Genomic DNA, 138,637 nt, shown 5'->3' with positions numbered 1-138,637 from the left:
AGCCAGACAAGACTGAATGACGCTCACTGATCACTGATGGAGGATAAAGGAGTATAGGGGATGCGTCTTGGTCTGACAGAACACCACTAAGCTCCTGAAACAATACCAACAACTGCCTACTCAGTGGTAGAAACTACTACCAGAAAACTGATTGTTTTAAAAAGCCTTTGTTAATTGAGTTTTCCGTTCTGTGCACATAACATAGACTCCAATGCTTTTCTTATTTTTAAGTCAAAATAAAATAAATCCCATAAAGATATCTTGTAATTTGATAAAAATTCACAAAGTGTACTTATACCCAGAAACTCATTCTAGGTCCTCACAGTAAACCTCAGAAGTAGGTTATTCTGTCAGTTTTTACAATAGGAAATGTAAAATTAGTAATATTTAGGACACTTCTCAAAATTCTAAAGCTAATGATTGCAGAGGTGGATTGAAACTGTTGGAGGGGGTCACAGGGAGGATGTGACTGCCCACTAAGAAGTAGATCCAGGCACTCAGAGGCTTCGCACCCTTCCTTGTCTTGGAATGTGCACTCTGCCCACTGCTCTCACAGTAGGAGATGCTTCCAAGGTTGCATCCTTGAGAGAGCACTGTATTGCTGAGACTATCTGGACCGGATAGGTGACTAAACTCTGTTAAGTCCTCTCTATGAGGCCTTAAGAGTCTGGCATATGTATATGAATATCTAGTCCTCTTGGGACTACCTCAACAAGCCTCATGTAGATTCCTTTGTTCATTAAACCTGCCACCTACCAATGTGGCATAGTTTTCCTCTTCCTTCAATCTTCTCTTGTCCTCTGTGTATGGGGGGCCAGTTTTGAATTTCACCTGGGGAATTCTTCAGCTTGCAAACTAACAGAAATCTGGATTTTCTTATGCCGAGACTAGTGCTCTTTCTCTAATGCTTTATTGAGTGCTCTTACCATTACTAGGATGTCATGGTGACGTAGAGAAAACAATCTTACATCTAACTCTCTCCTGCTTGTTATCCATACATTTATATTTTTCTTTAAATATATGGGGAATGAAAGGCTCTATCCAGCTTTATGAATGCCTTTCTATGTAATATATTAAAGAAAATAGTATTCCATTTTGTTAGCTTGTAAGTAATGTTCTTAGAAATATTTCTGTCTTGCACATTATAGGTTCAAGGAATATAAGGAAAAAAAAATAAAATGCAGCTGAGCAATCTCCCCAAAATTGGGAACCTTGGGGCTTTTTTTCTTCAAAAGGTGTGCACCAAAGTAAGCAGTACAGGGCCTGTGACCAAAATAACATATTTATAAGCACTTGATGCTTTCAAACTGTGGTGCTGGAGAAGACTCTTGCAAGTCCCTTGGGTAGCAAGGAGATCAACTAGTCAATCCTAAAGGAAATCAACCCTAAATATTCATTGGAAGAACTGGTGCTGAAGCTCCAATACTTTGGTCCCTGATGGGAAGATCCGACTCATTGGAAAAGACCCTGATGCTGGGAAAGATTGAGGGCAAGAAGAGAAGATGATGACAGAGGATGAGATGGTTTGATGGTATCAGTGACTCAGTGGACATGAGTTTGAGCAAGCTGTGGGAGATGGTGAAGGACAGGGATGCCTGGTATGCTGCAGTTCATGGGGTTGCAGAGTTGGACATGACTGGGCCACTGAACAACACATAAGATAGAGAAAAAGGCCTATTTATCAAGAACAAAACTTTGAGGAATTACACCCCAGAAGCTCTGTACTCATTAAGAGCAAACCCATTTAAAATTGGAAACAACTTAAATCCAAAGGAAATTTTAAATCAATTATAATGCATTAAAGTTTAATGACACATTGATGGCCATTTACTATGTACAAGGCAGAATGAGAGGATACAGTACTAATTAAGGTAGAAATGGTCATTATGAAATTTACAGTTGATGAATTTTGTATTATTAGGTCTATGATATCTGTCATCATAGAGTTTTATCTTATTCAGTGCATACATTATTTGGGTTATTATCATCTATTATCCCTTTTATCATTTTAAATATTCTTCTTCATCCATTTTTCTCTACATTGAAGTCTGCTTTGTTTAGTGTTAATATAGCCACTCCAGCTTTCTTATGCTTGCTGCTCTCATGAGGTATCTCTTTTATTTTCAAATTGTTTATTTTTTTTATACTTAAAGTAGATTTCATATAGAGATTTCATACAGCTGGTCTTGATTTTTACCAATATAATTATAAAATTATTATAATATAATGTAAATGAGTTCTGACTTTTAATTGGCATGTTATTATACTTTAAATTAATGTAATTACTGATGTTTTAAATATAGTAGCTTTCTCACTTACTTGCTTAGTTGCTACAGTCATGTCCGATTCTTTGCTACTCAATGGACTGTAGCCCGAGGGCTTCTCTGTCCATAGGGATTCTCCAAGGCAAGAATATTGGAGTGGGTTGCCATGCCCTCTTCCAGGGGATCTTCCCCACCCAGGGACTGAACCCGTGTTTCCTGCATTGCAGGCGAACTCTTTACTGCTGAGCCACCAGGGAAGTCCATAATATCTTTCTATTTGTTCTCAAATATTTTTTTAATATATTTTGACCACCTGTTGCTTCTTTCCAGACTTTGCTGGAGTTGTTAGGTATTTTTTAATTGCCTTATTATTTGTCTGTATGGTTCTACATGGCATGACCTATTACTTTATTAATGATAGCTCTAGGGCAGAGCTTCTCAGTCATTAATGATTCTGCCCCCAAATGGGATATTTGTCAATGTTTGATGACATTTCTGGTTGTTATAAACTAGTGTGTATGGGGAGGGGTTGCTTTTAGCATCTGGTTGGTAGAAGCCAGGGATGGTGCTAAGAAACCAACAATGCATTGGAGAGATCTCTGAAACAAACAAGTTATTGTTGTTCAGTCTACAAGTCAAGTCCGACTATTTGTGATTTCATGGAATGCAGTAAGGCAGGCTCGCCTGTGGTCCGCTATCTCCCAGAGTTTGCTCAAATTCATGTCCATTGAGCCAGTGATGCTATCTAACCATCTCATCCTCTGCCACCTCTTCTTTTGCCTTCAATTTTTCCCAGCATCAGGGTCTCTTCCAGTGAGTTGGCTCTTTGTATCAGGTGGTCAAATATTGAGTCCTTCCAGTGAAAATTCAGAGTTGATTTTCTTCAGGATTGACTGGTTGGCTCTCCTTGCTGTCCAAGGGACTCTCAAGAGTCTTTTCCTGCACTATAATTTTTTTTAAAATATAAATTTATTTACTTTAACTGGAGGCTAATTACTTTACCATATTGTATTTGTTTTGGCATACATCCACATGAATCCACCACGGGAGCACATGTGTTCCCCATCCTGAGCCCCTCCCACCTCCCACCTCCCTCTCCATACCATCCCTCTGGGTTATCCCAGTGCACTGGCCCTGAGCATCCTGTATCATGCATTGAACCTGGACTGGCAATTCATTTCACATAAGATATTATACATGTTTCAATGCCATTCTCCCAAATCATCCCACCCTTGCCCTCTCCCACAGAGTCCAAAAGACTGTTCTATACATCTGTGTCTCTTTTGCTGTCTCGCATACAGGGTTATCATTACCATCTTTCTAAATTCCACATATATGCGTTAGTATACTGTATTGGTGTTTTTCTTTCTGGCTTACTTCACTCTGTATAATAGGCTCTAGTTTCATCCACCTCATTAGAACTGATTCAAATGCATTCTTTTTAATGGCTGAGTAATACTCCATTGTGTATATGTACCACAGCTTTCTTATCCATTCATCTGCTGATGGACATCTAAGTTGCTTCCATGTCCTGGCTATTATAAACAGTGCTGCAATGAACATTGAGGTACACGTGTCTCTTTCAATTCTGGTTTCCTCAGTGTGTATGCCCAGCAGTGGGATTGCTGGATCATAAGGCAGTTCTATTTCCAGTTTTTTAAGGAATCTTCGCATTGTTCTCCATAGTGGTTGTACAAGTTTGCATTCCCACCAACAGTGTAAGAGGGTTCCCTTTTCTCCACACCCTCTCCAGCATTTATTGCTTGTAGACTTTTGGATCGCAGCCATTCTGACTGGCGTGAAATGGTACCTCATTATGGTTTTGATTTGCATTTCTCTGATAATGAGTGATGTTGAACATCTCTTCATGTGTTTGTTAGCCATCTGTATGTCTTCTTTGGAGAAATGTCTATTTAGTTCTTTGGCCCATTTTTTGATGGGGTCATTTATTTTTCTGGAATTGAGCTGCAGGAGTTGCTTGTATATTTTTGAGATTAATTCTTTGTCAGTTGCTTCATTTGTTATTATAAACGTAAGACCAGAAACTATAAAACTCCTAGAGGAGAACATAGGCAAAACACTCTCCAACATAAATCACAGCAGGATCCTCTATGACCCACTTCCTAGAATATTGGAAATAAAAGCAAAAATAAACAAATGGGACATAATTAAAATTAAAAGCTTCTGCACAACAAAGGAAACTATAAGCAAGGTGAAAAGGAAGCCTTCAGAATGCACTACAATTTGAAAGCATCAGTTATTCGGTGCTCAGCCTTCTTTATGGTCCAACTCTAACATCCATACATGACTACTGGAAAAACTATAGATTTGACTAGACAGACCTTTGTCAGCAAAGTGATGTCCCTGTTTTTCAATATGCTGTCTAGGTTTGTTGTAGTTTTACTTCCAAGGAGCAAGTTTTTTTTTGTTTGTTTGTTTTATTTCATGGCTTCAATCTCTGTCCTCAGTGATTCTGGAGCCTAAGAAAATAAAATCTCTCACTGCTTGCCTGATGACATTTCTAGTTGTTATAAATTAGTGTGGGAGGATTGCTATTGGTGTCTCATTGTTAGAAGCCAGGGATGATGCTAAGAAGTCAACAATACATTGGAGAAACCTCTCAAACAAAGAGGTATCCTGCCCAAAATGCCGATTGGATCAAACCTGAGAAACTCTGCTAACAATACACATTCTAAAATTTTTAATGTCAATTTAGGGTCAATATTGTACTACTTTACACTTCAAACTTCATAACTAGCCCTTTACATTTCCTATATAATGTGTCTTTTTGTCTGACTGCTTTTAAATTTGCTCTTTATCTTTAGTTTTTAGCAGTTTGATAGAGTTTGTTTGAAGTATTCATATATCTATGTACTTGTTTTCTAAAAGTTAGTGTATGAAGATTTATTAGGCAAGGTCCTCTCTCTGTTACAGTCTTGTCAAATTCCCTTTGTATTTTAAACAGTTTAGTTGCTTTTCTTTCTGTTTTTTTTTATGCTATGCATAAAGGTTACACAGATATTTTTTTCTGCACCAAGCTTTTTACAATGAAATATTTCTTCTTTGTCTTCTTTAAATGCTTTTATTTTCACTCTACTTTGATATTAATATAATTTTAAAATTAAAATTGTTTTTGTTTGCATTTAAATTTCACACATTTGTGTGTGTGTGTTCTCAGTCATATTCCTCACTTTGCAACCCCATGGACTGTCACACGCCAGATTCCTCTGTCCATGGAATTTTGCAGGCAAGTATATGGGAGTGGGTTGCCACTTCCTACTCCAGGGATCATCTCAACCCAGGGATTGAACCTATGTCTCCTGTATCTCCTGCATTGCCAGCTGATTATTTACCAAGGTACCATCAGGGTTCCCTCATCGATTTACACATGGCTTTATTTTTAAGAATCTTTCTGATAACCCCCATTTCTGATCTTAATGATTTTTTAAAGTTTTTTCACTAAATACAGTCTGCACCATATTTGATTAAAAGTTTTACTATATGATTAACACTATTTCATTCTTTAATATTGATTAAGAATATATGTTGTATATATATATGCTGCTCCTGCTGCTAAATCACTTCAGTCGTGTCTGACTCTGTGCGACCCCATAGACGGCAGCCTACCAGGCTCCCCCATCCCTGGGATTCTCCAGGCAAGAACACTGGAGTGGGTTGCCATTTCCTTCTCCAATGCATGAAAGTGAAAAGTGAAAGTGAAGTCGCTCATATATATGATCATTTGTTTTAGGTTTGGTGTTATTAATAAAAGCTTATTTTTATTTCTCTACTTCCTGACATGTGTATTGTTAGAATTAAAAAATTTCAAAGGATCCTAAAAAGATCATCTCAGGTAGTATCTATATTCAGTTCAGTTGAGTAGCTCAGTCGTGTCTGACTCTTTGCGACTTCCCTGTCTATCACCAACTCCCAGAGTTCACTCAAACTCATGTCCATCGAGTCAGTGATGCCATCCAGCCATCTCATCCTCTGTCGTCCCCTTCTCCTCCTGCCCCCAATCCCTCGCAGCATCAGGGTCTTTTCCAATGATCTATATTATGAAGTTATTTTTTAATTAAAGAAATAAGCCCTGAATATTCACTGGAAGGACTGATACTGAACTTGAAGCTCCAATACTTTGGTTACCTGATGTGAGGCTCCTACTCTTTGAAAAACAGCCTGATGCTGGAAAAGACTGAGGGCAGAAGAAGGAGGCAACAGAAGATAAGATGGTTGGGTAGCATGATCAACACAATGGGACATGAGTTTGAACAAACTCCAGGAGATAGTGAAAGACAGGGAAGCCTGGCATGCTGTAGTCCTTGGGGTCACAAAGAGTTGGACATGGCTTAGTGACTGAACAAGAACAAGAAGTTAATACTATGAGCCAAAGTTAATGGTAATTACTTCTTACTAATAACAGTTTATTCTTCCTTTCACCTCTTCTTCCTCTATTTCTTCATTGTTATCATTAATAAATTATGGTTTTCAAAAACTTTTCTGTGTAAAAACACATCTCCAAAGTGACCTCTAATGGTCCTAATGTTCCCCCACGGTAGTAACTCTAACAGGGAAGTGTTGCCACGTCTTAGAAGTGTACCGTTTCCTCTGGTTTATGATCCGTCTTTCCTAATGAGACCGTTAAGCATTTGGTAAATGAAATAGCTTCTCTAGGTCATAGAAGTGGTTAAATTTTGGCATAAAGCATCCAGCTCTCTAGTGTTACTTCTCTCACAAAGTGGAACCAATACTGTACAGCGTTAATGACTTTGGAGCCAGGAGGAAAAGGACAATGCTGTAGTCCGAATTTCTCATCTTACAGTGACTAAACTAAGATCCACATTGGCTGTTTGACTTGTTTTATCTGACATACTCACTCATGATGAAGTTTAGATAAATATTAGTCCTTTTTCTCCGGAAGTTTATCAAAGAGAATATATTTAACAGGTAACGAGTTGCTTATAGAAATGCACAGGACAATTTTCTAGAAAAAATATAAATTACAAAAAAATTGAATCAGTAAGAACTTTAAAGCCCAAGAAGACCAATTTTTGCACTCCCTCAAAAAATTTAAATTGTAGATAAGCTATTTCTATTTTATGTAAACTGTTCTGGAGCAAATAAAAAATGCAAAACTACTCACGTACTTTCATATTGGTAGTATAATTCTGTGTCTCAGTTTGAATTCTCTAAAAGTAAGAGCCTAAGCCAAAACGTATGTGATGGTACTTTTTTGAGGCTATAATACCAGGGAAACAAAGAATAAAGGAAGAAGTGGGAGAGAGAGAAAGTAAATCCAAGGTGGCATGCTACTAAGCTTGCCACACGTTAGTAAAATCCAAAAACAATACTACTGTGTGCCTGATTACACTGAATGTTCCTAGACTGGTTGAGTGAAGCTACTGTGTCTGGGAGTAGGCCTTCAGGGGGAGGAAGGGCAGCTCATGTATCTTCCCAGTCTTCCCCATGTCCTGTCTCTCATTAAAGTCCTTTCTGTTGTAGCTGTAGGTCATCCATACATGTGCAATTTGGTGGGGGTGGGGGGGGGGGAGTTATTGGGCTTCTCAGAGCTTCTGAGATTGTGACCAGGTCAGATTTGAGTGCTAGAGCTGCTTCAGCTTCTACCAAGGTAGGGAAGATGAAGGCATATCCAAACACAATATTTGCTTTTAGAAGAAAGGAGGCAGCTGATGTGCTAGGGGGTGAGAAAACTGCCATGGAAGACCAGGTTTTATAATGTTGGATGATTTTGGCATTTATGGTCATAAAACCATGGGACAAGCAGTTGAAATGCTGTTTTTACAAAGAAACCTTGATGTAAAAATGTTTTATGAAGTATAAGCAAAATGACTCCAGTAGCAGAGTAAATTATATCATGATTAGGTCATATGAAGGTTTAAATGTCTGCATATTCTTTGATACTTCTTTCACTGAAGAATTGGGCTTTATGTCTCCTTCCTGAAATTAAGGCATAGAGAGGTGGGAGGAGTTTGTGATTATTTTGATAAATACAGATTGGCAAAAGTAAAGTTGTATTACTTTCAGGGCTAAGTAATAAAAGGCACACAGCCCCTACTTCTCTTGGGATATTTTGTCTGTGGAAAGCCAGTTGCTATGGAAGAAATCCCAACAACTCTGAGACTGTTGTGGTGGAAAGACCACATGTAGAGAATATCCCAGCTAAGTGCAGCCTTTCTGTCATCCTACTAGACATGGAGTGACACCATTTTGGAGCCTCCTGACTGGCGCATCTGCCAGCTGAGTACCACTCAGCTGATGCCACAAGGAGCACAGGGATTGCCAGGCCACTTTCTGCCCAGATTTTCAGCCACTGAATTTGTGACCATAATAAAATGCTTGTTTGTTTTTTTTTCCACTATGCTTGTTGGTTTTTTCCCACTATTGTTTCTTGTTCAGCAGTCATAACGAGAATAGATGGGTTTATCTCAGGAAAGAAAGATTAATGGTAATGGTAACAGATTAAATGTAATGGTAACAGATTAAATGAGAAAATCTATATCATTCATTGGTGGATGCTGAGAAAGTATTTGATGAAATACAATAAGTAGTACCAATTAAAAAAATGCAAGTAAGCTAATAACAGAAAGGATCTTTAAAATGTGGCAGAATGAACAATATAATTATAACAAATGTCAGTATTTCATATTTATGATGTAACTAGGATTCTTCCTTACCGTGAATATTTGAGGTCCAAGGAGATGATATTAGAATGTGGAGCCTTCAAAGGTGATTCAGTCATGACAATGGAGTCCTCATGAATGCAGTTAGTGCCCTTTTAAAGGAAGCTCCAGAGCACTAGTTCATCCCTTCCACTGTGGAAAGATACAGTGAGACGTCTGAGACCTGAACGGGGTCCTCATCGGACTACACTGGCACGGTGACCTGGACTTCGGCCTCTAGAACTGTGATAAATGAATATCTGATGTTTATAAGCCACCAAGTCTATGGTACTTTGCTATGGCAGCATGAGAAGAAAGAAGCTCTCAATTAATAATAATTTTAAAAATATAAATAAATAGTTGAAAAGAATCAGTAAAAAATAAAGCAAGTCATTTTCAGAAAACCAAATGCAAATTATCAATGAACATTTGAAAATTTACTAAACCTCATTACTGATTATGGAAATACAACTCCAATGATATACCAGTGTTTTACCCATCAAACTTGAACATTTTAAATTATTGATGATAATCAGTGCTCAAAAGAACTTGGGTGGACAGATACTCTTATTCTCATCTGGCATAAATGTAAACAGCTACTGTTATATCAGAAAGTGATTTGAGAAACATTTTTTAAGAAGAAAATGCAAATAGCCTTTGACATAACTTCTAACAATTTGCCCTGAAAAGAAAAAAAAAGTGTGTATGTTTGTGTGTGTATACATATAAAATGACATTAATAGCAAGCACATTTTGTATAATGGCAAAATACTACAAAAATCTTAATAATTGTGTTTGTCAAGAGAGAAATAGCTAAATGATTAAGTTACTGCAGAATTCTATACAAAGTTTTAAGACAGAGAGAGATATGCAAGGGTATTTAATACATAGTGTCAAATAAAATGAAAGTAGAACTATGCGTAAGTTCATTAAAAAGCATCCCAAATATGGACACACCTTGGAGACATTGCAAGTTTGTTCCAGACCACTGGCATAAAGTTAATGGCACAGTAAAGTGAGTCACATGAATTTTCTGTTTTCCCAGGGTATATAAAATTATGTTTGTACTATATTACAGCCTAGTGAGTGTACAATAGTATTATGTCCAAAAAAAAGTCATGTACATATCTTAATTAAAAAATACTTTATTGCTAAAAAATGCCAATTTTCATCTCAGTCTTTAGTGAACCATAGTAGTAACATCAAAGATCACCGATCACAGATCACCATAACAAATATAATAATAATGAAATACCAAAATGTGACACAGAGACATGAAGCAACCAAATGCTATTGGAAAAATTGTGCCAAAAGACTTAACTCAATGCAGGGCTGCCACACACTTTCAATTTGTACAAAACACAGTATCAGCACAGTGAATAAAGCAAAGTTCAATAAAGCCAGGTATGCCTGCATTTGCATATATTCCATAGTCATAGTTATGCAGGCAATTTCTGAAAAGAAACGCCCAAATTCTTCTTTTTCTTTTCATTTTTATTGGAGTATAGCTGATTTACAATGCTGTGTTAGTTACTGGAGTATAGCCGATTTACAATGCTGTGTTAGTTACTGGAGTATAGCTGATTTACAATGCTGTGTTAGTTACTACTGTACAGCAAAGTGAATCAGCTATACATATATCCATCCCCTCTTTTAGTTTTTTAATTTTTTCCCCATACAGGCCATTATGGAGTGCTGAGTAGAGTTCCCTGTGCTCTACAGTAGGGCCTTTTTAATTATCTATTTTATAGTAGTGTGTATACGTCAAAATAATCTCGAGTCTTATCCATGTTTCCTTTTGGGGAGGATGGTAGGTTGGAAGTTTTGGAACTATGTGGAAAGAAATGTTTTAAAGACTTTTAGTTGAATTTTTGTTTAATGTACATACATAGAAATACTTATTTCATAGTTAAAAATTTAGCAAGCCAACAAACCAAACACACAAACACACAAAACAAAACCCCGTAACTTTGCGATGCAAACACCTAGATTGTTAGCTACAGTGACAGTCCAGAATGCAGGCCTCTGGCTTTTCCCCTTCCAGCTGCTTACTGCTCCCAGATTCTAATCGGTATAAGTGTTTTCTCCTCATCTGGCTTTTGTGGAAGGAAGACTGAGCACACTGATATTATGATACCAACATAGCTTCTCAGACAAAAACATGGTCCAGTCCTTTCAGGTTTATAGAGGACAAGAACATTTTTTTTTCCCCTGTTATCCCACTTTCCCTTGCTGCTCATGGGCCTTTTAAATAAAACTAAACATTCTTTGTTTGTTCTGGTTTTATGTCGGATAGTGTTCTTTCGTGTCTCATTTTTTTATACTGCTTTTGGTCTACTTTCTCAGCCCGCTCTGGCCCTGTCAAACAACCTACAATGAGTGTTTTAACTAAGACCACTTCAAAAACAGCCCTCTGAGCCATCACTCTCAGGTTGCCTTTCGAACCTTTAATTTGCCTGCTTTAATTTATTTTTATGATACTATTAAAAATCTGATTTTCACGTTGAAACTGTGTTTCTGTTTTGCTGATTCTGTTCTCTTAGGGCCCCGATTAACAAAATGGATATTGTCCTCCCTTTGGTGTGTTTTTCCTCCTTCACACCCCCATCTTCTCTCATCATGTGAGTTCCTTTTATTAATACATCCAGTTTCTCACCTGAGAGCTCAGATATACTCTGCAAGTCAAGAGTCTGGATATTTCACTCATCAGAAGACATTCATCATTGGTTATCTCATCTATCAATTCAACACCTGCTAAGGCCTGGAACCATACTTGGTATTCTATTTTAAGTGATCCATTCACAAATTCCCCTCCATTATTTCAACACCACCTACTTACTTCCTCCCTCCCAACTAAGCATCCATCTGTAGTCTTATTATCCTGTTTCCTATTGGACACATGCTGCTATAGACTATGCACCCTGCCAAGTTTAATTATTGTGCTCAAAGCTTCTCTTCTTGTTAATGATGCTTCAGTGATTTTATCAGTATTCTGTCTCCTTTCAACAATATGAGTGGCCTCCTCTTTCTTCCTGCAGTTCTGCTTCTCTGAGATCCTCCTCACACTTTTTTTCATGATGAGTGATGATAGTAGAAAATGAGATCAGGTAAAATGTTACCCTTTCCACTATACATCTCTTCTTGTGCATCTTTGTATTTATAGATATAATAAGGTCTTAGTCTTGATGACTTTTCAGTAGCCTTGGAATCCATAAAAGAATTAAAATGGTTTCTCTCTTACCCTTTGAATAAGTAAAATTAACACTGCATAAATACTAATGGTCATCTTTCTTACTGCTGATGAGACATAAAGCAGAAAGAACACAGAAACACTTTAAAATGATTTTTCATGCTGGAAAGTTCCACAATGCTCAACTCCTTATGAATCTGTTTACTATGGAACATACACATTCAAATAAAATTTTTAAAAGAGTCACCTCCCTGTGATAGGCATAATAACGCCACTCCCCTAAATGAAAGTGAAAGTGGCTCAGTCGTGTCCGACTCTTTGTGACTCCATGGACTGAATTCTCTAGGCCAGAATACTGGAGTGGGTAGCCTTTCCCTTCTCCAGGGGATCTTCCCAACCCAGGGATTGAACCCAGGTCTCCCACATTGCAGGTGGATTCTTTACCAGCTGAGCCACCAGGGAAGCCCAAGAATACTGGAGTGGTAGCTTATCCCTTCTCCAGGGGATCTTCCTGACCCAGAGATTGAACCAGGGTCTCCTGCATTGCAGGCGGATTCTTTACTAACTGAGCTATGAGAGAAGCCCCTATGTCCTCACTCTAAATAAGGGACCTGTGAATACTGTACCTTACATACAAAAGGGACCTTGCAGGTGTGATTAAAGTTCAGGATCTTAAGGTGGGGAGACTAATATTATTTAGTTTAGACCAGTGTAATCACAAGAATCTAAATGTGGAAGGAGGCAGGGGAATCAGTTTCTTAGCCCTTTGATATGGGGAAGAGAACACTGCCATTGCTGTGTTTTGAAGATGGAGGAAGGAGCATGAGCCAAGGAATGCAGACCTCTAGAAACTAGGAAAGGCAAAGGGATGAATTCTCCCCCAGAGCCTCGGAAGGACCACACCCTGGCCAACACTGATTAAAGCCCAGATTGGACTTCTGATGTCCAGGACTAGAAGATAATAAATCTGTGTTGTTCTAAGCTACTAATACAGGGTAATTTGTTTCAGCAGTAACAGGAAACATACTGCCCAAAGAGGCAGTTTCAAGAAGTGATTTAATGGAGTAGTAGAAACATCCAGCTAAGATCCTATAGAGTAAAATAGACTCAAATTACTTCTCGCTTGCCCCTTCCCAAATGTGGTTCATTTTTATTTCAACAACCTAAATGTCCAGCAACCATTTTTACCCTTAGGCTGAACTTCCTTTAATATCTTCAGCAATTCACCACCTCTGTCCACAGTTGCAACAATGACCTCAGTCCTATGATATAGAAAAATCCCTAACCTTTACTTTCTCCTTCTTCAGTCAAGTGGAGTCTGAACCTTGGGGGCCTTTCCCTTTATTGGAGCAATAAATTCTTGCATTGAGATGAAAACTTGTTTTTACAACCAGTTCCTTTTTTAATGATAGCAAAACCTACCACAAGGCCAGTTGAGGCCTGAGTTGCCAGAAGTACAACGTCTGCAATTTCAAGTAAAACCCATTCCACCAAATACATTGATTTCTGTGGAAATAAATATTTCCATTAAAACACAAGGATACTCAGGAAATAAAGCATTAAGCACTCCTTATGCAATTTTGTTTTTCTAGCTTAGCAGTTTTATAGTGTTCTCAAGTCCTTTTGGACTGAGCCTCCATTCCAATATCCTGTATCATTGTTTGTTAGGCTATTTTAGTTGCTTCATGGCATACTAAGTAAAAATTATGCTGTTAACCTTCCTTCTCCCTATTACTATTTTTTTAAACAATGAAACAAAACTGCTTGCTGCTGTAATTTTCCATATTTTAGCCTGTATTGTTTATTGCATGCTACTGGCATAGGTCGGAGAAGGCAATGGCACCCCACTCCAGTACTCTTGCCTGGAAAATCCCATGGACGGAGGAGCCTGGTGGGCTGTAGTCCATGGGGTCGCTAAGAGTTGAACACGACTGAGCGACTTCCCTTTCACTTTTCACTTTCATACACTGGAGAAGGAAATGGCAACCCACTCCAGTGTTCTTGCCTGGAGAATCCCAGGGACGGGGGAGCCTGGTGGGCTTCTGTCTATGGGGCCACACAGAGTCGGAAACGACTGAAGCGACTTAGCAGCAGCTGCAGCAGCACTGGCATAGGTGTATTTCATTCCAAACTAGATCTGAATGAAAGAAATAGCTCTTTTCCTCATTTCATTCAAAACTATTAATTCAGCCATTCACTTGAAAAAGGTTAATTGGAAATTAATTGGCTAAACCTTGGGTGTATATTGACATGCTAGGATTTACAGTGATTACAATTTCAAAGAAAGTGTAATGTCTACGGGTCCTGCCTTCAAAGTGCTTACTTGCACCTTTTACATGTATTAAATAGTTAACTAATATTCTACAGTATAATGATCACACACACAAAATTCATGGTGGGAATTCCCGGCTGGTTCAGTGGTGAGGACTCTGCTCTAACTGTCGAGGGCCTGGGTTCAATCCCTGGTCAGGTAACTAAGATCCCACAAGCCACGCAGCCAAAAATAAACAAAGCAAAAACAAGAAACTTAAAATTATGGTAAATACATTAACAATGACATGTTTTCCTCATCTCACTGGCCTGCTGATCTTTCTTCTCATTAAAGCAGATGATATGCTCCCCAAAGTTCAGGTTTTGATGTCTTTTCCTTCCCATGTAGCCAAGGTTAGCGTGATGTTGTATATACTTTAGAGCTGAGTCTTACTTCAAGTTGCAGATAACTGAAACCCTTATGACTTCTTGCCCCAGATAATTTCCCAGGTCAGTCTGATTTTCATGGCTTCGCTCTTCCTCTCACACAGCTGTATGTCATTGCTTCCGAAGTGTGACTCTGTGGTTGTCTTTTTAAGAGACTCAGCATCAACCTTTGACAATCAAATAAATATGTATTTCTTATCTTAGCATTTAAGATGCTGCACAGTCTATTTTTAGCCAACTCTGAAAGGATTTTGAGGTTTTGTTCTTTATGAAAACTTGACACCCCAGGGCCACGAAACCACACACATTCCATTTGTTTGCTTGTCTTCCAAGTACCGTGTGTCTCTTGCTGCCTTTACTCGATGGTCATCTTTTTTCATCTCTCCCTTACCAGTAAATCACAATATCTGCTGGTTTTCCTTTCCCTTTGCTCTTTCATGAAATATTTGGAAGTCTCTCTTTCCTCAGAGCCCTTCTCTTTTAACAATCTTAACACACTTACATCAATTTGGATTTTATTCATTTATTCACTGAATATGTTCACATGTAATCAATATTTATAAAAGGACTCTTTATGTGTATGGGGCTACTTCAGCAAACAAGGAATTCCTGCTCTCCTGTAGCTTATATTCTTGTGGAAGAGACAGATAATCAGCAACAAAATATATATTAGGTGGTGATAGGTAATAATAAGAAAAACAAAGAAAAAGAAGGAGGCTGAAGGGTGGAGGCAGTGCTGAGCTGTTTTGAATAAAGTAATTTGGTCTGGAGATGCTTCTCTCATAATTGACATTTCATGTGAGGCCCCAGTGAAGCAATGAGCCACACAGCTAACTGGGGGAGGCTGCAGGTACCACAAAGCTTGAAGTGTGAACACTGGAACAGCAACATGGTCACTGCAAAAACATGGAGTTTATTCTAACTGAACGGTGATGGCATTGGAGAGCTGAGCCAACAGAAGTGATGCCAGATGATCTAACGTCTGAAAGAGCATCTGGGCTGCTTTGTCCAGATTATAAGTTGGGAGCAGGAATGGAAGCGGGGAGATCCACTGGGAAGATAGACAATAATTCAGATGCTCTGAAGGAAGCAGCGTCAGTAAAGAGGGATTCAAGGATTCAGGCTTCAGTAAAGAGAGCTGGCTATGTTGGAGAGAGAATGAATAGGGGGTAAAACTGTGGAGGTTAAGACGCCGTTCTGCAATGAGGAAGATGTGTGATTTGGCTGTTTGAATATTTTTAGTATTTGTTTACCTATTTCTTCAGCCATTATCCAGTGAAAAAATACTCATTTATTTTAAAGAAAGATAATGTTATAGCTTCAGTAGATATCCACACTTTTGTACTTGCACATCACATATAAGTGCTGAGACGGATTTTTCTTGAAGGCAATGAAATGAAGTACCAGAGTCGTCTTCTCCTCAAACTTGGCTCTGTAAATGCTTTGGAGGAGAAGGGAAAGACAAGCAGTAATTTGAAAGTATTTCTGATCTATTGCCTACATGGACCTCAGAAAGAAAGTGGCTTTAGTAATGAATTTTTTTTTCTATCTAAATAAATATGTGTGTCTCTAAGTTATCAATTTTCACTTGTAATTTTGTATTCTTTCCCTTAAAAGGCTCCATGTATTATATAGTAAATTATACAGATAAATGTGTGGAGTATTTAAGCAGTTACATAAATCATGTAATTTTATGTATGTGTACTATGTTTATACTGTGGTATAAATGTGACGTGCCCATATTGACATTTCAATCATAAACACCACAGTTTATCCATTCTTTTCTTTTTGGAAAATTAGCTTGTTTTAAAACTTTTTGCTGTTCAAAAAAATGGATATGATGATAGATAGACACCTTGTACCCTTTGCTTGAGTTTATCTAGCAATATCATTGAATTTTCAAATACTCAATGTGCCTGAACTGATTTACACTCTGTTTGGCAGGTTGAGAACATTTCTTGTTTTAACATAATTCCTTTGATTGCTAATTGTGGCGCGCAGAAAATGGACCCCCTCCCCAGATGTCCATGCCCTAATCACCACAACCTGTGAATATGTTGTGTAGCGAAGGGGAATCAGGATGGCAGATGAAATTACTGTAGTTACCAGCTGACACTGAGAACAGGAGATTGGCTGGGATTACCCAGGGGGATGCAATTTAATCACAAGCTTTCTTAAAAGTAGGAGGAGGCAGAAGAGATGCAGAGACATTGTTGTGTCAAGAAGTCCAGTTCCTGCACTCCTGGCTTTGAAGATGAGGGGAGCCCAGCCAAGGGAGCAAATGACCTGTAAAAGTTGGAAAAGGTAAGGAGAGTTTCTGAGAGGGGAGGGACCCTGCAGCCACCTTGACCCAGTGAGGTCTTTGTTGGACTTTCTTCTATTAGACTTTAAAGTAAGAAATTGTGTTATTTTAAGCCACTACATTCATAGTAACTTTTTTTAAAGTCGTAGAGAACTAGAGTGCTAATAAATGACAACCTCTTTTCACGTATTTGTTACTCGTTCAGGTTTCTCATTGTGTGAGTGTACTGTCCTTCTCCACTCTTCATTTCTCTGTCAATATGTCTGTCTCTTTAAAATTAATATGCAGCAGATTTAGAAACATTTAAGATAAACTGTTTTTCAGTTAGTTCAGTTCAGTTCAGTTGCTCAGTCATGTCTGACTCTTTGCGACCCCATGAACCACAGCATGCCAGGCCTCCCTGTCCATCACCAACTCCCGGAGTCCACCGAAGCCCACGTCCATCGAGTCTCTGATGCCATCCAACCATCTCATCCTCTGTCATCCCCTTCTCTTCCTGCCCTCAATCTTTCCCAGCATCAGGGTCTTTTCAAATGAGTCAGCTCTCTGCATCAGGTGGCCAAAGTACTGCAGTTTCAGCTTCAACATCAGTCCTTTCAATGAACACCCAGGACTGATCTCCTTTAGGATGGACTGGTTGGATCTTACAGTTCAAGGGACTCTCAAGAGTCTTCTCCAACACCACAGTTCAAAAACATCAATTCTTCGGCACTCAGCTTTCTTTATAGTCCAACTGTCACATCCATACATGACCACTGGAAAAACCATAGCCTTGACTAGATGGACATTTCTTGGCAAAGTAATATCTCTGCTTTTCAATATGCTATCTAGGTTGGTCATAACTTTCCTTCCAAGGAGTAAGCGTCTTTTAATTTCATGGCTGCAATCACCATCTGCAGTGATTTTGGAGCTCAGAAAAATAAAGTCAGCCAGTGTTTCCACTGTTTCCCCATGTATTTGCCATGAAATGATGGGACTGGATGCCATGATCTTAGTTTTCTGAATGTTTCTGTTATGTAAACTGTATTTTAAAGTGCTTTTCAATTTGCTTTTTTTCCTGCACAAAAAGGCTGTTTTGAAGTATTTTGGGGTTGTAAACTGATAATTTTATAAAATTAAAAGTTAAAGAGCTGTGTTCCTTTTTGGGCTTTAATGTTAGTGTAAAAATTTCATCAATACATTTAAGTCTAGTCACTCTTAACAATCACTTATAGAGGTCTGAATAATTCTCAGTCCTATTTACAACTTAGTTAAGCTCCTTCAGATATTTGGAAGTGCATTTGTAAAATAAACATATTTAATATAATTTTAAGTACTTTATTAAGGAGCTGTTCAAATTAAGAAACAAAACATTTCTAAGTGCTAAAATAACTCTTATGCCCCAATGGAAATAAACATGGTCAATGCCTTCATCTTCATTTCTAATACCAATATCTGATAAAAGAAACCATGGGTTCTTAAAGTAATGGCTGATTCTAGGTCCAGACATGACATATACAAAATGAACCTGGAAACTGTTAGTGCCACAAATTAAGGCCATGATTATTAAAACATGCATATGTGTGCACAAGCCAATGGCCAGATCACAGGATCTGATTGAACGAGCTTTTAATGCTTAAAGCTGGAACAATTTGTGCAACAAAATAAAGAAGCATGGGATTATAACCCAAGATATAAAATAAATATCCATGATTCCATACTGAACTAAATGATCAAATACAAATGGGAGTTGGGAGAACAGACCCTACCATGCAGAAAAATTCCCATGATTTATATAGCATTTTCCCCATCACAGAGGTGGAGCATAATTCCTGATTTTTTTCAATGTGGGCTTCACATAGTAACCTCCTTTCAAAGAGTGCCATTTGGAAAAGGGGTCTGGGTGGGCAGAGTGGTGGAGAGAAAGTGCCTGTGAAGAGATTGGCTTTGAATTGCAGAAACTTAACAACACTCTCAGCCAAGAGACCAAGGTTAACATCAGCAGTGACAAATTATTTTGATAGTGTGATGTGATGAGAATGACAGTAGACTTTGTGGTCTTATTCCCCAAACCCACACTCTTGGTCTAATTATGAGAAAAAACATCAGATAAATCCCAATTGAAAGACACTTTACCAAATACCTGATCAGGGCTACTCAAAACTGTCATCAAAAATAAGAAAAACCTGAGAAATGCCCACAGTCTAGAGTTGCTTAATGAGACATGACTACATGTAATCCATGGAACATAAAAAGATGTTGGGTTCAAACTAGTGAAATATGAATAAATTATGAGCTTTATTAATAATGTATTAGTATTGGGTCATTGGTTACGACAAATGTACAAAGTTAATGTAAGAGGTTAATAACAGGGGAAATGATGTGGGCCACATTGGAATTCTCTGTAGTACGTAACTTTTCGTAGATCTAAAACTTCTTTAAAAATCCTCCAATGTATACAGCAGATAATATGTATATAGCAGGTAATATGGTGGACCTAAAATTCTCCTAAAAGTGTACTTGGATTATCAATTTAATATTCTAAATTTAAGTCAACTATGCATTAAGTAGCATTAAGTTCCAGGTACTGGAGACACAGCAAATGTATCAATTGTTCACTCAGCTGTGTCCAACTCTGCAACTCCATAGACTGTAGCTGTCTAGGGTCCACTCTCCATGGGATTTTCCCAGCAAGAATACTGAAGTAGATGAATCAGTTCAGTTCAGTCACTCAGTCATGTCCAACTCTTTGGTAAACCATGGACTGCAGCATGCCAGGCCTCCCTGTCCATCACCAACTCCAAGAGTTTACTTAAACTTGTGTCCGTTGAGTTGGTGATCCAATCATCTCATCCTCTATTGTCCCCTTCTGCTTCCACCTTCAATATTTCTCAGCATAAAGGTCTTTCCCAGTGAGTCAGTTCTTTGCATCAGGTGGCCAAAGCATTGGAGTTTCAGCTTCAACATCAATCTATCTAATGAATATTCAGGGCTGATTTCCTTTAGGATGGACTGGTTGGATCTCCTTGCAGTCCAAGGGACTCTCAAGAGTCTTCTCTAACACCACAGTTCAAAAGCATCAATTCTTCTGTGCTCAGCTTTCTTCACAGTCCAACTCTCACATCTATACATGACCACTGGAAAAACCATAGCTTTGACTAAATGAGCCTTTGTTGGCAAAGTAATTTCTCTGCTTTTTAATATGCTGTCTTAGTCAGTCATAACTTTTCTTCCAAGGAGCAAGTGTCTTCATTTCATGGCTGAAGTCACCATCTGAAGTGATTTTGGAGCCCCCAAAAATGAAGTTTCACTATTTCCATTGTTTCCCCAACTATTTGCCATGAAGTGATGGGACTAGATGCTATTATCTTAATTTTCTGAATGTTGAGTTTTAAGCCAACTTTTTCACTCTCCTCTTTCACTTTCATCAAGAGGCTCTTTAGTTCCTCTTTTACTTTCTGCCATAAGGATGGTGTTATTTGCATATCTGAGGTTATTGATATTTCTCCCAGCAATCTTGATTCCAGCTTGTGCTTCATTCAGCCCAGTGTTTCTCATGATGTACTCCGGATATAAGTTAAATAAGCAGGGTGACAATATACAACCTTGACATACTCTTTCCTGATTTGGAACCAGTCTGTTGTTCCATGTCCAGTTCTAACTGTTGCTTCCTGACCTGCATACATATTGCTCAAGTGGCAGGTCTGGTGGTCTGGTATTCCCATCTCTTTCAGAATTTTCCATAGTTCGTTGTGATCCACACAGTCAAAGGCTTTGGCATAGTCAATAAAGCAGAAGTAGATGTTTTTCTGGAACTCTCTTGCTTTTTTTTTTTTTTTCTCTCTTTTTTTTTTCTCTCTTGCTTTTTTAATGATCCAGCAGATTTTGGCAGTTTGATCTCAGATTCCTCTGCCTTTTTTTTTTTTTTTCCTCTAAATCCAGTTTGAACATCTGGAGGTTCACGTATTGTTGAAGCCTGGCTTGGAGAATTTTGAACATTACTTTAGCAGCGTGTGAGATGAGTGCAATTATGTGGTAGTTTGAGCATTCTTTGGCATTGTGTTTTTTGGGGATTGAAATGAAAACTGACCTTTTCCAGCCATGTGGCCACTGCTGAGTTTTCCATATTTGCTGGCATATTGAGTGCATCACTTTCACAGCATTATCTTTTAGGATTTGAAATAGCTCTACTGAATTTCCATCATCTCAACTGGCTTTGTTCTTAGTGATGCTTCCTAAAGCCCACTTGACTTTACATTCCAGGATGTCTAGCTTTAGATGAGTGATCACACCATCATGATTATCTGGGTAATGAAGATCTTTTTTGTATAGTTTTTCTGTGTATTCTTGTGACCTCTTCTTAATGTCTTCTGCTTCTGCTTCAAACAGCTCAATTACCTAAAAAATTTTGTTTATATGTAGGATATGCACTAAGAGATATTTGCTTAGTGATTGTTTAAGAAATAAAGCATGCCTAAAGGAAGATGGCAGAGAAGGCAATGGCACCCACTCCAGTACTCTTTGCCTAGAAAATCCATGGACAGAGGAGCCTGGTAGGCTGGTGTCTATGGGGTAGCTAAGAGTCGGACACGACTGAGCGACTTCACTTTCACTTTTCACTTTCATGCACTGGAGAAGGAAATGGCAACCCAATCCAGTGTTCTTGCCTGGAGAATCCCAGGGGCGGGGGAGCCTGGTGGGCTGCCGTCTCTGGGGTCACACAGAGTCGGACACGACTGAAGCGACTTAGCAGCAGTAGCAGCAGCAGCAAAGGAAGATGGAAAGGAAGATGATAATGATTGTTTTGAGTTTGTGTTCTTAACACTGCTATTTTATTTGTGTGAAATTTATTTTAAGACTTTTAGTATTAACAGTGTGACACATGTTTGTGTATGCAAGTTAATTCTAATTTACACCCTTGGGGACTTGATGTTCACAGTATCTTATTCAGGAATCCACACTTCAGAGGTGGTTAAACAGTGTATTATATGAAGCACCTCAAGCAGAAATCAATGCCTTAGAAGGTGGCAACTTAGCCCTGGTATGAGAATGTACATGAGAGAGGTTGTTTATTATTAGTATCAGGAGTGTTAGAAATAACTTTTATCAGTGAAATAAAGGTGTTAAACATGGAGAGTTGCTTAGGAAGAGTGTATATTACCCATGGTAATTGCATGAATGAGGTGTAAGAATTTAGCGAACTTGACAGTGGAGTATCAGTGTGAATTTTGGGTCCTATGACCATTTATTTCATGGAGAACTTTGTCACTTTGGCTTACTAAAGACCAAATCTTCCACCAGAGTCTTACTGAGTCTGCTTTCTGAGAGTCTTTTGTGAGGCTAATAGGAGAGTTCAGTTACTGAAAATATGGTCTAACTCCCATTTATTTTTACTTGCTAATATGTGCTTATGTGGGACACAGAGGAATTTAGTCTTAGACATGCTTTGATTTAACATACTAGTTGCTTAAGTTGTGAGAGGGTGGGCTCTTTTTGTACATTAGCAGGCTCTTCTAGAGTAGATGTTTAAAGACATTTTACTGTACTTAATCTTTTAAAAAGGTAAAATCATGATTTTTTTTAAATTTTATTTTATTTTTAAACTTTACAATATTGTATTAGTTTTGCCAAATATCAAAATGAATCCGCCACAGGTATACATGTGTTCCCCATCCTGAACCCTCCTCCCTCCTCCCTCCCCATACCCTCCCTCTGGGTCGTCCCAGTGCACCAGCCCCAAGCATCCAGTATCGTGCATCGAACCTGGACTGGCGACTTGTTTCATACATGATATTATACATGTTTCAATGTCATTCTCAAGGTAAAATGAACACATGTTAAAGATTTGATTTAATGAGGGGATCAAGATGATGTTAAAACTAGTTCAAAGGAAAATTCTAAGAACAGATACATAAATATGAAATATTGAAAAGAATATGCAAATAGAGGTAGGCTGGGAGCTCCCAAAATTTCCCTCAGACTCAGTGACTTGGTAGAAGACACACAGGACCCTACTCCATACTTTTGTATTATTACAATGAAGGGACATGTTTTACAATTGGCCAAGATAAAAGGAAAAAGTCCAGGAGAAACCAGGTGTCAACTTCCAGGTGACTCTTCCCAGTGAAGTCCCACAGGGGTGTGTTTAATTCTTCCGGTAACAGGGGTGAGGTGGAGCATACCTGACTGTTGGTATCCATGGATTTTTTTATGGGAGGTCAGTCATGTAAACGTGTACTGTCCATGTAACTGATCTCCGTGACTCAGACTCTAGCCCACCACCCAGAACAACATAAAAAGGCTTTCACCATAAATAACGTCATTAGGATAAAGTTACCTAGTACAGAGTGGCCCAAAGCATTTTAAAAAAGTACACAAAACATTTTTATCAGGAAGAATATTCTATGAGCCCAAAGGTTATCTCCCTGGAACTGACCAAGAGCCAGTCTTTGTTTGGAACATGAAGGATTTGGGCACCTCAGGCCTGCTGAGTTAACTGGTTTCAACTTAAAATGTCAAAACCATCTTTTCAATGGGAGCAGGGAAAAGTTGTTCTTCTACCACACTGGATTCATACTCAATAACTTTCCAGCGATACCAGTTATCTACAACTGGGAGATGTAAAATAGGTCCCACAGAATCAGATGACATTGAAAAAATATGTTAGAGACAAAGTATGTTAGAGGTGATGCACAGCTTTCTCAGGAAGCACAACTTTCCCCCAGTATCCAAATGCAAATTGGTTTTGTTCAATGAACCACTCTTAGTATGCCTCATGCTGTTACTTTTATGTATTAACTCATACCTTTGCATTCAGGGTTATTGGACTAGAGCACTATTCTGATGATGAAGAGACCGTATTTCAGAGAAGTCTGTGTTCTTGTTTACATAAGAAAGTGAAACCATATTTCAAAAGTCAGTGCTTGTTCCATATGAATAAACTCTGGACCAGTCACAGACATTTAGGGATATAGATGCTAATATTTTTCAAAATAGGAAAAAAAAAAAAAAAGATTCAATATTGACTCTTAAGTCTTTGCTAGTAGGCTAGACTACAGCTTGAGTAAGCTCAATTCTTTCTTCACTGAACGCATTCAGATAACCTCAGGGATCCTACCCAAATCCTCTCTGCTTAGTGTCTGAACACATAGGTGTAGCTTGTTACTGCAGTCCAGTGAAGGCAAACCTGAGCTACTCACTGGGCATTGTTCATACTAGCTGAGTGTTCCTTACTGTAATGATCATCCCTCGGTGAGTTCATGCAAAATATTTTGGAACTTAATGTTCACAAAATTACTGATTTCCAACCATATGATTTTCTCTTCTTTGAGAAGCATTTCAGAGTGTTGAGTGCCAATTATATCTCTAGCTTCCTGTTTCTCCAGGCTTGGCAGCTCTTCTCTTAAACTATCTCTGATAACAGCTTTCAATGCACTCTTTAAATTAGTAGTAAATTAGGAGGTTATTTTGCTAGCTGGTGCTTTGCTTGTATATTTTAAGTTATGTCTTCTCATAGGCTTCATTGAGAAAGGTATTGGAAAAAAAATTATGTCTTATATTTATCTAAAAAGATAGTTTGCTCATGGTGCTTATGAGTGTGTGTTTGAAGAAGATAAATGGATAGATTGTGTAATTTCCAACGTCATAAGAGATGCTATGAACATTATAGGAACAATGGCCTCACTTGCTAATGTGCAAGGAAAACTCCTCATAGTTTTAGGGAGACATCCTTGAAACACAGTGAATCTGTGTGTAACTTTCATGTTTAGAAATGTGACAAGTCATTTTGTCCTTTGAAAAGATGGAGGGTGGGCTCTGGGCTTTTGAGAGATAGATGGATAATTATAGATATAAAAGCATGATACATTTGAGTAGGGGGCAAGGGGTTAATTATAAAGAATAGTTTGATATGGTCTCATTAATGTACTAATATATGTGCATAGAAAAGATCCAGAAGCCTATACATTGCAGAGTTAATAGTTTTTCTGTGTCTGTTGGGATAATGAATGGCTGTAATTTTCTTCCTTTTGCTCAATAATAAAGATTTCTAAGTGTTCTATGATGAACATATCTTATTTCTTTTTAATAAGAAAGTGAACAGAAAATATCTGAGTCTAAATGAGGTGCAGGGAGAATAATTGAATATGTGTTATATCACCTCCCACGGTGGCAAATGTCTTCAGCTATAGAAAGAAAACAATGAGGTGGGTGGAATTGGGTTATATGTGGTATTTCATCCAGTTGCCCTAAAATCAAATTCTCACTTTGCTCTGTCACTGAGATCTTTCTATAGTTAAAAAGACAGGAAATACAGTATTGGAAGCCTTAAACCCTGCTACATGGTATTACTTTTTTAACTCCAAATCAGGCTCAAAAGAGGAACAAAAGGGATTTAATCCAGGACTACTGGAGCAACTTCTTCTATGGACTAGTCAATCTGTATTGAGAGGGGGAGGTCAATTAATTCATACAGAATTTCTCAACTTTGGCACTGATGACATTTTAGGCCAGATAATTGTGTTTTGAGGAGGGTTATGTGCATTAATCAAGGCTATGGTTTTTCCTGTGGTCATGTATGGATGTGAGAGTTGGACTGTGAAGAAGGCTGAGCGCCGAAGAATGGATGCTTTTGAACTGTGGTGTTGGAGAAGACTCTTGAGAGTCCCTTGGACTGCAAGGAGATCCAACCAGTCCATTCTGAAGGAGATCAGCCCTGGAATTTCTTTGGAAGGAATGATGCTAAAGCTGAAACTCCAGTACTTTGGCCACCTTATGCGAAGAGTTGACTTATTGGAAAAGACTCTGATGCTGGGAGGGATTGGGGGCAGGAGGAGAAGGGGACGACAGAGGATGAGATGGCTGGATGGCATCACTGACTCAATGGACATGAGTCTGAGTGAACTCCGGGAGTTGGTGATGGACAGGGAGGCCTGGCGTGCTGCAATTCATGGGGTCACAAAGAGTCGGACACGAATGAGCAACTGATCTGATCTGATCTGATGTGCATTACAGAACACATCAGCAGCCTCCGCCTGCTAGTGCCAGCAGCAATACTCAAGTTGTACCAACAAAGTGTCCAGAGACTTCCAAGTATTCCTTAGGACAGTATTACCCTTAGTGAGAACCAAAACCTTAATGAACACTTGCCTGTAATTTCTATACATGCAGGATTATTTTTGGCTGCATATGAAAGATTAAGCCCCAGATATTGATTACTTAAGAAGATAGACCATTTCTTCTTCCTTATATAAGTAGGAATCTGAAGGTGGACAGTTCAGAGTTAGCATGGCCATTCCACAGTTATCAGGAACCCAGAGTTCTTCAAACTTACCTCCCGCATTTCTTACCTTGCCTTCCTTTCTGAAAGTTACCTCATAATTTGAATTTCTTGTGTTGACCAGATGTCCAGAGTAATTTTCCAGGCAAATATCAAGAGGAAAGGCAAAGAAGTCTGAGAACCCTGTCTTCCTTTCTCTTTCAAGAAACCTCATGGAAGTCCTACACTCTTTCACTTTCATCTCATTGACCAGAAAACTTGCCACACAGCTCCACTTAGATGCATAGAAGACATAAATGTAGTCTGCGGGCTAAGCACATCTCCAGATTTCTGGATGGGGTTCAGTTAGAAAAAGGGCAAAAGGATGTCGGGGTTACATTCTCTTAGCATTCTGCATAATATACAAGTCTACCCTCTGAGAGAAAGCTTTGATTCCAAATAAAATATTACCAAATTGATTCAGAATATCTATTACAAAATTGTCTTAAATAATGAAAATCTAATTGAACTAAGAGACTCCAGAAATGCTACTTTTGTTTTATTTCAATATTTGAAAAACCACCCTAAATGATGGTTGCACTGCCTGGACAAGTGCACTGTGGATATCATTATATCTGTCTTCAACATTTGGCTTCCTTGCAAAAGGCTTACCTCTACCTCTGATATTTTTCTGAGAGCAGAGCCCAAAACACAGGATTCTGTGCTGGGAGTTCATTTAAAGTCATCTTGGGGGAAATAGCCGTGAGAAAGTGAAACAGGGAAGAAAGGGAAGACAATGCAAAGATGATTTTGATTGAATTGATTGTTGCCATGGATGATAGGAGATCCTGCGGAATCTGACACTAGCAGAGTCTAAGGAAAGGCACGTCAAAACTGCCCACCTGGAAAACAAACATTTATCTTATGTTTCCATTGTCACTGGGTCAACAGTGGCTCCAAAGGAATTGACTCATTACACTCACGTATGTGGAGCAGGTACTTGGCAAAGTTTCCCAACTCTTGAAGTCAGAGCAGGAATTATATCTTGTGTGTGTAGAATCTAGACATCTAGAAAGCCTGTATGAAGCTGATTGAAAGCTTTATAAAACTGGTCTGTGGGCGGTGGCTGGACACAAGGGAGTAGGAGGCATTTTACCTTTCTACCTTCGCAGTTCAGGAGAACAGAAGGAGTTCATGAAAGCACATTTTGTTGATTACCACTGCCCTGGAGATAAGTTAGGAAGTTCTGTTCTGGTCAGTTGCTCAGTCATATCCGACTCTTAGTGATCCCATGGACTGCGGCACACCAGGCTTCTTTGTCCATCACCAACTCCCAGAGTTTGCTCAAACTCGTGTCCATTGAGTCAGTGATGCCATCCAACCATCTCATCCTCTGTCGTCCCCTTCTCCTCCCGCCTTCAATGTTTCCCAGCATCAGGGTCTTTTCAAGTGAGTCAGCTCTTCGCATCAGGTGGCCAAAGTGTTGGAGTTTCAGCTTCAGCATCAGTCCTTCCAATGACTAGTCAGGGTTGATTTCCTTTAGGATTGATTGGATTGATCTTGCTGTCCTAGAGACTCTCAAGTATCTTCTCCAACACCACAGTTCAAAAGCATCAATTCTTTGGCACTATAAATTATTAATTTGGAAATAGTAAACATGACAGATATACATGCATGCACATATACAGTGTGAAAGTCACTCAGTCATGTCAGACTCTGTGGCCCCATAGATTATAGAGTTCATGGAATTCTCTAGGCCAGAATACTGGAGTGGTTAGTCTTTCCTTTCTCCAGGGGACCTTCCCAACCCAGGGATCAAACCCAGGTAATCTGCATGTATATGCATATGTAATTTCCCATTTTAGTATTAAAGAGTCTAGCTATAATAATGTATTTTTCCAAGTCTATAAGCCAGGAGAATAGGAGCCATTGTTTTTAATGTTGTACCATGTTGTACATTTCTTCATTTGATTTCACTGCTAATGTATTACACTACTTTGCTCTACTTTAGTATTCATTTAACAGTTACTTGATTATCTCATCAATAGACCTGAGTCACAATGACTGAGGAAGGGTTGTAGACTATATTGTATTGAAGTGGCATAAAAATGTTCAAGGAAGACTGCCATATTTGATGTTGAAATTTATATGTTGGTTGGGAAGCTGACAGAACCTTGAATGAACTGATGGTAGGAATAAATGGTGAAGACCATCAATCAGTTAGGAAGTAAATATCTTTTAACATTATGAAAGGCTTACTCCTCATCAGTGAATCTTTGAAGAAAGTTACTTGTGGGATACACAGTAACTAGAAGAAATTATTACCAGAAATATATCCAACTTCAGAATATCTAAGAAAATGCCAATGCATATTATTGGAAATGCATTTATATGTAAACTGTTAATAACATTGGTATAGAGTTGAATCATTTAAGCTCTTGTTTGTAGGCAGGAAGATAAGATTTTAATCTGCCTTAACCTTATGGCAGAAAGTGAAGAAGAGCTAAAGAGCGTCTTGATGAAAGTGAAAGAGGAGAGTGAAAAAGTTGGCTTAAAGCTCAAAATTCAGAAAACTAAGATCATAACATCCAGTCCCATCACTTCATGGCAAATAGATGGGGAAACCGTGGCTGACTTTATTTTTCTGGGCTCCAAAATCACTGCAGATTTTGGACTGCACCATTGCAGTCATGAAATTAAAAGATGCTTGCTCCTTGGAAGGAAAGTTATGACCAACCTAGACAGCATATTAAAAAGCAGAGACGTTACTTTGTCAACAAAGTCCATCTAGTCAAGGTCATGGTTTTTCCAGTAGTCATGTTTGGATGTAAGAGTTGGACTATACAGAAAGCTGAGCGCTGAAGAATTGATGCTTTTGAACTGTGGTGTTGGAGAAGACTCTTGAAAGTCCCTTGGACTGCAAGGAGATCCAATCAGTCCATCCTAAAGGAGATCAGTCCTGGATGTTTATTGGAAGGACTGATGTTGAAGCTGAAACTCCAATACTTTGGCCACCTGCTGCGAAGAGCTGACTCACTGGAAAAGACCCTGATGCTGGGAAAGATTGAGGGCAGGAGGAGAAGGGGACAACAGAGGATGAGATGGTTGGATGGCATCACCGACTCAATGGACATGGGTTTGGGTGGACTCCGGGAGTTGGTGATAGACAGGGAGGCCTGGCATGCTGCAGTTCATGGGGTCACAAAGAGTTGGACATGACTGAATGACTGAACTGAACTAACCTTAAGGCTCCCACTGGATTGAAGTAAAGTACAAACTTCTGATATTGCCACTTACAGATATTGCATGATATAAATTTTGCTTAAATTCCAATTAACCAAATTTTGGGTAATTTGGGTTCTCATAACTAAAGACATCACTGCAATTAGAGTGAGTTTGGCTCAGTGTTATTGCTTCTGGTCCAAAAGTAAACATAAGTTCTAACTGAACAGGGTTTTTTTTAGTTGAAAGTTTTTCAGTTCCTATTAAGCTCCCTTCCTCAAATTTTATAGCACAAAAACACAATTCTCTAGATGCTTAGAAATGGTTGCTTAGTTCTCTGTGGAAGCTTCTGGCTTTTAAGGAATAAACAGTTTGATTTGAGCTGAAGGAGAGAGTAGGCACAGAAACACAGCTGAGACATCAATTCAAAGAGCATGAGTAAATGAACAGAAGAGAAATCACATTTGCTGGAATCCTCACAGTAAATAAATGAGTGACAGGAGAGGGTTGCTTAAAGTGGGCTGAAGAGAACCAGTAGCCGAGCACTTTGCTTTCAATTTATCAAGTATTGAATCTGTAAATCTGAATCTAGTTTCTGTTTACCAGGTCCCTAAATAAGGTTTGCCTACCCTGTGCCAACAATCACCTTCCAGCCTTCTGAAATTGCTTCGTTAGCATTTGTGAGAAAAGCCTAAGCAGTAGCAATAGAGAATGTTAATCTAGTGCAGACTACTGGCCCGTGCTCAAGACTGGTGGGTGGTTAACTCTTCCTGTGTGATCGTCAGAGTTATTTCTCCAAGTCAGCCAGCCCTCAGTCATGGAAGGCATAAACAGTGCCCCTTGGCCTGCCCTTTGGTCCCTGGAAAGAAGGAATTCATGGCTGAGTCTTTCACACTCATAATAAGAAAATCCCTAACTCTTAGGGGTCTCATTTTCCCTTCGATCAGGTGAATTCTTCATGTCAGGTAGGGCAAAGGAGGATAATGTAGGAACTCAGTATCTACAACTTGAGGGGCCACAGAAAAGCTTTAATTGGACCTCAATGTATATCTTTGAAGAAAATTCAGATACAATGGGGTCCTTGGTTAATATTGTAAATTGGATTATTGTCGAGAAATATCCATTCTTCTCTGACCTCTGTGGAAAGGGTATGTTTGCCTCCCCACTGGATGCTGGCCTTGGCTGTGTAACTTTTCTTTTGATGGGATCTTAGAAAGTAGGAGTTGAATTGAGGCTTGGAATATGGCTGTAATTTGGGGCTTGTCTCCTGTCCCTGCTTCTCTCCATGAAAAATGTCTTGGCTGGCCTTTCATCCAAGGGGCTTGCAAGAAGTTTTACGGATCTGACCTGAACTGAACCCAGGTCCTGGAATCGAGTTCAAACTAAATCAGTAAAAATCTATCCAACTCACAAGGCAAAGTCCACGAATGCTGGTATGTAAGCCGCAGCTACTCTGATATTCTTTAGCATATTTTAGCGACCAGTTTAACTGGATTGTATTTACAGCCCTGAAGCAAAGGAGAGAGTTCTCCTTTCCTCTCCAAGTATTTGTTTACAGGGCTGACACAGTGTTGAGAGATTTACATTGTTCTTGGCGATGCTAGTCGTAAAGAACCCTCCTTCTGAAGCATGAGAAGTAATAGACTCAGATTTGATCCCTGGGTCGGGAAGATCCCCTGCAGGAGGGCATGGCAACCCACTCCAGTACTCTTGCCTGGAGAATCCCATAGACAGAGGAGCCTGGTGGGCTACAGTTCTTGAGGTCACAAAGCGTCGAACACAACTGAAGCAACAGCACACATGCATGCAAGAGTTAAAAGGAGAATTGTTTATTTTGCTGAGGTGTTAAAAGAACAAGGCAGGTAAGATGTGAGGGCGTGTTTGGAAAGTACTTTATAGTGGGGTTGAAAACTAGAGTCTGCAGTGTGATTCTGAGATGTCTGGGCCCTGGCAGTGCTCATTCCTCCCGGGGATGAGAATGTTAGTATTATGGATGCTGGATTAGACTTAGCAGCCTGATGTCTCTAAATATCTATGACTATCTCTTCTGAAGCACAGAGGGCTTCCCCAGTGGCTCTGCAGTTAAGATTCTGCCTTTAATGCAGGAGATGCAGGTTTGATCCCTGGGTCAGGAAAATCCCCTGGAGGAAGGCATGGCAACCCACTCCAGCATTCTTGCCTGGAAAATCCGATGAAAAGACGAGCCTGGTGGGCTACAGTCCATCGGGTCACAAAGAGCCAGACACGACTGAAGCCACTATGCATGCACGCACACACTGAAACACAAGCTGCCTGTGTAAACTCCTCCTGAATAATAATGTAGCTGCTACTTTCCAAAAGGTCTGTATCCTTTAGCAAAGTTCCTCTTAGATTTGATAAAATCTTTTTATTTTATTTTATTTTTAAACTTTACAAATTGTGTTAGTTTTGCCAAATATCAAAATGAATCCGCCACAGGTATACATGTGTTCCCCATCCTGAACCCTCCTCCCTCCTCCCTCCCCATACCATCCCTCTGGGTCGTCCCAGTGCACTAGCCCCAAGCATCCAGTATCGTGCATCTGTTCAGGAACAGTGTCACCATTAACTGTTCCCAACCCCAAAGGGAACTGAGGCGTCAAAAGTAACTCCTAAGCAATGTGCAGCTCTTGTTCCTACTCTGTGTGACCACTTAATGTTCGCTAAACTTATGTTTAGTTCAATTCAGTTGCTCAGTTGCATCAGACTCTTTGTGACCCCATGGACTGCAGCAGGCCAGGCTTCCATGTCTATCACCAACTACCAGAGTTTACTCAAACTCATGTCCATTGAGTCAGTGATGCCGTCCAACCAGCTCATCCTCTATCGTCCCCTTCTCCTCCTGCCCTCAATCTTTCCCAGCATCAGGGTCTTTTCCAACGAGTCAGTTCTTCATATCAGGTGGCCAAAATATCGGAGTTTCAGCTTCAACATCAGTCCTTCCAATGAATATTCAGAACTGATTTCCTTTAGGATGGACTGGTTGGATCTCCTTTCAGCCCAAGGAACTCTCAAGAGTCTTCTCCAACACCACAGTTCAAAAGCATCAATTCTTCAGCGCTCAGCTTTCTTTATAGTCCAACTCTCACATCCATATATGACTACTGGAAAAACCATAGCTTTGACTGGATGGACCTTTGTTGGCAAAGTAATATCTTCACTTTTTAATATGCTGTCTAGTTAGTTATAACTTTCCTTCCAAGCAGCAAATGTCTTTTAATTTCATGACTGCAATAACCATCTGCAGTAATTTTGGATCCCAAAAAACTTATGTACCCTTGGCTAATTACATCACCAGTTTTAATGGACATAGTTATATGGACCCTTCTAACCAATCTAGTTTCTTTTGCTTTGGCTCCATCTCTTCATTATTTCTGGAGTTATTTCTTCTCTGATCTCCAGTAGCACACTAGGCACCTACCGACACAACAGACTGGTTCCAAATAGGGAAAGGAGTGCATCAAGGCTGTATATTGTCACCCTGCTTATTTAACTTATATGCAGAGTACATCATGAGAAACGCTGGGCTGGGAGAAGCACAAGCTGGAATCAAGATTGCTGGGAGAAATATCAATAACCTCAGATATGCAGATGACACCACCCTTATGGCAGAAAGTGAAGAGGAACTAAAAAGCCTCTTGATGAATGTAAAAGAGGAGAGTGAAAAAGTTGGCTTAAAGCTCAACATTCAGAAAACTAAGATGATGGCATCTGGTCCCATCACTTCATGGCAAATAGATGGGGAAACAGTGTCAGACTTTATGTTTTGGGGCTCCAAAATCACTGCAGATGGTGATTGCAGCCATGAAATTAAAAGATGCTTACTCCTTGGAAGGAAAGTTATGACCAACCTAGATAGCATATTGAAAAGCAGAGATATTACTTTGCCGACAAAGGTCCGTCTAGTCAAAGCTATGGTTTTTCCATTGGTCATGTATGGATGTGAGAGTTGGACTGTGAAAGAAAAAAAATCTCTCACCATTTCCACTGTTTTGCCATCTATTTGCAATGAAATGATGGAACCAGATGCCATGATCTTCATTTTTTTGAATGTTGAGTTTTAAGCCAGCTTTTCACTCTCCTCTTTTACCTTCATCAAGAGGCTCTTTAGTTTGCTTTCTGCCACTAGGGTGGTGTCACCTGCATATCTGTGGTTATTGATATTTCTCCTGGCAATCTTGATTCCAATGTGAGCTTCATCCAGCCTGGCATTTCACATGATATACTCTGCATAGAAGTTAAATAAAGAGGGTGACAATATACAGCCTTGATATATTCGTTTCTCAATTTTTAACCAATTCATTGTTTCATGTCCTGTTCTAACTATTGCTTCTTGACCTGCAAAGAGGCTTCTCAGGAAGCAGGTAAGATGGTCTAGTATTCCCATCTCTTTAAGAATTTTCCATAGTTTGTTGTGATCCACACAGTTAAAGCCTTTAGCATAGTCAGTGAAGCAGAATTAGATGTTTTTTCTAGAATTCCCTTGTTTTTTCCATGATGCAGCAAATGTTGACAATTTGATCTCTGGTTCTTCTGCTTTATCTAAATGCAGCTTGTACATCTAGAGGTTCTGGTTTACATACTTACAACATACTATTGAAGCCCATCTTGAAGGAATTTGAGGATTACCTTGCTAGCATGTGAAATGAGTACAATTATGTGGTAGTTTGAACATTCTATGGCATGGCCTTTCTTTGGGATCAGAATGAAAACGGACCTTTTCTAGTCCTGTGGCCATTGCTGAGTTTTCCAAATTTGCTGGCATAGTGAGTGCAGCACTTTCACAACATCATCTTTTAAGTTTTGAAATAGCTCAGCTTATCTGGAATTCCATCCCCACCACTAGCTTTGTTCATAGTGATGCTTCCTAAGGCCCACTTGACTTCACACTCCAGGATGTCTGGCTCTAGGTGAGTGATCACATCATCATGGTCACCTGGGTCATTCAGACCTTTTTTCGTATAGTTCTTCTGTGTATTAGATATATTCAGTAGGACTCAGAGAGTAGATAGTTACTAGACCTATTAATGGATGAGATTAGATGGAAAGAACAATAGTAGACTTGGTCCTGAGCTAATAGGATGTTTTCCAAACCCTAGGACTTCTTGAATCCTTGTTGGAGAGACATTGAGGCATTTGTGTGTAAGGGGGACCAGAAGAGTGTTATTCAAGCAGATGAGGATTCAGAATTTGTTAGAAATTTGAATACTCATTTTAGAGATTTTCACTTATAGAGAAGGTGAGTTTGAGACATACAAGTTACAACACATTGCTACCTTCTTTACATAATCAAGACATACATTGAAAACTTCTATAGTAGTGACTTCTATAATCATAATGGCATTAAATGGAAGGTTTAACTGACAGAAAATCCTAAAGAATATTAGCTTAAATGAGAGAAGCTGACTTTTTTGCTCATATTTACAAAACCTAGAAATAAATAGTCCATAGCTGGTATGATGACTCTGTTCCATACTGTTTAGAAACTAGTCTCTCAAAGTTATCACTGTATAATCCCTAGGATTTAGTTCATGGTTCAAGATCATGTTATCCATATTCAAGCACACTGCTAACAGAAAGGAACAAAGAAATTGGGACATCTGCTTTTTAATGAAAGTTCTCAGATCTTAATGCATGAAAATTTAACTTATATTCTGTTGTCTGGAATCTTTTCATAGCTATAAGGGAAGCTAAAGTATATTCTGTAGACTTTAAGTCTCTACTTTTTAAGTCTCCACTCTAGGTTCTCTGTTCTAAGTCTCTAAGTCTCTGTTCTATACATATACACACTCACACATATATTAATACAAATAATCTTAGCAAAAAGTTTGTAATACAACAGAAGAAAACAGATATTGTGGGACAAGTTGGAGTCTTTTACACAATCCATCCCATTGGCCCCCTAAATAGTGATACAAGGCCTTCTTACTCATGGAGCTGCTCATCACCTTCCCGAAAGAAACCTACACCTTAATCATGTGTGTGTGTGGACTCAGTTGGGTCTGAATCTTTGTGACCCCATGGGCTGTGGCCTGCCATCAAATTTTCCAGACAAGAACTCTGGAGTGGGTTGCCATTTCCTACTCTAGGGGATCTTCTCAACCCAGGGATGAAACCCAAGACTCTGGCGTCTCCTGCATTGGCCAATGGATTCTTTACCCCTGGGTCACTTGGGAAACCCCCAACTTAATCATACCACTCACATCTCTCTCAAAGTCTAGGTCTCTAGTGTACAATCCCTTTGAGATTGTTTAGATATGGCTCGTATTGCTCTGGAAACTAGCAGGTGGATTTGCATCCCACACTCACCATTCCAATGGCGGAAGTGGAATAAAATTACAAACTCACGTTCCATTTAGAAAAGAGGATAAAAGGTTATACATAGCTGTTACCAGGTCATTAGGCCACAGTAACCGTGTTCACTTTTCTGGAAATTGATTTATAGGCCTGTCTAGAAGACTCCCCTCCTACTTTCTATAGGCCCTGTTTTTGGGGAATCCTTCATCATACATCATCCTCCCTGACTCTAAGTAGGGTGGGTATTAGACATTTGGCTTATTAGATCTACACAGATTCAAATCCCAGTCCTTGCTAGTGCAGGTTCGAGGGCCCAGGGATGGTGCTGGGAATGGAACATTATAGATTTTTATAAGGCCACACTTGCAGTTTCCTGGAAAAAAAGCAATTAGTAGGCTTTCAGTTTGTTTTACGTTAACCATAACCAGAACATCCCTGTACATAGTTTTTAAACTAAATTACTCTGATCTTAGATTTATTAGTATTTGAACTTCACCCATTCCCCAGCACCTTCATGTAATGGCTCCTGCAGATAGCTGTATCAATTAGCATAAAACAATCCGAAAATCTCAGAAGCTTAGAAAAGTGAAGGTTTGGCAGGAAACTCATCTTAGTGGTCACTCAGGGACCTAGGCTGGCAGAGCTGCTTTTTGACACATGCTGCCAGGGTCATTAAAGAAGGAAGGAAATATTCTGAACTTTAATGATTCTGAACCAGCTTTAACGATCATGTCAGAAAAATGTGCATTCCACTCAACACTGCACTGGCCAAAGTAACCAGGCCACCACCCAATCTTCACAAGGAATGGAGAGGTATAAGCCTACTGTGTACACCTAAGGGGAACAGTGTTAATGACTGTTACATCTTATGCCATAATGGGTTCCATTATTGGTAAGGCAATTTCTTTAATCTGATCTTTATAATTTAGATGGCTTCTGTTGTATTCTTAATGGAAAATTCTTAAATCTTAGGGCCACGGTTTTGTCTTCTGTTCAGAGTATTTCTTTAAGGCATTCTGCTTAAACTGTCTTGGCTTCAGGTAACAAAGAAGCTGACCTTTTTTAATGCCATGCAAATCCAAATTAACAAACTCAATGAACTTAAATTTTAGGCCAAAGCAGTGGAAGGAGGGAGGAATGAGTAAGAAAATAGCAGTGTATCCTGGTGTGTTGTAAGGCAAGCTCTCACATGACATTGTGTTTATACACTAGTGGACAAAATTTTATCACAGGAAGGAAAACAAAAGTCTTTCCCCTGGCCATGTGCATACATGTGTGCTAAGTTGCTTAAGTCACGTCTGATTCTTTGCAACCCTGTGGGCTATAGCCCTCCAGGCTCCTCTGTCCATGGGATTCTCCAGGCAAAAATACTGGAGTGGGTTGCCATGCCCTCCTCCGGGGATCTTCCCAACCCAGGGATCAAACCTGTGTCTTTTATGTCTCCTGCATTGGCAGATGGATTCTTTACCATTAGCACCACCTGTATGACTAATTAAGTCTTCTACAACTAAGGAAAATTGCAGTTTGTACCACAGATGCTTTAATATTGCTCTGAGATGATATTTACCATGATTGTACACATAAGGAGACTAAAATTCAGATATATACAATTAGTTCGCTTATGGCTACATGGCTACTGGAAAATTAGGGATGTAACCCAAGTTCTCCTGAACCGCAACGCAGTCCATCCAACTACTTAACACTATTGCATTCAAGTGCAGCCCTCACTAAAAGTTGAGTATGTGAGATCCCCTTTTGCACACTGAAGTACCCCAAAGAGCGGTGGTGCAGTGGTAAAGAATTTGCCTGTTAATGCAGGAGATGCAAGAGATGTGGGTTCGATCCCTGGGTCGGGAAGATCCTGTGGAGGAGGGCATGGCAACTATCTCCAGTATTCTTGCCTGGAGAATCCCATTGACAGAGGAGCGTGGCAGGTTACAGTCTGTGGGGTTGTAGAGAGTCAGAATGAGCACACACCCCCCAAAGTGTGACAGACGTGAAACCTTTCCTACTTTCTTCCTTTCACAGCTGTTTTTTCTGCTATGGTCTGAAGGTTTACATTGCCCTCAGCTTTGTATGTTGAAAGCCTAACCTCCAAAGCTGATGATGATCTGAGTAGCTGCGACCTTTGAGAGGTACTGAAGTCTAAGGGTGGAACCCTCATAAATAAGAGATTAGAGCCTTATTAAAGAGGATGTGGAGAGGTCCCTAGCCCCTTCCTGTCATGTGAGAGCATCATGAGAATTCTGCAACATAGATAAGCAGACCAGGTTGGAACCATCTTCCTGGATTTCCCAGTCCCCAGAACCATATGAAATGCGTATTGGTAAGCTACTCTAGTATTTTGTTATAGCAACTTGAATAGACTTAAGACATTTCTGAGATGACGTTATAGATCAGTAGAGTGACTAGAAACCTAAAAGCAATTATCTTCTCTCTTTTCGGAAAACATGATTTCTTTTAGTGGTTCTTTAACTGGTATTGACTGCAGTTCCACTTACACTTCATTTCAGCACAGGGGGTCTTGTAGGTCATCATCCTCTACTTAGTTCAGCTTTCTACAGTCTTCAAGGTGAAGAGTTTTATTTTCTATCATGATCACATGCAGTCCAGGTTCCTAGGGTTGGTTTCAAGGTCATAGCTGCAATCCTTTAAAATGTCCACATGGCTGGACTCCTTGACTGCCTATAGCTTCCACAATGAATCTGATGTGGGACTTGTGTTTCCAGAACGTTTTTTGATTACTGAGTGTTTTCACTGTTGATCTGGAATAAGTATATACTTGATTAAAGAGAATGGGTCAGTCCTCGCCTAGAGTACCAATTAGCCTTTTATATTTTAAAGAAGAGGTCAAACGCCAGGACCAAGAAAGGGTGGCTGAGATGGCTGGCTTTTATTGTACCTCTTGAATGGTTTATGATGTCTATTTAAAATTTAATTTTTTTAAGTTTTATCTAAATCAAGTTTGTAAATCTAGATCATTCATCCAACTTCCCAGAATGTCCGTTTCTAGCTCACTCACTCTTCTTTGAATTTCAAGATTTTACTCAGAAATATACAATATTGCATATTTCTGCCAAATGTCAGAGTGCTCAAAAAATTTAAATATTAAAAAAAATCACATGACCCCATTATTGAGCACTAATGTTTTATTTGGGAGCCCTTCAATCTAATAGTTTGTGTTCTTGTTTTATCCCTCTCTGAGTTTCTTAAAAGTTAACTAAAGCTAGCCTGTCAGATTCAACATCCCATTTTATTTTATTTTTTAAAATCACAGCTCTGCAGCATTTTCATTGTTCTCATAAAAATCTTTGCTTGTAGAGATGGAAAAGGCTTATTTCAGTGAGCCATTGAGTCCATTTTTCTCTGCATGCTTTTTCAGGGTGGTTTCAGATTTGAAAGGATTTGAATACCTACAAAGACCTCGTGGGGGAATTATTCTAAAGCTATCTGTATCCCTTGAGTTTTTCATGAGAATGGATAAAGAATATGTTAACATGAAGAAATTCAAGAACTCCCCTCTTTCAGAAATACTAGAGAAAGCGCTGTGCTTTTCAAGGTGGCTGTTTAAATAATGGCTTTGCTGTCTGAGGGGGAAAAAGAGCTCTGAGTCAGGAGGCAAAAGCTCACTGTTATGATCAGGGACGAATTAATATAATACAGTCTTTGTAGTCATGGCTCCCCAGCAAGAGCTTCCAGCTGGATAGGGGAAGTTGGGAGACCACTGTACAGCTGGGACCACAATCAGCAGGTTAGGATTAATCATTGATCTCAAAGCTTCCTCTAGATTATCTCCAGGTAGTTTTCACCAGTGCAACGTTCTGTTGGTTTATAGAGAAGGAGCACACGCCAATATTTGCATATTATCACCCTCTCTCTGCCATTTTATGGAAGTAGGGGCCTCAGGGAAAGTGAGTCATTCATCTCTACACAAAGCCTGTGAATCCCATTCTAACTGGCTCACTCTAGAGAGCAAAGGGACCCAAGAAATCTGTGGAGGCATTCCGAAGGCAGTGAGTGTTGCAGAAGCACAGGGCCTAAGTAGTCAAGTTTCTCCAGATGGTATGGAGAGCATTTCTAGGACCCTTCTTGTACTAGCCCTTTTTGATAGTTTCTTGGAGCACCTTGATGAGATTTCACTTCCCCCTTTGGAATCCTAAACCTCCTTACCCCAGAAGGAAACACACACCCCAGAAGGAAACATACATATACACACACACAATGCAAGGGAAATGTATAATCTTTATTTCTGGGCATGACCTCCAATTCTGTTTGCATCATCTGGGTTGGACTAATCGAGAAGGAGGCCTGGAATCCAGGCTTCCACTAATTTCTTAATGTTACATGTTCCTTCAGCCTCTCACCAAAGCTCCCACTTTCACACGTGTATGAGGCAATCCTTTGAAATTGGTTGAGAAGTGATGGAACATCTTCCCAAGATGTAGTTCCTATTTTATCAGTCTTTATTTAGCTGGCTACACTTTTCTTGCTGTTCAATCCCTTTTGAGTGTTAATGTTTAGTCTAAAAACGCCCAACTATACTTTTATCCTTTGTATCTTGACTTTCTGAAGGTCATTTTTAAGAATCATGAAAAAATGAGTGAACAGAGGAACCCCCTAAGATCACGGTCCCTGAGAAAGGAAACTCTTGGAGCTGGAATTAGTTGCAATGCATTGAATCCACATTTCTGCTCCATAGTAGCTGTGTTGATAATGGGCAAGTGATGTATTCAGTTAATCTTTTCTTGTCTCTAACCTTTAAAGTGACACAACCCATGCTAAATTTTATGCTATTATTGTAAATAAAGCAATGCACTTGTAATCTATAAAATACTACACACACATCTGTGACAAGTAACATGTCAAATTGTTGTATTATCACCTTTATAGTGCTCACCACTACTTACTCATTCATTCATCCATTTTTCCCCATTCATTCATTTACTTATTTATTTATCTGTTTTGTCTCCCCTCTAGGATTGTAAATTCCATTATAATAGGGACTTTATCTCTTTTGTTCTCTACTGTATTCTCAGAACCTAGAATACTTCCTGGCACACTGGATGCTCAGAGCATCCATTGAATGTGAGAAGGAAGCAATGATACTTCTTTATGTGAACAATGTTACTATATAAGAGAAACTGCTCACTTTTAAGAATTTCCAAATTTCTTTCCAGAGGCTGCTCGCTTGTCTTTCGTTACTGTTAGATTTGAAATCTGAGCGTGAGAAGACTGTCTTATAAGAACTCATGCTACATAGAGACTCTGCATTACAGGCACCCTATCCCTCCTAGCTCCTTTCTATCACAGTTCAAAGCCAAGCTTTTTAAATGTATCACTTTATTTTGTGCATCTAGAATTATATATGGAGAAATCCATATGATACTGAAAATCTGAAAAATTCTATTGAATCAACTGGGTGGAGATATTAGAATATTGAAGTACCTGGGAAAATTAATGTCTGTCTTGGCAGCCCCCAAATCTCATCAGGTTTATGCAAGAAAAGAATGAAGGGGAAAATATATAGACAGCCTAGTGTTTAGTATCCACAAAGAAAGATGTTTGTGTCTTACTAGAAGAAATGGCAATGTTGAATATTCATGAGGGAGATCCATTTTACACCCCCTGCAGGCACAAAATATTTGTATAAATATAAAATCTGTGCATAATTATGTGAAAACAGACATTCCCCAGAGGTTAAATATGCTAACATAGTAAGGAAGGTCTTATCCTCCTGTAGATTTTACTAAACAAATTCAAGTCACTGGAAGGATGTAAACATTGTCTAGGAGCACAATACTTTAGGGTGGTCCAAAGGCGCATAACCAGAAATAGCAAGACTATACTAAGTAAGGCAGGTACTAAGGAACATTTTGGACTATGTTGTATTTCACTCCGTAGCGATGCTTGTAGAAATGCCTTTAAGCTAAAACTCACAGTCTAATGAAATCTATTAGGTTGAAATTACCTTTCCTGTGACATGATTAAAGCCTTATTCCTTGAGATGCTGAATGTGACTTGACTCACTCGCAGTCCATCTTAAAATTGGATTGAATGCAGAAAGGCAAAAATAATGTGTATCTGGCTGTCTGCCATGCCAGTGACTGGTGTGTGACCTTGCACAGTAAATTCAATAGCTTAGTAGTATTCTTATTTTTCTTAAAAAAAAAAAACACACACACTTCATATTCTCTTTTCTTAAATTGTATTTATTTTAATTGGAGGATAATTACTTTACAATATTGTGATGGCTTTTGTCATGCATTAGCATGGATCAGCCACAGGTATCCACGTGCACCCCACCCCCTCACCCCCCTCCACGACCCTCAGCGCCTCAGCCCTCCAGGCTGTCACAGAGCACTGGCTCTGGGTGCCCGGCTTCATGCATCAAACTCGCACTGGTCATCCATTCTACATGTGGTAGTGTACATGTTTCAATGCTATTCGCTCAAACCGTAAGAGTGGCTCTAAATATTAAGTTGATTGTTGCTTTTAGGTTAACTGTATTCTCTTTTCAAGAAGAAAGAAAATTGCTAAATTGTGGTTGTTATTTTTTCCCCTGACTCTATATAGTAGAATGCACAATGCCTTTCAGACTCCCCTATAAATGGTGCAATAAAAAGTTTGCTTTGGGTGATGAAATATGCAAACTTTTAAATGCAGAGGAGAACAAACTTGTTGGTGGCTTCCATGTCATTCTGTTCTCTGAACTTACAAGTATAATCAAATGTGCACCTGACTGTATGAGCAATATGTGTGCGATGTCTGTAGTAGCTGCTGAACTGGGTAGATATGTAATGAGAAAATCAAAGGGAGAAAGCTCTTCTAAAACAACAAATATATCCTCTTTGCTGATTATAGGAGTTTCCTATCTGATTTGGCCACCTACCTCTATAAAGGGTTGACACGTACTTTTGACACATAAGTTCTGATATAATCAGTAAAGTAAAATCACATTTTTAGGTTCAATCAGTTCAGTTGTTCCATTGTGTCTGAATCTTTGCGACCCCATGGACTGCAGCATGTCAAGCTTCCTTGTCCATCACCAACTACCAGAGCTTGCTCAAACTCATATCCATTGAGTCACTGATGCCATCCAACCATCTCATCCTCTGTTGTCCCCTTCTCCTCCTGCCTTCAATCTTTCCCAGCATCAGGGTCTTTTCAAGTGAGTCAGTTCTTCTAATAGTGTGGCCAAATTATCAGACCTTCAGCTTTAGCATCCGTCCTTCCCATGAATATTCAGGACTGATTTCCTTTAGGATTGACTGGTGTGATCTCCTTGCAGTCCAAGGGACTCTCAAGAGTCTTCTCCAACACCACAATTCAAAAGCATCAGTTCTTCAGTGTTAAGCTTTCTTTATAGTCCAACTTTCACATCCATACATGACTCCTGGAAAAACCATAGCTTTGACTAGATGGACCTTTGTTGGCAAGGTAATGTCTGCTTTTTAATATGGTGTCTAGGTTGCTCATACTTTTCTTCCAAGGAGTACGTGTCTTTTAATTTCATGGCTGCAGTCACCATCTGCAGTGATTTTGGAGCCCAAGAAAATAGTCTGTCACTGGTTCTAGTTTCCCCATCTATTTGCCGTGAAGTGATGGGACCAGATGCCATGATCTTAGTTTTCTGAAAATTGAGTTTTAAGCCAGCTTTTCACTCTCCACTTTCACTTTCATCAAGAGGCTCTTTAGTTCTTCTTCACTTTCTGCCATAAGGGTGGTGTCATCTGCATATCTGAGGTTATTGATGTTTCTCCTGGCAATTTGGATTCTAGCTTTTCCTTCAACCAGCCCAGCATTTTGCATAATGTTCTCTACATATAAGTTAAATAAGCAGGGTGATAATGTATAGCCTTGATGTACTCCTTTCACAATTTGGAACCAGTCCATTGTTCCATGTCTGGTTCTAATTGGTGCTTTCTGACCTGCGTACAGATTTCTCAGGAGGGAGGTAAGGTGGTATGGTATTCCCATCTCTTTAAGAATTTTCCACAATTTGTTGTGATCCACATAGGCAAAGGCTTTAGCATATTCAATGAAGCAGAAGTAGATTTTTTAGGTTGGGAATTATTAACTCATCTAGGTTATCTCAGTCATTTTTAGGAGGAAGAGGGTTAGCCATAAGCTGGTGGAGTCTTTCTACAATCTTTTCAGTTGTTGCCAAGCTTCAGTAACATGTCTTCCTTACCACCCTCTATACTTGGCCATATTGACACTTGCTGGGTAAAAAGACAGCTGGCCATTCTCACTTGGGACAAATTCTTTGTGTAGCAGGATCTTCCATATCCTTCCATGTTCCCAACTTGGTCAGGATCCAGTGTAAGCATATTTGAACTTATTTCTTCAAACTCTTTGCTACTCTTATTTTTAAAACCTGAAACTCTTGATATTCCCCCAACTTTTGCCTTTTTAAGGTTCTAAGAGTTGAATATCTTTGGTGCCAATTTGGTGTTTAGACCATGTATATTTGATATATAAAATGACATGTGTCACATTATAAAAAGGCCAGATTTTTTTTAGATCAGAAACATCATTGATATAGTGGTGCTAGGATATAGGCTTCCCTTCCAAAGATTGTTTTGAGTGTTGTTGTTCAGTAGCCTAGTCATGTCCAACTCTTTGCCACCCCATGGACTGTAGCATGCCAGGCCTCCCATTAGAGTGGTATTGCATATCTGACGTTGTTGAGGTTTCTCCCGCTTGTCTTGATTCCAGCTTATAACTTATCCAGCCTAGCATTTCTCATGATGTGCTCAGCATATAGATTAAACAAATAGGATGACAACAGACAGCCCTGTCATACTCTTTTCTCAATCCTGAACCAATCAGCTGTTCCATACAGTGTTCAAAGTGTTGCTCTTGACCCACATGTAAGTTTCTATGAAGACACGTAAGGTGGCCTGGTATTCTCATCTCTTTAAGAGCTTTCCACAGTTTGTTTCTGCACAGTCAAAGGCTTTAGCATAGTTGATGAAACAGAGGTAGATGTTTTTCCAGAATTCCCTTGCTTTCTCTATGATCCAGTGAATGCTGGACATTTTGCCACTGGTTCCTCTGCCTTTTCTAAACCCAGCCTGGATGTCTGGAAATTCTTGGTTCACGGAATGCTGAATCCTAGCATGCAAGATTTTAAGCATGGCCTTCCTAGAATGGGAGACGGGTGCAGTTGTCTGACACTTTGAACGTTCTTTAGTACTACCTTTCTTGGGAATTGGGATGAGGATTGACTTTTCCAGTCCTGTGGCCACTGCTGGGTCTTCCAGACTTGCTGTCGTATTGAGTGCAACACTTGGATAGTATCATCTTTTAGGGTTTTGAATAGCTCTACTGGAATTCCACGGCATGTACTAACTTTGTTGATGGCAGTGTTTCCTAAGGCCCACCTGACTTCACTCTCCAGAATGTCTGGCTCTTGGTGACTGACCATGTTATTGTGGTTGTCTGGTTCATTAAGATCTTTTTTGTACAGTCCTTCTGTATATTCTTTCCATCTCTTCTTGATCTCTTCTGCTCCTACTGGGTATCTACCATTTCTGTCCTTTATTATGCCCAGCTTTGGGCAAAATGTTCCTTGGTATTTCCAATTTTCCTAAAGAGGCCTCTCGTCTTTCCCCTTCTGTTGTTTTCTTCTATTTCCACTGTTCATTGAAAAAGGCCGTCTTGCCTCTCCTTGCTATGCTTTGGAACCCTGCATCTAGTTCTGTGTACCTTTCCCTTTCCCCGTTGCTTTTCACTTCTTTCTTCAGCTGTTTGTAAAGCCTCCTCAAATAACCACTTTGCCTCCTTGTTTTTCTTTTCCTTTGGGATGGTTTTGTTCGCTGCTTCCTGTTCAATATTGCCGACCTCCGTCCATAGATCTTCAGGCACACCGTTTACTAGATCTAATCCCTTGAATCTATTCATCACCTCCACTGTAGATTTATAAGGGGTTTGATTTTAAGTCGTACTTGGCTGGCCTAGCCATTTCCCCTGCTTTTTTTAGTTTAAGCCTGAATTTTGCCAAAAATATCTGATGATCTGAGCCACAGTCAGCTCCAGGTTTTGTTTTTGCTGACTATATAAAGTGTCTCCATCTTCGGCTACAAAGAATATAATCAAATTGATTTAGGTATTTACCACTTAGTGACGTCCATGTGTAAAGTCGTCTCTTGTGTTGTTGAAAAAGGGTGTTTGATATGACCAATGCCTTCTCTTGGCAGAATTCGGTTAGCCTTTGCCCTGCTTCATTCTGTACTCCAAGGCCCAACTTGCCTGTTACTCCAGGGATCTATCTCTTGACTTCCTACTTTTGCATTCCAATCCCCAGTAATGAATAGAACACCTTTTTTTTTTTTTTTTTTGGTGTTTTGAGTACACTACCCTATAAAATACTGGCCTTCTCATTATTCCAAGGCACTGTGAGTATGCAAAAAAGGTGATCATTTTACTACCTACCTTATAAATTTCTGCTGATCCCCTATTTCCCCAGGGCACAACTGAATTCCAACAAGTGGCCTTTGGAAACTTTTTTTGAATATGGATCATTGTCTAGTATCCCTTAGTTCACCCTATCCCTTCTTACATCAAGACTCAGCCATGCCCAGCCCAGTTTTCTAAACATTCTGCATCTTCTCTCTGTGACGCTGTATCTACCTTGCCTGACTGGGTCACAACTACATTTAATGCTCTTCATCTCTTTCCCTAAACATCACAGTCTGCTTGTTTTGCTCTAAGTTTTCTTGTTTTTCCCCTATCTTCTCTCGTAAAATTCCCTTCTGTTTCCCTTCGGGTTAGATGCAAATATTGATCTAAGAATAGTAACTGATTCTTCTTGCTATGATTTTACATAGCTATTCTGACCTTACCTCCTAAATAGCTCCTAAAGTGATTCTTTTCTCACGAACTGCATTACCACCTTAGGATTTTAGTCCCTTGCAATCTCTTAACTGGATATCATGCTCATTAGTGAACTTCTAGTGTCTTATTTTCTCAAATGCATTCTTCACACTACAACCTAGAATGTTTTCCCTGAAAAAGAAATTCAGTGCTGTTGATACTTGATTTAAAATTGTTTGAAAGATATTCATTTCTCTATCTAAACTGCGATACTTATGAGAGTGAAAGGGACTACTATTAATATTGAGCACTAGCTGGTGTGTGTAAATTATGATTGTGCCAAGAAAACATATGTTCATCCTACTTCTGTGGGATCTGTCAGAACAAAGAAACAAAACAACAGTTCAGGGTGCTTAATGTAACACAGGAAGCCTCCATAATCTGGCCCTTTCTAACCTCCCCGTTATAATCTGTGTATATCCCAAACCTCTTATTCTGCATCCCAATGATTCTGTGCTTTTTTTAATGCTAATTTTCCAGCTGAAATGTTCTCTCCCTTTTTCTGCTACCATCCTTTCGCTGACTTACCCAGGAAGCCTTTAGAAACCTTTGTCCTCTCCAAGATGCCTTTCCATTGTGCTCCAATAGTAAACATCACGTACATGTCTGTCGTAGCTCGTGTCACGTTTTAATTATTCCATTGGAACCAGGGCTTCCTTAAGGCAATGAAATGTCATCTTTGCATTATATTTCAGGATGCACAGGATGAATAGATGCTAAATTAACGTTTTCTTTCTTTCTTTCTTTCTTTTTTTAAATTTTATTTTATTTTTAAACTTTACAATAAAAAGGAAGCGAAGTAGCAAAATCAAAGGTCATCCTATAAGTAGATAAAAGGGTTTGGCTTTTAACTACCTAAAATTTTTTGAAAATCATATTCACCAGCCACTTTAGAACCCTCCCATTATTAACACCAGGGCTAGAGGATTATGTGCTTTAAAAATTTGTACCGTAAATCCCTCAGAGTTTTTCCTATTCTTTAGTTCATTTCTTCATCTACTTTTTCCCTTTGCTTTCACATTTTATTCTATCCATCCATAGTCATTTTCTCTGTTTCTTTGTAACTTCTCTGTGATGGCAATTCACTTCCAGCTTTCCTCTGGGATACTAGGAATGAAAAGGGTGATTAAACAACCTCAGTCCAAACTTGCTCTTACAAGCATTTAATAATTCTAACATGTTCATACTCTATAGGAATAATTTACAAATAACACTTTTAAGTGCACAATTTGTTTTGGTAAATGTGTATACCATATAATTGAAATGGCAATAAAGATGCAAATAAATGTAAACATTTACATTGTCCTGGAAAGTTTTCTTGTGTACCTTTGAAGTTACTCCATATACTTCTGTCTCAGGCAGACGGAAGATTAATTATCTGATTTTTATTTTTGTAGATTACTTCTGAAAATTCCACAATTTTATATAAAAACATACAGTCCGTGTACTTTTTGTGTTCAATTTCTTTTGCTCAAAGTAATTTTCTTAAATGTTTCATGTTATTTACATGGCTCCACTTTTATTTCAGTTGTTAGCTATATAGTACTCTAGTGTAAGGATGAACTAAATTTTGTTGTATTCCATTGTTGATGGGCAACAAGCAACAATTTTATTTGCTTTGAGTTCTTCATTATTAATGGATAAATCTGTTGTAATCATTCAGGTACAATAATTTAAGTAAATATCTCTTTCCTTTTCCTTGAATAAATACTTAGGAGTGAGATTGCTGAGTAGGATGGAAGATACATGTTTAAAATCATAGGACTATGCCAAAATGTTTTTTAAAGTTGTCATGACATTTTACATTTCCAGTATTATAGTTGTTCCACATCCTCATCTACTTTTGATATGATAGGTCTTTCAAATTTTAGCCATTTTAGTTGTTCTGATGGGTATGAGGTAGTATCTTACTATGTTGTTTTTTTCTTTTAATTCTGACAACTGTTTTTTTAATTTATTTAATTAATTTTTTTATTGAAGGGTAATTGCTTTATGGAATTTTGCTGTTTTATGTCAAACCTCAACATGAATCAGCCATAGGTATACACATATCCCCTCCCTTTTAGTATTTCCTGATGGCTAAAACAAAGATCATGGCACCTGGTCCCATCACTTCATGGGAAATAGATGGGGAAACAGTGGAAACAGTGTCAGACTTTATTTTTGGGGGCTCCAAAATCACTGCAGATGGTGCCTGCAGCCATTAAATTAAAAAACGCTTACTCCTTGGAAGGAAAGTTATGACCAACCTAGATAACACATTCAAAAGCAGAAACATTACTTTGCCAACAAAGGTCCGTCTAGTCAAGTCTATGGTTTTTCCAATGGTCATGTATGGATGTGAGAGTTGGACTGTGAAGAAAGCTGAGCGCTGAAGAATTGATGCTTTTGAACTGTGGTGTTGGAGAAGACTCTTGAGAGTCCCTTGGACTGCAAGGAGATCCAACCAGTCCATTCTGAAGGAGATCAGCCCTGGGTGTTCTTTGGAAGGAATGATGCTAAAGCTGAAACTCCAGTACTTTGACCACCTCATGCAAAGAGTTGACTCATTGCAAAAGACTCTGATGCTGGGAGGGATTGGGGGCAGGAGCAGAAGGGGATGACAGAGGATGAGATGGTGATGGACAGGGAGGCCTGGCGTGCTGCGATTCATGGGGTCGCAAAGAGTCGGACACGACTGAGTGACTGAACTGAACTGAATGCTGTTGAGCAGGTTTTCATGTGGATATAAGCCAATTATACATCTTTTTATGAAATGTTATCCAAGTCTTTGCTCTTTTGTTTTGCTTTCTAAAGGTTGAAAAAAATTGGCTATTTTTTAATCAACACATAAATGCTTTACAATGTTGTGTTAGTTTCTGCTATCTAACAATTTTGTTTTAGTTTCTACTAACAATTTTTTTCTGCTAACTATAACAATTTTTGGCTATTTTAGATCATTGCATTTCCATATAATGTTTAGAGTTACCTTGTAAATTCTTATAAAATCCTGCGGAAATTATGATTGGAATGGAATTGACTTTATAGTTCAATTTGGGGGAAATGAATATCTTAGCAGTAGTGAGTGTTTGAGTCAATAAACATGACAAAACTCTTCCTTTATTTAGGTCTTATTTCATTTTTTCTCAACTATGTTTGTATCGAGATCTTGCACACACTTTGTTATCCTTATTTTAATTTTTAAAAATACTGTTTTAAATAGTGTTTTTATTTCCTTCTCCAATTACTGATCGCTAATACATAAAGAAATACAATTCTTTTGTTTTACATTAGCCATGTGTCTTATGGCTTTGATACATAAATTCACCTGATAATCTTAGTATGCTTTTTTGGTAGACTCCTTACAACTTTATATAGACTTGTAGACACATCAGATCAGATCAGTTGCTCAGTCGTGTCTGACTCTTTGCGACCCCATGAATCGCAGCACGCCAGGCCTCCCTGTCCCTCACCAACTCCCGGAGTTCACTCAGACTCACGTCCATCGAGTCAGTGATGCCATCCAGCCATCTCATCCTCTGTCGTCCCCTTCTCCTCCTGCCCCCAATCCCTAGACACATACATATATACAAACAGATTTTTTCAATATATGTGCTTTTGCATATGCCTTTTACTTATTTTTCTTCCCTTAATGCACTTGCTAGTACCTCTAGTAACACTATGGAAAATATATGGTGGATGCATGGGTTTTTGCCTCGTTCCCAGTACAGTACTTAGTTTTTCACCACTGTCCATGAGACCAGCTCTAAATCTTCACTTCAACCTGATATCTGTATCAGGTTGAAAAATTTTATTCTATTCCTAATTTTCTGAGGTTTTGTTATGAATGGGTGTTGACTTTTAATCAATTTTCACTGTTATTCATTTATGCTGCTTTCTTTGTGTAAAGCCTATGTGATCTTAGAATAGGAAATATATACACTATTTAGTATATTTTATATATATGTATATATTATATAGTAAAAACAGATCATTTATTATAAATAGGAAAAGGGGCATTACCCAACTCAATATTCCTGTTGATTCTCAAACAATCTCAAAAAGAAATAAGAAGCAGGTTTTAGGGTTAATAAAATCTTAATCAAATGAGATTCAAATGCAGAGGTAACAGACAAAGTATTCTTTTTTGACTAAATTTAAACAGTTGGGGTTATTTTTAGAGCACTATTTCATTCATGTTTTGAAATGAATTTGCCTTTATAATAGGAAATCTGTATTTTGTCATAACAGTAGAAGAATATCTTTGACTTATTCCCAAATGTCCATTTTTATTTTGTGGATGTATTAGACAGTTCAGACACATCTCATAAATCAAAAAAATGTATATAACTTCTTATTACATACTTGTAGAATCATCCTAAATAACTTCTTAGAATTATGACTTCTGGTATTTCCTGTCTTAAAAATACAAATTACATTTGTAAACTTCAAAGTGAGACACTATTAGAGTAGTCTGTATGGCTTTACTCTGGAATAAGAAGGGTAATATTTTTCATACTTATTCAATAAAAATGCATTCATGTTCACAATGTGCTGTATGTTGGGGACACAGATCACATATAAAATCCTTGTCCTTGTGGTGGTCAGTCTAATGCTAGCAAGTGTCTGATAAGCAAGCCAATTGGCAATCATATACTATTAAGTAATAGGATATGAATGGAGGAGACAAAGTACCAATGAGGAAAATCTAGTCACAGTTTTCCTGGAGGACATGAGGCATCTGTTAACTCCTAAAGGATGAGTGTAAGCTCTTCAAGCAAATCCTGGAGGGGATGTATTACTGGAAATGAAGAACAGCATATGGGGGAAACTGTCAAGGAGTGGCGCGGACTTGGTTCATTTAGGAAACTACAGATGTGTTACTATGGTTCCACGATGGAGCATATTTTAAAGGAATGGTGAAAGCTGAGAACTAACGAGGATCGGAACCAGAGTGGCCATGATGAGAGAATTTAGACTTCATCTTAATGATGGAGAAAAATTGGACAATAGTGTGCAGGAGAGTGAGCGTATTTAATTTCTGGAAATAACACTGGTAACAGTGGTAATGGTAAGAAGGACATATTAAAATAGGGTAAAACTGGACTTGGGAGACTGAAGTTTCTGCAGTAATTGAGGTGGTAAATGATGAAGGCTTACACTGAAGCAGCTTCCAAGAGTATGGTCAAGGGAATGATGAGAGATGAAGGTAGAATCATTGTGATGAGACACTTGGCTTTTTCTGCCTATTATGGGAGAAAAATTTTGACTGGAAATTTAGCTGGATTGACCTGCCCTTTGTTTTTCTAAAGGAATTCAAGTTTTTTGCAAATCTGAAAGTGAGAATGGCAAGTTCTATACTGTGGAATAAATTTTCCCACTAGATAATTAAATTGTGTGTTACAAAACTATAATTAGAAAAATGATTTAAATTCCTTATGACAATGGTATTGGTAACAGTAACTTGCTCCAGGGACAGAAATAGAATTTTATATAAAATTTTTTTTTTCTTCTCTGACATTATTTCAAAAATTTAGTTATCTTCTCAGGGATATTATAATAATTTAAAGGTAATTCTCAAACTCTTTCTGAAACTATTCAAATCTCAGACTTGATGCTTAAATTGTATTTTAAAAATAGATTTTAACCATGATTGCAATGTGTATTTTGTACCTACGCATGGCTTCTCTCTTTTGTACATAAACTCATGCACAAAAATTTTGCACATGAGTTTGTGTGTAGGAAATTTGAGTATACTGGGGATTTTATTAGATGATTTTGAATTACGGTGAGAAGGAAAAAAAAATAAGAAAAAAAGTCCTTTAGCATAAATGTGACTTCAGAAATTCTTCCATCACTTTTTAAATTAGGCCTAGCTGTCTGCTTCTAATTGTGATCAGTTTTATGCTTATGCCTATCTAATTCATTCCAGAATTTGGAATTTGTGGAACTCAGTCTTATTTATTATTTTCTCATATTGTAACATAAATCCTGACATTTATAAATTTGGTTTTCTCATATAGATATCAGTACATCATTTGACAACAATGTCACTCTTCAGTTCAGTTGCTCAGTTGTGTCTGACTCTTTGTGACCCCATGAACTGCAGCACGCCAGGCTTCCCTGTCCATCACCAACTCCTGGAGCTTTCTCAAACTCATGTCCATCGAGTTGGTGATGCCATCCAACCATCTTATTCTCTGTCTCCCCTTCTCCTCCTGCCTTTAATCCTTCCCAGCATCGGGGTCTTTTCCAGTGAGTCAGTTCTTCACATCAGGGGGCCAAAGTAATGGAGTTTCAGCTTCAGCATCAGTCCTTCCGGTGAATATTCAGGACTGATATCCTTTAAGGATGGACTGGTTGGATCTCCTTGGATCTCCTTGCAGTCCAAGAACTCTCAAGATTCTTCTCCAACACCGCAGTTCAAAAGCATGAATTCTTTAGCACTCAGCTTTCTATATGATCCAACGCTCACATCCATACATGACTACTGGAAAAACCATAGCTTTGACTATACAGACCTTTGCTGCAAAGTAATGTCACTGTCAGTCTCATTTAAGTGAAGTTCTCTTATTAAAGTTGCATTTCTTGTCAACCATCAAGAGCGTGGTGAGTGGAATGCATAGATCTCTAGGAGTGTGTGTGAGTGTGCTTATTCGCTCAGTTATGTCCGACTGTTTGTGACCCTATGGACTGTAGCCTTCCAGGTTTCTCTGTCCACCGGGATTCTCCAGACAAGAATACTGGATTGGGTTGCAATGTCCTTCTTCAGGACTAAGAGACTTGCTCCAAATATCCTACAGTTCCTTATAATCCATGTATTGGAGAACTGTTATTTGCCCTTTCTGGGACTTCATTTCTACATCTTTTAGTGGATATAACCTTATCTGTTTTGCATGATTATTAGAAAAATGAAGTAAAATATTTTGTATGAAGTTCATATTATGCTAACAGTGTAACGTAGGTGCTTAATTATCTTTTCTTTTGTGTTCCCTATGATCAGGACTTCTGCTACTAAACTTGTCCTCTAAGAATAGGATGGTAGTTCTCAGCTGGGGAGGTACTACTTCCTAAGGCAAGTTTGGGTATCTGTGGGTGTGTTGTGGTTGGTTATAAGGTTTGGAGACCACTGTTGGCTTTAGTGGGCTTCCCAGATGGCACTGTTGGTAAAGAGTCCACAAGCCAGTGCAAGAGACATGAGAGTTGTGGGTTCAATCCCTGGACTGGAAAGATCCCAGAGGAGGGTATGGCAACCCACTCCAGTACTCCTGTCTGCAGAATCCCATGGACAGAGGAAGCTAGCAGGCTACAGTGTACAGGGTTGCAAAGTGTTGGACACGATTGAAATGACTTTGTATGCATGCATTGGCCTCAGTAGTTAGGCAACAAATATATCTGAATACCTGCAAAGGAGTATTTTGCAAGACCTACTTATAAAGACTATCACCCAATTCTAGTCTACACACAAACATGCATGCAAACAAAGCCATGGCGTGGTTTTAAACTGAATTTTTCAAGCATATCTTCGTGCATACTTAAGTACATAGTGCATAGTTTTCACTTCTTAGGATAAAACTGTCTGACGACTTCTCCACTACTTTGAAAAGTAGCATGAATGACTATTCTGCCCTGTAGGTTACATAAACACACATCTGTATTGATCTGCTTTTATAGCTTTAATATTCAGTTTGGTTTGTATATAGATCTATCTACTTCATTATTTATTCTTAGGAAGTTGTGCCAGGATCATTAGTATATTGGAAAATTACTTTTAAATCAATTCCATGACCTAAAAGTCATATAAGGAATAATTTACAATAAAAATACCTTTGTAAGTCATTATGTATGGATTGTATTTCGGGATTTTGAGTGGGTGATAATGGTAGATTATTACTAATTTGGTGTGATGCCTTGAGATCCGTTGGCCCAGACCATTTTCTTTAGTCTATCTGGTCTTTAGCGGTGAACCGGGTCCAGGGGCTTCTCGTGAATACTCATAAGCTGTGTGTCAGTGATAAGCTGGTGAATATTGCCTGCTCTTGCCAGTTGGTTTCTATTATACTCTTGAGCTCAAGAAGAGTGACCCGCCAGGCTACTCCTCTGATTGCTGCCGACCTAGTGGTACTGACCCCAACATCTGTGAATCTGAACAACCTACTGAATAAAGTCTTATAAAAGAATTACGTTTCAAGCCCTCAAGCTGTCTCATTACTCCACTCTTGCCTTTTATCTACCTGCATTTCTGTTGTGGCTTCCTCTGAAAGTAGGAATTTAATCTGTTCACTTTTACACAACTGCCCTGTAAGTTAAAATAACTTATATTAAGCCATTTCAAGTCTCCTTAATTTCCTATGAGAATAAGTATGACTTTTTCAATTTTGATGAGTAATATGAGACACAGCTTACAGCCAGTAAATTCTAGAGCAATACTCCTACCTCCTTTGATTTATATTTTAGCTTTTTAATAATACACTCTAGCAACCTGTGTGACATTTTCATAACTGTCTACATGCTTGGGGTTAAAGATGAAGCTTGAAAGCTACATAATGCCTTTGAAAAAAAGAATGTATATATTTTGATTCTTGATTTTAGGTTTGTTTTCCAAAAAATATTATTCTTTTCAGCAGGCTTTGAATGATAATTCTTTCTCCTCCAAACAATAAGAATGTTCATGTAAATAAAATTATTGTGTTTGTTACAGGATGCTTCTCAGTAACCCAGAGCATAAATGAATTATTAGGGGGATTTTGCAGCAATTTTACCAACTCAGTTTCTGAGTAGAATTATTTTCACATGACCTTTCTGTTGAGGTGAGTGTATATATATTTTAAACTTCAAAGAATGTATCTTCTGTTTGCAGATGGTGATCACCGACTATGTTCACCTACTATGCTTTGCGAAAACTGTCAGTTCTGCAGAGTATATTAAAAAAATGCTTTCCATATTCCCTAGGTTCTTTGTGAAGTGGTGTTGTTTCAATTAAGCTCCCCTGTATTCTAATTCTAATTCCTACATTGCAGGATTGTGAATTCCTAGAGGGAAAGAACCAGGTTTTATTTCTGTAACATAGTTTGGAAACATCAGAGCAAGCTTTTTTGGCCAACTCAATGCTTTGCACAATTAATTCCTAACCATAGTTCTGATTTTCCATGTCTGTCCTTCCAGAAGTAAGCCGATAGAACAGTATTAACTAATTGTCTATTGCTGTACTTGAAACAGGGCTTCCCAGGCGACTCAGTAGTAAAGAATCCACCCATCAGTGCAGGCGCCGCAGGAGACTTGAGTTCGATCCCTGGGTTGGGAAGATCCCCTGGAGGAGGAAATGGCAAGCCACTCAAGTATTCTTGCTGGGATAGTCCCATGCGTAGAGGAACCTGGAGAGCTCGACATAGCTGAGAGACTGAGGATGCACACACTTGGATCAATGGGAGATAGCAAATGAGACTCAGTCTATCATGTTCAAGAGCTTGAATCATGTATACAGAGAAATATTAAGAGTAGGATATAAATGTCTAGGATAGAGTGTATATAACGTAAGAGCTATAGAAACTTAAACACAACAAAGGAAATGTCACTACAAATCGAAAAATTCTCTGGGAAAGGTGAAGAATATTCAATTCCCTTAAATTGCTATTTGAGTCTACTTTCACTTTGCATCCATATTTTTTGTGGATATAGGGGATAATCTGCATATAGTTTTGACTTTTTCTTGTCTATTTTATAGCTCATGGATGTATTTAGCATCACAACAGCTCTCCAGGGGCATCTTTTATGTCAAGGGGAAAGTGCTATAAACGGTGTGATTGTGATCACTGATTGGCAGTAAAGAATCTGAAATTACTGTTTTATACTGCTGAGAAGTGTCACCTGTTAACTTGGGTCTGATGTTGATATTCTTGGGATGTTTCCTCGTACAAGGCAGGTTTTTCCAGCTTGTTCTATACTCTTTTGGTACTACTCACATGACAGAGTTTCCAGGAATCTGAAAAGAGGACCTGGGGCAGGGGCTTCAGGTATAAATCAGAGAGTGTGGTTCTGGATAAGAATTTTATATGCATCTAAAACTCTTTCCCCTTTCTTAAAAGCTTAGGGTGTGTGTGTGTGTGTGTGTGTGTGTGTGTGTGTGTGTGTGTGTTGTGTGATTAGTTTAAATAGAATGAATGGATAGCTTTTCTCAGTCTAGTTAGGATTTGTGGAATTTTCCCTGAACCCCTGTGAATTAGAAAATTAGTTCATATATTTGTCTTATGAATTAAGCCTCAGAAGCTCAACATCTTCTCCCTTCTAAACCCTTCAATAACAGTTGCCCTTTGCACTGTTGTTCAGTCACTAAGTTGGGGCTGAGTCTCTGTGACCCATGGACTGCAGCATATCAGGCATTCGTGTCCTTCACTATCTCCTGGAGTTTGCTCAAACTCATGTCCATTGAGTCAGTGATGTCATCCAATTGTCTCATCCTCTGTTGTCCCCTTCTCCTCCTGCCCTGTCTTTCCCAGCATCAGGGTCCTTTCCAAGATATGAAGAGTTGGATCTTCATATCAGGTGGCCAAAATATCAGAGCTTCAGCATCAGTCCTTCCAGTGAATGTTCAGGGTTGAGTTTCTTTAGGATTGGCTGGTTTGATTTCCTTGCTGTCCAAGGGGCTCTCAAAAGTCTTCTGTGTTTTTAGAATAATTGCCCCAATCAAAAAGCACTTTGGGCAGTATCTTTTTGTGTAATCATTTTATGCTGACTGAAAAGCAATTGTTTCCTCTCAAATTGAAAGATTTTATTAAAATCTCAGCTATCAAAATAATGCTCCCATATCCCCTTGAGTAATAGTTTACATGCTGTTTCTACATGTAATTCTAAACACAAGTTGGATCTTCTCATCCTGGTATGAGTTAACTTTGTTCCCTGACTGAGGATGAGAAAGAGCCAGGCAGAACAGCCCTCAAATCCTAGGGCCATCTTTTCAGTTTTTTGTCCTGGGTGAGTTGGTAAAGTGTGCTGAGCCTCAGTTTCCCCATCTGAGAAAAGCTGGCAATAATAACTCCCTTGAAGAGTTGCTCATGTTGAGAAGTGGTGAAATGTAAAGAACCTCAAGTACTTCCATTCCTGTTCAAACTCACTAAGAGTAGCTCTTAGGATCAAACCAGGAAAACATAATAAATGGTTTCATGACTCTGGGATCCCCAAAAATCAACATCATGATAATTGAGGATACAATCACCCCTCTGTATCTGGGAGGGTTCACTCCAAGGCACCCGCAGACCACAAAATCCATGAATGCTAAAATCTGTTACATAAAATGGCACAGTCGAGTGGGCCCTCCCTCTCTGCGGGTTCCACATCCACAGATATCGAGGGCAGACTGTAATTAAAAGAAGTTTACAGGGATTGGGGAAAAGGTAAGAGGTTAAACATCTGGAAGAGCAGGAATGATGTTTTCTTTAGCAACTATGAGAAATGCTCATGTATTTGATACTGAGTATGCTGGGACATGGAACAACTGACTGGTTCCAAATTGGGAAAGGAGTACGTCAAGGCTATATATTGTCATCCTTCTTATTTAACTACTGTGTAGAGTACCATCATGTGAAATGCCGGGCTGGAAGAAGCACAAGCTGGAATCAAGATTGCCAGGAGAAGTATCAATAACCTCAGATATGCAGATGACACCACGCTTATGGCAGAAAGCAAAGAAGAGCTAAAGAACCTCTTGATGAAAGTGAAAGAGAAGAGTGAAAATGTTGGCTTAAAACTCAACATTCGAAAAATGAAGATCATGGCATCTGGTCCCATGACTGTGGCAAATAGATGGGGAAACAAAGGAAACAGTGAGAGACTTTATTTGGGGGGCTTCAAAATCACTGCAGATGATGACTGCAGCCATGAAATTAAAATACAGTTGCTCCTTGGAAGAAAAGCTATGACCAAACTAGACAGCATATTAAAAAGCAGAGACATTATTTTGCCCACAAAGTTCATCTAGTCAAAGCTATGGTTTTTTCAGTAGTCATGTACAGATGTAAGAGTTGGACTATAAAGAAAGCTGAGCACCGAAGAACTGATGCTTTTGAACTGTGGTTTGGAGAAGACTCTTGAGAGTCCCTTGGACAGCAAGGAAATCCAACCAGTCCATCCTAAAGGAAATCAATACTGAATATTCATTGGAAGGACTGATGCTGAATCTGAAGCTCCAATACTTTAGCCACCTGATGCAAAGGACTGACTCATTTGAAAATACCCTAATGCTGGGAAAGACTGAGGTCAGGAGGAGAAAGGGACGACAGAAGACGAGATGGTTGGATGGCATCATCATCTCCATGGATATGAGTTTGAACAAGCTCTGGGAGTTGGTGATGGGCAGGGAATCTGGTGTGCTGCACTACATGGGGTCACAAAGAGTTGGACATGACTGAGCGACTGAACTGAGCTGATACTGGGAGCTTGGTTATTGTCTTTCTGTATTCCTTAAAGAGTAAGAAGAAGAGGCCATATGTTATGATCCCTGACATAAACTGATCATTGACAGATGCAAGAGATTAAAGAACTATATCTGGATTCTTCATTTTCCTGGGTTCCCGTGTCATGGTTTACCTTACGGAATTCTTTTCAAGAGCTGGGAACCCTATTGATGATCGTTAGAATTTTAGAGTAGGAACAGTTTTCTTGAGTTAAAGAGTAACATGAAAGATTGGATGTTCAGTTTTTCAATACGAGTTATAAATACCCATGGAATTTTGTTTTCTAATAGTGAGAGACTCAGTTCCTAGGCAGGTTGGTAGGGAGTCTAGGGGTCCCCAAGGAGAGAGGGGTCTGGAATTCTCAAGGAGGAAGAGAGGACAAACTTTTTTTATTTCTCCACATTCCTTAGGATTATATAACAATAATGTATCCTGCCTAAGGACAGTCTTTGGATTCAACCTTCTGTTACCTTAAAATGTAAATTATGGGAGTAGACCTGGTCTTTACAAGGATGTATCCTGCCTGAGGACAGTGTTATCTTAAAATGTAAATTATGGGAGTAGGTCTGATGAGGTCTTTACAACCTCCAGACATTCTTTGGATTATATAACTTCATTGTTAACACTAGCAAACGGGTACTCTTTCTGCCCCCTTCTGATGCCTATGTCAGAAGCTTTCTCTATCTCCTTTATACTTTAATAAAACTTTATTACACAAAAGCTCTGAGCGATCAAGCCTCGTCTCTGGCCCCAGATTGAATTCTTCTCCTCTGGGGGCCAAGAATCCCGGTGTCTTCGCGTGATTCAACAACAACCTTTCAATAGGGTACCATGCAGCTCTTTCCTTCCTTAATAGCTAATAAGATATCCCTGGCTGTACATCCCTTTTTCAGATTCCAGGGAAATTTCCCATTCTCTTTCCTATATTTCAAAATCCATTTCTTGCCCAAGACATCTAAAATAATCTCTTTACTGAATTTAGACTTCTATCAGAGCAGGAGATAGTAGGAGCTTATGCCCCATGCCTTTTAAAATTTGAGGCCGTTTTGAAATAGGCCTGGCTATCTGCTTAGAACATTGATGTTCTAGTGTGTAAAGATGTATAAGTGTGTGTGTGTGTGCACGTGAGTGATGGGTTTGGAGAGAACAGAAGAATTATGGATGGAATAGACTCAAATTAATACCTCAAATGGTTGTGCTATAACTGGATTGAATAGCTTTTAATTTTTTTAAATTCAGTTTTCCCAATCTTGTTGAGTTCCAAGTGAAACACTGAGGTGGATTAAAAATTGTATTAGAATGATTTCATGATTCATTTTACTGTCATTAATGCAGATACCAATGGACCCTGTGGTCCCTCTTTGTCAGAGATTAGTTTTTAGTGAAAGAGGCCTGGTACCATTTAGACTTTTATTATAAAGAGGGGAAATAAGTCTAGCCTCTAGAATCCTTAAGCAAAGGAAGGACCCACCATTAGCAAAAATCGTGTGTGATATTTTGAAGGCATTAAACAGCAGGTATAAAGAACCTTACTTACGATAACAATCATATGTTATCCAATAAAAGCACTCAGAGACAGCAGGTTATACCCATACAGGTGGTATGGGTTCTGCACTTTAGCTAAAAGTTTAGGTTTCTATGATTTCATAAGCCAAACCAAAGGGAACAGTATCAATAGGTGGGCCTCTTAGAGTTTAGACTACTCAGTGGCTACTGTATTCCTTACTTACCAGAGTCCTCTTGTATTCCCTTTTCATATTTATTTTAAAACATACTGTGATTTTTGTTCATGGGGATTCAACTACCTGATTTCCAAAGAGCAGCATATAGACTGTGAATATAAAGCATGACTGCAGAGTGGAATAAGCATGGCTTAAATCATGAAAGAAGCTGATTTGGTCCCAGTAGGATTATTCATTTGGACTGACAGTTGAGAGTGTTGTAAATAGAATGTTTCTAACTGAGGGAAAATAAGGTTGAGCTGATTGGAATAAACGTTTGGCCACCAAGGTACATGAAAATTGACAGGGTATATTCTTTGCCATATCCTTGGTTTATTTCAGAAATCACAGGCTATATGTTTCTAACCTACCACCTTAGATCAGGTAAAGTTTCTTATCCAATGTCTTGAATATTATCAATGTCTTAGAGAACAACATCATAGTTAAAAGCAAGGGTACTAGCAAAGCCACATGGATACAGCTGTGTTGTGTGATCAGTTGGCTGCAGAAAGCTGAAAAAGCTATTCAGAATGTTACCATTTCCAGACATTGTGTTCTTTGGTCATTAATTTAACTCAACTCAGCTTCCACATGGCCTACAAGCAGTACAGACCAATCATTCCAGATGCTCAGACTTGCATGCAGGCTGAAAGTACTATGACATCCAGAACTGATTTCTTAAGAATGTTTGCCTCTGTGGGGTCCTCAGTCACCAGTTCAGGAAAAGCAGGTCATTCTAAAGTCAGTCTTCTCTCTTTTCTGGTTCTGTGGAATGACCAGAAGTCAAAAGATGGGACCTTGGTAAGTAGTAAATTAAGCACCCACATTAATGTCTAACAGAGCCTAAAAACTAGACTATTACCAAGCCTGTATTTGAGCTCTCATTCTCTTGCCTCCAAATCTGTGGTTTTTTTGTTCCTGTTTGCTAACGCGCTCTTACTGTGAAATGGCACACACATCAGAAACCCAAACAAAAATGAGTAGCTCAGTAGTCCCAGAATAAAGCCAGGATATGATAGTCACCCGAGTCAAGAAAGTATGATTTAATACTCTAGAAGGCTATCTTCTCATGGTCCCCTTTGCAATTCTTCTTTGTCTTTCCCCTCCAAAAATAACCATTACATGTCATTAACTGTGACTGCTTTCTTCTTTTGCTTATTATTTAACCATCTAAAAACATATCCCTAGATACTAAAACTTGGTATTGCTTGTTTTTGAACTTGGCTGGAATGGAACCACTTTATACGTGTGGTATTGTCGTTGACTCACTTTGTTCATTTCGTTTGTGAAATTAATCCATATTTCACTAGATACATCTCATTTTTATTGATCCAGCATTCCACCATGTTTCTCTCTCACAACTAAGTATCGTTTATTAACAGACCTCTAAATAATCATCTCCAACTTGGAGCCCATATGAGAGCTCTCCATAGAAACAGAGCCAATAGAATGTGTTTATGTGTTTACAGTCATGTGTGTACACATACACATATGCACATATACATGCATGTGCACTTGTATATATGTGTGTATGTATGTGTATAAGATTTTAAGGACTTAGCCCCTGTGACTGTTTCATAAGTCCAAAGTCTTCAGGGCAGACCAGGGAGGACTTGACCTTGCAGACTTGAGTCTGAATGTAGTCTGGAGGTAGAACTGCTTCCTTTTTGAGGATGTCACTATTTTCTCTTAAGACCTCCATTGGCTAGATGAGGATTACCCATGTTATGGAGGGTAATCTGCTTTACTAGGTCTGTTGATTTAAATGTTAGTCACATCCGAAATACTGTCACAATAACGTCTAGACTGGTGTTTGACCAAGGATTATATACTAACCAAACTGACATGCAGAATTAACTATCACAGGACTATAGGGAAAATGCTGGTATGTGTATTATTGCATGTGTTTTGATGAACATAGTTTCCTGTTTTTCATGAAAAATACGTAGGAATAGAACTTTCTCAAAGTTTAATCTCAGTTTCCATTTAGCACTTCATAAGAGATCTTAGTATTCTGTATTCTCTTAACTGCCTACATTCCTTGGCTATTTTTATATTAGCTGTTGTCTCTGATTTGTTTTTAAGTGTTTTGGATACAAGTTCTATATCAGTCTTTGTGTTGCAAGTAAATTTTCTACCACACTTTTGCACTCTAAGGTTCTTAATGGTACTTTTTGATGAATAAAACTTAATTTCAACATAGTCAAAGGTATCTATCTGTTCTTCAGTGCATAATGTCTTTTTTTGTGCTGAATGAGAATTCATGATGTTGGTTATTATACAGATAACATATCATGAAGCATATTGTATATTAAATATTACATGTATACTTGACATCTTCTAGGAAATATAATTTTTTTACTTTTACATTTAAGTTTGCATCTACTTTCAAATGACCTTTCTTTTTTGTATTATGTAAAATACATCAATTTTCATCTTTTCCTATATGGATATCCATTTATTCCAGAACCACTGTTCTGGAATGTTGAAGCTAGATGTTGAAACAGAAACTCCAATACTTTGGCCACCTGATGCGAAGAGCTAACTCATTGGAAAAGACCCTGATGCTGGGAAAGATTGAGGCAGGAGGTGAAGGGGACGACAGAGGATAAGGTGGTTGGATTGCATCACTGACTCAATGGACATGAGTTCGGGTTGACTTCAGGAATTGGTGATGGACAGGGAGGACTGGCGTGCTGTGGTTCATGGGGTCGCAAAGAGTCAGACACAACTGAGTGACTGAACTGAATTGAACCAGAACCATTATTATGCCATGTTATTCTTAAAGCAAATATCCATATATGCATTATTAGTCTGCATTGAATTTTCATACCATTGGTCTATTTCTCTGGCCTTGCACCAATGTCATGCTGTTACTATGCTTTGTAATACATCCATAGTTGATTTTTGTTTAAAATGTAAGATAAGAATTTCATTTTTTCCATGTGGCTAACCATCTCTGCTGTAAGTAGTTGTTGAATGGTCTAAAACTTCTCCAGTAATCTGAAATAACAGTTTTGTAATTCAAGTGAGATATATAATATGAATCTATTTGTATATTCCATATTCTACTTCATTGGTCAGTGTTTTTATTGTCCAGAGTGTGAAAATTACTGCAGTTTAATAAGAATATAGATTTGATGTCTAATACAACAAGACTCTGTATACTAATTCAATAGTGTTTGTTCTTAGGTTTTTTATGACCGGATACATTTTCATATAAGTTTTTGTGTAGCCCCTAAAAAGAAAATCTTGTTAAAATTTTGTTTATAATAACATTGACTGTGTAGGTAACTTGGAGAGGCTTGACATCTTTCCAGTATTGTTTTATACTAATTAACATGGTATACTACGTATTTGTTTAGGTTTCTTTTACGTTCCTTCAGTGTTGGAGTATATTATTGTCTTTATCCAGTCATGTATTTTCAAAATGAATTTCTCCACCAGTACCATATATTTCTTAGATGTATTCCTAAGCATCTTGTAAAACCTTGTTTCTTTTGTTTCACCTTTGTGGCAGTGCTGATGTTATTTCTTTTTTTCTGATTTTGGGTATTAATGTGATATCATTATTTTGTTAATCTCTTTCTTAATTTGTAGTTTTTGGGGGAATCTTTACCATCTACAGTAGTGTTTTTTCCTTTCTGAAAGAAAGTGAGAGTCGCTCAGTCGTGTCCAACTCTTTGTGACCCCATGGACTATACAGTCATGGCCAGAATACTGGAGTGGGTAGCTGTCCCCTTCTCCAGGGGATCTTCCCAACCCAGGGATCAAACCCAGGTCTCCTCCATTGCAGGTGGATTCTTTACCAGCTGAGCCACAAAGGAAGCCCTATAACATTCCATTTATAGTTATTATAAAATATTGGCTATACCCATATATTGACTACATATTGTAAAGTATATTATCGTGAAAGGAAAGGAAAGTCACTCAGTCGTGTCCAACTCTTTGTGACTCCATGGACTGTAGCCTACCAAGCTCTTCCCTCCATGGGATTCTCCAGGCAAGAGTACTGGAGTGGGTTGCCATTTCCTTCTCCAGGGGATCTTCCCCACCCAGGGATTGAACCCAGGTCTCCTGCATTCCAGGCAGATGCTTTAACCTCTGAGCCACCAGGGAAGCCCAAATTGTAGCTTATTATTTTAAACATAATAGTTTATGCCTCTTAATGCCTTATCTCATCTTGCCCCTATCCACTTTCCTCTCCACAGGTAACCACTAATTTGTTCTCTATATCTGTTCGTCTGTTTCTGTTTTGTTATATTCACTAGTTTTATTTGTTTAGAGTTTTTATATTCACTAGTTTTATCCATTTAGATTCCACACATAAATGATATTTCAAATGTTGAATTTTAGATACCTTTTTGTAAATACCATAAAACTGATTTTTTCCCATCCACTCTGACATTTACTATCTTATATTGGCCAGTCTTGTAGATTTATATTTATTGATATTAGGCTTTCAAATTTAGTTGGTTTTTCTTTTATGTGCTATATTTCTACTCTTCAAAGGCCAAATAAAGAGAGAAAATAAACTTAGGTTACACATCAACACTTTCATATGTATGTATGTGGCTCAGTGGTAAAGAATCTGCCTGCCAATGCAGGAGACGCGGGTTCGATCCCTGATTCGAGAAGATCCCCTTGAGGAGAAATGACAACCCGTTCCAGTATTCTTGCCTCGGAAATCCTGTGGAAAGATTTAGCTGAGCAGGCTACAGTCCATGGGTCACAAAGAGCTGGGCGTGACTGATCTCACATGCATGTCTTGTCATCTTACCCGCTAAGTGGAAGTTGCTAAAGAATGGACAGAAGACTGTAGTCACCTTCCTAGTACTTGACCCTCTCTTCCACTGCGCCCTTTAGTGCTGGAGTTTGCATATGTTTATCATTAACACATATTCATTAACTTTAAATATACTTGAACATTTAATCTTACTTCTTGTAGCCTCCTTCCTTCCAGGACTAACTAGATTTTTGTTCTTTTTCTTGCTTCACTCATTGAAATCAGCATAGTTTTAGTTCTCTCAGTCACATTGCTGCTAACAGTCACCCGAACCATCTATCTACAGTTGTCACACTCTCTTCCTGCTGAGGTTGGGCCTTTGCTTATCTCGCAATGCTTTTGTTTATCTCCTGAGGACTTGGGTTTTGCTTTGGATCTTTTAGTTCCTTCCTTCCTCATCTATTCTTCTTCTGTTTCTTTACTTTCAAAACTATTTCTGTTTTAAAAATAAGTATATCCTTTACATAGAAATCATGAAAGATATTTTGAAAACTTGAAATAAAAGTAATCATCTCAAGATTTCAAATTATTGATTGGGCAAGGTGAATTATTGGCTAAAGGTTTTTGGATCTATCACAGATAGATAGATTGATCCATAGGCTTCCCAACTGGCTCTAGAACCTGCCTACCAATGCAGGTAGATATAAGAGATGCAAGTTTGATCCATGGTCAGGAATTTTCCCTGGGAAAGGACATGGCAACCCACTCCAGTATTCTTGCCTGGAGAATCCCAAGGACAGAGGAAACTAGTGGGCTGCAGTTAGTGGGGTGTTTGCTGCTGCTGCTAAGTCACTTCAGTCGTGTCTGACTCTGTGTGACCCCATAAACAGCAGCTCACAAGGCTCCCCCGTCCCTGGGATTCTCCAGGCAAGAACACTGGAGTGAGTTGCCATTTCCTTCTCCAACGCATGAATGTGAGAAGTGAAAGTGAAGTCACTCAGGCGTGTCCGACTCTTAGCAACCCCATGGACTGAAGCCTACCAGGCTCCTCCGTCCATGGGATTTTCCAGGCAAGAGTACTGGAGTGGGGTGCCATTGCCTTCTCCGAGTGGGGTGTATACATACATACATATGTATATATTTATATATAAAGTTTTTCATAGGCCAGGAGCCATCTAAATAAATGTAAGACCTATTCTAACAGTTATACCCTATGGAAATGTCTGCTTCCAAGTTAGCATCAGCATTTGAGGGTTGGTTAGTGAGAACTAGGGATATAGACAAGCAAATTAACAAATAATGGATGAACAAAATATTATTTATACCTTGAAATTCATTTGGGATGTTTGCACATTTATCTCTGTAAATCATGAAGCTTTGAGACCTTTGCCCTCTGTTTCAGAGTTGGGCTCCACCACCTCACATATTTTTAAGTTCAAAAGATAACTCATCTAGAATGATGCTGATTTTAGTTATAAAATAGATGAACTCAATACATTACAATTTATTGATCAGAGAATAAAATCGTACTGAATGCCTAGAGCACTTACTGTGTGCTAGGTACTGTTCTAAGTATAATGTGTATAGCAATGTATTTAAACTTCGTTACCACATCAAAAGATGTATGAGTGTGTGTGTTAGCTCCAACTCTTTGCGACCCCATGGACTGTAGCCTGCCTGGCTCCTCTGTACATGGAATTCTCCAGGCAAGGATATTGGAGTGGGTTGCCATTTCCTTCTCTAGGGGATCTTCCTGACCCATGGATCAAACCCAGATCTCCTGCATTGCATGTGGATTCTTTACTGTGAAGGAAGTTAGCTTTCTTGAGGTTACACAACTAGTTATTCTATTTGAATCTATCTAATTTGGCTCCAGAAGCTAGTATCTTAAATGTTACATACTATTCCTTCAGAGTAAGTAGTAGTGGAGGTCCCAGAGAATCAATTAAACTTTTGTTGTCCTGTCCGAAGAGCGTTTCTGATGCTCTCTAAAGAACAGACCGATTAGCAAATATTCACCATGAAGTGCCATGTACACTGCATGTACTTTAGATGACATTGTAATGCTTAGCTGTTCAATTAGTGTGTTCTTTTCCTGTATGTACCACTTGTGGTTATTTAGAGTAGGATTTGGCCTTAATTTTTTTTTTAAACAAAAGATTCTCACTAAAGTGTGTTTACTGATTGCCAACCTTTTTTTTTTTTTTTTTCTTATAGAATTAGAGGTGAATCTTGGAGGAGGCAATGGTACCCCACTCCAGTACTCCTGCCTGGAAAATCCCATGGACGGAGGAGCCTGGTAGGCTGCAGTCCATGGAGTCACTAAGAGTCGGACAGGACTGAGTGACTTGACTTTCACTTTTCACTTTCATGCATTGCAGAAGGAAATGGCAACCCACTCCAGTGTTCTTGCCTGGAGAATCCCAGGGACGGGGGAGCCTGGTGGGCTGCCGTCTATAGCGTCACACAGAGTCGGACACGACTGATTTGACTTAGCAGCAGCAGCAGAGGTGAATCTTGTCTCAGTTCCATGGAGGTAAATGCATCATGACTTTGTCTACTCCACTATGTGTAGTTCAACCATAGGCAGTTTTACAGTGTTTTTGGCTTTGATATCATCATATCCAAACACATTTTGAGATGTGCAATGTAACAGAAATGTAACACCTAATTCGTAATGAGTATACTGTATGGAATAGGATATTGATTCGGGGCAGACTACAAAGGGATAGCTACGTGAATTCAAGTTCGAGCTCTCTTTTGGGTATATGGCCTTAAACAATGTATATGCACATTTTCTGTGCCTTTGTTTTCCCATAGATAACATGTGACAGTACTAGTTTTAAATACATCTTAGTTGTTATGTGTGCTTAGTCGCTCAGTTGTGTCCGACTCTTTGTGACCCCATGGACTGTAGCCTGCCAGGCTCCTCTGTCCATGGGGATTTTTCAGGCAGGAATACTGGAGTGGATTGCCATGCCCTCCTCCAGGAGATCTTCCCAACCTAGGGATTGAACCAAGGTTTCCCACATTGCATGGAGAGTTTTTACTGTCTGAGCCACCAGAGAAGCCCAAGAATACTGGTGTGGGTAGCCTATCCCTTCTCCAGGGGATCTTCCCAACCCAGGAATTAAATAAATTAACATGTATAAAAGTAATGCTGTCTTTTATAGAATTGAAGTGACATATAAGTGATAACTTGTATTATTAATAATCCACCATTTTCTTGAGTTAGAACAACTAAGCTCTCACTGAAATTTATGTAGAGACATGTGTAAACTAATAATTACTACAAAAAAGTCACTGTGCTATAGAACATATAATACAGAAACTCGAATGAGGGCAGAGAGGCGAATGAAGTCAGGGAGGCAAATGAGAGTTCAAAGATGTGACATTCAAAATAAGAATGATGGATGGGTGGATGGCAATATATCCAAGTGGAAGGAATGGAATTAGCAAAGATCCTAGGCACAAAGAAGTGTGGCCTCTTTAGAGAATGAATAGAAGCCCAGTGTGGGTTGAAATTAAGAAAGAAGCAGAAATAGTAAAAATAGTTCCTGAGAGTTAATCTGGATTGTGCAGGGTCCTGTGGATTATGTTATAAATGTGGTCATTCTTCCCATGGCATGATATGTCCATGAAGCTGGTAGGTAACTCAATTCACCATGGATTTTCAGTCCCGCAGTTTCTTTTACTATTCCCCAGCCATGTTTGGCCAAATCCCACAAAACAAACCGCCACATTTTCCCTTCATGGGTTTAGGTTTCTTCCTTTTGCTTGTTCTTCCTATTACAGACTAAATTGTGCCACCGACCCCCCTCCCCATTTTTTTTTTTTATTGAAGCCTTCCCAGTGCCTTAGAATGTGATTGTATCTAAAGATAGGACTTGAGATAGTTGGTATCATTTTAACTTAATCATTAAAGCCCACCTTAATTATTATCTGGGGCTTCCAGGTAGCTCAAACAGTAAAGACTCTGCCTTCAATGCAGGACACCTGGGTTTGGGCCCTGGGTTGGGAAGATTCCCTGGAGAAGGAAATGGCAACTGACTCCTGTATTCTTGTCTGGAGAATTCCATGGACAGAGCAGCCTGGTGGGCTATAGTCCATGGAGTTGAAGAGTTGGTCACGATTGAGCAACTAACACTAACTAATGATGATCTGACTATTATCATAGGATATCAGGACATACAACGAAACAAGAGGGATACAAGTGCACAGAGGGGATGCACGTGAGGAGACGGTGAGAAGACAGCCACTGGAAAACCAAGGAGAGAAGCTTCAAGAGGAACCAGACCTGTCCACACTTGATCTGGGACTTCTAGCCTCCAGAAGCATGAGAAAGCAAATCTCTGTTAAATCACGCAGTCTGTTATATTTTGATATGGCAGCCCTAGCCAATCAATACTTTCCCCTCTCCTTTCTTGTTCTTTTAAAATTAAATCTACAGTCTTACCACTGGGGAATATCATGACAAAGCATTTGATATTGGGAGTTGATGAGTTGTTATTTAAAGGACCCTCTAATGTGCCATTCCCTGGAAGTTGTTGATTACAGTTAAATTCACTTAGGGGAACATTGAACGTGGGATCATGTTTGTGGCCTTCATTCTAGAAAGCTCTCCTAAGGGAGCTGTGAGACTTAAGCCCTGACTAAGGGCCTCCTTGGTGGCTCAGATGGTAAAGAATCTGCCTGCAATGCAGGAAACCCGGGTTTGATCCCTGGGTTGGGAAGATCCCCTGGAGAAGGGAATGGCTACCCACTCCAGTATTCTTGCCTGGGGAATTCCATACACAGAGGAGCCTGATGGACTATAGTGCATGGGGCTGCAAGAAGGCATACACATCTGAGAGACTAACACAGGAAGAGTTGTACCACCCAGAGCCCTGCAGTGGGGCCCTGGGATGGTCTAATAATTGCTAACATGACTCCTTCAATAATTAATGATTCAGTTGTTTTAAATGCCTTAATACATAAAAGCTCACATGTGGTGTCAGATCTCCAAATTATAACACAAAATAGATGTTTTGCAGTAACTTATATGGAATGAATTCCATCCTAGAGTTCTTGTAGAAATTAGAAGTCATTTAAAGACTGAGCTCTGATGGTTATGTGTCACTAGACTCCCTCTGTGGAACCATTTCCTTGTAAATTTTTGTAATCCATTTGTATTCTGTACACGTGTGGTCTCTTGACGGCTTTGGTGGTTCTTAATTGCACTTCTCATAGGCAATCCCAATGGTAGGTTCCTTTCAACTAAACTAGTAGGGATGTGCCATCAAGCACAAAAACAAAAACAAACAAACAGAAAAAAAAACTGGTTGATTTAATTATTAATGGTAAATGTCCTTCTAGCTTCTTCCAAGAAAGCGAAAGCACATCACTTGACTAATAAACCTTTTCAGTAATGAAATATAATTTTACTTGGTCAAGTTATTCTCCTAAAGTTTTAGTTCTTATTTATGGAGTCTTAATCTCAGGTGCCCGGGATTGGCTTTATCACCCTCTTCAGTTTCTGGAGTTCTACTATTGATCTCCCAAAGAACTTGCGTCTTTTAAGTGATTTTGTTTTAATTATTCTCCATATTTGTCACTTGTGTCCCTCTTGACTTTTTGGAAATGTTCCAAAGTAATTTTTAAAAAAAATCTATTTCCCAGATTTATTGAGATGTAATTGACATACAATTGTATAATTTTAATATATACAATGTAAAGATTTTATATATGTATATATTGCAAAATGATTACCACAATAAAGTAGTTAACACATCCATTACCTCACATAATTACAATGTCTTGTGTGTATGATCAGGGTTTAATTTATTCTCTTGGCAACTCTCAAATATGCATCACAGTATTATTAACTGTGCTTGCCATGTTGTACATTATAGCCCCAGACCGTACTCATTTAATAACTGGAAGTTTATATCCTTTAACAGCCTTCACCAATTCTCTTCCAACCTCCCATCCTTGGAAACTACCAGTTTATTCTGATTTTTTTTTTTTTTTCTTTCTCCTAACTCATGTATACTTCTTTTGCTTTTGTATAGTTGCTATGTCCTTCGGACTTCCCAGGTGGCGCTCGTGGTAAGGAACCTACCTGCCAAAGCAGGAGATGGGGGAGAGGGGGGTTCAGTCCCTGGTTGTGAAGATCCCCTGGAGGAGGGCACAGCAACCCACTCCAGTATTCTAGCCTGGAGAATCCCATGGACAGAAGAGCCTGGCGAGCTATAGTCCATAGGGTTGCAAAGAGTTGGACATGACTGAAGTGACTCAGCATGCATGCATGCACTATGTGCTGTATTTTTTTCAAAAAAGTCCTAACTTTCTTAGGACAGTTTCCTTTTTTAAAAATAGATAAAAATATTTATAAGCCCTCATTTGAAAACAAACAGAACAATCCTTAATTAGCTTACTTCCAATTAATCAAGTAATGCTACATATGTATGAATGGGTAGGTAATTTAACGTCAGTAGCTCAGAAATGCACTCTGTATGGAACACTAGGTCTGCAGAGCCCACTGCAGAATTCGTTATGAAAGGGAAACATTTCTGATTAAGAGTGAAAATATGATTGAAAAAGACAAAGGATGGCACAGGCCAATCAAAAGAACTAAAATGTCCTCCCTTTTTTAGCAGCTGAATGAATTTGGCCATGCCCATCGTTCTAGTGCACAGTATACAAGGTAAGCATTAACTAATATTCAGCCTGTGACTTCACAGAAGATACTAAATAGCAACAGGGCAGCAAAGGAACCTGAGAATAGGGATCAGTGTCTGCAGAAAAAGGGGCCTTGGGTATTAGGCTAATAGAAATTAACCTTGGCTATTTCTACTATTCAGAAGATGAAAGGAAATGGAAAGCTAATCACTGAAGTAATATACCTCAAATCTTTTCCACCTGCCTAGAAAAAGAAAGCAATGGTCAATGATACAAGTGAGGTGACTTGCTTTTGTTAATTAAAATCGTGCTGTGTATTTTCATCAACTCTGTTCACTAATGAGATGAACATTATATTATGTATTTTTTTCTGTCACTTAGAGATATTAATTTTATGGTAAGACTATTACCCTGATTTCAAATATTCCAAGAAAAGCTGGAGAGAGAGTGATGAGAAAGAGACCAATTCCAAGAAATCTTTCATTACAGAGGTTATCTGCAGAAATTAGTATCCAAATGCTTGATTTTCTCATAGACAATTTGGTGAACTTGTTGGGGTCCAGTGTGTTTCACTGGAGTAGGAGAGAGCAAACTGCAGTGCGTGGGTTAAACATGGCCTGCTGCCTATTTTCGTAAATTAAGTTTTATTGGAGTACAGCAACATTCATTTGTTTACATACGATCTACAACTGCTTTTGTGATATAATTGCAGGGGCTGAGTAGTTGTGAAAGAGACCATTTGGCTCTCAGAGCCTAAAATATTATCTGGCTGTTTACAGTTTGACAACCTTTTCACTGGATAATGGCAAACAGGTCAAGTTTCAGAGGTGAGTATAAACCGATGTGAAGATAATTGGATGGAGATGAAATTGGAAGGAGGTTACACTGAGCTTTTAGCACCATACTGGGAGGGAGTATTTAAAAACCAGAACAAATAAAAGTAGACTGACAATTATCTTGTCAGGAGGATGAAAAGAAAAATCAAACATAGGTCTTTACATTAGATGTAATCTGAAGACAATGAGCAAAGTTGAATCCTGTAGCTTTCATGCATGGCTTAGTAGCTCTTAGCTATATCTAATCTAGTCTTCATAATTCAGTTATTGAAATGACAAGACCTGAATTAGTCTGTAGGTACTTTGTTCCTGAGTACAAGTACATAATCTTAGGGGCTAGGAACAGAGGCATAAGGTTAGTGTACAGATCAGTTCATTGGCTAGAAGAAAGCTACAGATACCAGGATGAGCCCTTAACATTCATTCTGTTTGTATATGACATGCCACTCCTTGTTTGTATAAGACATGCTCTGTACGTGATTATTTACAAAGGGAAAAATGACACAGCCCCATATTCCAGTGAAAGGGGGCATGCTCAGTTTGGGGTGTCTGAGCTATAGTCTTCTAGAAAGGTACCAATATCTTTTTTTCAGAAAAGGGATTTTTTGTTTGTTTGTTTGCTTGCTTTTTAAAGCATTTGAAGATCTTTTTGAAGTCTCCCCAGTTTGTAATGTTTCTTTGATCAAAATCTCTAGGTCAGAACTGGAACTTGTTTCAAACACTGACTGCTTTTCGCTTTGAGGCCATGTTTACATGACTCCCAGGATGGGAAGTCTGAACACAAGCCCGAGGTAAGCGTGTCAGTAACATGCATTAGCTTCCCTCACGTGATTGGGACCACAAGTTTAACTAAGGACGCTGATAAGTAGTTCTACATTGATTTCAGTTTATGGTAAAACTTTTTAAAAATGCTCTTCATGAAAGTGAAATTGATAGACCTTTATTTGGACATCAGATGTAAAGTCTAAAGTTTTTCATTGATATTGTTTAATATTTTACAATGGCATTTTAAAAAGGAGAATGCAGATGGATAAAATACAATATTTTGAGAATAAAAGAATCCAAGTGAATGTTACATGATTATAAGTGTTTATTCCATGTGAACTAACCTTGGAAAATGATTCCAAGATAAAAGGCAAAAACATTTCCTGAAAATGCCTCAAATCTAATTAGAAACCTCTGATTATTATTGGCAACCTGGAAGTTAAGGAAAACCTTGCTAAACCACAGGAAACTTCTTGTTGAAAAATTCACTATTATATATTATGTGATAATCTGGAGAAATTTCTAATTTGCATTTGAGCTTAACTTTAGGGCCATGTGGAAGTTCTGTATCTGGAGTGAGTGTATAGCCTGTGAATTAGAAATGTGTATAGTGCTATTATTTGAGTGAAGGGAGCACCAATTACACATTGTTGAAAATGTTTCAAAATACTTAGATCAGATCAGTTGCTCAGTTGTGTCTGACTCTTTGCGACCCCATGAATCACAGCACGCCAGGCCTCCCTGTCCATCACCAACTCCCGGAGTTCACTCAGACACGTCCATCGAGTCAGTGATGCCATCCAGCCATCTCATCCTCTGTCGTCCCCTTCTCCTTCTGTCCCCAGTCCCTCCCAGCATCAGAATCTTTTCCAATGAGTCAACTCTTCACATGAGGTGGCCAAAGTACTGGAGTTTCAGCTTTAGCATCATTCCTTCCAAAGAAATCCCAGGGCTGATCTCTTTCAGAATGGACTGGTTGGATCTCCTTGCAGTCCAAGGGACTCTCAAGAGTCTTCTCCAACACCACAGTCCAAAAGCATCAATTTTTGGTGCTCAGCCTTCTTCACAGTCCAACTCTCACATCCATACATGACCACAGGAAAAACCATAGCCTTGACTAGACGAAACTTTGTTGGCAAAGTAATGTCTCTGCTTTTGAATATGCTATCTAGGTTGGTCATAACTTTCCTTCCAAGGAGTAAGCGTCTTTTAATTTCATGGCTGCAGTCACCATCTGTAGTGATTTTGGAGCCCAGAAAAATAAAGTCTGACACTGTTTCCACTGTTTCTCCATCTATTTCCCATGAAGTGGTGGGACCGGATGCCATGATCTTTGTTTTCTGAATGTTGAGCTTTAAGCCAACTTTTTCACTCTCCACTTTCACTTTCATCAAGAGACTTTTTAGTTCCTCTTCACTTTCTGCCATAAGGGTGGTGTCATCTGCATATCTGAGGTTATTGATATTTCTCCCGGCAATCTTGATTCCAGCTTGTGTTTCTTCCAGTCCAGCGTTTCTCGTGATGTACTCTGCATATAAGTTAAATAAACAGGGTGACAATATACAGCCTTGACGAACTCCTTTTCCTATTTGGAACCAGTCTGTTGTTCCATGTCCAGTTCTAACTGTTGCTTCCTGACCGGCATACAAATTTCTCAAGAGGCAGATCAGGTGTTCTGGTATTCCCATCTCTTTCAGAATTTTCCACAGTTTATTGTGATCCACACAGTCAAAGGCTTTGGCATAGTCAATAAAGCAGAAATCGATGTTTTTCTGGAACTCTCTTGCTTTTTCCATGATCCAGTAGATGTTGGCAATTTGATCTCTGGTTCCTCTGCTTTTTCTAAAACCAGATTGAACATCAGGAAGTTCACAGTTCACGTATTGCTGAAGCCTGGCTTGGAGAATTTTGAGCATTACTTTACTAGCGTGTGAGATGAGTGCAATTGTGCGGTAGTTTGAGCATTCTTTGGCATTGCCTTTCTTTGGGATTGGAATGAAAACTGACCTTTTCCAGTCCTGTGGCCACTGCTGAGTTTTCCAGATTTGCTGGCATATTGAGTGCAGCACTTTCACAGCATTATCTTTCAGGATTTGGAATAGCTCAACTGGAATTCCATCACCTCCACTAGCTTTGTTCATAGTGATGCTTTCTAAGGCCCACTTGACTTCACATTCCAGGATGTCTGGCTCTAGGTCAGTGACCACACCATCGTTATTATCTGGGTCATGAAGATCTTTTTTGTACAGTTCTTCTGTGTATTCTTGCCATCTCTTCTTAATATCTTCTGCTTCTGTAGGTCCATACCATTTCTGTCCTTTATCAAGCCCATCTTTGCATGAAATGGTCCTCTGGTATCTCTGATTTTCTTGAAGAGATCCCTAGTCTTTCCCATTATGTTACACAACCGTAAATGTTTTTATAAATGTGTTACTGTAATAGTTGAGGAGAGACAATTAAACAGGACTGGAGGGATGAGTGTCTCCTGTTTCTGCTTTTGAGATTGGTAATGGGTATGAAGAATGCTAGACACACATGATCTAGGTAGATATCATGGAGTAAGGAAGATATTTTTGTTCTTTCTTTCTTTCTTTTTTTTTCTGCCATGATGCTGTGGTTCAATACCAATACTCACCAAGGAAGCTGTGCTTGGCCATAAGAACTGGATTCACTCAATTTAAACTAATAAAACCTACATCTCAGTGCCTCTCTAATTAGATTGATCACATCCATGGGAACAACCAGCATTATTCATGTTTAGCATCCTAGAGCAGCATACCACTAAGGATTAAACAAACGCTGGCAACATCTGGGATATAGGAACTGGAAGCAATGATCTCATTGAATTTCAAGAGTGCTTTATTCCATTAAGCAATTCTTAATTTTCAAACAAAAGCAGTTCTTTATCCAGAAACAATACTAGTATGTGGTTGTGGCCAAGGATCTCCTTTACTGCTCATAATATCCCATAATTTTCAGTAACAGGCAACAGTTTTAGCCATAACTGAACATCTGTGTTCATCTGTGCAGTAGCAACTCTTGTGGTCCTAGACCACGTGGAGTTCCAGGGATCAGTAAAATAAACATATCTCAGTGAATCTACCCACCGCCCCCCCCCAACTTTTGTTTCCTTGTGGTTTCTTATAATGCAGCTTCAGAAACCAAAGTTGCCAAAAAAGTTTTTATAAAGCAAGTTGCCAGTGCTGTTGAAGGAACTTTCAACATCTGTATCAGTGACACATTATCAAGGTCTGTTAATAACTCATTCCTGTATATATTTTTAAATAACCTACCTAGATAGGAAAAGGCTGCAATAAAAGCTGTTCTGGAAAAAAAAAATGCATTAAAGCTTTTCAGAAGAAAAACTTTTAAGTTCATAATGAAATCTGTGATGACAGCTTGCAATTTGTTTTCTTTGAATATGTGTACATATTGACCTTCATGGTTTATGGTATCAGGCAAGGGCTTGATTCACAGAGAAAGCTTTGTACTTTCTCAGGCAAGATACTGAAATCCCCTCAGTCTGTTTCCCCATTTATAAATCTGGGATACCGTGAGACTTAAATGAGAGAATATACATGCAACGTGAACACGATGAGGAAGTTTTCAGAAGTAGGTGCTGGAGACCTATAGGTGAAAATAGCCTTTCTAATTTTGAAATCCAGGGAAAATGTCTCAGAAATAGTGTTAGAAGCAGAAACCAGGAAGATACAGTGAGAAGTCTTTTTTTTTTTTTGGTCTTTTTTAGGAATAGTACTAAAACGTACATAGATGATTCAGAGGATGCAAAGTTGAGCACGCATTCAAGAGAAGAGAGCCAGACATTGTGCCTGGAAGAGCTGGAAGTAGAAAAAGCAAACTCAGAATTAACCAAAGTGTGTTGGAATAGCTGAAGCAAGACATATATTAGAAACTCAGGGACTCTGGGATAAAAAAACTGTCAGCAGTGTTAGGAACACATACAGATGAATGTTTTGTGTGATTCTGTTTCCATAACAAATTGTCTCTTTAACATTGCATTGTTCTATATTTCATTAGATTCTATTTTTGAAAGTAAGCTTGCAAGTGGAGAAATACTGTCTACCTGCTCTGCCCTACTTCTCCTGTTTATGTGAGTGACAGCATGAAATAATTAGGATGTTAACCATGCAAGGATTAAAACAATGATGTATCATTATATGCATGAACTCAAAATTCTCACAGAGTCTTATAATCCTTTCCCAACTCCGGCTGCATACCCACAGGGAGCATTTCATGCTTACGGTAGCACATGTGAAGTGTAAATTACTGAACTGAGCAAAAGGAAACTCAAACCGACGCCTCACTGTGTTTGATTTCACTCTGCCGTCCCCACATGCGTGCCCTCCAATCCTCATCTTTTGTTGCTGTGACTCCTATTTTGTGAGATGTTGTGCCGAACTTGGAATAAATTCAGTGAATCTAATCATTGGGAAAGACTCTTGGGCACCTCGTTCAATATTTCAGCCAAAGAAGAGGTTCCCAGTTTCTGAAGGATGCAAGAAAAGGGACTTATTTTATCCTTGCATGCCTGAGGTTTAAGACTATTTCATTCCCTTCTATTTTGATTTAATCTGATTGTTGGATGTATGATTTAATACAAAGTCCAAATATATTTCTCTGTCCTTATTCTATTTTCTAAAGATACCCAGAAAAAGTATAATGTCCTTCCTATGCAGGCTTTAGTCATTTTAAGAAATCATCTCTTGATTCTATCTCTAAATCTGCCCTTGTCCTAGCTATAAATATATGTGATTCCTCCTAACTTTCTTCCAACACATGTTCTTAGTGCTTGCTTTTTGAGTGAGTAAGTATGGCATGATTTAGATTCTCTGTCATCCTTTCCTTTCTTCTGGATTCCAGACAGTATTTTATTTTTATGTTTCTCTCTAAATACCATGCCCAGAGTAAAGCATTCTGCCCAGACTTTTTTTGAACACCTTTTAGAACAAAGTATCTATTTACTTGTTACAGAATTTGTATTTTATGATGACCTAAGATTTCATTAAGTTTGACTAACACATACTGTTGCAACATATTAAAATTAAACACAACAACTCATATATCCTTCTGTTACAATCTCCTCTTGAGTCACGTCTCTCTGACCTTATCTATGAGTAATCGGATGTTGTAGACAGTAGTTTTTTCTAATTTAATATTTGGGAAATGTTCTGAAATTGATTAAAACATTACAGATACGTTCACTTTTGAGTGTAAAATCATTAAGTGATGAATTCTACTACTGCTCTTCCCCTAAAGGCACCCTACAACAAACAGCACCTGGAAAATATCCTATTTACTTATCGTCACTGAAAGGCCCGTGGTGCCTTTCTTCAGAGAGGATTAATGTCATGTCTGATCAAAGGGGCTAGCTATTTAAGCTAGAAATAATACCCTTGAGTTAAAGAACATTTAGTCTAATTTGTCTGTCTCTTGTTAACCAGGAATTCATGGTCAGTGGGGATTAATAGTTCATCTTGTAATTTATTCTGCTTAATTCTTACCTGGTCTAACATCACCTGTTGTGCCACACTTTAGAGACTTAGCAAAAGCTACTATATTAAGCAGGCCAGCTGTGATGTTTCCAGTGTTTAGAAGTTTAATACCTTTCTGCAACACATATCCACAGGTGTCTCGTGAATATTTATTGATCAGTGGTAAGGTGGTCACAGAGAGATATAGATTTTTGCCAGTGTATTATAGACTTGAATTAATTTTTGAATCATGTCTTTCATCATTAGAACTGTAACCTACCACAATGGTGCTTCTTAGTTAATGACCTAACTTTTATGCGATCCTTTTAATAATTTTCTTTTTTTTTCTCCATGTGTTTGTTTGTTGCCTCACATAAATTTAAATGAGGGAAAGATAAAAGGACTGTGGATGGAACAATGGACAAACATACCCAACAGTCTAGTATTTTTGAATGGTAGATAAATTGGATTTGGAATATAGCGGACAAGGGTACATGTGCTATTTCTGATAAGGTAAAATTTTACTACTAAAAATTCTCAACTTATTTTTTCTTTAATTTAGTAGTTAAAAAACGATGCTCAACATTCCCTTTACTCCTGTAATTTAGAAAGTCTGCCATGACCAAGACAGTTGCGGCCAAGGCCTCATCAGAAAGGATGTATTCAATAACAAATATATGAGTGAGTTTTTTGAGGCAGGAGCTAGACATGGTTGAGTTGTTAATCAAAAAATTCCATGTAGTATCTCCATATGAGAAGATCATACCTCTCTCTACTCTTCTCTCATACACCCTGTGTCTGTTGCCTTCCAAACTGGCCATGTTTTGTGTTTTTGTAAACTGAATGTGAGCAAAAGTAATGTGTGTCACTTTCAAGTAACAACCTCTCGAGCCTTTCTCCCTGAGTCTGCTTCTCTTTCTTCTGCCGCAAGATCAGTATGTTCTTATTAGTGGTGGTTTCTTCGGCTCTGGTCTGGGAATAAAGCGGATGTGGAAGGAACCTCTGACTCTGTGTTAGATATACATGTAAGAAATACTGAAGTCACTGTTGTTATAAGCTATGTATAATACAGGTGCTTCATCGTGTATAAACAATCAGCTGTCAGTGTTCAGAGCTGTGTACTGGAATGAAAGCACACTGCCGCACATTAAACAATTGCCAACTGTGAGCTGTGTTAGCATTAGCATTTCCAAATAAGTATTTGGGACCTGTATTAACAGAACAATAGTGATGGTTTATAAGGTCTAACATACGCTTTAATTGAAACAGCACAAAGCATATTCTTGGAAAATTAATAAGGATAATGTGATCAAATTACTATTTAAATAGCAAAACGACTAGAAGTGTAGTCCATGGTTGCACTTTTTAAAAATTTTATTTTAGTTGGAGGATAATTACTCTATAATAGTGTGACGGTTGCAGCCATACATCGTTATGAATTGGACATAGGGAAATGTTCGTCTGTCCCCCTCCTCCTACACCACCCTCCCACCTCCCTCTCCTGCACTTTTAATTTACAAGAAAATTATGTGTTGTGGGCTACATGGAGTAAGAAGATATTTTCACATCCTAATCCCTGGAAACTGTGAACTCTTACCTGATAAGGCAGAAAGAGTAAATCTTATGTCAAAAAATGGGATTAATTAAAGGACCTTGAAAGAGTTTATCCTGGATTATGAGTTTGGACACTAAATACAAAAACAAAAATATGTTTCCTTATATTAGAGTTTTAAAACAGATACACAATAAATAAGATTCAATGCAGTTCAGTCACTCAGTCGTGTCTGACTCTTTGGGACCCCATGGACTGCATGCCAGGCCTCCCTGTCCATCACTAACTCCTAGAGTTTACTCAAACTCATGTCCATTGAGTCAGTGATGCCATCCAACCATCTCATTCTCTGTTGTCCCCTTCTCGTCTTACCTTCAATCTTTCCCAGCATCAGGGTCTCTTCCACTGAGTCAGTTCTTCACATCAGGTGGCCAAAGTATTGGAGTTTCAGCTTCAACATCAGTTCTTCCAATGAAAATTCAGGACTGATTTCCTTTAGGATAGACTTGTTGGATCGCCTTGCTGTCCAAGGGACTCTGAAGAGTCTTCTCCAACACCACAGTTCAAAATGTAGAGATAAAAATGTGAAGATAAGGCAGACAGAGGCAGCCACAAGCCAAGGATTACCTCATCACCAGAAGCTGGAGGAGTGAAAAAGCAGAATCCCTGTGGAACCTCTGAAGGGAGCATGACCCTGCTGACAACCTGGTTTTGGACTTCTGGTCTCCTGACCTGAAAGACAATAAATTTCCATTGTTTTAAGATATGGCATTTATGGTAACTTGTGACAGCAGCTCTATGAAACTAATATACGTAGTAGATCAATAATCACTAACAAAACCAGCAATTCCAGAAAACTAAATTTTATGTACACTCAAGAATACATGTCTGGAGAATCTAGTTCTAGTAAATCCAGACTGCAACTTGTGTTTGAATATCTATTTAGCAGTTGTTCTAATGGATGTAAATACTACAAATATGAAGATGTTTGGGGGGAGGGAATATCTGGAATAGGCAACACACACTTAAAGATGCTCAGTGGCACCTTCTGACTAGTGGCTTGTGGGTAAATATCACCAGTTCATGTCTGCAGTGACTTGGCACACAGTTTCCTTGTCTATCTCTTATTTCTTCCATTCACATCTTCACATTGTTTTCATGAAAGTATAGTTGGTTTACAATGTTGTTAGATTCATATGTATAGCAAAGTGATTCAGTTACACATATACATATCTATTACTTTTCAGATTCTTTTCCTTTATAGGTTATTACAATATATTGAGGCTATTTCCCATGCTGTATAGTAGGTCCTTCTTGGTTATCTATTTAATAATATATATAGTGTATACATATATGTTAATCCCAAACTCCTAATTTATTTCCTGTCCTCTTTCCCTTTTGAAAACCATAAATGTTTACTATGTCTGTTAGTATATTTTGGTTTTATACATAAGTTAATTTGTATCATTTAAGATTCCACATATAAAGCAATACATGATATTTGTCTTTCATTGTCTGGCTTACTTCACTTAGTACGATAATCTGGAAGTCCATCCATGCTGGTGCAAATGTTGTATTTCATTCTTTTCTGTGCTTGATTAATATTTCACTGTGTGCGTGTGTGTGTGTGTAAAACAACTCCTTTACCTGTTGATGGACATTTAATTTGCTTGCATATCCTGGCTGTTCTAAATACTGCTGCAACAAATATTTGCATGCCTGTATCTTTTCAATGTATAGTTTTCTTCAGATATATGCCAGGAGTGGGATCTCTGAAATCAAGTGGTAACTCTATTTTTAGCTTTTTAAAGGAACCTCCATACTGTTCTCCACAGTGGCTACACCAATTTACATGCCCACCAATGGTGTGGAAGAGTTCCTTTTTCTCCACACCCTCTCCAGCATTTATTATGATGGCCATTCTGACCTGTGTGAGGTGATACCTCATGATTGTTTTGATTTGCATTTCTTTAATAATTAGAAATGTTGGACATTTTCTCCTAAGTCCATTGGCACTTGTATGTCTTCTTTGGAGAAATGTCTCTATAGACCTTTTGCCCATTTTTTATTTTCATTTTTAAATATTTATCTGTATGAGCTGTTTGCATATTTTAGAAATCAATCATTTCTTGGTAACACTGTTTGCAAATATTTTCTACATATTATAGTTTATCTTTTCATTTTCTTTATGGTTTCCTTGCTGTGCAAAAACTTTTAAGTTTAATTATGTCTCATTTATTTATTTTTGTTTTTATTTTCATTACTCTAGGAGACAGATCCAAAAACATTGCTGCTATTTAATGTCAGAGTGTTCTGCCCAGGTTTTCCTTTAGAAGTTTTGTGATACCTGGTCTTACGTTTAGATGTTTAATCCATTTTGAGTTTATTTTTTTATCTGTTGTTAGAGAAGGTTCTAACTTCATTCTTTCACATGAAACTGTCCAGTTTCCCAACACAGCTTATTGAAGATTGACTTTTCTTCATTGTGTATTCTTGCCTCCTTTGTCACAGATTAGGTGGCCATAGGTGTGTGGTTAATCTCTGGATTTTCTATCTTATTCCATTGATCTATATGCCTGCTTTTGTGCCAGTATGATATTTTTGATGACTATAGTTTTGCAATATAGTCTTAAGGCAGGAAGCCTGATTCCTCCACCTTCATTTTTCTTTCTCAAGACTGCTTTAGCTATTCAGGATCTTCTATGTTTCCTGCAACTTTTTTTTTTCCTTCTAGTTCTGTGAAAAAGACCATTGGTAATTTGACAGGGATTGCATTGAATCTGAGATTGCCTTGGGTAGTATAGTTATTTAGACAAATGGATTCTCCCAATCCAAGAACATGATACATATTTCCATTATTTTGTGTCATTTTCAATTTATTCCATCAGTGTCCTACAGTTTTTGGAGTACAGGTCTTTTGCCTCCTTAGGTGTGTTTATTCTTAGGTTCACGTGTGTGTGTTTGTGCTCAGTTGCTCAGTCACTTCCGAACCTTTGTGGGCCCATGAGCTGTAGCCTGCCAGGCGCCACTGTCCATGGAATTTTCCAGGCAAGAATAACGGCTGTCAAGTCGCTTCAGTCGTGTCCAACTCTGTGCGACCCCATGGACTGCAGCCTACCAGGCTTCTCCGTCCATGGGATTCTCCAGGCAAGAACAATGGAGTGGTTGCCATTTCCTGCTCCAGGGGATCTTCCCAACTCAGGGATGGAATCTGCGTCTCCCGCATTGGCCGGAGGATTCTTTATCACTAGCGCCACCTGAGAAGCTCTGTGCTGTGCTGTGCTTAGTCACTCAGTTATGTCCAACTCTTTGTGACCCCATGGACTGTAGCCCGCCAGGCTTCTCTGTCCATGGGGATGCTCCAGGCAAGAATATTGGAGTGAGTTGCCATGCCCTCCTCCCTGGGAAGTCCTAGTCTTCACATACTTAAATAAAATATTTGCTAAAAATTTTATGAGGAATATAATCAGCAGCCCTCTCACTCTCAGAAAAGGATGACCAATAACCTCCCACCGAACACCAGAGTTCTGTAATACACAGTGTAAATCCCTAGAAACTGCGTTTACTTGTTATTGAGATACAGTCTTAAAAACATCTAAAATCATAAACTGCTATGAACTTTGCTGTTTCAAATCATATTGGTGAGAAAGGAACCATCTCATTTTTGTCAGGAAGATCGTAGCTATTAGGGTCACTTTGATATGGAGAAGCAGCTTTGATTTTCAGTCAGCTTCAAAGTCTAAGACGAAAGGCTTTTGGACACAAAATCCCACTTTTCCATAACTAGTAGTTTCCAAAGAAATGGGACACTGAGTCCTGCTCCTCAGCCTAAGCCTAAACCTTTGTATATAAGGGCTGCTTTGTTTTGTTTCAAACAAAACACTGCATCATTTAAATTCTACTGAAACTCTCCCCTTTTCAACACCCTGTTAGAGCCTTAGGTCCTCTTTTTATCTGGTGGGATATTTTATGCTTTCTTTGGGGTATCCTCTGTTTTGTTCAGCAAGTTAGCAATCTTAACTTTTTTCATCTCTCAACTGGTTCTTGTTGGTCTTTGGCTGTTGGGATTTGGAAACAGTTTGAGACATGCTAGAAAATAAAGCATATGAGTTATGGAGAAGATATGATTACTGTAGAACAGGGTAGTCTGAAGAATCATGGGAAGGGAGTTTGAGCTGGATACTAATGAGTATATTGGATTTATGTAGGCAAAGACTCTAGAAGCAGCAACTGAGTCAGATTATCAGTGTGAATAAAGACAAAATGGTGGAACATTCAGTTCTTTCACAAGTTCTACATACTCTACCTTCAAATTTCACTGCTCTCATCACATGTTCAAATTCCACACTGACCCCAGCCCTGTTTGGATTAATGTGGTAATTTTCTAACTTGGTTACCTACTTATCCTTGTTCCTATCTATTAAGCATAAACCACTCAGCAACTAGAATTACTGTTCAAAATGTAAAATGTCTTATTTCTCTCCTTTGAAAGGTATTGACTTTTGCTGTGCTTCAAATCCAAAGTCCTTCCCTGTGAGTGTGTGCATGTGTGTGTGTGGACATGGCCTACCCAATTTCTGAGAACTCTTCCCCCGCTCTCTCTGACCTAGCCATGCAGGTCTGTTTCTCCATCAGCCTGAGAGACTCTGTATTGTTTTCTCTGCCTGTAGGAGGCAGGAGGGAAGGAAAAGTCTGAGAGTAGAATTTGAAGTAAAGAAGGGATTATATGACCACATTTAGGACTATCATTATACACATTAAAACATTTTCCCTGCTGGCTCAGATGGTAAAGAATCTGCCTGCAATATGGGAGACCTGGTTCAATCCCTGGGTTGGGAAGATCTCCTGGAGAAGCAAATGGCAACCCACTACAGTATCCATGCCGGGAGAATCCTGTGTACAGAGGAGCCTGGTGGGTTACAGTTTAAGGGGTTGCAAAGAGTCGGACAGTGCTGAGCAAATTACACTTTCACTTTCATGATACACACATATAAATGTTAAAAAAAGACAAGTATACACATTTGATTGTAACATTTTTTTTTCATATGTGGACATCAAAGATATCCAACAAATTCATGCAAGATGTCTCTTTCATGTTTAAGAAAAAAAAGAATTGTTAAAACAGGAACCTCTCGGGTCAAGTCCCTTCGACTCTTGACAGCAATAATGATGCTGTTTTATGACCCAAGTTCCCATTACATTTCTCCTTTCCCACTTGCCTTTAAATTACCTCTATAGAGCAAAATCATCATCATTATTATCTGAAGTTAAAGTCTTTCTACGGCAATGTGAATATTGTATAATAATAGGATTGAGATAAATACACAATTATTTGTGCACAAATGTGTTCCTCCTACAAATGATGGATTAGATTTTTACTGCCAGATTCATTGAAAACCCATAAATTTGCATATATTTTTTACTGATGTGACCTAATTAAGAAGTGAGTTGAATGTTATTAAAATCTATGTTCCAGGACCTTATTCTATTAAAATACTCCTAGCAGGCTGCCTTTCATGTCTCACTGAAGGGTTTGTTTCTACAAGCAGATATATTCCAAGTTTTGACTCTCAACTCTGTCTGTAAATTGTCTTCCTTTACTTGTTAGTAGCATGTCTTACTATCATAGGTAATGGTATTCCACCTGGACTACCACACCAGCCATCTACATAATTACTATATATTTGATGAATGGTCCTTTATAGGACTTTATGGTGCTTTATGGACTGAATATTTGTGTCTCTAAAATTCAAATACTGAAGCGCTAACCCATAATTTGGTGGTATTTGTAGATAGGATCTTTGGTACCATAAATAGGTTGAGATGAAGTCTTGAGGGCAGGTCTCCCATGATGATATTAGTGTCCTTACAAGAACAAGAAGAGACACCAGAGTCTCTCACCACCATGTAAAGATACAGCATGAAACTGACTTTCTGTAAGCCAGGAAGAGCCCTCAGCGGGAAAATAAATCAGCTGAAACCTTGATCTTGGCTCTCCCAGCCTGCCAGAACTATGATAAATTCCTATTGTCCAAGCCACCCAGTCTACGATATTTTCTTACAGTAGCCTGAACTAAATCAGATGGTCATGGATCAGTGGATGTGACCAGGTGTATAGTATAAAAGTTCAAACACTCATCATCTTGAGTTTTTAAAATAATTTATCTATGTATTAATTTTTGGTTGTGCTTGGTTGTGCTGTGCGGGCCTTTCTCTAGTTGCGGAGAGTGAGGTCTACCCTCCAGTGACCTTGTGCAGGCTTCTCATTGCAGTGGCTTCTCTTGTTCCAGCACGTGCTCTAGGGTGCACGGGCTTCTGTAGTTGCGGCATGTGGGCTCAGTAGCTGTGGTTCCTGGGCTCTAGAGCGCAGGCTCAGTAGCTGTGGTTCCTGGGCTCTAGAGCGCAGGCTCAGTAGCTGTGGTTCCTGGGCTCTACAGCGCAGGCTCAATAGCTGTGGTGCATGAGCTCTGTTGCTCTGCAACACATGGGATCCTCCTGGACCAGGGTTTGAACCCATGTCTCCTGCACCAGCAGGTGGACTCTTTACCACTGAGCCACCAGGAAAGCCCTCTTGATTTGTTTTTAACAAGTGTTCATTATAGAACTTTATAGATTCCCATTCTCATGGATACCATTTTCATACAGATTTAGTATCATCAGGCTTATCAATATTTATACTATTTGTAATTGCATTTCTAAATTTCTGGGGTTTATTCTAAAAAGATGCTTGTTCATTTCTGTGTTTTATTATTCTAATCATAGAGTTCATAAACGAGTCCATTAAAATTAAGCAAACTATAACCCTACACCTTCATGTTTGCTTTTATTTGGATATGAAGAATGAAAGATCATTATCTTACCATCATAATGGCAAAAATTTACCAAAAAAACCCCAAAAAACCACTGGCTATAATGGAACACCTAATTATCTCCCCTCCCACACAGTACTAGTAAATACTCTTGGATTTTTAAACTACGAGTTATGGTATAGAAAGTTGATTTCATTGTTTTTAAAAAATTGTATACAGTTTGGATATAGTAAATAATTTTTTTTTTAGTTTCACTGCCATTATATTTATCATTATAAATACAGATGAAAGAAGAACAAGCAACAGGAATAATACTAGAGTTATTTTTAGGATAATGGTATTTTCCCATATATAATCAACTCACATATACTCTACCCTGAGATTTGTTGAAAATAATTGGCAGTTGAACTATCATGTACAGCACTAACAGAAAATGAAGTCATACTTATTCTCAGAATTTACTCAGAGTGCAGTTCTAGCACAAAACACGGTCATGACCAACATGGAAGGACTCACAAATGCAAGCCCGTTTAAAATTTGTGTTTAGAGAAGTCACAGGTCTTGACCCTGAATTCCTTCTGTTTTCTGAAACAATGATTTCTCTGTAAGTACTCTCATCCTTTACCATACATAACTGGACACTGTGACCAAATGAGAACATGGAATTTGCTTTAAATATGCTCTTCAATTAAAGAAAAAAAAGATTCTTTGGTAGTGGTTTCTAAGATCTGTGAAGGAGTTCAAGGATTTTCCAATCATAGGTCTATGTGCTAGCCAAAACAAAAAAACCTTTCATTCAATTAACATTTATTTTGTGGCATATAATTCCATGGATTTTGACAGATTCATAGATTTGTATATTCACCAGTTAAAGACAGAAAACTTTGGAATCCAAAGAAATCTCTTTCTGCCCTTTTGTAATCAACCCAATCCCACATGGCCAATTCCTGGCCATCACTAGTCTGCACTCTGTTCCTATAGTTTTGTCTTCTGGAACGTCATATAAATAAAATCGTATACATTTTTCAGTCTTTCATTTAACAAAATGCATTTGGGATTCATACATATCTGTAGATCAATGATATCGGAGAAGGCAATGGCACCCCACTCCAGTACTCCTGCCTGGAAAATCCCATGGACGGAGGGGCCTGGTGGGCTGCAGTCCATGGGGTCGCTAGGAGTTGGACACGACTGAGCGACTTCACTTTCACTTTTCACTTTCATGCATTGGAGAAGGAAATGGCAACCCCCTCCAGTGTTCTTGCCTGGAGAATCCCAGGGACGGGGGAGCTTGGCGGGCTGCTGTCTATGGGGCCACACAGAGTCAGACACGACTGGAGCGACTTAGCAGCAGCAGCAGCAGCAGCAGCAGACCAATGATTTGTTCCTTTATTTCCTGAATAGCAGTCCACAGTATGACTGATTCCTGTTTATCTGTTCAGTTGAAGGACATCAAAGATTCCTTGAGGTTCATTGTTTGTGCTGTAAATGTCTATGGGCTTTATCACCGTAGGAACACAAATTTTTGAATACTGGATCAACCTTGCGAATAAATTCCACTCAATTGTGACATATTATCCTTTTTAGATATTGTTGGATTTGATATGCTAATGCTTTGAGGAATTTTTGCACTGATGTACCTGGGGGAGATGTTGATGAAAGAAAACTACAGTCTTAATACTTCTAGTTAGCTCCCTGCCAGAACTCTCCATGCCTTTGTGTACATCCAAGTTTATGCTTGGTCCTGTATTCCTTTCGCCTACGGAATTCCTTTTACCATTTCAGTGTTTCTTATAGTTTAGGTCTGATGGCCACAAATGTGCTTTTTATCTGAAAAAGTTGTTTCTTCATTTAAATTATATATATATATATATATATATATATATATAATTGGTTGGTTTTACCTTTTCTTCTCCTTTCCTCACTGTGAAATGTCGCCTTACTGCCTTTTGGCTCCACGGTTTCTGTTGAAGGGTCTGAATCCTCACCCACTCTGCGTGTAAAGTGTGTGAAAGAGCATGTATGTGCATGTGTTTCTTTTTCCTTTCTGCCTTTAAGCGTTTCCAGCAGTTTGAATGTGGGTTTACTAGGTGATTGTTTTTCTTGTTGTTTATCTTGCTTGGTGTTGCTTGAATCTGTTACTTGTCTGTCATTAATTTTGGGAAATTCTCAATCATTAAATCCATAAATATTTAGTCTGCCTTCTTTTTCTCTTGCTTTGGGATTCAAACTGTATCCATGTTATGTTAGAACCTTTGATGTTGTCCTACATCTTTTGAATGCCCTGTTTTTCCCCTGCAACCCCCTTTCCTTGTGTTTCAGTTGGGGAAATTTATATTGACCTATCCTCCAGTCCGCCAATACTTTTCTCAACTGTATCAAGATTACTGATGAAATCTTTGAATGCATTCTTTATCCATTACTGTGCTCCTGTCCTGCTGTCAGAATTTAATGTGATTCTTCCTCATAGTTTCCATATTTCTATTGAAAGTTCCCAGGTGGCTTACATATTTTCATTTTCTTGTTTAGAGAATTTATTTTGCAGTTATTTTCAATACTCTGTGATTTGTTTCAACATCTGTGCTGTATTTGAATCCAACCATGTTGGTTTCTTTGTCTATTGGCAGTGCATTTTTTTCATGCTTTCTGATTGATTAATTTTATTGTTGGTGTTGAAATTGGGTCATATTGTGTAGATGGATAGAGTAATGTAAAGTTAATCTTTTTGTAATGTATATGTATATCAAATCACTGTGTCATATATTTTAAATATATAATTAAATATAATATCCTTCAGTAAATTTAGGAGAAAAAAAAAGTGAGGTAGATAGTTTCTTATTCTTAGAAACGAGCTTGCCTTTTCTACTACTTGACTTTCAGTTTCAAGATTTGGGCTGATGGTAGTTTAGTTGCTAAAATGTGTCCGACTCTTGTGACCCTACCATTTGTAGCATGCCAGGCTCTTCCATCCATGGGATTTATCTAGTCTAGAATTGTGCTGGGTTTAAGGTTGGTTACTTCTGCCAACAAATATCCATCTATTCAAAGCTATGGTTTTTCCAGTAATTATATATGTGATAGTTGGACTATAAAGAAAGCTGAGTGCAGAAGAATTGATGCTTTTGAACTGTGGTGTTGGAGAAGACTCTTGAGAGTCCCTTGGACTGCAAGGAGATCCAACCAGTCAACCCTAAAGGAAATCAGTCCTGAATATTCATTGGAAGGACTGATGATGAAGCTGAAACTCCAATACTTTGGCCACCTGATGGGAAGAACTGATTCACTGGAGAAGACCCTGATGCTGGGAAAGATTGAAGGCAGGAGGAGAAGAGGACGACAGAGGATGAGATGGTTGGATGGCATCACCAAATAAATGGACATGAGTTTGAGTAAGCTACGGAAGCTGGTGATGGACAGCAAAGCCTGGCGTGCTGCAGTCCATAGGGTCGCCAAGAGTCGGATGGACACAACTGAGCAACTGAACTGAACTGAATTGATTGTTATGAATAAGCTCAATACACCCTTGTCTTCAAATTCTTCTAGGATCATTTATGCTTATTATGGGAGCAGGTTTGTCAGAGGATTTTACCCAGTGGCTACTTCATCCTCTGCTTTAGAGCTTGTCTCTGTGCTTGACCTTAGAGAGGGTATGTTCCTATATTCTTACAATTCTTCCAGCGTTATTTCAGTTTTACTTGATACTTACTAACCTGGCATGGGGACTTGTTTAGTTGCTAAGTCATGTCCGACTCTTTTGTGATCCCATGGATTGTAGCCCTCTAGGCTCCTCTGGCAAGGTTTCCCAGGCAGGGATACGGGAGTGATTGAGGTTTCCTTCTCCTAAGGATCTTCCTGACCCAGCGATTGAACCCCTTGGCTTCTGCCACATCTCCTGCTTTGTACGCGGATTCTTTACTGCTGAGTCACTGGGGCGTGAGGTGAAATATTTTCTGTTATTTAGACTAAACAACCATTTCAAGTAAGCTCTGTGACCTTATTTAGGTCTTTGGCATGCAGGTTTCTCAGAGTTCCTGCCCCATTTCCAGATTCCTGGAGCAGTCAGCATTCCTGGCCTTTTTCTATATTGTCAGTTTCCTTTCCTTCCCTGCAATATATTTTCATTAGATCAAATTGTTAATGCCTTTCCCTTCAGAGTAAGGCTTTTATTCCACAGTGAAGATGGTGCAGAAGGGTCCAGGTTGTCGTTTCTTGCATCTCCTATAGTGCCTACTGTTTTCCTTACTCTAGTAAGGAAATCCTTTCTCGGTATTCTTGCCAAAGACTTTATGAGTGCCCACAAAATGCTGTCTAGAGGAAAAATTTCAGGAGCAGGCACATTCCCTCTGTAGCTGAATTCTTTCCAGTGCCAGGAAATATTTGCCTCAGATAAGCAAATGTTTCATCCTGTCTCTTCTGGGCTAAATTTATGGTGTGTCTAGCTTGTTTTTGTTCTAAGTATGGGAGTACCTACTGACGTTTTGCTTTGTACATTTTTGTTTAGTGAAATTTATTATGCCTCTACATATGAATGTTTTAATTTTATATTTATGTGCATGTATATGCAAATAGATACATATATCAATGCCATGTTTTTTTTTTTTTTTTTCCAGGCTACTCTAACTTAGAGAACTGGGTGACAGGAAGTATACCAATAAAAATAAGACCATATTCTGACATTAGATCTCAGAAGGAAACCCAGCCTCTCGTTACCTTGTGAGATCTCTCACACTGGCCTGAAGGTGCACATGAATTTCTCTCATAGTCCTGGAGACAAAATTCCTTGTTGGGGGTGACGGGTGACTATGCCTTCCCACTGTGTTGAACTTCATTATATATCGAGCAACACAACACAGTAACATGTTCTCATTTTCTTGCATTGTCTCCAGTAGTAGCATTTGTGTTTGACTTCCTCTGTTGATTCCTTTGAGTCCTGGACCAGAAACCTGGGAAAAAAAACCGACAGGATTAGGGTCAGGACACATGGGGGGAGGAGAATAGAGATGAGTACCAAGTCTGAAAATATGCTTTATGCTATATTCACCTCTGCCCTTCACTGCCACTCTCTCCTCCACTGAAGTCAAGCTTGTTGGCCTTACTCTGTACGAGCAATTATCTAATTTTTACATATTGATAAGGAAATGGAATTAATTGGAAGCAGGAGCTGGGATTGTGGGGATGGTTATTATTTCCTCCAAATGGTTTAGTCTTCAGGAGCAGTAATCAGCTTCATTATATTCTTTTCAACTCTTCATTCATTCCAAAACTCTTATTAAACTTTCTGTATGCTGACATTCTGCCAGTTTCTGAGGATAATGTGCTGAACATAGTTCTTAAACCTTAAAGAATTTAGAGTTTATCATCACAGCCTTCTGCAAATGAAATCCTAACAATTTCTCCCTATCTAATAAAGCATCAAATTTTAACACTACATATTATTGTGTTCTTATATGTGTTAGGTCTCTTAGAATCATTATCATATTTCCTTTAATCCTCAAAACAGTCTTAGGAAGAAGATTAACATCTCTACCTTATAGTTAAGGCAACTGAATACATAAATGATTGTGTAAAACAATCATGTAGCTACTGGAGATAGAGGGAACTTCAACAGTAAGTCATACAGGGCAGCTTGATCTTGATAATTGTATTCTCTGGAGTGCAAAATTTGGTCCCTCTTCCCTTTAGTCTGAATTAGAAGTGGACGCCTCTATGTTTGGGCCTTTATTCCAGGAAGGGGAAAAATTTTCATCTACAAAAGTTGGCTTAAAATTCAACATTCAGAAAACTAAGATCATGGCATCCAGTCCCATCACTTCATGGCAAAAAGATTGGGAAACAATGGAAACAGTGAGAGACTTTATATTTGGGGGCTCCAAAAGCACTGCATGAAATTAAAAGATGCTTTCTCCTTGGAAGAAAGGTTATGACCAACCTAGACAGCATACTAAAAAGCAGAGACATTACTTTGCCAACAAAGGTCCATCTATTCAAAGCAATGGTTTTTCCAATAGTCATATATGGACATGAGAGTTGGACTATAAAGAAAACTGAGCACTGAAGAATTGATGCTTTTGAACTGTAGTGTTGAAGACTCTTGAGAGTCCTTGGACTGCAAGGAGATTCAACCAGTCCATCCTAAAGGAAATGAGTCCTGAATATTCATCAGAAGGACTGGTGCTGACGCTGAAACTCCAATACTTTAGCCATCTGATGCGAAGAACTAAGTCAATGCAAAAGAAAGACCCTGATGCTGGGCAAGTTTGAAGGCAGGGGGAGAGGGTGACGGCAGAGGATAAGATGGTTGGATGACATCACCAACTCAATGGACAAGAGTTTGAGTAAGCTCTGGGAGTTGGTGATTGGCAGGGAGGCCTGGAGAGCTGCAGACCATGAGGTCACAAAGAGTCAGACATAACTGAGAGACTGAACTGAACATCTTTATTTTACTAGTCATATCTATTTATGCATTTACATGCCTATGTATTAATATATTAACTTAAATGTAACAGTAAACCCGATGAGTGTTCATTGGAAGGACTGATGCTGAAGCTGAAACTCCAATACTTTGGCCACATGATGCAAAGAGCTGACTTCTTTGAAAAGACCCTGATGCTGGGAAAGATTGAAGGAGGGAGGAGAAGGGGACGACAGAGGATGAGATGGTTGAATGGCATCATTGACTCCATGGACATGAGTGGGTAAACTCTGGAAGTTAGTGATGGACAGGCAGGCCTGGCATGCTGTGGTTGAGGGGGTCGCAAAGAGTCAGACACAACTGAGCAACTGAAGTGAAGTAAACCCATTCTTGCAGCAGCTGTTAGATTGATATAATTAGTATTAAGAAAATGACAGACATTACCAAATATGGTAAAATAGTCAAATATTCACAACCAACTGAAATGTCAACATATTTTTGAAAGCCCTTTTGCCAAAACAAACTTGAAATTAGAGATACACTTGAGATAAGAATGCCACATAAAACAAGAACATATATTTAGGTACTTCCCTGTACTTGGTATTAACTAGTTATAATGGTGAAGAAAGACAGTGGCTCGTTTTCTCATTTGGCAGGGCTTTTAAAAATAATGCTTATTAGAATGGTTTTGAATGCCCATGTGCTTTTCCCTGTACCTCTTTGCAAAAAGGCAATTTTTTCATATTTGGGTCAGAATGCATATTTTTGGACACATTTGTACTACTGTCTTTTTATGTATAGACCTTTGGGGAATAAGACTGTGTTTTAATAACTACACATTCAATCAGAACTCAGTGAAATTACCTTAAAATTTAATATGTATCATAGTAGTTTTAAAAGCTCTTAAATGTCAGGTGTAAGGAATTCAACAGGGTCATCTATTCCTCTGTGTGTGTGTTAGTCACTCAGTCTTGTTCAACTCTTTGCAACCTCATGGACTGTAGCCTGACAGACTCCTCTGTCCATGGAGTTCTCCAAGTAAGAATACTGGAGTGGGTAGCCTTTCCCTTCTCCAGGGGCTCTTCCTGACCCAGGGATTGAACCCAGGTCTCTGGATCATAGGCGGATTCTTTACTATCTGAGCCACAAAGGATGCCCCTAGTGGCTGTAATATATGGTAGTAGAAAGGGAATATACTGCTACTGCTGCTGCTAAGTCACTTCAGTCGTGTCCGACTCTATGCGACCCCATAGACGTCAGCCCACCAGGCTCTCCCGTCCCTGGGATTCTCCAGGCAAGAACACTGGAGTGGGGTGCCATTTCCTTTTCCAATGCACGAAAGTGAAAAAGTGAAAGTGAAGTTGCTCAGTCGTGTACGAGTCTTAGCGACCCCATGGACTGCAGCCAACCAGGCTCCTCCATCCATGGGATTTTCCAGGCAAGAGTCCTGGAGTGGGGTGCCATTGCCTTCTTTGGGGGTCAAATAAACTTGGTGTAACTTTCAGTGTTGTTTATTCTCCATAGAATCATCCTTTGGCCTTTAACAAGTCAAATGGTTTGCATATGATATATGTGACTGGAAAAAAAAGTACTAATGCATTTATCAACAATAGGTACAATGAATGATATACATCCAAATCAATGGAACTAAATTTATAAGCCAGAAGTAAGTATAAATATGCATCCTCATTTGTAAAGTGGGGATGACAGTAGTTACTTTGCAGGGTGGTGGTCAAAATATTAACAATTATATTTATAACAGAAAGGCTAGAACCTGATTCTAAGTAGATACTCATACACAGATGATACTGTTTAATTTTAATTACTATAAAATTAGTCCCTGGATTCACTGTGTATAGTTTAATACAATCATTTTTAATTTGTTTTTGACCATAGCCCTCAGCAAGAAATCCTTTATACATTATTTTCCAGTATGTATCATAGTGAATGTGCGCACACACACACACACACACGCATTCTTCTGTTAGAAAAATTTATTAGAGCAGTATTATCTTTAGTTCAGTTCAGTTCAGTTCAGTCACTCAGTCCTGTCTGACTCTTTGCGACCCCATGAATCGCAGCACACCAGGCCTCCCTGTCCATCACCAACTCCTGGAGTTCACCCAGACTTACTTCCATAGAGTCAGTGATGCCATCCAGCCATCTCATCCTCTGTCGTCCCCTTCTCCTCCTGCCCCCAATCCCTGCCAGCATCAGAGTCTTTTCCAATGAGTCAACTCTTTGCATGAAGTGGCCAAAGTACTGGAGTTTCAGCTTTAGCATCATTCCTTCCAAAGAAATCCCAGGGCTGATCTCCCTATATATGATAAACTATATTTTCTATCCTATCTTGCCGGGGTCCAGCCCCACTGGATCCAGGGAATTCAAAGCGGGGACGGCGTCGGCGAGGAGGAAACAATAGATCAATTAAGTGTTAATTAAAGATATAAAGAGTGGTTAAATAAGGCTAGCTCAGTGAGGAAATTCAGTGGAGAAAAGAGGTTGAAATAAGGCTAGCTCAGTGAGGAAATTCAGTGGAGAAAAGAGGCTGAACAATTCAGCCAGAAGGTAAGAGAAAGAACGACATGGGGAGACCAAGCTTCGGTGAACAAGGCCTGCACTTTATTTTCCAAAGTAGTTTTTACACCTTAAGTTATGCATAGAGGATAATGGGGGAAGGGGTAGAGTCAGGCAGCAAGCCAGGCTTTCTTCCTGCAAACTTATCATATGCAAAAGTTTGGGTGATTTGCATCATCTTCTGGCCTGGAGGCCTGTTAACATTTTAAGACCCTTTCTTCAGAAAACTTATTTTTCTCTAAAGGTGATTAGTCAGGAGTCACCCTCCAAAAGCATTAGATAAAGTTGCATTCCTACAGGGCAAAGGTGTGGTGGGCTATAACAAGAAAAAGAATTAACTCAAGGGTCCCAGGTTACAAACATTAAAGCTACTACTTACACCAATTATATTAATCAATACACTGCCAGGGACACAGCAGGTAAGGGATATGGAAACTTAGCAGCAAACATTGGCCCAACAAGTGAAAAACCCTTCACCAATACAATTTCTAATCAATCTTTTAACTGCTCAAAGGAATCTGTATTCAGACAGTTTAGAACATCTCATGCCTCTCCCGGTTGTGAGGCTCTGAACAATCACATGTGGCCGGAAAAACCTATTCAGGCAGGCTAGAGGACTTCCAAAGGAGTTTGTAGGTTGAAACACTGTCACACCCAGGAATTATTAACTGGAGCTGTAAGTTAACTCTTTTTTCAGAGAGAGGTAGTGGGGGACAGCCCCCTGTAAAGTCAGAGGTGTAGGTGAAAGCACAAAGCAGAAAGTAGGCAGACTCTGGTTTTGGGGGTAGATGCTCGAGAATTTCCAGGGGGACTCCTGAGGCTCCATCCTGCCTTTGTGTATGCCAAGCCTCCTTCCTCATGACCTTTGCCACGGGCAGAGCTTCTCACGCCGGCTCCCGGCACTATCCTACCTTACTCTTACATTGTTTTCCTAATTTGTGATTCACTAATGGGGTGCAACTCATAGAAGTGCAACTGAATCTGTCTTAAATGTTAGGGAGTGCTTTATAGAAAATATCTCCTCCCTGGGGGGAAATAAATTTCAAGGTAAATGATAATGGGAAGCAGGTAGGGGACTTCTATTTGGGGTGCAGAGTGCTTGGAACTTTATTTGGACTATTCTAAACTGTTTAGTGTATCTTGAACATTAAGTACATGTATATCCTATAACTAGTGCTAAGGTAAAAGAGAGTCCCTTGGACTGCAAGGAGATCCAACCAGTCCATCCTAAGGGAAATCAGTCCTGAATATTCACTGGAAGGACTAATGTTGAAGCTGAAGCTCCAATACTTTGGCCACCTGAGGCGAAGAGCTGACTCATTTGAAAAGCCCCTGATGCTGGGAAAGATTGAATGAGGGAGGAGAAGGGGACAACAGAGGATGAGATGGTTGGATGGCATCACTGACTCAATGGATATGAGTTTGGGTAAACTCCGGGAGTTGGTGATGGACAGGGAGGCCTGGTGTGCTGCAGTCCATGGGGTCGCAAAGAGTTGGACACTACTGAGCGACTGAACTGAACTGAACTGAACTGAAGGTAAAAGATGTGATAATACAGACGGCAGAATCATGAAGACAATATTAAGTAATCTTCTATTTATCCTACGGTTATTCTATAGAGAATCATAGAGATCCAACCAGTCCAACCTAAAGGAAATCAGTCCTGAATATTCATTGGAAGGACTGATGCTGAAGCTGAAACTCCAATACTTTGGCCACCTGATGGGAAGAACTGACTCATTTGAAAAGACTCTGATGCTAGAAAAGACTGAAGGCAGGAGGAGAAGGGGACGACAGAGGATGAGATGGTTGGATGGCATCACCAAATAAATGGACATGAGTTTGGATAAACTCCGGGAGTTGGTGTTGGACAGAGAGGCCTGGCGTGCTGCAGTCCATGGGGTCCCAAAGGGTCAGACATGACTGAGCGACTGAACTGAACTGAACAAATAGGGTACTGAAATGGTCGTATTTGTATTTTAGAAGGTGGTAGCAGAGAGGATGGCCACTCATAGTTTGAGAACAGAAGCTTTGAAGAGACACTTAGATAAAGCTGTGGAAAGATGATGAGGGCCTAGAGGAAGATCTGAATGGTAAGGATAGAGAGAATGGATTCAATAGTTAGGAAATAGTTAAGGTTTTTTTTGTTTGTTTTGTTTTATTAATTGGATGATTGGAAAGCAAGGATATTAAACTGCCCTTCCCTTTTACTTGATATGGAGCTAGAGAGGGCTGACATCTTTCCTTGGGTATGAGGATGCAAGTCTAGGCAGGCCATCAAGATGGGAAACCAGGTAAATACATAGGAAGTCGAGAAGAAAAAGCAGACAGTTATGCAATTATTTTTTCCATGTGTTTTTAGAAAAATTGAATTTCTGAGTTTGATTGGTTAACAAAGGAATTCTTTATGGTTTTGACTGTAGTGAATCAACAGGTCTTTTGACAACAGTTGTGGGAATTATCTAACCTGAGGGAAATGGTTGTGTTGGGCGTTAGAGATTCTCCTCTGTACAAATATGCCAGACAATATACTGTCCTGTTCATCATCTCTGCCTAGTTTTCTTAGTTTTTGTAATGACAGGAATCTTCTTCAAAGCATAAAGAATAGCAAGAGATTTTGGCATGTGGGCAGAAGTATCTTGATCTTTATGACATCGAGCGCTTTGCACATAAATATGTATGACTGAAAAAATATATATTTGTCAGAGAAATAAGTTAGAAGCAGAAATGAAATGCATTTAGATGCATGGAGTTGAGATTTTGTAAACCAAACCCAACGGATCGTCTTTCTCCCCTACCTTTTCTGTTCAGCCTGGTTTATTTCTGCCATTCTCCTCTCTTTATATCATTCTTAAGTCTTCCGTCATTGGTTAGGACTTCTACCTGTTTTCTTTACTGTGTAATACATTAACTCCAAACATAGTAACTTAAAACAGCCGCTTTATTTTGCTCATAGTTTTGAGGTATTTTATGTGGTTGCAATATGTTCTTCACTGAGTGGGAGATCCAAGCGGCAAGCCGCTTAGAATGCAACTGTAACACTAAACCAAAAACTTCTACCCATCAGCAATAAAGATAATATTTTGAACCTCACATTCCACAACTTTTGTTTTATTTCTAATTGTGTCTAGAAGCCACATGGTGAAACTATTTATTGTATCAACAATAAGCTGTCATTGTCATAGCCTTTTAGTTAACCCTTCCTCAAGTTCTCTTTGTTTGAAATGTCATTGATAAATTCTGGAGGGATGTTTAAAATATTTGAGCTAGGATATCTTCTTGCTGCTATAAACTCTTATTCAGAATGGCTGAAAACATTAAGAAAGGAAATCTCCTCAGCCACTGCATTGGTACCTTAGACGTCTATCATCAGAAGCAGGTAATTTAAATACATATGTGGAAGCAGCACATTTGTTCATTATTTAGCGATTATGCAAATTAAATAATCCTAGAATTAATTAGGGCCTTCCCACGTGGCTCAGTGGTAAAGAATCTGCATGCCAAGGCAGGAGAAACAGGAAATGAGGGTTTGATCCCTGGGTCAGGAAGATCCCCTGAAGTAGGAAAGGGCAACCCACCCCAGGATTCTTGCCTGGAAAGTCCCATGGCCAGAGGAGTGAGACGGGCTACAGTCCAAGGGCTTGCAGGGTCAGTACAACTTAAGCAACTGGGCCTGAGCGTAATAAATTAGAAGATAGAGTTATGGGGAAAGGAGAGGGATTCCACCTGACTTCTAGTTCTCCAGATGAAAATAACATGTATATTGGATGCATTTCACTTTCTTCCACTTTCTATTTCTTCCCCATGTTCTCATGACTTGCATGTCTGTTGCATAATGGGCAGAAATGACTTTCTAGGAGGAAGGAGTCTTTATGACATGGGCAAGTTTTTGAAGCAGGGTACATCTTTAGTGAACTTGGCCTTGTAAAGCTAAAGGATATTGGGTTATTCAGTGTTAAAGACTTGACCAACGGAAGATGGGAAGTCTAATTATACAAAAACTCATACTGTTTTAATTATTAGGGTAAGAGGTAAGGTGATTGGAAAGAAAACCCTCACAGGCTAGAAGATGAGTTTTTGTTGTTGTTATTGTTTTTCTTATTTGAAGGGGCTTCCCTGGTGGCTCAGTTGGAAAAGAATCTGCCTGCAATGCAGGGGACCCCAGTTCAATTCCTGAATCAAGAAGATCCTCTGGAAAAGGGTTAGGCTACCCACTCCAGTATTCTTGGGCTTCCCTGGTGGCTCAACTGGTAAAGAACCTGCCTGAAATATGGGAGACCCTGGTTTGATTCCTGGGTCAGGAAAATCCACTGGAGATTTTCTTTTCTTTTTTCTTATTTAAAGAGAGGCTTCATAATGAGCTGTATGGAGTGGGAACAGTAATAGGTGATGCAAAGACATTGAAGGTTTTAATAGACCTTGTTTAAGCTGAAACTCCAGTACTTTGGCCACCTCATTCAAAGAGTTGACTCATTGGAAAAGACTCTGATGCTGGGAGGGATTGGGGGCAGGAGGAGAAGGGGACGACAGAGGATGAGATGGCTGGATGGCATCACCGACTCGATGGACATGAGTTTGAGTGAACTCTGGGAGTTGGTGATGGACAGGGAGGCCTGGCACGCAGTGATTCATGGGGTCGCAAAGAGTCGGACACGACTGAGTGACTGAACTGAACTGAACTGAAGCTCTATTTTAATCTCCTCCCCATTTTTGTAAAGTGAGGATCACCGGTACAGATTTGTTTGGGGTTGTTTTCTTTTCTCCTTAGTTACTCTGAGGCAAGTTTATTGTTATTGTCACTTAGTCTGCCTCACTAAATGATTAGCAGAGGTGCTCTAAAAGAAAACAAATCTTTTGTGTTGTTCTTCTGAGTAATAGCAAGGAAATTGGAGGATGGGGAAATGGTGATCCCTCTGAAGCAGTATTGAAGAGGAGTTGGCTGATGTGAAGTAATAAACTCTAAGTAAAAAAGTAAATGGTGACAGATTGAAAGAGGGAAGGAGATACATGAACCCCAGGAGGACCACCAGAAGAGAGAAACATGCTTGGCAATAGAAAAATGATGATCAGAGTATAACCAAAGAGAAAGCCCCATGGTTCTACTGGAGTGCTTACAAGAGAATTGTAAGAGATGCATGCTCCTTTTAGACAAGGATTATTCATTCTTATTTCCTTTCATTTGTTACTCAGTTTTTCATTCAGAAATGTGTTGCTACATTTGGAAGCAAAGTTTGGAATATCTTGTGTCTGAGATGACTTTATGGTTGGAGAAAACAGTCTAAGAATACTGTATTCTTATTGCCTACCTGTATTCTTGGGCTTCCCTGGTGGCTCACATGGTAAAGAATCTGCCTGCAATGCAGGAGACCCAGGTTCAATCCCTGGGTCCAGAAGAACCTGTATTCTTATTGACTGCCTGGTCTAATTATATGTCTATATCCACCACTAAATGAGCTCTTTAAATGTGGAAGCAATTCATATACTCCTATATATTCTCTGTACCTCACATGATATCAGGCACAGCATAATAAATGTTTGTGCAATTTAAAATGTTTACCACTTCCTGCCCAAAACAAGGTATGCTCAACAATATTCATTATAGTTTTGCTTTTCCTTTACATGGACAATGTATATTCTGGGGAGAAAATTAAAAAAAAAAAAAAAAAAGATTTTCTGTTCATCTCTACCTTCTTCAGCTTCAAAGAACTCAAAAAAGGTGTAACTTGCCTGTAAACTCAGCTCTACCTGAATCCCAAGCCAATCATGATCCATTGAGAAAGACAGCAGCTACATCCACACAGTCAAAGGCTTAGCGTAGTCAATGAAGCAAAAGTAGATGTTTTTCTGTAATTCTCTTGTTTTTTCTATGATCCGACAGATGTTGGCAATTTGATCTCTGGTTCCATCGTTAGCAGGTAATTATAGTATCGTTTACTCATCAAATTCTATTAACATGTTGATGGTAAACAGAGCATTGTTTGGGGCAGGATTTGAGTTAAGAGGTGGAGCAGTTGCTAGCTTGTTCCTTCAGTGACACTTGCAAAATGCCTTCTTTATGGTGACCTCTAGTTTAAATTTGTGACTCTCTTAAATGTCAAACAAGCTAAGTGGTGCATTTCATTAATGAAAAATTAATGAAAACCTTGGGCTGGCACATACTACTTGTTTACAATATATCTAATTCATTAGGAAGACATCCATCAAGTAAGGGCTTTGGCATGGCTTTGGTTGCATTGTGAGCAGGCTGTGTTCTCTTTCTTCCAGTTAATGAAAGTACGAGGCTGGGAAAAATTCACATAAAATAGATTTAATGAGTCTTTCGGGGAAGTTTTACAGAATAGGGTACATGAGTCATAAATATCACATGTAAAATCTATTTGGCCCAAATTATTTAGGATTGAAGATGGCTATAATTTCATTTTGTAATTAGAAAAATGCCCAAGTGTTTAGATCAGGAACTTAAATCCAGGCCAAAGGCCCACATTCTTTTTAGATCCTTGTCATTAACTAGGCTCAGTACTGAGCAAGTCACTTTAGGATTTAAGAAAGCTAATTTATATCCCCTAAATGGAGGTGAAATTGTGGGCTACATCCATAGATACAGGCTGTAATCATTTATTTTCTAAAAAGTGTCTAAAAAGTGAATATCAGTACATATCCATTTTTATATGTGAAAACTTCCTTGACCTTGGTAATTTCACTGTAAAAGAGGGTGGAAAGTTTTTTGAAAATTCATTTCAAAGGATTGCTTTATTTCTGTGTGAGTAGGAATTTTTTTCAATATTCAAATAGCTGGCAATATCTTTGCTTTCTTGTTTCTGTTCCCCTCATTGTCTTGCTCAAATTTTTCTTCATCCTCACTATTAGTTTTAAATGTTTATATAACTTTGATTTGCAAGGAGTGGTACTAGGTACTGGGGGAAATAGGTGCTGGTACTATATACTCATTGGAAGGACTGATGCTGAAGCTCAAGCTCCAATACTTTGACCACCTGATGTGAAGAATTGACTTACTGGAAAAGACCTTGATGCTGGGAAAGATTGAAGGCAGGAGGAGAAGGGACAACAGAGGATGAGATGGTTGGATGGCATCACTGACTCAATGGACATGAGTTTGAGCAAGCTCCAGGAGATGGTGAAGGACAGGGAAGCCTGGTGTACTTCAGTCCATGGGGTTGCAAAGAATTGGACATGACTGAGCAACTGAAGTGAACTGAACTGGGGGAAAGATGAGCTATTGATCTGTAGACTACATAACAGGTACTTTATTCAAACCACCCCCCCCTTTTTTTTTCTTAGCACATTAAAAAGAGCTTGATGCCTACGTAGGACTCCATTTGATAAATGCGATAGTCCCTGACCTGAAGGAATATTTTTGGTGGAGAGATGCAATATTCAACTACAAGAATAATTTGTAGAGTTGATTACTGTGATGGTTAATTTTGTATGTCCACTTGACTGGCCTAAGAGAGGCTCACAGAGCTGTTCAGTCATTATTTCTGGGTGTATCTGTGAGGGCATTTCTGGAGCAGAGTAGCATTTGATGCGGTAGACTCAATGAAGAGAACCACCCTCACCAATCTTTTGGAGGCTCCAGTACAACAAAAAGAAGGAAGGGCAAATTTCCTCTCTTCTTATGCTGGGATGCATCTTTTCCTGCCCCTAGATATCAAAGTTCCTGGTTCTCCAGACATTGCAATCTGAGACTTTTACCTAGAGGACTCCTGGTTCTCAGGCCTTTAACCTTGGATTGAGAGTTGCACCATCAGCTTCTCTGGTTCTTTGGCCTTCACACTTAGATTGAATTATACCACTAAGTTCTCTGGTTCTTTGTTTTGCAGGTAGCAGATTGTAGGAGTTCTCAACTATGATAACCATCTGAGCCAATTCCTGTAATAAATCAAGCTCTGTGTGTGCGTGTGTGTCTGTGCATGTATGGATTGGTCTGGGTATGTATGCTCTACTTCTCAGGGAAACCCTTATAGTTACCAGATTGGACATCACACCAGCTCTGTGAAATCTACATTTGAGGAGATGCAACCATCTCTTCTGGCCTGGGTTCTTGGAGACAGTAGGATTTCAGTTGGTTCTTGGAGAGGAAGAATGTTTCATAATTATGCTTTATCTTTGTGGTACAAACTCCCGCCAGTGCTGGACCCACGATGCATTCACAGATGTCTAAGGAAGGATATCTAAGGGGAGGAAGAAGGGTGGTTAAAGCAGAAGAAAGGGGAATTTAACTACACTCAGAAACAATTCATAATCGTGAAGGCAAGTGTGACTGAGGAATTGAGTAACAGTGGAGGAGAGGAATGGAGGGGTGGGGATGCTCTTGGATCATGGAACATCATCTCTGGAGCCAGACTTCCAGCATTTAATTTGGCCAGTATCACTGACCACTGACTATCTTCTTAACTCAGGGAAATGTATTCTGGATCACTCTGCTTATGTTTCCTTATTTTTTAATGGGAGATAATAAAAATGACTCAGAGTGGCCAAGAAGATTAAATTAATATAATGAAGCACTAAGAGCAATATTTGCCACACATTAAGGCCTATATTCATGTTTATTCAACATGATTAAGGAGGCGATTGTGGAGACCTCAGGTACTCTGTGAGATAGTGAAGACATTCAAAATTTAGAGCAGAGATGAAGCGATGGTGGGATTATGGCAAGATACAGTTGGCAGCAAAATCTATATAGGAATGTCTGGACAGAAATTAAGAACAGAAAGGTGGTTGGTGAAGACCTTCAATAGTTCAGGAATGAATGAAGTGTTTGGAATTTAATGTCATGGTTGAAATGGTAATTGCAAGTCTGCTGAAAATTTGAAGGAGAGAATGTTTGAATAAAACAGGAAAAGAGATGACCCTGCATAAGGGGTAAGGTCTACAGTCATTAGAATATTGTATCTGTTTCCACTTTCTCTCCTCCCACTTGTTGCTTTTAATAATAGGTTTTGAGCTCTGCAGCTTCCTACATTTCAGAATCTCTGGGTACTGCAAAAGATGCACTTAGCTATGTGTAGTGTTCTCAAATGTAGCTGCCTGTGAGACCCTGATCCCTGGCTTCTGGCACTAGAAATACCATTTCATTCATGTTGGGTATGACCTGGGCAGCGGGAGCTGTACAGTCTTCCTAGGCGATTCTTGTGCTTTGAGTTCAAGAGGTGATGGAGTAACTTGCTTTGCATTCCTTTCCTTTGGTTTCCTCCACCATGTTCATACACGTCCCAGACACTATTTTTGTGTTGGTAAATTTATCAAACCACATGGTATCCTAAGCCTCTACTTACCCTACTGCTTACATTTGCGCTTAGCTATTAGTGAAATGCTGACAGTTGTGATCATTGTTTCCTTTGTTATGAAGAGTTCATATAATTTATAACTGAAGTAGAGTTGATTTACATTGTCAGTTTCAGGTATACAGCAAAGTGATTCTATTTATATATATATATATATATATATATATGAATTTCTTTTTCAGATTCTTTTCCATTATACATTTTGTTTTTACAAGATACTTAATATAGCTCCAAGTAGGTCCTTGTTGTTTGTTTTGTATACAGTTCAGTTCAGTTCAGTTGCTCAGTTGTGTCCAACTCTCTGCGACCCCATGAATCACAGCACACCAGGCCTCCCTGTCCATCATCAACTCAGAGTTGGTGATGGACCAACACTGACTCATGTCCATCGAGTCAGTGATGCCATCCAGCCATCTCATCCTCTGTCGTTCCCTTCTCCTCCTGCCCCCAATCCCTCCCAGCATCAGGGTCTTTTCCAATGAGTCAACTCTTCGCATGAGGTGGCCAAAATACTGGAGTTTCAGCTTCAGCATCAGTCCTTCCAATGAACACCCAGGACTGATCTTCAGAATGGACTGGTTGGATCTCCTTGCAGTCCAAGGGACTCTCAAGAGTCTTCTCCAACAACACAGTTCAAAAGCATCAATTCTTCGGCGCTCAGCTTTCTTCACGGTCCAACTCTCACATCCATACATGACCACTGGAAAAACCATAGCCTTGACTAGACAGACCTTTGTTGGCAAAGTAATGTCTCTGCTTTTGAATATGCTATCTAGGTTGGTCTAGGCTCCTCTCTCCATGGAGTTCTCTAGGCAAGAATACTGGAGTGGGTAGCCATTCTCTTCTCCAGGAGATCTTCCCCATCCAGTGATTGAACCCGGGCCTCCTGGATTGCAGGCAGATTCTTTACCATCTGAGCCACTAAAGAAGCCCCAAATTTATGTATATCTTTTTTGCCAAATAGATTGTAAGCACCCAAGGATGAATCTTATTTTTCTGTCACTTCCTCTCATGCCTTGCAATGTGCCTGGCTAAAGAAGAGATGATTATTTATATATTTATCTAACTTATACAAAATATTAAATACATATAATTTTTATGGAAAAAGTGGTATAGGTTAGATAAACACATTACCTTTTAGCCTATTTGGATTTCACAAATGAGAAAGGTGGTATCGCCTGCATTGCCTCCTGCCTATCTTATTCTCCCAGCAGTCTGCCATGAGGCATGCATTCTAGAGGAAGGATTCCAAAGTCATCTCCTTGCTGAGTTGAAATAAACTCACACTGCTGCTCAAGCAAAAGTCTTGGCTGTCAAAGCAGTATCAGTGCAAGCTAAGGACACTGGAATGGTAGCTGCCACCCTATACACTGCCATCACAGGAAGCTGGTAATTGTCCACAGAGCCACTGAAACAGCAGAATCTTGGGGTATCACCAGATGGCGAAATCTGTCATGGTCAGGCTTAGAGGACAGGACAAATGTTCTTGATATGCTTTAAGGGTGCCAGGTGCCACATCTCCTCAAAAGAGAACCCAAGGTCTGCCAATCATGACAATCATCATAATGCAAAAAGGTCAGATAGTCTTGTCTCTGCATATCAGAAATGCCAACCTTCTGTCAATGGTGAGGTCAAAAATCTGTACCAGATTAAAAGTATTTGTGCTAAGAACTTTCACACTTCCAAAAGGTCAGAGTCTGTGCCAATCAAAATTCATGTCCAGAATGAAAGTTAACTTCTGCCTGAATTTAAGTGAAATAGTTTCTTGGCTTTTATTCCCTTACTAAATAATCCAACTTCTGTGACTTTATCATCAAACTGTGAACAAAAACTCTCAGTGCTCTGTATAAACAAAGTACAGATGTGGGAACATTTTGTCTAAACCAGTAATTCTCAAACTTGAGGGGAGGTGCATCAGGTTCATGTGGAGGGCTTGTTAGAACATTGCAGGGCCCCATTCCCAGATTTCTGATTCACTGAGTCAGGGATGAGGTTTAAAATGTGCATTTCAAATAAATTCCCAGGTGAATAAATGCTGCTGGTCTGGAGACCATTCATTGGAACCAGTGCTGTGGATGGCCATACAGAAAGTGGAAAACAAACAAAACCTAATGTTAGAGTGAATAAAGTCTTCACATGTATAAGTAATGGATGTATCACAATTGTTGGCTTTTATTTCAACTTTTTTTCTTCTTCTTAAAGTGTTTGGCCATTCTTGTTGTCATTCTTTGATTAAAACAATATTACTATACATTATTTTTTATAACCAGATGGTTTTTAGTGTTAAGCTAATGAAATTTCTAGATGGCTAATCTCTCTCTCTCTCACACACATATTCCCAGTACAAGAAAAGAAATTCTCTTTTTATTGACACTAGCTAATAATGAAGTGATAATAGTGGTAAAATTTCTTGGCCCAAGTGATAACAGCTTATGATATACTCAGTAGATTATATAGGTAAGGGCCTTTCAAAATGCAGACTTTAGTTTCTTAACACCTGAACAGACCCTCTGCTGGAGTTTTTGCCCCTTTGATGCCTCCCCTGGCATGAATAAAGAGGCATCTCAAATGTAACAGTTACAGAAATGGTAGACTATCTTTTTCATCAAATTAGTCCTGTTCAGTGTCCCTATAGTCTTATTTTATAGTATCTCCAACCACCTCATTTTAATTCCTGTAGAATAAGTGTAATTCAAGATACTTCTATCTCATATAACTAATCCATCTGTTGGTTCTATTGGTCGACTCAATGTCTAATATAAATCCAAAATCTATTCACTCTTGTCTCCTCCAACATCAATAATAAATATCATCTTTACCCATGACTATGACATGATCCACCTAAATCAATAATTGTAATTTTGTCTGTTACTCTATGTTTTCTTAATGTTTCCAATCCTGTTTTTATTACTAGCCAGATAGCGTAATGAATGTATTTTTATCATAAATGCTTTAAGTAGATAAATACTATGAAATGTGAAGGTCTTTTTATTTTCCATCTCTGACTGCCCCTTTCTGCCCAGAGGTACTTCAGTTAAAGTATGGTATTGATAGCTTATGGGAACTATGTTGGATTCACGATCTCTGAAGAAGATATAGCTTCGGGACCAGGGACCAGGCTTGATCACTCAAGAGCTTTGGTGCAGCAGTTTTATTAAAGTAAAAGAGGACAGAGAAAGCTTCTGATATCAGAAGGGGGATGGAGAGTGCCCCACTCCCAAGGGAGTTACTTGCTTTTTTTTTAGTTCCTTATCACAGAAAATCCAAAGAATGTATCAAGGTTGTAAAGGTACCAGACTCACTCCCACAATATACATTTTAAAATGACAGGATTAGTCAGAAGGTTCTCAAGAAGGAGAAACATGTCTTCAAGCAGGATACATTGTTGTTATATAATTATTGGTACAGAGTTTAAGCTAGTTGTCTTGTGTAAACATCAGCTCCTGGGCTTAAAGAAAAAAATGTTTTACGTGACTAAGACTAAGGAATGTAGGAAAAAATGTTTTGTCTTCTCCTCCCCCTAGAGAATTCCAGACCCCTATTGCTTCTTCGAAAGCCCCAGACCCCCTCTCTCCTCCTCGGCCACCCCAGACTCCTTATCAACCTGTAATATGTATTAGATTCTATCAGGGCTTATATGTTAACGTTTGTGTTCATCAGTCCATTGTTTTGGTCTGGTTTATCTGTCCTATTCTTAAGCTATTATTTATTAAAATAATTAACTTACAATATTATATTAGTTTCAGGTATCCAACATAGTGATCCAATATTTTATACAACACAAAACGATCACCATAGTTGTTAGCATCTTTCACCACACAAAGTTATTACAATGTTATTGATAATATTTCCTATGCTCTACATCCCTATGGCTTATTTTATAGCTGAAAGTTTATACCTCTTTTTCCCCCTCAGCTATTTACTCATCTTACCCTTCAGCCCCTCTGTTCTGTCAACTGCTGGTTTGTTCTCTGTTCCTACCTATGAATATGTTTGTTGTTTGCTCATCCTGTGTCCATTGAGTTGGTGATGCCATCCAACAATCTCATCCTCTGTCATCCCATTCTCCTCCTGCCCTCAATCTTTCCTGGCATCATGAGTCAGCTCTTCACATCAGGTGGCCAAAGTATTGGACTTTCAGCTTTAACATCAGTCCTTCCAATGAACACCCAGGACTGATCTCCTTCAGAATGGACTGGTTGGATCTCCTTGCAGTCCAAGGGACTCTCAAGAGTCTTCTCCAACAACACAGTTCAAAAGCATCAATTCTTCAGCGCTCAGCTTTCTTCACAGTCCAACTCTCACATCCATACATGACCACTGGAAAAACCAGAGCCTTGACTAGATGGACATTTGTTGACAAAGTATTGTCTCTGCTTTTGAATATTCTATCTAGGTTGGTCATAACTTTGCTTCCAAGGAGGAAGCGTCTTTTAATTTCATGACTGCAATCACTGTCTGCAGTGATTTTGGAGCCCAGAAAAATAAAGTCAGACACTGTTTCCACTGTTTCCCAATCTATTTGCCATGAAGTGATGGGACCAGATGCCATGATCTTAGTTGAACTTTAAGCCAACTTTTTCACTCTCTTCTTTCACTTTCATCAATAGGCTCTTTAGTTCTTTGTTTTCTGCCATAAGGGTGGTGTCATCTGCATATCTGAGGTTATTGATATTTCTCTCGGCAATCTTATTCCAGCTTGTGCTTCTTTCAGCCCAGCATTTCTCATGATGTACACTGCATATAAGTTAAATAAACAGAGTGACAATATACAGCCTTGACGTACTCACATTTTCCTATTTGGAACCAGTCTGTTGTACCATGTCCAGTTCTAACTGTTGCTTCCTGACCTGCATACAGATTTCTCAAGAGGCAGGTCAAGTGGTCTGGCATGCCCATCTCTTTCAGAATTTTCTACAATTTATTGTGATCCACACAGTCAAAGGCTTTGGCATAATCAATAAAGCAGAAATATATGTTTTTCTGGAACTCTTGCTTTTTCGATGATCCAGCAGATGTTGGCAATTTGATCTCTGGTTCCTCTGCCTTTTCTAAAACCAGCTTGAAAATCTGGAATTTCACAGTTCATGTATTGCTGAAGCCTGGCTTGGAGAATTTTGAGCATTACTTTACTAGCATGTGAGATGCACGTCTATGGGGTTGCACAGAGTTGGACATGACTGAAGTGACTTAGCAGCAGTAGCAGTTGAGCATTCTTTGGTATTGCCTTTCTTTGGGATTCGAATGAAAATTGACCTTTTCCAGTCCTGTGGCCACTGCTGAGTTTTCCAAATTTGCTGGCATATTGAGTGTAGTACTTTCACAGCATCATCTTTCAGGATTTGAAATAGCTCAACTGGAATTCCATCACCTCCACTAGCTTTGTTCATAGTGATGCTTCCTTAAGCCCACTTGACTTCACATTCCAGGATGTCTGGCTCTAGGTGAGTGATTACATTATTGTGATTATCTGGGTCATGAAGATGTTTTTTGTACGGTTCTTCTGTGTATCCTTGCCACCTCTTCTTAATATCTTCTGCTTCTGTTAGGTCCCTACCATTTCTGTCCTTAATTGATCCCATCTTTGCATGAAGTGTTCCCTTGGTATCTCTAATTTTCCTGAACAGATCTCTAGTCTTTCCCATTCTATCGTTTTCCTCTATTTCTTTGCGTTGATTGCTGAGGAAGGCTTTCTTATCTCTCCTTGCTATTCTTTGGAAATCTGCATTCAAATGGGCATATCTTTCCTTTTCTCCTTTGCTTTTCACTTCCCTTGTTTTCACAGCTATTTGTAAGGTGTCCTCAGACAGGCATTTTGCTTTTTTGCATTTCTTTTTCTTGGGGATGGTCTTGATTCCTGTCTCCTGTACAATGTCACAAACCTCTGTCCATAGTTCATCAGGCACTCTGTCTATCAGATCTGCTGCTGCTGCTGCTGCTCCTGCTGCTAAGTCGCTTCAGTCGTGTCCGACTCTTTGCGACCCCATGGATGGCAGCCCACCAGGCTCCTCCGTCCATGGGATTCTCCAGGCAAGAGCACTGGAGTGGGTGCCATTGCTAGTCCCTTCAATCTATTTCTCACTTTCACTGTATAGTCATAAGGGATTTGATTTAGGTCATACCTGAATGGTCTAGTGGTTTTCTGCACTTTCTTCAATTTACATCTGAATTTGGCAGTAAGGAGTTCATGAACTGAGCCACAGTCAGCTCCCAGCCTTGTTTTTGCTGACTGTATAGAGCTCCTCCATCTCTGGCTGCAAAAAATATAATCAGTCTGATTTTGGTGTCAACCATCTGGTGATGTCCATGTGTAGAGTCTTTTCTTGTGTTGTTGGAAGAGGGTGTTTGCTATGACCAGTGCGTTCTCTTGGCAGAACTCTATTATCCTTTGCCCTGCTTCATTCTGTACTCCAAGGCCAAATTTGCCTGTTAGTCCAGATGTTTCTTGACTTTCTACTTTTGCATGAAGTATGTTATGAAGGTATTTGCATGAAGTATGGTATGAAGGTATTAGGTATGAAGACAATCAATTTAACAATGTGTTATATACCCTGAGAGATGAGGTAAAAAATGTATAAATATTAGTTCTTAGTAAAAACTAGTGTTTATGTATAGAGTGTTTGTAACACAGTCATATACAGAATAAAGTACTCCTTTAATTAATATTTCCCCTTTACAAATGGTATAATCTATTTCCTATCTGTGTAGTTTAGTCTGCACATAAGCTGGTATGCCGCTTAAGTTAGTTTTAAAAATTTCATCTTTTAAATAAGGTAAATTTAAAGATTTCTACAGAATCCATAGAAGGCATGAAATTCCAATGTTCTATTATAAGTCTTGGTTCTTTATTTTCCCTCTTGCATCCTAATTTCATCTCATCCTTTCCTATACTGAGAATGACTTTTCCACTGATCCTCATCTTCTGAAATCTTCCCCATCCTTAAGTCAGGTTCAGTGTAAATGCTCTCTTCTTCCAGAAGATGTCTCTAATATACACAGAACAATAAAAATGTCTCCTTTCACTGCAATCTTAGATTAGTTTTTGCTCTTGTAATATTTTCCACTTTGGTTTAATAAGCATGTATTGGGTAATCATGTGTGTTAGGTACTGGGGTTACAAAGATGAAAAGAAAATGTGCCTTCCCACAAATAGGTCAGAGTATGGGGAGAGAATGAGGCATACTTTACAAACAACATGTAATGTGATGGAAATGGAACTGTCCAGAGACTGATGGAGCAGAAAGAAGAACTGAGTAGGACTGTATGGAGTTAGGGGCAAACTTCACAGAGAAAATGATGCTTAAAGAGCAGAAGTGTGAAGTCATTTCAGACAAGCCACTGTAGCCAATAAGGCGTTGAGGCATGAAATGGTGTGTTTGGAAAACTGTGAACAAGTTGGTGATTTGATTGTAAATAGAGCACATATGAGAGTAGGGAATGGGCAGCCAGAGAGGCGAATGTGAGACTGCACAGTCACGCACCTCCCAGTTCGTAACGAATCAGACTAGACTGGCAGCACGTGAATGAGCGAACGACCGAGCCAGGGAGAGGGGGACACACAAGGTCTCTGCCATAGATAAGCCAGCTGTGCAAAGATAGTCTTGAGTGAGGTTGTGGCATCTGAGGGGGGGAATAGACACTCTTAGATGATGCTTTGGAGATAAACTCAGGAAGACTTGCTTTCTGACTTTAATAAAGAGAAGTAAAAGAAAAGGGGGGTTTTCATTCTTACATACTATTTGCATACATTCTTACAAAAGTCACACGAGAATGGGGTTTTCATTCTGACACAGTCACTTATAGGAGGAAAGATGAGTGTCACTGAATGGGAGTTGCAGGTCTTAACCTGTATGTATGTATGTATGTATATGTATATGTATGTATGTATGTGTATATATATATATATGTATGGACTTCCCTGGTGGCTCAGATGGTAAAGTGTCTGTCTACGATGCGGGAGACCCGGGTTTGATCCCTGGGTTGGGAAGATCCCTTGGAGAAGGAAATGGCAATCCACTCCAGTACTATTGCCTGGAAAATCCCATGGACAGAGGAGCCTGGTAGGCTACAGTCCACGGGGTCGCAAAGAGTCAGACACGACTGAGCGACTTCACGTTCACCACAGCGTAACATGCAGTGCTTTTCAAATGCGGCTTGCAGAGGGTCATTAAATGAATTTCATGGGTTATAACTAATATTTTTAACATATTAACAAGGAAAGGAAAGAGTACAGCAGGATTAGATAAAAAGGAATCAGTGTAGTAGATGACATGGTGAAGTCATGAAACTCCTGTTAATGAAGCTGTCTTGTCCATCCATATGCCAAGCCAGAATGATCTCATCCCTTTCTGAATTCCTGAAGCACCTTCTTTACATCTCCCAAAAGGTGTTTATAAATTCTCTAATGTTCCCACTAGAATAGAAAGTCCTTGACAGCAAAAATCTTTTGTGTCTGATTCTCCATTGTGTCTTCAGCAACTAGAATAGCACTTAATACTAATCAGGCAAAAAAGAAAAAACAAAAACTCTACATATGTTGAATAAATAAGTAATAAAGTAAAATTAACAAATTTTTCCCATGTCATGTGTTAATAATGGTAACAATCCACTTATTACCATGGGTACATCCTAAAAATCTGATTGAAATGAATTCAGTCATTTATGTACTCAGTATAATTCTCCTATCAAAAAAATCCACTATTTTGATAAAGTAAGAGTCAAGCATTATTTTCTTTGCAGTCACTGAAGTATTTATTCATAATGATTGTATAATTTCTCACAGATTAGTTGTGATCATCCTTGTTGAAATCTGAATTATAAAGAATAAATAACGTCTTTGCTTGATTAGAATATATTTTCTAGGATGAAATTACACTCCTCATTTGTGTTCACATAATTTGCCTGTTTTCTCTTTCTTTTCTTTTTGTAGAATACCAATTTTCCTGACTATAAACTGAATCTGCTTCCTATTTTTAAAATTTGAGAGCAGATGGCCTTGTTATATGAGCAATAACCTATAAAAAATGGTGTCTCCATGACCATATGAACAGATTTTTGATGATCTAATCAAATGAAATTTATATAAATTGAGCTGACACATGTACAGTTCTATGTCCAATTATTTTTCTGCGTGGAAATTATACAGAAATGACCACAGTACACGTGAAATGTACCCTTGCATCTATATGACCAAAACAAGGGTGTAAAGGGCTTATTTTTTCCTTTATTATTTCATCAATATCTACCTAAAGTCCCTGTCAAGGTCAGGAACATTTCCTTACCCTATGGGATACACACGCACATGCGTACACACACACACACACACACACACCGTCTCTGAGTGATACTTGACAGCAGCTCTGGGGGGAAACCCACTAGGAAGACAGTGAAAGTAAGTTTGGTTTCTGACTCAATGGCATGGAGCCATTCTCTGGCCAAAAGAAGTACCGAACAAAACCATAAGCCTGTTCCACCCCGTACCCTATCCCCTTCTACCTGAAGTGATTTAATTCAGTCTTAACATCAAAACATATTGTTTCACAGAAGCAGAAACTAAAATGAAAAGTCTGTATCTAAGCTTTCATTTAGTCTATTAATTTTAACCCTGGAATTATCTCTCTTATCTCTTTTTCCAACTAATAGAATAAAAAGAAAGATACAGGCATCAATATAGAGTCTATGTTTAATTAATTTTCTCTCCTGATGTCTATTTTTTTTTTTTTTACTTTTTTCTCATGTTTTCTCTTGTGTCATGAATATAATGTATCAGTGCGAGGTTTTTGCTATAAGAAATGCATGATAATTATACATGTTCTTAACTAGAGCTGAAATGCTTCTACAACACACATTTTTCTCTTGAAGGAACTTAGCATGGAGTTGGAGTTTGTTATAATGAAGGAGTTTAGAAAGGCGCCATCTGGTGAGACCAATGTCTGGCTAGACAAGAAATCATAGATTAGACATATCTTTTTAACATTATGACATTCCAGGGACTGGATTTAAGTTTCTCCATCTCTGAAATGCTGTTTTAGAACTCCTAGAGTTTATTAATACCCGGGGAGTTGATAACTAAATTCACAAAAGGCTGATGTGAATACACTAAATTGCCACCCTGGTAATTAGAACTGTAGACATAAATCAAATATTCTCTTCCTAAAAGGAAATGGTTGCTGGTTGCCAAACTTTCTTCAGGTGTACACTTGATTCATTGCAGAGAAGGGAGATAATCTGAGAAGCAGTTGTTAGACAGCTTGATGTACCCATCTCCTTTGTAAGGGTATACTTGTGAAATTGATACAAATTTTGCTATCAGATCAAAATATCCTCTTCTAATCCATACTAAAGATGCATTAATGATCTGTCATTTATGGATTTTCATTTGTTGAGACCTCTGAGAAATGACAGAATCTTTCTTTAAACTGAGATCATAGAATCGATTAGGATTTGGTGAAACTATACTCGTATGTCAAGCCTGCTTCCAGAGTCCAAATTCTCATGAAATTAAGTGGGGTTTGGCATTCCCAAATCTCCTCTACTTCCCCACTCATAATTATGTACAATGCCTTTTATAGTTTTTCCGGATATATCTGCATGGATTATAATTCTATAGCTTTTGATGTGACAACTACTCCTATTACAATTTCTACTACCACAATTTCTACCAGCTAACAAGTACTGAGTGTAAACCAGGTGTCTGGCTTAATCTAATCTTCAGAATGTCCCTAGATGGTAGGCATAATTATTATTATCATACCCATTTTACAGATGAGAAAATTAAGGTGTAGCAAAATCTGAGGCCAAATAGAAAGTGATTGAGCTGAGATTTGAACTCAGATACATCTACCACAAATCTAGATTCTAATTCAGAGTGATTTACTCTTAAAATGGTGCTCTTTCACATTCATAGATTTTGAAATGCCACTATGGCAGCTCTGAGATTTTTTTTCTTCCAGGAAGCTACAAAAATGGATAGTATCTGATAGTTGCTTTGAAACTTAGATTTTTCTAGATAAAATATTACAGAGTAGGTCACTACTATAATTTATGGAGCTTTAAATCTACCAGGGTACAGTGATCCTGGTAAAATTGCTTGCCCTGTTAGACTTGTCATAAATATTCTGGGAGAATATTTATTGAGTATGGTAAGTGTGGATGGAGTTCAGCAAAGCATAAAGCAGAACAAAGTACTTGCCTCAAAGAGCCTGTGATCTAATTTAGATGTATGCAGAATACTATATCCCTATAAGATACCAGAGTTTGTTGATCTACTCATAACCTCACACTCATAGTGGCATAAATCTGATGGCTACACTATAAACATCCATTGAGCAGCAGGATAGATCAACAAAAACGTGTTCTAGCCACAATAACAGCAGCAGGTGGATTTTTTTGAAATAAGATGGGAAATGGCCTAGAAGGCAAGGGAAAAAAAAAATGTAAAATATGACCATCCACATTACATTCTACAGAAGACAGCATCCTGAAAGGACAGCAATAGAAAGTCATGGTCAAAAAAAAGAAAGTCACAGTCAAAGGAGACTGTGTTTCATTTCGGTCAATGAGGCCATTTCATTTCTATACCAAAGAAGGGCCATTTTAAAAGCACTTTAAACATAGGTTCTATTAGTTACTCATTTTTTACTTAATGTGCTAAAAGTAAGACTGCTCAAGCCAAGTAAGACAGAGGAATGGGTGGCAGTCACTGAACTGAGTGACTCATAGAGTTGCTGGAGAAGACAGGGCATTGGAAGGAAATGTCACTGGCCTGTGTGCTCCTCCAGCCATTGTTTACTGTTGATCCCCAACACCTCCCCCCGCCCCCCTCCACACACACACACAGCCTGCAAAAGGCCCATCCAGTCCAGTTACTTGTTTATTGAGATTGGGGGAGAGAGCAAACATATGTGCCTTAGCTTCAGGGCGCCCTCTTTTGGATCAGTCTTCCCACTGAAGCCATGCATTTTCTTCGTCTTTGCTCCTCCACCCAGTGTGTGTATGCCAGCTTCCAGTCCAGCGGGGAGTGGGCTTGGAGTGGCCAGCAGTTCTGCTTGGCCAAGGTTAAATCAGGGAAAGTATCAGAAAGTCTGACTGAGGCCAGATATTTAATTTGTATAAGCTAGTCCAGCTTTATCGGTAATAAAATTGTCTTTCCATCCATTTGTCTGATTCTGTGTTTTGCTCTCAGCTGTATCAAAACATGGAAGGAAAGTAAGTGGTTTGTGATTAAACACCAATACTCATAACAAATGTTTGTTGAAAAAATGGTCTAGATAAATTATCTATAAAGCAAAAAAAAAGAAAAGTTGACTAGGTTAAGTATGAGTTTGCTGATCTCTCAAATGTTTAATATTATCATTCATACATGAATTTTATATGTATTTGTGGCTCAGCGGGTAAAGGATCATCTGCAATGCAAGATACACAGACTCGGGTTCAATCCCCGGGTCAGGAAGATCCCCTAAAGGAGAAGATGGCAACCTACTCCAGTATTCTTGCCTGGGAAATCCCATGGACAGAGGAGCCTGGTGGGCTACAGCCCGAAAGGTTGCAAAGAGTTGGACATGACTGAGCTAAACACACACACACAACATATATAAATATATATATAATCCATATATATATACATATATATGAAGATATATATAAATCTTAGTTTTCTCTTAGATCTTATATTAGACTATGAGTCTCTTGAAGTCAAGGTCTATACTTCACCATTATGGGAATTAGCATTATTTTCAGGCATTTAGCAGATGTGATTAGATGTACAGTTTGGTATTGAATACTATATTTAGTATTGAATAGACAAGTATTTTTGGTTCTAAACTATACATCTAATGATATGTATAATTTACAGACAGGTATTTAAAAGTTGGCCTTGTACCTTGCATATTAAAAGTTATTCTAGTAAGTGGGATCACAGTTTATCTTTTTGTTATGGAGGAATGCAGTAGATTCCTATCCCTATAATCTTTTAATTGAAAAAATTATTTTAAAAAATCACTTAAATTCTTTAGAATTTGTTATCAAATCATATATAGCAAGTGGGAAAGTATTCATTCCATTCATTTCCAAAATGGACTATGCATGCCTGCATGCTAAGTCACTCCAGCCATGTCTGACTCTTTGCAAACTAATGGACTGTGGCCCGCCAGCCTCCTCTGTCCATGTAAGACAAGAGGAGTATTCTCCAGGCAAGAATACTGGTGTGGGCTGCCATGCCTTCCTCCAGGGGATTTTCCCCACTCAGGGATCGAACCCGCATCTTTTGTGTCTTCCTGCACTGGCAGGAGGTTCTTTAACACTGAGCCGCCTGGGAAGCCCCCAGCTGACTAGGTTGTGTTGTTTCTGCTGCTCAGTCGCCCAGTCGTACCAACTCTTTGCAACCCCATGGACTGCAGCATGCCAGGCCTCCCTGTCCCTCACCATCTCCCAAAGTCTGCCCAAGTTCGTGTCCATTGCATAGGTGACTATAATTGACTATATCTTAGAAAAAGCAGGGAGAGTCTCCAGTATTTCAGATAGGACTGTTCTCTTACTCCTGTCTCTGTCCCACAGAAACTACTCTGGGAGTTCTAATTAGATGATGCCATAATAAAAGACAGACACTCTTCCTCTCCCTCATGTCCAGCTTTCAGGCTGGGGCTACTTTATCTCAGAAGGGGAAAACCACAAATATTTCTCTTGCCTCAAGCCTCATGGTACACAGAAGCAGAGTGCCACGTGGGCAGTTCACCGATGTGTGGAGTGACCTTCCTCCACCAAGAACTAACTTGTATGGTAAATGCTTCATTCCAGGCTGGCAGGCTGAGAACATTGAGCCCTGATATCACCTTTATAGGTGATATCACCTTACATCACCTTTATATCATAAAGGCTTTATGGGTAGAAGTCCCATCCCAGAAGGGCCAAGCCAAAAAAGCCTGGACCAAGTCAAGAAGCCTAGGACGTGCCCTCTCCCAGCACCCATTTGTAAAGTAGGCATGTCATTCTGGGGGGCGTGTGGACTGGCACTGCCTTCAGGTCTTGTGTGGGGCTGCCAAGCTCCTGCTTATGATGGACCAGGGTTCTTCAGCCCTAAGGAAATTGGCTTCACTTAGAGTAGGGGCTGTGAAATTTCATGCTAATAGATGACGGGAAAGAATTTTAAAAATGGAGTTGTTGGTAGAGAGCAATTAAGAGAGTATGTTTATAGCTCCATGATGCAAAGTGCTGTGCTTAGTCACTCAGTGGTGTCCGACTCTTTGTGACCCCATGGACTGTAGCCCACCAGGATCCTCTGTCCATGGGATTCTCCAGGCAAGAATACTGGAGTGGGTTGCCATTTCCTCCTACAGGGGATTTCTCCAACCCAGGGGTTGAACCCAGGTCTCCTGAATTGCAGGTGGGTTCTTTACTGTCTGAGCCACTAGGGAAGCCCATGACACAATAGCAAAAAGTAAAATAGCAGAGCAATCAGAAGTTTAACAAAGAAAATCATGGAAGGAGATCCCAAGAAGAGTCCTTTGGAGATCACTGTGAACCCCGGGGGTTGGGAGTGCTATGCGTAGACCCGAGGCTACACTCAATCAGGAATAATCAGAGTAGGACATGGAACACGTGTGTAAATGTCCTCAAATTCCCACAGCCATCAGCAGTGTGAAAGCCACATTGACACTAGAGTTAAAACACAGTATCTGTCTGATGATGAGGTGAACGATAATTTACTGTGACCCAAGGGAACCTCCTCTTTAAGCCAGGCTTAAAACTATGATCACATGAAACCCTAGAAGCTTGGAAGACTCTGCAAGCCAGATAGTAAGCCCTCTCAGGAGTGATGAGAAAAGATACAAACTACTTAGTCTCTGTCCACATGTGGGTCAAGAACGTGAATTCCTGGAACTGAGAGAGCAGCCTCCAAGCCACACATACGTTTCAGTGGTAATGAGTAAAACTTGGATTGCTAAAAGAGATTTAGTACAATCTCTAACCAGTAAGTGGTTATAGTGATTCAAGGATGAACCATAGGTAGCAGGCTAAAGGTAAATAAAAGGGATCTTAGTAAGGACATCAGAAGCTGCACTTTACAGGAGATAGACTTCAGAGTTAGTTCAGCTAAGTCACTAATCGAACAACCACAGGAAAAATGACAACATCAGCTCTCCAGGGGTGGGAGACGTCAGATCCAGAGTTGCTATGTATATTGTCTGAAATGTCTAGTTTTCAACAATGTCATAAAGGAGGTAAAAGGATCTGTTAAAAGGGCAAAAAGAGGCAACTTGAAGGGGATCCCACTGGACAAATCTATACTACTTTGAACATCAAAATATTAATAGATAAAAGTCATTGACTAAAATAGAATATATGTCCATGCTCATATAAACAAAGTTTTCCATGAACATATTAAGCCAGTCTTTATGTTAAAATACCAAGTATTAAATGTGATAGAAACAGAAAAAAAAATCACCATTTGGCACTTGTAGTAGTGGGTATTTTAGGTGAGAATCAAAGGATACCAAGACTGATTGGTGGGATCAAATAGGTATTGACATAATCTAAGGATATCTTCCTATAAAATTCAATTTGTTACAAACAGAAATAACATTTTTTTTAGGCTGCAGGATATGGCTTATGGGATCTTAGTTCCCCAACCAGGAATCAAACTCGTGTCGTCCCCTGCATTGGGAGCCCCTGGACCACCAGGGAAGTCCCCAGGAAAAACGTGTCTGTGTGTGGATAAACCTGGCAGAAATGTCACCACCATGCTTACAGGAATCATGTTACATCACCAGTGGTGGTGGTGAGATGTCTCGTCTCTTGGGTCCCTTTTAATGAGCTGCACTGAGAGGAGCATGGCTGGGATGCTCTTGCTGAGGATGTCCCAACCGAGTCTGCCTAAGGAGAAGAAACAATGGACAGACCTGCCCTGGAGCTTCTTTAGACTCTGAATCTGTCAAGGATGCAGACACGATGGCAAGCCTGAGGAAGGGCTCTCTGTTGAAGAGAGATGACTGTCTCAGAGTTGGGGGAAAGAAAAGGAATGAATACCCAGACCATTGAGCATTTGGCCGAATTTAAAGGAGTTTGTGGACTGGATTCCACTGGAAACACTGATGTTGAAGCTGAAGCTCCAATACTTTGGCCACCCGATGCAAAGAACCGATTCATTCATTGGAAAAGACGCTGATGCTGGGAAAGATTGAAGGCGGGAGGAGAAGGGACAACAGAGGATGAGATGGTTGAATGGCATCGCCGACTCAATGGACATGAGTTTGAGTAAATTCTGGGAGTTGGTGATGGACAGGGAGGCCTGACGTGCTGCAGTCCATGGGGTCGCAGAGTCAGACATGACTGAGCGACTGAACTGAACTGAGCTGTGGACTGGATAATAGAAATGAAACAATGTTGACTTCATTTGGAGGTTATGTGGAAGTTTTGTATAATGTTCTTTTTCTGAAGGAATCTGGAATATTTTGTGTGAAGAGACAGATATAATAAAATATTTCATGTTTGAAAATATTTCAAAATATAATTATTTGTGTAAATAATGAAAAATTTTTCTAAAGTTTAGTTTTTGTTTCTTGACTCAAATATAAAAAAGAGAAAGTGTTAGTCGTTCAGTCATGTCTTGACTCTTTGCGACCTCATGGACTGTCAGCCTCCTCTGTCCATGGGATTCTCCAGGCAAGAATACTGGAGTGGGTTGCCATTCCCTTCTCCAGGGGATCTTTCTGGGTCAGGGATCGAACCCTGGGTCTTCTACATCACAGGTGGATTGTTTGCAGACTGAACCACTAGGGAAGCCCAAATAGAAACATTTAAAATTAAATTTGGTTTACGGAACAAGCAAAGGAATAAAGCAGAGTGAAGTCTTTTTAGTTTGTTTTGGTTTCAAAACATTATTTGCTTAAAAAGTTCAGGAAATAAGGGATTGATACCAAGAAGTTTGTACTCCAAAACCTAATATAATAAATTTTGTCACATGTGCTCAGTCATGTCAGACTCTTTGCAACCCTTTGTAACCGGGCTCCTCTGTCCATGGAATCTTTCAGGATTGCCATTTCCTCCTCCAGGGGATCCTCTTGACCCACGTCTCCTGTGGTTGCTGCATTGCTGGTGGATTCTTTAACCTGCTGAGCCACTTGGGAATTGAGGACTTCTAAAATAGTGTTTAAAGGGATAAACAAGGCTCTTTATATGGGATTCAGCATTGAAAACATTCTGTGAACAAAGTATTTCACAATCTAAGGAACAAATGATTTGTAAATACTTCCTGAATCTTGGTTTATGATTTTCCGTATTATATTTCATATAACCACTTTCTTTTTGAATTATTTCAAGTGATTATTTTTTCTCAGGCTGGTGACCTTCGAGTTCAATATGTGGTGACAGCTCTTATTCTTGGCTCTGGCAAGGAATTATTTTTGGTTTTCATCTTTGTGTTTGAAGATTCTTTTATCACATGAATGTAGTCATGGGTGAATACAATGTTTTTAAGAAGAAACAAATGTTTATTTTTTTAAATATCAAACTCAGTATTTGAATTGGCACATGCCTTAATGTTTAATTTGATACTGTTATTCCTTAGCACAGAACTAGCTTCTGTTGTGGCTTTGGAAGCCCTTCAGCATGAAAAATCAATATGATATGAAAAGGCTAATATGCTATAAATTATATTGTTATAACCAGGCCAGAAATCCTAGTCCATGACTTCAGTTTCGGCTGTGAAAACAAGTCAGTCTGACACAGTGCCAAAAACACTGCCATGTTTATTTACAAAACCATAAACCAGGAAAAATTGTAAATTGACTCAGTAGTGCTTGATTTTTTTTTTTAAAGAGAAAAAAGGTCTTCATATACTTTTAACCCTCTCTTTAAAAATAAAACTCCCATCTTTTTGGTCATGAATTTAAGGTGGCCCTAAGTCAAGGCTATGATTTTTCCAGTGGTCATGTATGGATGTGAGAGTTGGACTGTGAAGAAAGCTGAGCGCCGAAGAATTGATGCTTTTGAACTATGGTGTTGGAGAAGACTCTTGAGAGTCCCTTGGACTGCAAGGAGATCCAACCAGTCCATTCTAAAGGAGATCAGCCCTGGGTGTTCTTTGGAAGGAATGATGCTAAAGCTGAAACTCCAGTCCTTTGGCCACCTCATGTGAAGAGTTGACTCATTGGAAAAGACTCAGATGCTGGCAGGGATTGGGGGCAGGAGGAGAAGGGGATGACAGAGGATGAGACAGCTGGATGGCATCACCGACTCAATGGACGTGAGTTTGAGTGAACTCTGGGAGTTGGTGATGGACAGGGAGGCCTGGCGTGCTGCGATTCATAGGGTCGCAAAGAGTCAGACACAACTGAGCGACTGAACTGAACTGAACTGAACTTAAAGTTCAATAGTACTATGCTCTGTGAATGGTAAAATATTGTAGAGAAGTAGTCATCTAGATTTGGATACTTGCTCAAGTCCTGTATCTTCATTTTAGCATATTTGATCATGAACAAGTTAAACAGTCTTCTTCCTTAGAATTTTCCCAAGGAAACTGTGGAAAAATTAAATAAGGACACCTTTATAAACACTGACCATGGTACCTTGTAACTGATAGTTATTCAAAAAGGTCCAGTTTTCTTTCCTATTTATTTTGAGGTAGTTCTCTTAAAATTTTGTTTCTTCTGGTTTCTCAAGGTAGTTTTTACATTGAAATTATGTAGGCTTTTATAAAAATTGTTCTTTGCTTCAGTAAATAGCTTGGTTTTGGATTTGCTCATCATTCCTAGTTTCATCAGGTCAATAAAACAAGTTTCTTTAATAGGATGAAAGGAAAAAGGAGACATGGCAAATAAAAACCATGAGCATCGTAGGTAATCAAACGAAGCTGAACTTTTTCCCTCTAAACATACCCTTTAGTTAAAATCTATGTTTTGGAAAGTATTGAGCAATGTGATGTCAGTCAATGTTCTTAGAGTCCATGTAAGTTCACCTTGTCTTAAAGCGGATGCAAAAAGTATTTTGGAGGACAATATCCTCAGAGCTGAGTGGTCTGTGCGTGTCTATAAAAGTGCTGTTGTGAAGTGTCCCTCAATCTTGGCTTCGTCAAGTCCTTAAGTCTTGACCTGATGAAGGCTTTCTTCCCATCCACTTCATCAGTCATCAGTTAAATATCTGCCAGAGGAATCCAGAGTAAGTCTAAAAACAGAGCTCATCAGAGTAAGTGCAGAAACAGATATGAAAGTTGAGACAGACCCTTCGGAGACAGATGGGGGAGGTTCTACCTGCTTTTGACCTCTCAGAGCCCCCAAATTTTGACTTTGTGTTCCCCGTAGGTCAAGCATCTATATCTTTCAGTGTGTTCAAAATCCAGACATCAAAGAACAACAAATGTATTTGTTTAAAATAACTAAAGTTTTGCTCAGAAATAAAAATCTCATACAATTTACTATAAAAAGTTATATTTAACAAAATCCTGTACAGTATTTGGTATCACATTTCTACTCCTTTTCAGTAAAACATTATTCACTTTCCTTTTCCAGTTTGACTGAAACATGAGTTTACCTATTCCACATTTTTTTTTTTTCCTGTTCTGCCTTCTGAGAGCTTCTTAATCTAGGAAGAACTGAACTACTAACTCAGTTGTTTGTTCTCTACTTGCCTATGTTCTTCTACTTTTCCAACCTACTGAACTTTCGTTACCTCGTATTTTGTATTCCTAACTCAAGCAAACGACTGACAATTTCATAGCCCATCCTATTTCATTACCTAATGCTTATGAGAACGTCATGAAGTAGATGTTGTCCCACCTGCTTTACAAGGTGCTAATGAGGCCAGGAAAGTTAATTGATCCACTCCACATCCTAATTACATAAGTCAGTCTGCACTTCAACTCGGCAATCTGATCAAAAGCATAGGCTCATTTTACTATATTGTACGCTCAGCATAATTACATAAATAAGCCCCATTTATTGATGGCCTGCTATTTGCTAGAAATTGTGCTCATTTTAGGGGAAATATATAGTATATTATAATAAAAGTATAGTGTAATAAAATGCAGTCTAAAAGTATATCAGATTAACTTGGAGAGAGATTTTCCTAAATTAATACAGTAGTTCTGAATGATATTAAAAAGTGGAGTGGACAGGAGGAGGCAAGTACATATGTGGGAGGAATGGCTATAAATAAGTATGCAGTTGTCTTATATTAATAATTCTTTGTGTTTCACACACGAAATTGTGGTTCTTGTGTCCTCTGCCTCAAGTTCTTGGTATGTGCTCAATAAACAGTTGCTGAATTAATGATAATCAAAAGGAGTACGTCAAGGCTGTATATTGTCATCCTGCTTATTTAACTTATATGCAGAGTACATCATGAGAAATGCTGGGCTAGAGGAAGCACAAGCTGGAATCAAGATTTCCAGGAGAAATATCAATAACCTCAGATATGCAGATGACACCACCCTTATGGCAGAAAGTGAAGAGGAACTCAAAAGCCTCTTGATGAAAGTGAAAGAGGAGAGTGAAAAAGTTGTCTTAAAGCTCAACATTCAGAAAACAAAGATCATGGCATCTGGTCCCATCACTTCATGGGAAATAGATGGGGAAACAGTGGAAACAGTGTCAGATTTTATTTTTTTTGGGCTCCAAAATCACTACAGATGGTGACTGCAGCCATGAAATTAAAAGACGCTTACTCCTTGGAAGGAAAGTTATGACCAACCTAGATAGCATATTCAAAAGCAGAGACATTACTTTGCCAACAATGGTCCATCTAGTCAATGCTATGGTTTTTCCAGTAGTCATGTATGGATGTGAGAGTTGGACTGTGAAGAAGGCTGAGCACTGAAGAATTGATGCTTTTGAACTGTGGTGTTCGAGAAGACTCTTGAGAGTCCCTTGGACTGCAAGGAGATCCAACCAGTCCATTCTGAAGGAGATCAGCCCTGGGATTTCTTTGGAAGGAATGATGCTAAAGCTGAAACTCCAGTACTTTGGCCACCTCATGTGAAGAGTTGACTCATTGGAAAAGACTCTGATGCTGGGAGGGGTTGGGGGCAGGAGGAGAAAGGGACGACAGAGGATGAGATGGCTGGATGGCATCACTGACTCAATGGACGTGAGTCTGTGTGAACTCTGGGAGTTGGTGATGGACAGGGAGGCCTGGCGTGCTGCGATTTATGGGGTTGCAAAGAGTCGGACATGACTGAGCGACTGAACTGAACTGAATCAAAAGGTCAAATGTCAGCTAGATTTTGCAGAAAGGGTAGCAATTCCTAGCCAGATTTAAAAGAGCAGAAAGAAATTTCTAAGCAGACAGAGTAGAATATGTAACAACAGAGAATATCATAAGGGCTTTGCAGCGAGGGACTGCAGAGAACAATCTCATCTGTTCAACAAATATTTATTCAGTGCTTCCTGTGTTCCAGTAACTGTTAGAGGCACCAGTAGTGAAGAATGCACAAATTTCAATGTCCAAAGTAGAATATTTATGGGGAAAATGGTGGGAGATCACATGTAGGATGTAGGTGATGGCCATGTGTCATCATGTGTCAGGCCAATGAGTTTTGATGTTTATTGAGAACGTGAAGCAAGCTCATGAAAGTAATTTGTCAAGCGTAAAATAAATTAGCACTAATGTTTATCAATTTCATCAAGTTTTATGAGGTTGGCCAAAAAGTTTGTTCATATGATGGTATGGAAAAAAACAAATGAAATTTTTGGCCAACCCAAAACTTTATGAGGTGTCTTTTGCTATGAGAAAAGTAAGTATATTCATCACTATAAATTTAAAGTGAAGAGCAAAATATTTGACATTTGAGAAATAATGCTGCTTGGGTGGGAGAGAGATATGCATAGTGAGAGTCAGACAAATGGGGGGCTGCAAATCATCCTGTTAAGAAATGGGGAGAGAGTGATAGCAGGTAATAGTTCCCAAGTAGGAACAGTTCTGGAGAGGTCTTGAGTTAGGATGGATTGAAGTGATCTGATGACTGGCTGGCTGTTGTGGGAGAGTGTAGGAGTAAAGGAGAGGAAGGAGTCAGGTAGGAACCTGAGGTTTTCTTTTTGTGCAGCATTGGCAACATGGAGCAGAGACATCAGCTCGGGATGGGAGCGCTCACAGAAAAACAAATACAGGCTCGAGGTGGGGAGGAAAGCATGAGCCAGTTTTGGATTTGGTGGTTAGAGTTGCATTTAGTAGGCAGTTGGAAATACAGGTGTGGAGCTTCTGCAAAAGGCTGATGCTGAAAATGTGTAATTAGAAGTTATCATAATAGAAAATTTAGCTGGAGCCAGGAAGGCAGATGTGGCAACCCAGGGAGAAGGTGAAGAAGAAGAGCAATCAACAGAGTGGGGAGCCAACAGTTCATGGGAGAGTGGAAAGAGACTGGGAAAGAGCAGAGAGGGGGTTAGGGGGCACCCTCCCCAGGGCCTCTGCATAAGGCTTCTGATTACATTTGTTTACAAGCCTGGCAGAGCAATAATTTATGCTGATGAGCCGAGTTGCTTGCAGATCACAGATTCTGTTTTGCCCTTGACACTGGGAATTACAAGGCTCCCCTGAAGATCTGAAAACAAAAAGCAGCCTTTGTGGAATTTGAAAGCCAGCTTATGAATAAAGCACTCAAGTGGGTCTAAATGGAGTCTGGGGACTTGCTTCAACTCTTTTCAAAGAGAAGACTATTTCTCTAGCTGCTTCTGAGCATCCACATTCTTATAAATCTTTGTTATAAAAATTAATCTTTGTGGACTAAAATAGTTTCAGTACTGGATCCTGGCCTAACCAAGAGTGGTCTTCTTCAGTGCTTAGTTTTTATCTTTATTGTTTTCCTAGCTACCAGTCTCTGTGAAAGAATGACATCAAATTTAGTCATAAATAGAAAATGCAGTCATAACTGCATTCACAACTTCAGTCACAACTTTCCATAGAAAGTTGAATAGAGAAATGATGAAAATGTAGACATTTTTTCATGTTCAATCTTTCATTCACCATTGATTTTTCTTAAATTAATTAATATTTTAATTGGAGGCTAATTACTTTACAATTATTCTGGTGGTTTTGGCCATACATTGACATGAATCAGCCACAGGTGTACATGTGGCCCCCATCCTGAACCCCACCTCCCACCTCCCTCCCCACCCCATCGCTCTGAGTTGTCCCAGAGCACCAGCTTTGAGTGCCCTGCTCCACGCATTGAACAACTTATAGGAGGAATGAGTAAATCTGTGATTTGCCTCAAAATGCATTTTTTTCCTTAAGTTTGGAAAAATCCATGAATAGGTCTGTTGCTACTTCTATCCATGAAAGAGCAATGCTGAAAGGGCAATATTCGAATACATATTTAATTTAAAGAAAGTGTTCAAATGATCACTGAAAATTCCAAGCTACGCACCTAGTCCACCAAATATAATTGTGTGAATATATATTTTTAAAAGCATTGAACAAGTGAAGACACCATAAAGTGTATGGTAGAAACAATTCAAACACATACAACATAGTGAATTTGCTGCGTATGGTAATGTGAAATCATAGGCCTGTCTTATCAGAAACCTTAACCTGAATATGATAAAGAGTTACTTTCAGTTTAATACAGAGAATACTTTGGTGGTTCAGTAGTTTTAGGGAATACATTAAAAAATTATGTATGAATATTAGTTTACCAAGATAGAACTGTGAGCTTTTAAATTATTCAGTTTTTAGTTTAAGAAAAAAAAAAGTCATACTTCTGATTTAGATTTAACAAAAGCTTGATGTTTGGGGGACTTAGGATTCACTATTCACATTCTTAGTTCTAATAAAAGCATATGGTGTAAATATTCTGAAAGGTGGGGGCTTCCCTATCTTACTATTTCCAGCCTATTTCAAACCACACATCTTTATTAGAATCTCCTTGACATAGTGATTTTCATAAAGGATATGGGTAATATACATCTATTAAATCATTAACCTCAAGGTAATTTTGAACCACCTGGCCTGGGACGTTTTGAAAGAAACCTCTTCTGTTCTTTTAGATAGAAGTTTTCAGATCTCCAACTTCCTTTGTTACGTTAATCATTGTGATGATTTTGTGGTAGTTGAGTTGCTCAGTCGTGACTCTTGGTGTTTTCATAACTGGGATTTTGTTGTAACTGGAGTACAAATACTTATGCAGTGAAACATTTATGGTTAGAATTTAAAATTTCTCTCTATGACCCTTAAATAGTGTGTAACAAACCATACAACAGATCACAAAAGGTAAGCGTTCAGATTTCTTTATATACTTGTAAGTAAGGAAATATTTCAAAAATAGTGACAACAAATTCACTTTTCTCCCATGTGCTCAAAGCTCAACAACACACAAAATGTCTCTGTCATTCTCCTCTGTGAAATAAGTGATTTTTATAACTCTTCCAATCAATTGCTTGTCTATTAGTCTCACAAAAGTAAGGACTACCACATTTTTAGACTAAAAGAATCAGGAAAGATTTTTAAGGTCTGGGAGGGATTGGGGGCAGGAGGAGAAGGGGATGACAGAGGATGAGATGGCTGGATGGCATCACCGACTCGATGGACATGAGTCTCAGTGAACTCCGGGAGTTGGTGATGGACAGGGAGGCCTGGCGTGTTGCGGTTCATGGGGTTGCAAAGAGGGACATGACTGAGTGACTGAACTGAACTGAACTGAATAATACATTAGTGGCTCTTTAAAATGATCTCATAATAACGTTCCTCTCCAAATTCTCTGGCCCTCACTGCAATCTAACGTTTATTAATTTCGCTACAGTCCACTTTAGTGTGTCTTTGTCATCTAATTTTTGTTTTCATATATGCTACCCTTTTCCCTCAACCAAACTGTAAAATATTTGAAAGTAGGATAGTCATTCTTTTCCATCTTTCATAGCCTTTACTCTAGTGTACGACCTATAAAATGCTTAATTGCTAAATAACTCTCTCAAATATCCTGGGGTTTGGGCTAAATGTTACCTTAGGGATTGTATACGCATTATTCATAAAACACTTGAGTGTTTACTCAGCATGGCATTAAGAAGTTGGGCTGCGGAGTTACAGATCATGACTGTCATCCTTGGTTCCATGACCTCAGGCACGTTTCTGAAGGTTTCTGTGTTTCCATTTCACATGCTCTAAAAGGAGCATAGTTTTCCAGTAGGAAGTTTCCATTATTTTTTTTTTCAAGCTTTAAACATTTTTAATTTTGTATTGGGGTATAGATGATTCATAACATTGTGGAAGTTTCAGGCGAACAGCCAAGGGACTCAGCTATACTTACACATGCATCCTTTCTTCCCTAAACTTCCCCTCCCATCAGGCTTGCACATGATATTGAGTAGAGTCCCATGTGCTACACAATAGGTCCTTGTTGGTTATCCACTTTGAATATAGCAGTGTGTACATGAAGGAAGTTTCCATTATTCAAAGAGTGTATTTATAAGTTTCATAGAAGAATGAATGTCTCTTACATGATAAAATAAACATTACTCTTTGGTAACCATGGAGCTGAAGAAGATGATGGTGATGTCAGGGACTGAGTATATATGAAGTTTTTCTTTGATGAAATTTACTGTCTAGAAGTAAGACCAAAATGCACACTACAAATCGTGATGCTATGTCATAGGCTAAGGTACAAGACTTTGCAGAATCAAGTGGAAGCTTGGGAGAAGCTTCCCTATGGTTACTTAGTTCAGTTCAGTTCAGTTCAGTTCAGTCGCTCAGTCGTGTCTGACTCTTTGCGACTCCATGAACCACAGCGCGCCAGGCCTCCCTGTCCATCACCAACTCCTGGAGTTCTCAGTAAATGCCTGGCAGGTGAAAGCATGTTAAAGAGATTCTTTTAAAAAATAGCACTTTGGCAGGTGGACAGACTATTACTCCTTGTACAGTTAGGTAAGATTATTCAATCAGAAAGAACTCTCAGTGCCAAGTATTCAGATTTAGGAGATCATGGGATATTCTGAGATCCAAAAAATTCAGTATCACAGGAACATTGAGAAAGGGTGTCTCATGAAATTAGACTGAGGTAGGTAACTGACAAGATGATGATGCTAGTGAAAATAACACAAACAGTGATGACAGGCATAGCTATCTTTATTTTTTTCAGCGTTTTTATTGAAGTATAGTTGATTTACAATATTGTGTTAGTTTCAGGTATGGTGGTGGTGGTGTAGTCGCTAAGTCCTGTCCAACTCTTATGACCCCATGGGCTGTAGCTTGCCAGGCTCCTCTTTCCATGGGATTCTCCAGGCAAAAATACTGCAGTGGGTGTCTATTTTCTTCTCCAGGGGATCTTCCTAACCCAGGAATCAAACCCAGGTCTCCTGCATTGTAGGCATTCTTTACCAACTTAGCTACGAGGGAAGCCTCATGGCTTGTTTCAGGTATACAGCAAAGTAATTATTTTTTCAGACTATATTCCCTTACAGGTTATTGAAAAATACTGAATATAATTTCCTGTGAAGAGTGAGTGTTAGTCGCTGAGTTGTGTCTGACTCTTTGCGAGCCCATGGACTGTAGCTGGGGAGGCTACACTATAGGTTCTTATTATCTATTTTATATATGGTAGTGTGTATATGTCAATCCCAGTCTCCCAATTTATCCCTCCCCTGCCCTGTTCCCCTTTGGTAACCATAATTTGGTTTTCTATATCTGTGACTCTATTTATGTTTTCTAAGTAGGTTCATTTGTATTTTATGTTTTAGATTCCACATGTAAGTGATGTCAGATGATATCTGTCTTTGTCTGACTTACATCACTCAGGATGACAATACCTAGTTCCATTCCTGTCACTGCAAGTGGCCTTATTTCATTCTCTTTATGGCTGAGTGCCATTACACTGTATGTATGTACTGCATCTTCTTTATCCATTCATTTATCAATGAACATTTAGGTTACTTCTATGTCTTGGCTGCTGTAAATGCTGCTGCAATGAACACTGGGGTACATGTATCTTTTAAAGTACAGTTTTCTCTGGTTATAGGCCCAGGGATAGGATTGCTAGATCATATGACAGCTCTATTTTTGATTTTTGAGAAACCTCCACACTGTTCTCCATAGTGGCTGTACCAATTTACATTCCTAACAACAGTGTAGGAGAATTTCCTTTTCTTTACCCCCTTTCCAGAATTTATTGTTGTAGACATTTTGATGGTGGCTGTTCTGATTGGTGTGAGCTGATACTTCACTGTAGTTTTGATTTTATATTTCTCTAATAATTAGTGATGCTGAACATGTTTTCATATCCTTTTTGGCTATCTTTATGTCTTCTTTGGAAAAACGTCTATTTAGATCTTCTGCCCATATTTTGCAGAGAAGGCAATGGCACCCCACTCCAGCACTCTTGCCTGGAAAATCCCATGGATGGAGGAGTCTGGTAGGCTGCAGTCCATGGGGTCGAGAAGAGTCGGACATGACTGAGCGACTTACTTTCACTTTTCACCTTCTTGCATTGGAGAAGGAACACCCACTCCGGTGTTCTTGCCTGGAGAATCTCAGTGATGGCGGAGCCTGGTGGACTGCTGTCTATGGGGTCACACAGAGTTGGACACGACTGAAGTGACTTAGCAGCAGCAGCAGCAGCCCATATTTTGATTGGTTTTTCATGGTATTGAGCTGCACGAGCTGTTTGTATATTTTGGACATTAATCCCTTGTCAGCTTCTATGCCCCCATTCTATGGAGTTTTTTTTTTTTTTTTTAATCATAAATAGGTGTTGAATTTCATCAAAAGTTTTTTATGCATCTATTGAGATGATCATATTGTTTTTATTCTTCAGTTTGTTAATGTGCTGTATCACATTGATTTTACACATATTGAAAAATACTTGCATTCCTGAGATAAATTCCACCTGACTGTGGTTTATGATCCTTTTAACATGTTGTTGAATTTGGTTTGCTAGTATTTTGTTGAGGATTTTTGCCTCTATGTTCATCAGTGATACTGGTCTATAATTTTCATTTTTGTGATATCTTTGTCTGGTTTTTGTATCAGGGTAATCACCACCTCACATAATGAGCTTGAGAGTATTCCTTCCTCTGCAATTTTAAGAAGTAGTTTGAGAAGCATAGGTGTTTCTTTTCTAAATATTTGACAGGATTCACCTGTTAAGCCATCTGGCCTGGACTTTTGTTTGTTTGGAGATTATTCCTCACAGTTTCAATTTTAGTACTTTTGATTGGTCTGTTCATATTTTCTCTTTCTTTTTGGTTCAGTCTTGAAAGAGTATACTTAAGAATTTGTCCATTTCTTTCAGACTGTCCATTTTATTGGTGTATAGTTGCTTGTAGGGCTTCCCTGATAGCTCAGTTGGTAAAGAATCTGCCAGCAATGCAGGAGACCCTGGTTCGATTCCTGGGTTAGGAAGATCCACTGGAGAAGGGATAGGCTACCCACTCCAGTATTCTCAGGCTTCCCTTGTGGCTCAGCTGGTAAAGAATCGACCTGAAATGCAGGAGACCTGGGTTCAATCCCTGGGTTGGGAAGATCCCCTGGAGAAGGGAACAGCTACCCACTCCAGTGTTCTGGCCTTGAGAATTCCATGGACTTTAGTTGCTTGTAGTAGTCTCTTATGATCCTTCCTATTTCTGTAGTGTCTGTTGTAACGTCTCCTTTTTCACTTCTAATTTTACAGATTTGAGTCCGCTCCCTTTTTTTCTTGATGAATCCTGTTAAAGGTCTATCAATTTTAATTATCTTCTCAAAGTACCAGCTTTTAGTTTCATTGATCTTTGCTATTAGTTTCTTCATCTCTATTTCATTAATTTCTTCTCTGATCTTTATGATTTATTTTTTTCTACTAACTTTAGATTTTGCTTATGCTTCTTTCTCTAGTTGCCTTGGGTATAAGGTTAGTTGTTTGAGATTTCTCTTGTTTGCTGAAGTAGGATTGTATTGCTATAAACTTTCCTCTTAGAACTGCTTTTGCTGTATTCCATAGACTTTGGAATGATGTTTTCATTGTCATTTGTCTAGGTAAATTTTTATTTCCTCTTTGATTGTTTCAGTGATCCATTCATTGTTTAGTAACATATTGTTTAGACTCCGTATATTTGTGGGGTTTTTTAATAATATTTTTTTCCTGTAATTGATTTCTAATCTCATAGCATTGTGGTTGGAAAAAGATGTTTTGATTTCAGTTTTCTTCAATTTACTGAGCCTTGATTTGTGACCCAAGATGTGATCTATCCTGGAGAATATTCCATGTACACTAGAGAAGAAAGTGTATTCTGCTGCTTATGGATGGAATGTCTTATAAATATCAATTAAGTCTATCTCTAATATGTCATTTACATATGACATAAGAGAAATACCAATTCCTTCTAGAAAGCTAGCTTAACCAGTTACAAAAGGCTCATTTTGATACAATAGCACAGCCATGCGAGGCCATTGTTCTCTAGATCTTTTGGTGGCTCTCATTAATCAAGGAAAGTCACCATAAGACCCCATGCATACTTGTGGACAGCCACCTTGGGGTTTCCCCCACAACTTTTAGGATCACCCCTACAACTTTTGGGACTCCCATGTCAGTGGGTATTGCCTGCAAGTTTGCTTGGTCACCTGGCTGGCCCTGCCAATTTTGGGGGCTGCATCCCACAGGCCTGAAAGGTCAGTGTTTGCCTAGCATCAAGAAAGAAAGAACCAAAGAAAGAACCCAGAGTCTGCAACAGAGACATCAGTGGTTTAATGGATTGAAAACTTAGGCATCTGAAGCAAGGTCCTGCAGGAGCACCCCATCATGTGTGACACGTGGCAGGCAAGACATAGTGTTAGTTTTAACTCTATCATTTCTTAACTTAGTACCTAACAATAGTAACTTAAGTAGTATGTATTCATAACATATTTCATTCAGTCCTAACAATAACCCAATAGGAAAGTTATTTGATCTCCATATTACAGAAGGGAAAAAAAAGAAAGAAAGTGAAGTCGCTCAGTCGTGTCCGACTTTTTGCGACCCCATGGACCGTAGCCTACAGGCTCCTCTGTCCATGGGATTTTTCAGGCAACAGTACTGGAATGGATTGCCATTTCCTTCTCCAGGGGATCTTCCTGACCCAGGGATCGAATCCCAGTCTCCCGGATTGTAGACAGATGCTTTACCGTCTGAGCCACCAGGGAAGTCCTCAAGACTGAGTGATGAGCTCAAATTCACACAACTTTGAAGGGCTAGACCCCTTTTTAAATCCAAACAGTTTTGTTGGGGCATGAAACAAGGATTGTTAGATAGAGTAAAAAGTCTATGCTACTCATTGCTAGATGGAGCCTGATGTGCCACAGTCCATGGAGTCACAGAGAGTCAGACACGAGACCATAAGAGGGTTCTGATGTGCTGATTCCCTAACCCTTTCCAACAAAACAGGCTTTTCAGTTTTTTTGGACATCTTATTGCTAACTTTAGAACTTACTCTGAGGTTAAATGGAATATGTTGCATACATTTCTGTGTCAGAATTTCCAATCAGGGAATGGGAGCCACCCATTTGAACTGAGAATTAAATATAAGAAATTAACTAGTTTTAATGTTGTTAACTAGCAACCCTAAGAGGGTAAAATGAACAATGGCATATGTAGATAACAATTGTGAGAAGCAAATATGAATACCAAAAAATTATGCTACATAGTTCTTAAATAAAATTTGGTGAAAATTCTGTTTAAAATATTATGTAAGTATTAAAAGTCATTATTTGAGACATTGAATTTAAATCTTTGTGTAGACTTTTATATTGGCATCACTTTATGTGTTTATGAATAAAATATAATTAATGAAAATAAAGATTCAGGGACATTAAAGGTAGAAAATAGTTTCCTTAATTTGTCATAGCAGAGAAACCTGAATATTAAATATGAAATGTGATTTAAAAAAAATATAATGTATCAACCAAAACTTGTAATTTTCTTAATCAGTTTTCTATAATTTTATATACTGTCACAAATTAATATCTATTTTCCCCCAGAAATATTTATAAGATGTCCGATGGTTCCTTCAGTTTTTAACTTTTTTCTTTGAAAAGTGAAATTAAATTTAATAATTTTATAATAGCTTGAGAAGTATAATCACGATGTTATGCAGTGTTTCTAATTTTAAATATTTCTATTGGCCTTTTTTATATAGAAATGCATCTGGAATGATTTCCAGCTATAAAAGTTTTAAAATGCTTATAAATTATTTTCATTGGCATGTTTTCTCCTTCATCTTTAAAGATCTTTCATTGTTTGTATAATTGGTATGATGAGTATGTATTATTTAATACGCAATACATTTATTTAAAAGACTTCATTTCCAAGGTGGATATTAGATACCAACAAAAAAAGTAATCTGAGTCATGTATTTGGAGGCTCCATTTGCTAGTGAGAGTGAACTTTTCCTGTTCTAGCAGCTCTGTTCATCCGAGGCCCAGAAGAAGGTCAACCTCTGGTACCTTCAGCAGACCAGAGGCAGGGAGGCACAGACTTTAGGATTTATTCTTTTATTCATTCTTCCTTTGACGTCACACCCTCAAGAAAAGCTTGCATTTTCAATGGTGTTGATTCCCAGTTCTTCCTCAGGGCTCAAGCCCTCAAGAAAATCTTGCATTGCCAACAGTGCTGATTCCCAGTTCTTCCTCAGGGCTCTTTTCTCTGCCTGAATTTAGAGCTTTCCTAACTGCTCTTGAGTGATTATTAACCCCCAGTCAGTGCCCAGGTCTCCAGTTCATCACCACGTCATGTCAAGGGCCACTGTCTGTAAGGAGTTCTCATCCAGGGCTAACATTAGGCTTTATACCCATCTATTGCTGGCTGGTTGCTTCAGGGCCCCGGTGCTGTCACACAGGGTGCAGCTGGGTGAGTGCTGCAGTTGGAAACGGTCCACACAGACTTTAGGAGAAAGGGTGGCTTGTGTTATCATGTCTGCTCACATCTCTCTCTTCTTCTGATGGCATGCCTGCCTCAGCGTGGGAGAATCATCAGGCCGACTGTTCCCTGATACTCACCATAAGAAAGAAAAGGTTTCCAGGACTTTTTGTGGGTTTTTCTTTTCCCTTCTTATTGTCAACCCACGTCTAGAAATGTCTGAATTTTACAAAGCCAGTGATGTGATGATTAAGTAGAGCCGGCACGGGCACTAGATGGTTTTTCTCTTTTCTGAGTCTCTGGGTCACAGATGTACTTGGAAGTAGTGTATTGCTTGCAAGGCACTAGGCTTTGCAGTAGAATAAGAACGTCTCCAATAAGGATCAAGTTTAATGAATCTGTTGCAATTAGAATTTTACGCTGCGTTGTTGAGGTTGCCAAAAGGATCCACAACGTGACTTCAAAGCCTTTCGGAATACAACGAGGATGAACTCCCCTCACTAAACCCTCCTCCCAGGATTCTAACCCCAGAATTCTATTGAAAGAGAGAAATGTCCTTTTTCTTTTTTCCTTTAAATAAAATGTCTAGCTTAGATGAACTGACTTAGATAATAAAGCTACAGGTATATAGTACTCGGACACAGGCTTGCCCTTAAGACCCCAATCCAGTGGGGCAGACAATCAGAAAATTCAAACTCAGGGAGATAAGAACAACAATGAGAGGGAGTTCAGGACCATTGAGGAGAACATCCTACCAAAGACTGGGGGGGTCAGGGAGTCTTCCCAGGAGAAGT

The 138,637-nt window shown here is 39.0% G+C and overlaps 1 long non-coding RNA gene across 4 annotated transcripts; it reads left to right on the top strand.

Moving 5' to 3' along the window:
* Window positions 1-16,998: 16,998 nt before the first annotated feature.
* On the top strand, window positions 16,999-71,432 carry LOC147363897 (uncharacterized). Of its 4 annotated transcripts, none has more exons than XR_015133890.1 (3): window positions 16,999-17,135; window positions 67,876-68,194; window positions 69,836-71,432. It is a non-coding gene; the product is annotated as an uncharacterized LOC147363897 (long non-coding RNA). The 4 variants fall into 4 exon arrangements; XR_015133891.1 differs by lacking the exon at window positions 67,876-68,194 and adding an exon at window positions 63,400-63,545; XR_015133892.1 differs by lacking the exons at window positions 67,876-68,194; window positions 69,836-71,432 and adding exons at window positions 55,464-55,572; window positions 63,400-66,176.
* The last annotated feature ends 67,205 nt before the right edge of the window (window positions 71,433-138,637 follow it).

The sequence above is a fragment of the Bos grunniens genome, chromosome 10 (genome assembly GCF_055505025.1).
Source record: "Bos grunniens cultivar Pamir isolate PY7600 chromosome 10, Bosgru_T2T1.0, whole genome shotgun sequence".
NCBI lineage: Eukaryota > Metazoa > Chordata > Mammalia > Artiodactyla > Bovidae > Bos > Bos grunniens.
Note: the sequence above shows the minus strand (reverse complement) of the source record. Positions and strands in the feature narration are given on the sequence as shown.